This window comes from Euphorbia lathyris, chromosome 1 (assembly GCF_963576675.1).
Source record: "Euphorbia lathyris chromosome 1, ddEupLath1.1, whole genome shotgun sequence".
Classification (NCBI taxonomy): Eukaryota; Viridiplantae; Streptophyta; class Magnoliopsida; order Malpighiales; family Euphorbiaceae; genus Euphorbia; species Euphorbia lathyris.
The window spans coordinates 17,964,895-18,109,073 of NC_088910.1; the positions used below are offsets into that span (position 1 = coordinate 17,964,895).

General features: G+C 34.5%; 7 protein-coding genes, 1 non-coding gene and 1 pseudogene across 14 annotated transcripts; 6 read left to right on the plus strand and 3 right to left on the minus strand.

Moving 5' to 3' along the window:
* Positions 1–454: 454 nt before the first annotated feature.
* On the plus strand, positions 455–5,800 carry LOC136223442 (hexokinase-3-like). 2 transcript variants are annotated; one of them, XM_066011439.1, is made up of 9 exons: positions 455–1,065; positions 3,098–3,248; positions 3,378–3,560; positions 3,849–3,923; positions 4,227–4,385; positions 4,483–4,581; positions 4,663–4,790; positions 5,053–5,134; positions 5,230–5,800. In XM_066011439.1, the coding sequence occupies exons 1-9, from the start codon at positions 794–796 to the stop codon at positions 5,614–5,616; spliced, it is 1,536 nt and encodes a 511-aa protein (XP_065867511.1). In that variant the 5' UTR covers positions 455–793; the 3' UTR covers positions 5,617–5,800. The 2 variants fall into 2 exon arrangements, with proteins under 2 accessions (XP_065867511.1, XP_065867520.1); XM_066011448.1 differs by having other exon boundaries at positions 456–1,065; positions 4,230–4,385.
* Positions 5,801–36,329: 30,529 nt separating this feature from the next.
* Positions 36,330–41,421, plus strand: LOC136217112 (disease resistance protein RPV1-like). Its single transcript, XM_066003698.1, has 6 exons — positions 36,330–36,512; positions 36,743–37,112; positions 37,553–38,586; positions 38,675–39,001; positions 39,097–40,626; positions 40,726–41,421. The coding sequence occupies exons 1-6, from the start codon at positions 36,330–36,332 to the stop codon at positions 41,419–41,421; spliced, it is 4,140 nt and encodes a 1,379-aa protein (XP_065859770.1).
* A 23,063-nt stretch (positions 41,422–64,484) lies between these two features.
* LOC136219067 (uncharacterized) lies at positions 64,485–66,607 on the plus strand. Its single transcript, XM_066006327.1, has 3 exons — positions 64,485–64,806; positions 65,017–66,337; positions 66,433–66,607. The coding sequence occupies exons 1-2, from the start codon at positions 64,512–64,514 to the stop codon at positions 66,330–66,332; spliced, it is 1,611 nt and encodes a 536-aa protein (XP_065862399.1). The 5' UTR covers positions 64,485–64,511; the 3' UTR covers positions 66,333–66,337; positions 66,433–66,607.
* A 4,062-nt stretch (positions 66,608–70,669) lies between these two features.
* Positions 70,670–73,466, plus strand: LOC136217122 (putative F-box/LRR-repeat protein At3g18150; the record flags this gene model as incomplete). Its single annotated transcript, XM_066003709.1, has 4 exons — positions 70,670–70,853; positions 71,327–72,465; positions 72,579–72,746; positions 72,927–73,466. Coding segments are annotated over 4 exons (1,842 nt in total), but the record flags the coding sequence as incomplete, so codon positions are not given.
* A 1,762-nt stretch (positions 73,467–75,228) lies between these two features.
* On the minus strand, positions 75,229–83,073 carry LOC136217131 (cyclin-dependent protein kinase inhibitor SMR6-like; annotated as a pseudogene).
* A 5,659-nt stretch (positions 83,074–88,732) lies between these two features.
* On the plus strand, positions 88,733–91,529 carry LOC136219141 (uncharacterized). Of its 5 annotated transcripts, none has more exons than XM_066006652.1 (5): positions 88,733–88,936; positions 89,007–89,104; positions 89,578–90,742; positions 90,880–90,941; positions 91,434–91,529. In XM_066006652.1, the coding sequence occupies exons 1-3, from the start codon at positions 88,761–88,763 to the stop codon at positions 89,637–89,639; spliced, it is 336 nt and encodes a 111-aa protein (XP_065862724.1). In that variant the 5' UTR covers positions 88,733–88,760; the 3' UTR covers positions 89,640–90,742; positions 90,880–90,941; positions 91,434–91,529. The 5 variants fall into 5 exon arrangements, with proteins under 5 accessions (XP_065862724.1, XP_065862584.1, XP_065862659.1 ...); XM_066006512.1 differs by lacking the exon at positions 91,434–91,529 and having other exon boundaries at positions 89,578–89,824; positions 90,471–90,742; positions 90,880–91,416; XM_066006587.1 differs by lacking the exon at positions 91,434–91,529 and having other exon boundaries at positions 89,578–89,654; positions 90,471–90,742; positions 90,880–91,416.
* Positions 91,530–103,488: 11,959 nt separating this feature from the next.
* LOC136223452 (uncharacterized) lies at positions 103,489–108,349 on the plus strand. 2 transcript variants are annotated; one of them, XM_066011466.1, is made up of 7 exons: positions 103,489–103,670; positions 103,774–103,890; positions 105,705–106,316; positions 106,987–107,126; positions 107,232–107,352; positions 107,806–107,946; positions 108,038–108,349. In XM_066011466.1, exons 1-7 carry the CDS (start codon positions 103,584–103,586, stop codon positions 108,119–108,121), a joined length of 1,302 nt encoding a protein of 433 aa, XP_065867538.1. In that variant the 5' UTR covers positions 103,489–103,583; the 3' UTR covers positions 108,122–108,349. The 2 variants fall into 2 exon arrangements, with proteins under 2 accessions (XP_065867538.1, XP_065867530.1); XM_066011458.1 differs by having other exon boundaries at positions 103,490–103,670; positions 103,771–103,890.
* Positions 108,350–113,991: 5,642 nt separating this feature from the next.
* Positions 113,992–114,065, minus strand: TRNAM-CAU (transfer RNA methionine (anticodon CAU)). Its single transcript has one exon. It is a non-coding gene; the product is annotated as a tRNA-Met (tRNA).
* A 3,496-nt stretch (positions 114,066–117,561) lies between these two features.
* LOC136219405 (ubiquitin-conjugating enzyme E2 20) lies at positions 117,562–119,200 on the minus strand. Its single transcript, XM_066006832.1, has 6 exons — positions 118,900–119,200; positions 118,617–118,644; positions 118,250–118,477; positions 118,092–118,155; positions 117,943–118,002; positions 117,562–117,792 (listed from the first exon to the last, which is right to left on the minus strand). Exons 1-6 carry the CDS (start codon positions 118,995–118,997, stop codon positions 117,725–117,727), a joined length of 546 nt encoding a protein of 181 aa, XP_065862904.1. The 5' UTR covers positions 118,998–119,200; the 3' UTR covers positions 117,562–117,724.
* Between the last annotated feature and the right edge of the window lie 24,979 nt (positions 119,201–144,179).

Consider the following 144,179-nt stretch of genomic DNA (forward strand, 5'->3'; position numbering starts at 1 on the left):
ATTGACTGACCAAGGATTCGATGAGTTCTTGGTGTCACACAGAGTTTTAACCTGACACTGTACCACTAAAGCTGCCTCTTCTATTGATTTTATGGGTAGAGTAAATTTACACTCTCTAAAACTTATATTTATAGCTAAATTGGCATGAACCCAAATCAACATGTCTTAATCAATTTGGTCAAAACAATCAAACCCAATTTAAAAAAATAAAATTTGTTAACCAACTTTTATATCATCATCAAAATTCAAAATTGTAATATCTAAAAATATTTAGTGACAAAAATGCACACCAACCCCACAAAGCCAAGCACGAGTCAAAATTCCAATTAACCTCAAAATCTTTCATAAACGGTAAAAAATCACCAAAGATCCTCTAACAAATCCGTCATTTTAAAAAATCTCCGGGGGCAAATCTGTCATTTTATACCTTATATAAGTACCCTTTTAGTTCGCATTCCAACACATGTGAGCGCAAAGACCTGTTTTCTCTCTCTTTCCGTAAAAACACAATATATACTAATTCTCTCTTTTACGACTTTCCTCGAACAGTTCATCTGCACACCGGCGTTTGTCGCCGTCGATCATCCTCCGCCGGTGGTAACCCGACGCCCGCCCGGAAATCAACGGCCGGAAGCGTAACGGCTGTTCTTCTTTTATTATTTCCTTTAAGGATTTTTACAATAGGTCATTTACGGGGTGTGGAAAGTAGTAGCTTTCACGATGAAACGGCGGCGCTCCGGCGCTTGAGATTATTCGTGTTGATTGTTGCGTGCGTAGATAGGGGGTGGTGGTAATGGGAAGGGTGGTGCTGGGGGTTGCGGTTGGGGTGGCGGCGGTGGCTTGTGCGGTGGCCGGAGTAGTGGTGGGGAGGAGGGTGAGAAGTAGGAAGAAGTGGAAGAAAGTAGTGGGAGTGTTGAAAGAGTTGGAGGAATCATGTGAGACTTCAGTAGGGAGGTTGAGACAAGTAGTTGATGCTATGGCTGTCGAGATGCATGCTGGTTTGGCTTCTGAAGGAGGTTCAAAGCTCAAAATGTTGCTCACTTTTGTGGACCGTTTACCTACTGGGTAATAATCTTATCCATCCTTTGCCGGATGAAGGAATGATGCTAATTTCATGGATTTCTCGGCTAATGGGTTTTTTGTTGTTTGGTCATTGGTGGGAGATGAGATAATATGTGTTTTTTTCTGGTTTTGGAAAGGTGTGGCTTTCCAGTGGCTCTTTTCTTTAATTGCTGATTGATTGTTTTTTGGCGTTGGAATGAAGGGGAATGATTGAAATGGTTATTTTCTCTGGTTTATTGATGATGTTCGTACAACCTACTAATCTCTTTTTGGGGGTTGGGGGTTTGGGGATTGAAAGGAGGAGTTATTGTTGCGTCATTTGATCTTCTTTGCTTGTTACTTTTGTTACGTTGTTTAATTTTCCTTCTACACATGCCCTTCCATCTGAATATCAATTTCATTTGTACGGACTTATCGTGTCCACATCGTTTGCTGTTTTGTTGCATTTTCTTACCCTTTCTCGTCTGTTTGTTTCTTTTTACAATTGATAGTCTGTTGCCATTTTATTTTTTCCCCTGTTTCAATGTCTACCCTTGTTATACTGTGCGTGTGCTTCATCTTAATTTTGACTCTAGCTTTGTTTCAATATATAAAGGCTTCTTCAATGTTTTCCCCTCCTACAGTTGTGTATATTTAATTTGGATGATACTGACACACTGTTTTGGAATTGGGGTTATTTATTGAAGTATTTACTTTGCGTGTCTTTTTTCTTTGACATTTGTCACTGTGATAAATGAACTTTTTTCCCCCTTCCTTTCTTGACGATATGATACACCAAACTTTTTCACTGGATGAGTTGGAATATTTTTGCTGCAACACTTGAACCACAAGGTTAATAGAATCTCAACGGTTCTGTTTGTCTATTCCCTTTTAAGTGTGTTTGAACTGTTCAAGAAATGTAGTGTGTTACGTACCTCAAATGGAATATGTTTGTTCTCCTTTATGTAGCCAGCATTGCATGTGTGAAAGAATAAATGAGCAAAATCTGCATCACACACACACATTGGAAGTTGACAAATCTTATGTGGTTATCAGTATGGTGTCAATTTTTTTCTTGTTGATCCTATTTTATGGGTGATATTACCATGTGAAAGTTAAACTAGCAGAATTCATTACATTCATCATGCAAAATTAACAAATCTTATGCTGGTTAACAATGGTACTTTTAGTTATCCTTAATCCTACTGGGTAGATCTAATTCAATGGTTGAGATATGGGTGTGGAACGAAATAGATACTGTATTGTGCTTGAATAATTGGGGTTCTGAGTTTGTAAGCTCTAGAAGCGAACTTTCTTGTTGACATGTGGGAAGCTCTCTCTATGAGGATCTCTACTCTATTCATAAATTGCCAATATAGGTGTTAAATTTTGATGTTTTGGCGATGCTTATCATTTTGGAGGTCTTAGTCAAAGGAGTTTAACCTATTGACAAATTACACCATTTGTGTGAGGTTATGTTCCCGTGCTTTGCGTTTTTATTTGAAGTTACTTTTTGATAATTGGAGATGCTTGCCATGCATTTGGAATTTGAAGTTGAGGATCTAATATGACATGCTTGACAATTGAAAGGATTGATAAGATCATCGCCGTGATCTTTGTAGATAAAATTTTCTAACTTACTAGTTATTTTGGAACATCTGTCTATAGTAAGTTACTAATCCTGCATCTATCTATAATTATGCAGTTTTAACTGTTTGTGGTGTTGAATTTGCTATTTTTTTTTCTGTCCTCTTCTCAAAGTGAATTGGATTTTTCTTTCGTGCTACAATAACTTTTCCTGATCTGCACTGTCTTGATTCCTTATTAAATTACTGTTCACAGTCTATTGCAGTTTCATAAGACTAATGCATTGTCTGCTATGAATTATTTTGGTAGTTTTAGTAAACAGGCTTATGTTCATCCTATGCTTTGACTGATGGTCAACCCCTTGTTTTGTTTGGGAAGGATGTGAATGACTAAAAACTGCTCGTATGTGTATCTTGAGTTAAATTTGTTTATCTGGTTTTATGCTAATGTTTTTTCATGTTGTTACCAGGGGAGAAATAGGAACATATTATGCTCTAGATCTTGGGAGTGTAAATATTAGGATGTTGCGGGTTCAGCTAGGAGGTAGAAGGTCCTCAATTATGTCAAAAGATGTGGAACTACAGGCTATTCCTGGGCACTTGATGACAAGCACTAGTGAGGTGACTGAGTTTGTACTGCATGTATTTCGTAATTTATTTGACCATGATTTAACTGGAAAAGAAATTTGGAAAAGTAGATCGCATTGCGTACTTACATAAAGGGAATTAATATTTACTTGTTTGCTGCAGGATCTTTTTGACTTTATAGGATCAGCCTTAAAACAGTTTGTTGAAAAAGATGAAAATGGTTCTGAGTTTGCTTCAGTTAGAACAAGGGAACTTGGATTCACATTCTCTTTTCCAGTTAAACAGACATCTATTAATTCAGGGACCCTCATCAAGTGGACAAAAGGATTACATATTGAAAACATGGTTAGTTGAACGATATTTGACTATATATCACCATGGTGTTTACATTAGGAAACTTCATGGAACTTGATATAACTGCTTACTGCATTTTCCTTGTCTGTAGTAAAGAAATTGTTTTTATCCTCGTCAAAGTAGCAGACAAAAGTCAATGTGTTCCAGCTTTGAAATAGTTACTGTGTTTTATGTTAACATTTTATTCGAGTCACTGTTTTTTTATAATTTCTTCTTTGATCCCTCTTTTTGTAAGTGGAAGTACATATGTTTACTAGTGCGTTGAATTTATTTTTATAGGTTGGAAGAGAAGTTGTTGAATGCTTACAAGCAGGACTGATCAGAAATGGTTTAGAGATGCAGGTGGCTGTACTGGTGAGCAGAGCACTTTTGTTTCCTGAAGCACAAATATAGTTTTCTAAGTTATTGTTCTTCCGCTGAATTTGCATATAATCAATTCAGTATAATATCATCTATGGTGGCGTAGGTTTTAATACTCTATTGCTGTATGATGTTTGCTAATTTTTTCGGTCAACAGTTGGACCTAGTTAGAAACTTCATTTCTGAAAATTAGACTGCTATTGGGATCTAATAATTTTCTCGATATTCTGCAGACAAAACTGATTATATTTATACAACACGAGAATGAAAAACCATAATTATCTATTTTGTTTTAAGCAGGTGAATGATACTGTGGGGACTCTAGCACTTGAACATTATCATGATGCTGACACAGTTGCAGCAGTAATAATTGGAACGGGTACTAATGCTTGCTATCTAGAGCGATCAGATGCAATTATAAAGTGTCAAGGCCTGCTTACAACTTCTGGAGGCATGGTATCCTTTCTTATGTCTCAATCAATCCCATTTTTGTCTCAAAAGAAGTGCTGTAGTCGTGATATATTCATGCAATTCAATTCTGTCTTCTAATCAGGTGGTTAACATGGAATGGGGAAATTTTTGGTCATCACATTTGCCAAGAACTTCTTATGATATTGATTTGGATGCTGAAAGCCCTAATCCCAATGATCAGGTAAGGAGCCCTTTCTCATTTTCTTGTGGATTATGTATGATCATATGCAAACCAGTTACACCTTTCCTGATTGTGCTGCAGGGTTTTGAGAAAATGATATCGGGACTGTATCTGGGTGACATTGTTAGAAGAGTGATTCTCAGAATGTCCCATGAATCTGATATCTTTGGACCGGTTTCTTCTAGGTTGTTGGTCCCCTTTGTGCTGCGGTACACCTCTCTCTCTCTCTCTCTCTCTTCCAAATACATATAGACACACATTTTGCATTCTTATACACATTCACTCCCTCACCCTGAGTAGTATAATCACTGGAATTGATTTATTGTTTATTCTGTGCTGGAGTCTGTAGGTTCAAAATTTAGCTTCTGATGCAATCAGATGCTTGCAATTGTTTTCCGTTTTACGTTTAGATTTTATCATCTCTTGAAGCTTTTTAATCCTTCCCGTTGACAAGGTTTTATGTTACTGCAGAACTCCTCATGTGACTCAGATGCATGAAGATGACTCTCCTGATCTGAAGGAAGTAGCTAGAATCTTACGAGAAATTCTCGAGGTAGATGCCTCACATGCTTGTCTTATTATTCTCTTATATTATAGGACGACAAAGTAATATTCTTCTCAATTTGCTGTATGCTGGTTTTGTTTCAGATCCAAGAAGTTCCATTGAAGGTCAGAAAACTTGTTGCAAGGATATGTGATGTGGTGACCCGAAGAGCTGCTCGATTGGTATCTGCTGGCATAGTGGGAATCTTAAAGAAAATCGGGCGGGATGGAACAGGAGGCATCACGGGTGGAAGAGGAAGCAGCAGAAGTGACGTAAAGATGAGAAGAACGGTCGTGGCAGTCGAAGGGACTCTGTATACAAGTTACATGATGTTCAGGGAGTACATACACGAAGCCTTGAATGAAATATTGGGGGAAGAAATCGCTCAACACGTAATTCTTAAAGTCTCAGAAGAAGGATCAGGCATAGGAGCAGCTCTACTTGCTGCATCATATTCATCCTACAGTGTGGATACGGTACAGTTGCTATAAATATATATTTATTTACATATTATATATATATATATATATACATATAGCCCCCCCTCCCTGTAAATGTAGAATTCTTTTCCATATATTAAAAGGGTTTGTCTTCAAAATGTCATCTTTGCCTAATGGGTCTCATTGTATCATGCCCTTAATTATTATTATTAATAGTATTATTATTTTTACTCTATTTGTTGATTTTTGGTTCTTTGTAGGTCTGTTGTATATGTCAAATGTGAAAAATCTTAATTTGTTTATTAAGAAATGAAATTAACCATGTGATTAATTTTTGTTGTATTTATATTATGTATAGTTATGTGAAACATATAGATCATGTATTACTCAAGGAGTATGGTAGAAGGATATCGATCCCTAAGGCACAAGGTAGAGTTGTCTAATAGACCCGACAATTATCGTGCTCGAGTCATTCGTGTTGAAAAGTGTAAACCCAATCCCAATTCAAAAGCTTTTATGTCGCAATTGTGTTAATCCGTTCGGGTTAGTGTCGATTTCGTGTCGTGTTTTTGGGTTACATGTAATTTTGTTATACATATATTTTAAAAATATAAAAAGATATGATACAGTAGAACCTCTATATAGGAATACTCTATATTAGAATAACCTCCCAATTGTTATACAAAAGTTTGGTCCCAAGTGCTGAGAGTCTTTGTTATACCAACCTCTATATAGGAATAACCTCTCAATTGTTATACAAATAGTCCGGTCCCAAGTGTATTCCTATATAGAGGTTTTACTGTACTATTTTTAAGTATTTTATGTCATTTTTATATTAGTATGTTACGTTTTGATTACATGGACTTTAATGATTATGTAGTACGGTTTTTGATCACATAGATACTAATCATCGAAAAGTCTATTATTATCATGTTAAGGGGTCTTGTAAAACGTTTATAACAATTTAGGAGTTCCGAATCGTATTTGCGAGTAATAATTATAATTTTATTCTCTATTAAAAAAATAAATATAATTTTATTATATTTATTAATAAAGTGACATAAAAATGCGTGAGAATATAACAATATTTTTAAATATTTGTGTTATTTTCGGATTAATATATCAATCCTAACTAAATCTAAAAATTTGCATGTGATTTTTGTGTCAATCCAAAAGTGACATATTATCTATTAAGTTAAATTCAAATACTAAAAATTATGTGTCGATTTCGTATCGTGTAACAATGTGGTGTGTTTTTCCCACCTTTGTTGTCTAGCACTATAATCTACCATGTGTTGTTGGTCGGCGCCACCTCTAATTCCAATGGCAGTACCTTTGTTGGATTGACCTGTCCATTGTTGGAGTTATGATGTGAAACAATAATTGTTGGAGTTATGATGTGAAACAATAATTGGTGTCACATCTGCCTATCTTAACCATTGTAAAGCAAGCGCATTCAACGGTTGCTGCGATTCTCTAGTAAGTAATGTTGTTGGTTGACTTGGTATTTCCACAAACGCCTAAGGGGCATCCACCATTCAAACCCATACTTCTCCCATCATTGGGGAAGTGGATCCTCATCTCATTCTCTTCTCTTCAAATTTTGTTGATTGCTTGGGACATATTCTTGTTCTACACATTGGCAAACCCATGATTTTAAAATTAAAAGGAAAAAAAAAATCTATCGGGATCAACAATTTCAATTGCGGACATGAATCAACAATATTTTCGGTTAGAGATAAGGTATCAAAATAGGTCTGAAGTTTTTGAGAAATATCAATTTAAGCTTTATGTATAAAATAACACAAATATAGGTTTAACGTTTACCAAAGAGTGGCAACTGTATGTGGAGAGAAAAATATAATCATACATCAATCCATCTCTCTTAAAAACCTTGTCCTCAAGGTTCATTCTAGATTCACTTTAGGGATTTTCTTGCTAATATCGACAGCAGATTCCCAGGTAGCATTTTTAGATCCTCCTTAGGACCATTGGATCAACATGCCATTTTTCTATCCAACACAACAATTGTTATTGGAAATTGTACTTCAGCACCAGGAATATGTGTAGAAATCATAGCTTGACCTGAAACTTTCTTTTTGAGTTGGGAGACATGAAATACATGATGATTTAAGGAGCTTGAAGGTAAATTGAGTCTGTAAGTTGCTTTTTCCATTCTATCCTCAACTTGATAGTTACTCTAGAATAAGGGAAAGAGTTTATGATTGGAACGATGGACTGTGCTTTATTGCTTATAAGGTTGCAACTTCACAAATATCCAATCACCAATATCAAACTTTTTGTCAAATCTGTGAGAGTGCTTGTTGCTTCATTCAATGTTGAGCCTTTTGCAATTGGAATTTCATAACTTGAAGAGCTATATCCCTAAGAGCTAATCTATAGATTCAAGGGAAGAATCACCTGGCAAATAAGGAATATGTACTAGTAGGGAAATGCGACACACAACTTCAAATGGAGTGAGTTGTGTAGAGGTGTGAAAACTGGTATTGTACCACCATTCTGCCAAATGGAGGCCATTTCATCCAAGCTTTAGGATTGTTGTTTGGCATACAATGCAAATACGCCTCTAAACACCTATTGACTACTTCAGTCTGCCCATCTGTCTGTGGATAGTAGGCAGTTGATTTAAGCAATCATACTCCCTATAATTTAAACAATTCTATCCAAAAGCTGTTGAGGAAAACAAGGTCCCAGTCACTAACAATGGAGGTTGGCATCACATCGAGTTTGAAAATACTGTCTAAGAATAGCTGAGCCATAGAAACAGCAATGTAGGGGTGACTTAAGCTCATAAAATGGGCATATTTGCTAAGCCTATCAACCGCCACCATTATGACTTCCTTATCATTCGAATCTGGCAAGCCCTTAATGAAGTCTATGCTCAAGTCAGACCAAATGCCCTCTAGTATAGGTAGAGCTATAAGAGGCATGTGATCCCTAGAGTTTCATATTTACAAGTATGACACACGGTGCATCCTCGGGCATAATCCTAACATCACGTTCCATGCCCTTCCAATAAAAAAGAAGCAACAAACATTTATATGTAGCCTAAATGCCAGAGTGGCCTCCTAGAGAAAAATCATGCATAAGGCTTAAGCATTTTAAGCTTTAGTCCTTCACTATCTCCTACCACCAACCTACTTTTCCTTTTGACCAATGAGCCTTGCCAAGTATGAGGCCATAAGGAGGCGGTGTTCCCTTGTAAGTCTGTAATGGGCCTTTGCAGTTGAGGATCCTTATTCCAACTATAGTAAAACATCCATATAGGAATACACTTGGGACCAGGCTATTTGTATAACAATTGGGAGGTTATTACTAAATAGAGTTTGGTAATAGAGGTTATTATCAAGTTGGGATCGAGTTTTTTCATAACGAAATAGAGGTTATTTCTATATAGAGGTTTTACTGTATCTTCAATGTCTAGAAGGAGATTTCCCATTGGTGTAGAAACTGTTAAAGTTGCAAACTTAGTTACAGGCAATCTGGATGAAGCATCAGCTGCCACGTTCTCTTTGCTTTGCTTGTACGCGATTTCAAAATCATAGCCAAATAGCTTGGCAATATATTTTTGTTGATGCATTGTAGTAATTCTGTGCTCCAGCAAGAATTTAAGACTCCTATGGTTTGTCTTAATGATAAATGACATGTGTGCCACATAGTGATCCATGTGCTTTATTGCATATACAACATCTAGAGTTCCTTCTTGTACACTAACAAAGAATGGCGTTTAGGAGCCATGACCTTGCTAATGTAGGAAATTGGGTGGAAATCTTGCATCGACACTACTCCTACGCCCATCATTCTTAATCACAAATTGTTTGTGTGGAGAAGGTAAAGCAAGATGGTGCATTTGTAAAAGCCTCCTTAAGGATATAAAAAGTAACTGAAGCCTTATCGCTCCAGCTGAAGTTGTATTTCTTCAACAAATCTATCAAGGGTGTACATATGATCCTATATTTTTGAATAAACCATCTTCAATAGCCACACAACCCCAAGAATCCCCTCAGTTGTTTGGCATTAGTGGGTTCGGGCCATCATGCTACAACTTCTATCTTTCTTGGAATAGTGGAGACACCACTATTTTGAATCATATGACCTAAATACTCCACTGAGTTGCTACCAAACACACATTTAGACCTCTTAGCTAACAAGAGATGCTCCTTTAATTTTAAAAAAACCATTTGAAGATGTTGAACATGCGACTCCAAGTCTTCACTGTAAACTAGGATGTCATCGAAGAACACCAAAATAAACCCCTTGAGATAAGGCCTGGAAATTTCATTCATCAAGCTCTAGAAAGTAGAGGGAGCATTCGGATTTGGTAATAACCAATAGTGAGATGAACTTTGGAAAATATGGTGGCAAAATGTAACTTATCCCATATCTCCTCAATGATAAGAATTGGAAAAATGTGCTTGATTGTTTTTCTATTCAGCCCCTGTAGTCTATGCACATACGCCATGTATTATCCCTTTTACCAGATATGAATATGGGTTGATAGTATGTTGTATAGTGCCATTATCCAATAATTCACTCACCGTCTTTTCTACTACATCCTTCTAGAATGGTGAGTGTCTATAGGGCCTGATGTTGACTTGAGAAGCCCCCTTAATAAAGGTATTTAATGATCAGTCCCGGTCCTGACATTTTATGAGCTCTAGGTAAAATAAAAGATAAATGGTCTTTAATAAAAAAATAATTGTCTGCTGGGGCACAGTGGTAGTCTATGCTCGTTGAGGTTCTCGTTTACTGAGGCTGATCCAAAGCTAGAATGGGGTAAGTGGATACGAGCAACAGATCGAAGGCAGTTTTCGGGGGGTGGTGAAAAATGGCTTCGGGAAGATGGTGGCCTCAATAGTATGAACGAGATGGGCAGTCATAGTTCAGGGGATGTCGCTGAACCGAGCGAAGGCCAGAAATCGCCTACCCAAAATGCGTCATCTTCTTTCATGATTCGCAACCACCATCCAGTAGAGGCAGAAGACGATGCGAGAATAAGTGATAAGGAGGGAAGGAGAGCAGAGTCTGAGGAAGATTAGATGGCTTTAATTGAAGAGAAGAAGAGGAAACGTATGAGCCAAGGGGAAGAGGAGCAATCCCGGTAAGAGGGTATGAAGGAGGCAAACACAACACTTGGAGCTAATTCCAATGAAAACATATCGACCGGACTTATTAAGTAGTCTCGACGGCCATAATGATCAGTATTGCTTGGAACTGCAAGAGGTTAGGCAATACCCGTGCAGTTGCCGCACTAAAGCATATTGCCAAAATGAGAAGACCTTCTTTTATTTTTTTGAGTGAGACTTTAGTCAGTAGTAGTAGAATTGATTCAATAAAATGTAGTTTGGGTTTTCAGCATTGTTTTGTAGTTGATTATATCGGGCACAAAGAGGTCTGGCCATTCTTTGGAATAATAACATCACCATTTCGCTTTTATCGTTCTCAAACTTGCATATATATTTCACCGTGTTGAATAGTGATAATTTCTTATGGAGATGCACTGGGTACTACGGTCAACCCGATAGGTCAAATAGGCACTTATCTTGGAATTTGCTTCAGGATCTTAAAAACCGTTCTCCACTTCCCTTGTGTGTTATTGGGGATTGTAATGACCTACTTCTAGTATCGAATAAGAGAGGTGGGGCACCCACCCAGAGTGGTTGTTTCGAGGGTTTTGGGAAGCTATGGAATATTGTGAACTGTTTGACATACCACTTAGTGGATATGGCTACACGTGGGAGAGGGGTAGAGGGATGACAAACCTAATTGAAGAAAGATTGGATCATTGCCTTGTCAATTCGTCTTGGTTGAATTATTTCCCATCCGCTATACTTCAAAGCCTTGTTACTGGGGTGTCAGATCACCACCCGCTTGAACTAAGCACTTCCACCACCCCCTGAATAGCTAGAGCTTACCGTTTCCGTATGGAAAATAGTTGGTTACAAGAAGCAGAATTCAAACACCCAGTAACAGCCGATTGGGCATCATCGCGGGGGTGAGGAGTTCTGTGATAGATTAAAGAGTAGTTTTAGTTGAATGCAGGGGTGGGGAGCTGACTACAGACGTTGTCTTAATCAGGATATCTCGCAGTGCCAGGCAGAATTAAACCATCTGACCAGGGGACAGAAGTGACAAGGCACAAGAGAAATCTGTTGAGGCTAAGCGAATGTTAGGAGATCTAATTTCACAAGATGACGCGTATTGGTGATAAAGAGCAAAGTTCCACTGGTTTAGAGAGGGGGATAAGAATAGCCGATTTTTTCACAAAACAGCATCAGCGAAGAAGTAACCGAACTGTATTCAGAAGTTACAAGGTAATGACAGGATGTGGGTGGATTCACAAGAGGATCTTTTAGAAGTAGTACGAAATTATTTCTCGGTGCTATTCAAAGATGATAGAGACGAGGAAGTGGAAGTGGGCTTCATTACGCCTAGAGTAACTCAAGGAATGAATGAGGCCTTAATCTGCGACTTCTCCCTTGGCAAAGTGTGAGAGGAAACTTTTGCTATGCAACCGAATAAGTCACCAGGGCCTGACGGCTTGAATCCAGTATACTATCAGCATTTCTGGCCCGCCATTGGTTCGAATCTTTTGGAAGTGTGTAACATTTAGATCAGATCAGGTACATTCCCTCCGCACTTAGCTAAGACAAATGTAGTTCTTATTCCCAAAATGGAATCTCCGAGTACCATGAAGGATCTCCGCCCTATATCGTTATGTAATGTCGTCTATAAAATTGTGGCTAAGGTGTTGGCAAATTGGCTCAAAGTTTTGCTTCCATCTATTATCTCTGAGGAGCAGTCGGCATTCATACCAAGGATATCTATCACAGATAATGTTATCGCTACCTTTGAGCTTATTCACACTATGAAAAGGAAAACTAGGGGAAAAAAAAGGGGATGTGGCCTTTAAAATTGATATTAGCAAAGCCTATGACTGTATTAGGTGGCCTTACCTAAGAGCGGTGCTAGAAAGGCTTGGTTTCCATGATACCTTTGTAAATTGGATTCTACTATGTGTGTCTTCTGTGGAATATCATATTCTCCTGAATGGCCAAGAAGTGGGGCCAATTGTCCCTAGACGGGGACTTCGACAGGGGGACCCTCTATCACCGTATCTATTCATCATATGTGCTGAAGGGCTGACATCTCTCATCGGACATGAGGCTGAGGAGGGATTGATCCAAAGGTGTAAAGCGAGTAGACATTCCCCTCTTATGTCACACCTTCTGTTTGCTGACGACAGCTTCCTATTCTTTCAGGCTACAAGACCTGCGTGTCAGACAATTCAGAGTATTTTGGCTCGATATGAAGGCTTGTCAGGTCAGGCGGTTAATTTGCAGAAATCTGGGGTTCTATTTAGCTCCAATGTCAATGGTCAGGTTCAGAATGACTTAAAAACGATTTTGGGAGTTGAGGCCCCATTGAATACGGGTCGATACCTGGGGCTCCCTTTGCTGATTGGTCGGTGCAAAAGGTTAGTTTTCAGTTATCTGCGTGATAGAATGTGGGCTAGATTGAATAGCTGGGGCAATCGATTCCTTTCCCAAGCAAGTAGAGAGGTACTATTGAAGTCCGTGGCACAGGCAATCCCGACTTACTACATGAGCTTATTCCTCCTTCCACCCACGCTCTGCCTAGAGCTTCAAAGAATGATGAATTCCTTTTGGTGGGGCACGTCGGCTACTGCAAGGCGCATCCACTGGGCAGCTTAGGATAAACTATGTTATAGGAAAGAGTAGGGGGGTCTTAGCTTCCATCATCTCGAATCTTTCAATATAGCACTTTTAGGTAAGCAAGCCTAGAACCTGGTAACTAACCTAAACGCTCTTGCCAGTCGCATTATCAAAGCAAAATATTTATGTGAAAGTGATTTCTGGTCGGCTCAGTTGGGATCAAACCCAAGCCTAGTTTGGCGGAGTATGTTAGAGGCTAGGGCTACATTGTCCCAGGGGTGTCGTTGGAGGATAGGGAGCAGGGAAAGTGTCAGGGGGTGGGCGGACTCGTGGATTCCATCGAGTTCATCATCCTTTAAACCACTGTCAGTCCCTGTGCTAGGTTATGAGGTTACCGTGGTGAAGGATCTGTTGGGGGAGGATGGCAGGTCATGGTCAATGCATAAGCTATTGCAGCTAATCCTGCTGGAGGATGTTCATGAAATTCTCAATATCCCGATTTCTAACCCGGAAGTGAATGACGAGCTGTTGTGGCATTACAAAAAATTGGGATCATATTTTGGGAGATCCGAGTACCGCCTGACATTCAAAGACTGGAATGCAACTGATGGCACACTGAATGTCGTCCCCTGGTCGTCATTCTGGGCCTTGAATATGCCCCCCAAAATCAAAAATTTTATATGGCAGGCCTGCACCAATCGATTGCCACTGCGTGAGGTGTTGTTTGGTAGAGGTGTTAACATTGAGAATCAGTGTGTGCAGTGTGAAGCGATTTGGGAGCACCAAATGCATCTATTTGTCGATTATAGCTTTGCATCACGATGTTGGTTTGCTGTAGGTTTGGTCCTCACGTAGGTGCAATTGGAAGACTTTGGTGGCTGGGTAGTGCAAATGTTGCAAGGGTTGGCTATTGATATGGATAAGGAGAAATTCTGTACAGTCCTATGGGTAATCTGGAACCAACGGAACAACAAATACTGGGCGACCGCTCCCATGCCTCCGGCAACGGCTGTTCAGTCGGGGCTGGTTTGGCTGCAAGATTATCAGAGGGTGAATGTGAAGTTGGGTGGTCCGGTGACTCGGGGAGTGCGACAGCAGGCGGTATGGCAGAAACAAAGTGTGGGATGGCTTACAGTTAATATCGATGCAACGATAAATTCAGACAACAACAAAATTGGATTTGGGGGTGTCTGTCGGGACGATGGGGGGCGTATACTGGCGTGTTGGATGCGAGTGGTAGACATCAACTGGTCGGCTGTTACGGCTGAAGCTGTGGCCTTACAGTTTGTGTTAAATGGGATAAAGGACTTCGACCTTCGGTTCTTGAATGTTGAGTCATATGCCAAGAGCGTGGTAGAACGTTTCCATAGCAACAGTCATGACGGATCGGAATTGGGGCTTATTATGGACAAATGCCGGGCGTTGGCTTGTGATTGCAGGGATATTAGAGTGTCTCACATCAGTCATTTAGCGAATAAAGTAGCGGATTTATTAGCTAAGGAGGCTTTTTCATGGCATTGACCTCATATTTGGAACTCGGCTCCTCATTTTGTGAGAGCAGTAGATGAGTTGGATGTAATCATTTAATAAATCGTTATTAATATATTATCTCGTTTATTCAAAAAAATAAAAAATAATTGTCTTAGAAATTAAAAATATAAAGTTTAGGTCTATTTTAGACTTAAAATGTCATATTATTTGATCACCTTCTAGATTTGAATTTGCATCATAACTATATTTATAATATATATAGTTAAAAATAAAATTTTGACACTTTTTGATCATGCATCCTGGATGGCCGCACTCCTAGCCTATATGCCAAGGAGTGAGTTCAACTCCTAAGGATGAATTGCATTCTCAATATATTGCTTTTAGAGATAACTGCTACCTTGGTGCAATCCAAGCACTATAACATTTCTGACACAACACGGTTCTTTTCAAGGTCTTCCTCAATATGAGGAAATTTCAAGACGGGGCTTTATGTTTTGAAAAACTAAAGCCATGTTACTTAAAAAATACTAAAACAATACAGAAAAAATTGTAAGTGTAATTACACGGTGAATAAAATGATGTTTTTGATATTTTGAAAAATAAATTAAAATGATGCTAAACCTCATCCAACACGGGTCTAAAAAGAGCTACGGATGAGGAAGCAGTCTCGAAACTTTTCAAATAATCTAGAAAAATTTGAGAAAATTCACAAATATATTTCAAAACGATACGAAGTAATATGTCGTTGAAATAAATTAAAATGAGATTGAAACGATATTCAAGACGCATTCTGAGTACGAAACTTTGCCGAGAACTTGGATTTTAATTGGGATATTCGCTGCTATTGTTGGAATCTACATAGGTGGCGCGATATATGCAAGTCATATTGTAAGCCCCTGTATAATCTTGAGGCTTCTAGGAATGTACTTACCCATCCCTCCTAATTTTCTTGTAATTTATCCAAAAGAAAATAAAAATAAATGGTATATATATGTAAAAAAAGAAAGTAAAAAGCATCATTAGGCCTTGATCTTTTATTTGGATACATTAAGCCACCGATCATTTATTTTTGGTCTCATTAAGCCCTTTATGACCAAATTAGTAAGTTATGAAAATCTAATTCTGTTAAAAGTACTTTAACTTCATCTGCATTTGAAATTATTAAAAAATATATTTTTTACAGTTTGAATTAAGATTTTTACAGTTTTCTTATAATCACATTACACATCCAAAACTGATTTCAAACAGTGAAAAAATACAAATTTCTAATGCAAGTGCACTGAATAGTAGTATGTTAACCAAATTTTATGTTCAAATTTTTTTTTGGGTCATCAAGGGTTTAATGAGACAAAAAATAAATAATCAGGGGCTTAATGTATCCAAATAAAAAATTAAGAACTTAACGGACCGAAAAATGAAAGATTAAGGGTCTAATAATGACTTTTGCCTAAAAAAAAAACTGAGATTTGAAGATAAATTATAGTCTACAACCACAGAAAGAAATAAAACAATCCTATATATGAAGAAAATCAAAGTTGAGTCAACTTGAGATTTAGAGTCATAAAGATAAGGCTATGCTATGCTGATATCTATACTCCAGTGTTACAAATGTCCAATTTACTTACAAATGTAATGAGTTTATAGATAACAAGTACAAGTACAAATGCAGGATCAAGATAAGGCTATGCTATGCTGATATCTATACTCATGCACCAGCAGCATAACCTTCAGTTTAGAATATAAATATAATATATTAAAGATGTAATCATTAATCTTTATAATATATATATATTGAAAATGTTTGAATGTTATCATATGATATCTATTGAGAAAAGAAGCAACAAATTCACAGAAATCAACCACAAGAGAAAAAAAAATTGAAGTTGGAGGATTATAATAACAAACGACAGCACTAAACCATAGATAAACCAAAACGCCTTTAAAGAAATTAAAGTTTTTTATATTAAAAACTGAAGTGTCGACATTTTGAATTTGTAAAAATATTCAGTATAAACGGCACAGGTTATTATGTAATTAACTTAATATGTTATATTACAAAAAAAATTATTTTTTATTAAATCACGCCATAAAACTCGAATACCGAGCTCATTCCATAATGTTTTGCGATGGTCCATAAATATTCAGACCTTCTTATAAATTGTTGTCCTACTAAATTATAATTTTCATTTTGATTTTGTAAAAATACTCACCATAAAAAATTTGATCGATACAAGTTGTTATGTAATTAACTCTTATATGTAATTAACTCAATAGAATGCATAAATTAGTGAAAATTAATTGTGCCGTAAAATATATTGTAACAAGCAAATCAATTTATATATTAGTCATTTTAGATTGAATATATATTAACATTTTCGTTTAAGAAAAAAATTAAAATTATAAAAAATAATTATTAAAATTATATAATAATAATAGCAAAACATATGAAAAATATAAAGAGAAAAGAACTTTATATACTAATAGTAATAAGAAACATATTCTTCTTATTACTAAGAAAATCATGAATAAAAGAAAATGGAAAATGAGAACCAAAACATACAGTTCTGGGGGAGCAAACTCACACCCTCACAAATTTCGATCAGAGGCCCTAGACGGCCTCCCCTAGAGCCGGTGTTTTTTTTTTATTTTTAATAGAGCCGGTGTTTTTAATTCCACACATTAATGAGGTTGTCAGGACTCGAACCCCCGACAGTTTAGTCCTAGAGGACTTGATACCATATATCTTATATTAATCTCTGACATTTAATTGATGTGAATTTTCATTTTAATCGGTTGAAATTTCTGCAATCAAATTGTTTAGGTTAGAATTTAATTTCATTATATTTTGCTACTAGGCCTGATGAGCAGAAGTTAATTGAGAAAATTGTGAGAGAGAGAAAGGAGTCGTATATATGCCTTAAGGTGAGTTTAATGACTTAATTGGAATTGATTCTCTCATTATTGGACATGGTGGAATCATCAGATGTTCGTTTTCCTAGGAATTTGGGTGTATTGGTAAAACAACCATTGCCAAAACCTTGTTTAATCAAATTTCCTCTAATGTTGAAGCCTTCTTTTGTTAATGTCACTTGAAGAGTTAGAAAAACTTACAATTAATGGTTTATTAGTGATGAATAGACTCAGGAGGAAGAAAATTCTCGTAGTTCTTTATAGTGTTAGTGATGTAGAACAGTCTGGTTCTGTAATCGGATTGCGTACTTTTCCCTAGCAGTGGAATTGATAAGAGTCTCCTCAAAATCATAGATTTGTTGCGAGAAATGGGTCAGGATGGTCAAATGGTAGGCCTGACTGATGTAGCACATTGGTGGATGTAGCAGATCATCATGTATTGCAGAAACAGAGTATTTTTTTTTTGTAGCAGATGTAGCAGATAACCACTAATTATTGTAGAAACAGAGTATTTCTTTTTGTCTGTCCTTTCGTGTTTTAATGGAAAATTGATGATTATTGCACAAAAACATAGTTTGAGTCTTTAAATTTCTCCAACATTTTAAAAATTAGTAAATAAAAGAATAAATATGAAAGTTGCTCGGGATGTGCAAATAAAATTCATCTTCTTATATTAAGAATGTCTACGACCCTAAAGTTATATTACAAGTGTATCAATTCCTAAATTAATAGAATCAAAATTAGACTAGTATGTACTTGTCTATCCCATCTGTCTATGTTTCTTCAAACCATCTTCTCCTCTTTGCCATCTTCTCCTCTTGTTCTTGCTTATCTTCCTTCTTTCCAACTCTTTTTCTTCCTTTCTCTTCACGAGAAATCTGTGTCAAAGGTCTTTTCTTTGAATTCGGTTGCTTTTCTATTTCCTTCTTCACATCAGCTGAAACTCTTTCCTCAAAATCTAGGAAAGAGTAGTCTCTTGCTTCCTTAATCTTTTGGATTTTTTCATCCTTGCTCATGGAAGAAAAATTTAGTTTTGTTGAACCTCTCGATCTACCTTTTCCACAAGGTAATGACTTCACCCTTTTCTGAAAATCTAGTTTTTTGAAACTAGTCAGTGAGATTGGGTGTGGAAATTTAGCAGAAATCTGTGGAACTAGGTTCATAGGAATAGGTGGAATTGGGTTTAAATTACCCATAGAGTAATTATTTCTTCCATTTTCCAAACGGAGCTTCTTTCTATAAGCTTCCTTCAATCTCTCTCTTAATGCCATATCATATACCATTGCTTTCTTGAAAAAGAAGATATTTTTTTTGAAAATAAATAGTAAGAATTCTTTTTCAATTAATCGATGTAAAAGAATAATGTTAATAGTATTGCTATTTATATACAATGTCTTTTTAGAATTACTCATTTGATTTGATTTTATTTGAATTACTCATTTGAATCTTTAGAGATAATTGTTCCTTTGAAATATTGACTATTTTCCATAATTCCTTTAGTATTAATTATTCATTTGATATATGTGTTAAGTTTTTAAAAAGTCAAAGTTTTTAAAAAATAATGATTTTTATTTTTATGTTTTGACCTTTTTCTTTTTTCTTTTGATTTTTTTTTTAAACATTGGGGTCAAATATGAGTCTCACAACATTGACTATTTGCATTTTTCATAAAATAAAATATTAAAATTTTGGTTTTTAAAAATCGATAAGTGTCAATATACTTAGTTTTTAATTCTATATACTAACATGAAGTCCACATTTTTCAACCATAAAAATGAAAAAGGACAAATTAAAAAGTCTTAAAATTTGGGTCAACAATGTAATTTTTTTTAGAGCGTCAGTAATATTATTATAATATGAGGGAAGGAAAGGCTGAATATGCACATTAACTCAATAGAGTGAAATTGAAATAACCACAAAATCAAATATCTTTTTATGCAATTAAAGATTTGTGAGAAATTAAGCAAAGTCGAAAGAAACTAAAAGAAATACATAAAAAAATGTCTTCACATATAGAATTTATTAGTATATAATATAAGTAAAGTCATTAATATAACATCAAATGAAATACATTACCGATTTATTAAAGTCATTAATCTGTCAATTATACACTTTAGAGGATGATATAGGCCGAACCCACCAGATAGGGTAATTATGATTTTGCAGAAGAATAATTTTAAATATACGATTGATAAAACAAACAAACAAACAAATAAATAAATAAATACACGAACGTAAAAAACCGAACCTTTTTTTTTTGCGAAGTTAATGATTTTTTTTTAAATACAACTTTACAAAAAGTATGTCTCATAATAAAGAATTTACGTAAAGTTCAAAAGTTTTACATAAAACTCATTTTTTCATAAAGTAAATATATATTTTTTCAAAATAACAAACTTTATGTAAATTATGTCTAGAAATAGAAGATTTACGTAAAGTTTAAAGTTTTTATGTAAAACTTGATTTTTCGCAAAGTTGATTTTTTTTTCTCGTAAAAATGCAAATTTTCGTAAATTATATTTAAAAATTGAAGATTTATGTAAAGCTCAAAAGTTTTACATGAAATTTGAAAGCAGTAAGGTTTGTGCAATTTTTTTTCCTGCATGCGCAAACTAAACATTATTAGCCAAAGCGACACCATTTTACCAAATTTATTTTACTTATATATACCATTTTACTAAATTTATTTTACCTATATATAACTCTAAATTAAATTAAAAGGTAAAGATTATAATAATTTTAAAAATTACATTAAATCTAATATTTTTAATTTATTTCCATGACACAAATGGTATTTTCTTCAATTATAAATACATCAAATCTAATTTTTTAAAAGTAAATGTTTTACTATTTTGATTGAAATGTACGATTTGTACAAGAAGAATTTCATATATAATATTGAGATGAGATCTAATTTGACCCTAATAATTTGGAAAGAGTGCAAATTTAGTCCTAACATATAAAATGATGTAATTTAACCATAATATTTCCGAGCAAAATCAATTTTAGTCATATGTTATCAAAAACTTGAAAAAAAGTGTGTTTGAATATTATTTAACCGTCACATCAAACATTTCAAATAAAATTGCAGAACCAGTTTTATATATTTTTATTGGTTATTTATAATTATATTAAGAATACAGTAAACATTTTAGACACATTGATAAAAAAAGTTGTGATTAATTTGTATACGACAAACTTTAGTTGTTAGCATTTTAACAGGTCTTTTGTGGCTAAGTTAGTGACACATTAAATATCTTAGACGTAAATAATGTTCGAAGATTTGAATCATAACCGTTAAATAACAATGAACCAATCTTTTTAAATTTTCGATAAGATATGGGTAAAATGGATCTTGCTTAGAAATGTTAGAGTTGAATTTGAACCATTTTATACGTTAGAACAAAATCTGAACTTTTTAATGTTAGGGTTAAATTTGTCTCTTTTATCGCTATAATATTTAATATTAGAATGAAGTATTTACATTAAAGTTTAACTTAAAATTTATTACTATTGGTCTATAATGATAATTATGATTTTGCAGAAGAATAATTTTAAATATACGATGATAAGATAAATAAATAAATACACCAACGTTTATAAATTGAAGTATGCATATTTTCATACTAAAAAAACATGCAAACCCCTAGCATCACTCATCCTATAATTTAATTTACCATCTCATTTAATTAACTAATTTTCTTATATCTCAAAAACTAGTTCTCTTAAGGGTAATCAGTCTCCATCTTTTTACTTAACACACGGTTTAGTCATTCTATTTAGAAAAAAACATTATAACATTTCTATTTTTTTTGGATAATATTAACCATTTATTCATTCTATCTAGTTTTTTTTTTAGATTTTTAACCGAATATATCTTAACTTTTAGGACAATCATAGTAGATACAAAATTACTATATTACTCTGTTATTTTGTGTCTGTTTGTTTGTGCCAAATATAACGGTTAAAAATCTAAAAAAAATAAACAGAAGGAACAAAGAATTAATATTAACAAAAGATAAAGATCTTATAATGTGTGTTTTTTAAATAAAAGGACTAAATATTATGTTAGGTAAAAAGGAGATAACTAATAAGTTATTTGGCCTTGTCTTGTAATCTGAGGACGTGTTGGATCAGAAGGAAACAACATGGAGTTTACTCGGTAGACTTTTGACGGATCGCAACATCAGAATCCAGGTGATGAAGAATACACTCGCTAATCTCTGGAGACCATTTAGGGGTTTGTGCGTCACTGTCTTGGGGCTGAACCTTTTTCGTTTTGACTTCTTCCATCCTATGGAGCGTGAACGCGTTATCCGTGGCGGCCCCTAGACGTTTGAACAGAATCTCCTTCTCGTTCCAAATTTGGAGGATGGGAAACAAATCAGTGATGAAGTTATATCTCTTGTAGAATTCTAGATTCAGATATATGATCTTCCGTTAGGGTTTATGTCTGAGTGTGTGGCGGTTGGTATTGGCAATTTCCTGGGCACTTTCATTGAATCTGATCCGAATAATTTCTCGGGGGCAAGCAGACTCTATATGAGAATTAGGGTGACAATGAATGTGCTGCAACCATTGAAGCGAAAGATGAAGATTGCTAAGGCGGAGGAGGAGGTGAATTCTCTTGGGTATTTTTTTAAGTATGAACGTCTGCCCACGTTATGTTTCTATTGTGGTTTGATAGGTCATGCAGATAAGTACTGCTCTACACTTCTTGATCACCCTCAATCGGACCAAGCTGAGATAGCATACAACACTATGCTCCGCGCTCCTACAAGGCAAACCATGTCGCAACCCCAGTCTCGCCGGCTCTTAGACCGGCCTCCAATAGCAGGCAGTCCAACTACTGGGCCTACTATGAAAGAAAATATCCCTAGCGGATCGACGACCTCTCCTCCTCTCGGCAATATCCAATGTCGTCCGAATGCTTGTGCTCCTCAGTGGCCAACAACATCTATGGCCCCTCATGGTTCCTCTGTTTCGGCAAAGGTGCATGTTTTGGAACAAAATGATGGTATCAGTGGCAGTGCTAATATCTTAAACGATGAGGTCCTGATCATAGAAGATGTATTGCATGTGTATTAAAAAAAGTAAAATAACCAATATCGGGGTATGCTAGACACATTTTATAGTTGTGTAAGTAATAACTTTCTTTTTAATATATTATATGAATTATATAATAATATTCTAAGACGCTTGTAATGCATCTTACTTTTTTTTTTGCAATATAGTGATTAATTGATTATGTTTTATGCAAGTTTAGGAGGCTCACTGAACATCTTATACAAGTTGAGGAGACAATCAGGATATTTTAAAAGTCCAGGGCTCAGTCAAACTTTTTAGACAAGTACGGGGAGCAAATGATGTATTAAGACATTTACTATACGGATAAGGTGCAAATTTTCCCTTAACGTTCTTGGAGAAGTGCATATTTACCTTTAATGTATGAAATTGTACAATTTTACTTCTAACATTATCAAACAGGATCAATTTTACCACTAAAATTATCAAACAAGATCAATTTTATCCCTACACACTATTCAAAACGAAGGCCGCCTCGACCGTCTAGGCTATCGAAATCGAAAATCCATCCCGATTTTCTCTAATTAGTTCCTCTAGGCGTTTTTTTTTTGCTCCTAGCCGATTTTTAGCCGCTTGGGCCCTGCTTAGGCCACCTCGACGCCGCCTAGACCGCTTAGGTGCCGCCTAAGTGACGATAAAGACAAAAACATTTTTTTATCATGTTTTTTTTTTCTTTATTATAATTCACTGTTGAGTTGTTTCAATGATATTGTTGTTGAAATGTTGACGTTTGCACATTTTTAAAGATATATGTTCTAAATATAAGTGTTTTTCTATATTAAATAATTTTATACTAAAAAATAATACATATTAATTGAATTTATATAATAATTTGTTGATTAATAAATAAAAAATACAAAAAATAAAAATCCGATTAATCTCTGACTAATCTCTGACTAATCCTTGAGGGTATTGTCTGCCCGACTAGCGCCTAACGTTTTTTACAATCTTGTAACATAAAATTTAAACAAACTATTTTATTGTTATTTAGCTCATTCTTTAATTATCACATCAGACATTCAAACATCAATTATGTCTAAAATATTTATTCTGTTGCTAACACAGTGACAAAATTGTCGAAATGATAATATTTAAGTGTATCAGATACAAGTTAATAACAAAGAACTGCATAAAATGCTTACTGTGTTATTAAAACAGGTATAACAACCCGTCAAAATACATACAACTGCTTTATTTTACTAACAAACTTGTTTGGAGATCTGTTGTGATAGTTAAATAACTCTCAAATCAGCCAGTTCAAATTTTCTGTTATATAGGGGTAAAATGGAACTTGTTCGACAATATTAGAGGGAAAATTGCATCATTTCATGCGGTGGGGGTAAATTTGGGTTTCTCAAAAAACGTGAAGGGAAAGTTTGGATCTAACCCTTTAATATATATATATATCCATATTTTTTGACCATTCATAATTCAGCTTTACCATTACATTATTTAATTTTTATCATATTATTTGAATTTGATATCGATTTCTTCATACATCTCAAACTATATATATGTGTGTTCTATTTATTTTTAATCAAATTCATATGGATTCTAATGTGATGAGTTTCTACCAATTTAAAAATACATTTGACATGTGATATCAGAATATTCTTCAACTTGTTAGTAAACAACTTCCAACCTGAAAGAGAGAAAACAGTCAGACATGGGGACGATGACCGTCGGACCCTCTCTGATGCCTAAACTAATATAAAGAATATGTAATTTAGGAGGAATATAGTGATACTATAGTTTAGAGAATTTAGTACGTGCCATTTTGATTTATGTGCTATTTATAGACATTTGAGTTTGTGCTTGGTTACACGTGTCATCTCATGATTGGTCCGAAAGCTATATTTCTACAATAAGTGATTAAGCGTGTAACTTGGAGTCCAAAGTCCTTTCCTCTACTTATTTCCGAAAAAACCCTTCATAATTAGATGGGCTAACTAAATATATTAAATATTGGATCTCGGCTTGTTTATCTAAGCTCATTCTGTTATTTCATTTCATATCAACCTACATTTGTACATTCTAAAATCATTGTTAGAAAGGATTCTGCATATGCTAAAAAAAAAATATAATACAAAAGCTTACCTATTCACTGTAGATTTTTGGAGTGTATGTATTTTTGGATTATTTTTGTTTTTATATATAATTTTACTATTTTATACAATTAAATATTAGTGATTTTTATAATTCTTTATTTTTTTGGATGACAGCCCATCACCCGTGGGATCCGTGCAGGCAAAAAAATCCACGAATCTCTTTTTGGGATTCTCCGAATCCGTCTCTGAAATTATTAGGGGCGGAATGTGGAATCATCCCCGCCCCCGTTCTGTCCGTTGCCACCCCTACAAGAAGGTTAGGATAGAGGATTTTTTTTTCCGATGTTTGGTATTCTATGGGGACAGAGATAAAGATTGAGATAAAAATAAGATAGGAGGATTTATTATCACATGTTTGGTACGTAGGATAAAGATAAAGATAAAATAATTCATTTTACTATATTAACTCTATCTAAATTTAAATAGACTCATATATTAATATTGTAGTATCAATGTGGAATGGAATTAAGTAAATTTAATCTATAATCAAACTTGAGAATTACTTAGAATACTGTATTAAATTTTCAAAACACAACAAAATGAAATGACTAATATATTTAAGATGAATTTAATTAATTTTGTTCCATATTAATACTACAATAATATATGGACAAATTTAAGTTTTCAAAAGTTCAAAGGTTGAAATTAACTTGAGAAACATTTGGAATCCCCACTAGACCCGAATGTGATTCGAACCCATGACCTCCCAAGCCATAGGTAAGCTCTCAACCACTAGGCTAAGAGCTTCACCACATTTGGAGCACTCTACTAAATTTTCAAAACACAACAAATAGAATAATAATAAAATTTGAGGTACAAATTAGATTTTTTCATTTAAATTTGAGGGACGAATGATAATACTACCCCCTCTATATAACTTTAGTGGGATAAGAGACATTTCACTCTCATGTCTCACCCTCCTATTCTTAAGGTTAATTACAAATAGATGTCATGTGGTTTCACAAATTTGTAGATGTGTGATATTTTTCGTTACAAACGCAACCTTGTGATTTGTAAAATTTTTATTTTTTTGTTGACTTTGCCAAATTTGGCTGATAACGATTTCAAAATGAAATTTTCAAGAGTTAAATGATATTATAAACAAATCTAATTCTTCAACCTTTTAGGTTTGAGGTCATTTAACTGATTTTTTTATGAGAGATAAAATTAATGTTTAGCGAGAGAAAATTCCAAAAGTTAATTTTGAAAAATAAAAAATATAGTTCCATAGTAAATATGATACTAAATAACTTCAAATATTGAATTTTTTTTATTTTGAGATCGTTATCAACCAAATTTGGCAAGTTCAACAAAAAATGAAAATTTAACAAATCACATGATTGTGTTTGTAACGAAAAATACTACATGTACCCATCTACAAATCCGTGAAACCTAAGAACACCTATTTGTAACTAGATCTGTTCATGAGCCCGTTGGCCCGCCCAACCCGTCCAAGCCCGTCTTTTATGGTTGGACTTGGACATGCATATTTAGCATTTAACCCGGCCCGAGCTTGCAAAAGCCCGAACTTAAAATGGGTTGGACTTGGGATTTATTTCAAAACCCAAGTCTAGCCCGGCCCGGCCCGAGACATAAAATAATTCGATATAATTTAATTACATTTAGTGTGTTATTTATATTTATAATTTTAGTTTTAATTATTCAATTTTATATTACGTTTTGAGATTGATTAGTTATACCATGAAAATGATTAATGTTTAGTGCTATGGATGTAATTTACCCATGCTTAATCAACATTAATTAAACAACACAGAACTCGAAGAGACACAGCTGTAAAATCAAATGAAGGGTAGTGGAAGAGATATATACATTGATGAAGAGATAGATACATTGATTAAATCTTACGCTTTCCATATAATTATAGTAATCTTCCACAGCACCATAGCCTTAGTTACAAGGTTTGAGAGAAATGGGAAGCAAAAGGGTGAAGAAGTTGAAGGGGAAAGAAGATCGAATTAGTGATTTGCCAGATTCCATCATTCAATATATCCTCTCCCTTTTGTCATCTACCAAAAAGGCTATTCAGACTAGCGTTTTATCGAAACGATGGCAGAAACAATGGATTCGTGTCCCTGTTCTCATTTTCAATTTCTATGATTTTTCTGGTAAAGACATCTCTTATATATCTAGATCCATCGACAATACTCTAATTCTTCATAACTGCTTGAAGATCCAGAAATTCCATATTGAATCAGGTTGCTATAGCTTTGCAAAGGATCCTAACTGTAATGCGAAACTCCATTTCGCAATAACAAAACAGGTGGAGGAGCTATTCTTCGAATTTTGTTGGTGCGTAGACAAGTTTATGTATCCGAATTTCTTTTTCAACTATGCTTCCTTGGTTAAATTACGGCTCATGAATTGTACTTTGATGCCTAATGGGAAGGTAAATTGGGAGAGTCTCAAGGATTTGTATATACGATCTTGTTTGTGTCCTACTCCAGCTATTGCAAGTGTTGTAGCTGGCAGTCCGTTGCTCGAATCATTGGAAATTAACGGCTGTGTAGGGTGTGATTGTCTTGTTATTGCTTCCAAATCATTGAAAAGATTGGTTTTGGCAGGTCTTGTTGAAGATTTTGTTCTCGAAATATCGTGTCCAAACCTTGTAGAATTCTGTGTTAGGGCATACAGCTCTTTTAGGTTGTCCAATGGAGTGATTGAAAATGTTTTTATCCGGCAGTCCATCACTTGAATTGATGGAATTAATTGAATGTGATGTGCTTGACGAGCTTGTTATTGATTCAAACTCGTTGAAGAAATTAGTTTTAATAGAGATTACAACTGAAGCAATTGTAATTTCATGTCCGAACCTTGAGGAATTGCATTTGTATTCCTTGTTTATTGAAAGACTTAAATTGATGAATAGGACGTCTTCAATTTGTGCTACTGTCGACTTCAATTTTGATTTTTGGATGTATAATGAAAATTTGGAGAAAGGACCTAAATTTGGGACACTGCTTTATCAAGGTAACTACTCAATTTGTTGTCTTTTTACATCGAAATTCCTTATTGCTGGAAAAAACTTCATGTATTAATTTTCTAACAAAATACTTAATAAGGTAAAGAACATAATAAAATGGAGTAAACAAATTTATTTAGTAGCTATTCAAATTTGAAATGGAATTATTGTCACCATTTCTAAATTTTCATCTCATTATGCTTAAAGATTCTATCAGCTTTGGAGATGAGAGGTATATATTCTAGGTCAATGAACATAAAATGCTTGACTTTTTATGGTGGTCCTAATTTTATTGAGAACCTTCCTGGAATTGCATATGCTCTCAGCAACTCTCCCGAGCTTGAGAAATTAGTTTTAACTTTGCGGCAAATTGAGGTAAGTTTTGTTGGAATCAATCTTAACATCAAATTTAATTCAAGCCTTATGTAATTTATATTTAATGAATTTTCTCAAAGAAAGGAATGATAATGTTAAAATGCATTGTTGTATGATAATGTTAAAATGCATTGTTGTAACTTGCAAAGCATATGGTTTAATGAGCTAATAGATATTCAATTTCTTGTTGCTAATAAACTCTATTTCCAGTGTGAAACGCCTCGTGATTTTCCGAACTTGAATATTTCTGGAGAGAACTACTGGAATTCAAAGGGAGCTGACTTCAATTGTTTGGTGTCACATTTGAAGATTGTTAAAATTTTCGGCCTCTCAAAGCATGATAATCAACTTAATCATGTGTTCAACTTTGTTGAGTTTCTTTTTAAAAATGCAAGAATGTTGGAAAAGATGGTTGTAGTTATGGAAAGTCGGGGATCTGATTTTATGTTTCAAGTTTCTCAAAAGTTGTTAAGTTTTTCAAGAATTTCTAAACACTCCGTTGTGGAGTTGTTATGTTCCAAGTCACCAACGTCATCTTACTATTCATGCCACTAGATATAGTAGTTTTTTGTAAGATTTTGTTGAGATTGTCCATCTGATCCATGTTTGAAATCTTAAAACCACTTCTTAATGCATCTCATCTTTCAGTTTTACATTTAGTCTTGCTTCTAAAATTAGTTAGCTGTAAATATCTTTTTTTTATTGGTTGATATAATCATTATTTTTGTTGAGCAAATAAAAACTTTATTTTTTATCTATTATGTGAATTATGTGATAGGAGGGCGAGCCTTGGCGCAACGGTAAACGTTGTTGTCGTGTGACCAAGAGGTCACGAGTTCGAGTCTTAGGAACAGTCTCTTGCCAAATAAATTGGCAGGGGAAGGCTTGCCCCCAGTACACCCATGGCTTTCAAGTTTCCAAAACTATCCAGAAAAAGGAAACTTTTATTCCAAGTATGAACCAACGTAGTAATTATATATAGGATTTGGATTACTAATCCAATCTCTTCTCTGATTAGGTTTTCCATGGCTTAGTTCAATTACAACTCTACAACTTCAACTGTACATGTGTTTCGAAATTTGCAATTAAGGACTACATTTTCTGAAAAAAAAGAAATAATAATATTTTATTAAATTATTTATGCTAGTGTAGGGTTTCTTGCGAGTATTACTTAATTGATTTACAATTCTACAACTTTTACCTTGCCCCTAAATATCTAGGTAAGTATGTATTTCTAAAAATTGAATGTGAAGTGCATATTATCTTTAACGTGAAAATAATATAATTTTACTTCTAATGTTATTAAAATAGTTATAAAAAACTTGTCATTGCTTTAACTTATCGATATTCTTGTTTAAGAATCCAATGTGACTATCAATTCAGTCTGTTCAATTATTCCGTTAGGCATTAGTAAAACTGATCTTGCTACATTAGTAGTAAAGTACTTTCCAAAAATGATGGGATAAATTTAAATCTCATTTCAAATTAAAATATTGAAATTTTGGTTATTAAAAATGTGACAAGTGTAAAATATATTTGTTTTAAAATTTATTGAAAAAATCAATCTTACTTATCATACAAAATAGTCCAACAAGTTATAAAAGTCAATAGAAAAAAAAGATACATAGCTATATCCCTTAATCAATTAAGAAACAAATTGAAATAAAATAAAAGCTATCTTAAAGTTTAGTTTCTATTTTTGAGTTTTGAGCTAAGTGTATCCCCTCATATATTGTAATAAAATTCATTAAAAAAAATGTAAAATTAACTTTCATAGAGGAATGAGGGAAACATTGAGTCATTGAGGACAAATTCAAACTTTTCCAATAACCTTTAATTAGGGGTAAAATTAACTTTCATCCTTTAAAAATGGTGTACTTTCTTTTCCTAAAAAAAAAAGATAAATTACATCCATGACCATTAAACTTTAATATGTATATTCGTGTATGTGACGATAGCTTTAAGTGCCAAATATCAGGTCCATTGGAAGATATTCTTTACTGACGTTTTATAGGTGTTCTTGAATTTCTATTAGGGTATATATACAACCTATCAACTTACAAGGACTACCCTTACACTCTATAAATTCATAATTCACTCAAATTTATAACTATATATGTTGAGAGGGCTATCGAGACACTTTAAAAGTATATGGGTCAATCAAACTTTTTGAACAAGTTCACAAGACAAATGATGTCTTAAGCCTAAATTTTATTATAATCTCTTAAACAACCGAATGCCCATTTAGTTACCATGTGTTGAAATTTCACCCGGTTAATCAAGTTGTTAGATATTCAAAAACAAAATAATAGTAATTTTGGGATCCCTGAAATATAATGTGGACGCTGCCCTTTTCCACGATGAAGGAGCTTTTGGAGCGGGAGCAGTTATACGCGATTGCTATGGTAATTTTATCCAAGGCTTCAATTGCATCTACACGGAAATGTATGGGCATGCTCTCTAGCCTATAATTCCATTGAATTTGAGTCGGATGCCAAGATTGTTATTGATTCTCTATCATCATGGAAGAAAGATCTTACTGAATTTGGTCAGGTTATCAGAGATATATCATCAATTCTTTATACTCATCTTAGGTTTTCGGTGAGTTTTGTTTCAAGGTTAGCGAACGGTGTAGTCCATATTCTGGCATGAAATGCACGGTCCTATGCTAATTCTTTTATTCATTTGACAAGCCCTGTATTCATTAGAAGTTGTCTGATTCAGGACGCTTCTTCGATTAGCTAATAAAGTTGTCGATTTCTTTAAAAAAAATAGTTTTTATATTAATCCAAAAAAAATAAAAAGTAATTTTAATTGTTCGAATTCAGGGTAACTTGACCACAGAGATCGGTGATACTGTCCATGGCGGAAGGCGGCGACGACAAAGGTGGAACAACTAGGTTTAGGTAATATTAGCGGCGGCGGGAACTAGGCTTGACAATAGCAAGAGATTCTAAAATTCTTTTTGTTTAATTGTTTTGGTTATCTGTTACTAATTAGTAATAAAATGATATATATGTAAAGTGTAAACAGTAAGATTTATGATCGAGAAAACGATTTGATGAATAATTTCTTAAATTCACCAAACATATTAATTTTAGAGGTATAATTTTTTTTGACGGCCAACATTAAAGATAAAATTATATCATTTTAAATGTTAAGGGTAAAATTGAAGTTTGAGAATTATATTATTAGTAACGTTATAATTTAAGGATAAAATATAAATTTAACAAAGAATTCAGATTTAGTTATACGTTATCAAATAGTGCAATTTGAAGGCTTATCAACCAATATAATTTTTTTACAGACACATAATCGCCGCCTCGAGAAACCATAATATCGCCGCCTACACTCAAGATCCCACGCCGCCCGAGCGTCCTATGTCGGAGGCGAAAATTCCGCCGGAAGATGGAGGGCGACTAGAAGATATGGATACTACGAAACCGAAGTCGTATAAAGATTCAGTGGTAGGAGATCGTCCTGGTGCAGCCACCAGAATCCCAATTGATTTACAAGCAGAAGGTTTGGTATCAATTTCACTTGAGAATCCCTTGAAACCGAAATTTACAGTCCGTGAAGATGTGATGAAGCAATGGGGGAAACCTTGGCAGGATGCGTTGATTGTAAAACTTTTGGGAAAGAATGTAGGGTTTATTGCTCTATAGCACATGGCTCTGGAAATCTGGAAACCCACTGGCAAAGTGGAAATCATGGACATAGGCTATGGCTTCTATCTGGTCACCTTTGACAACTCGGAAGATAGATTGAAAGTGATTCATGAGGGCCCTTGGAGTGTCTAAGGACACTACCTCACCGTCAGAACATGGTTAGAAGAGTTTACAGCTGCATCAGCCTCCATCTCATCCACCTTAGTTTGGGTGCGGCTCCCGGACTTACCGATCCATATGTATAATGAAGACTTCATTATGACAATTGCCAATTCTTTGGGAAAGGCAATCAAGGTCGACAGGAACACAGTGAAAGCATCCCGGGGAAAATTCGCTCGAGTCTGTGTGGAAATCGATCTCCTAAAGCCGCTAATTGCTGAGTTTGAAGTGAATGGAAATTCATACGGTATTGAAATACAAAGGACTATATGTAGCCTATACCAACTGTGGGAAGTATGGTCACACAAAGCCTAATTGCACTTCACCGAACATCCGGACCAATGTCGCCAGTGGAGAGGCCGTACATGAGAATGAAGGGGGAGATGCACAGGGAGATACCACCAATGGAGCCTCTCCAGAGAAAGAGGGTAACAAGACAAGAGCAGATTCTTTTGATGAGTATGGCCCGTGGATGATGGTAGCACGCAAAAAGTGGCCGCCAAGGGTAAGACCAACTACAGGTGATGGAACTGGTGGGAGAACCCCTACAACCCATCCAATAATTCACAATGAGACAAATAAGGCTAGCACCTCGGGGGCGAATCAAAACTCAAACAGTGGGACATTGCCCGCCATGGGACCGTTAGTAATCTTCAACGCTGCAAATGACACTAGCTTGAATAAAGCAAGGAAAATCAGCAGCCAACACCAAACTCGTCCCAAACCAAAGGTGGGGAACAATGCTTTTGGTGTCCTTAGAACTGATGCAAGCGACTGCAATGTTGATACTCTAGAGCAGGAAGGAACGTAGAACCGTGGGAAGAGGATCCGTATTGAGACGCTTGGAAAGGAAAATGCTTCAAAAAGCTCAACTATACAGGTGAAGGGGGATGGGAACAACCCCAAAGCTCATAAAACCAAGCAATTGGTATTAGCGGACGTCTCAAACACAGTGAGAGGGTCCAGTTTTACTGGACCAAACGCGAATATGTGAGTATTGCCCTGGGGTCTCCCTGGTTCTTCTTTCTTTCATTTTATTATGAAGATTCTCTCTTGGAACTGTTGTGGAGCGGGAAGCACTGCTTTCTTTAGAGCAGCGAAACATCTCATCACTATTCAGGATCTAGATATTTTCGTCATTCTGGAACCTAAGTTGCAAGGAATCAGGGCCCATGAGCTACAGAGAAAATGGAAGTTCACCAATGTGGAGATTGTTGAAGCAGAGGGCTTTAGTGGAGGTATTTGGGTTTTCTGGCATGATGACAGAGTCAGATTGGATGTTATTTCGGCCTCGACACAGTATCTTCACACTACAGTAACGTGCCTGGCAGATAATAATCCGAGCATTTGTTTTGATGACACATTTGTTTACATTCGACCTCAGATGCATTACAAAAGGGTAGCCTTGGGCGAACTTCTTACTCTGAAAGAGACTGTCACAAACCCGTGGCTCTTGATTGGCGACTTCAACTGCATAAAGGCTCAAGAGGAGAAGCAAGGAGGATCTTTTAGAACCCTAGCTCGATGTGTCTTCTTTGCGAACTGGATAAATGGAATGGATTTGGTTGATTTAGGCTTCCAGGGACCGGGGTTCACATGGTACCATGGGATTACAAGCAGAACACGAGTGGCTTGTAGACTTGACCGTGCTTTGTGCAGCACTGACTGGAGAGCGCAATTCCCGAACGCACTCATTAGACATCTCCCTCGTAGCGGTTCTGATCACACTCCCATCCTACTTAACACTAATGGAACTGATCCGACCCCGAGGCAGCGCCCGTTTCGTTTTCAAGCAGCTTGGATGAAGCACATTGATTTTCAACGTCTTCTGGTGGAGAATTGGGACTCAGGTATGACCATTACGGAAAATCTTGAGAAGCTTGCATGCTCCTTAATGAACTGGAGCAAAGAGGTTTACGGTAGCCTCAACTTTCGCAAAGGTAGAGTTTATAGACGTCTTGCGGGGGTGCAACGTGATCTGGCTGTGAGAGTAACTTTCGGTCTACTGCGCCTTGAGAAGAACCTGATGGGTGAGCTGAATGGAATTCTTAAGCAAGAAGAGCTTACATGGTTCCAGAAGTCGAGAATTAACTGGTTGAGCCTAGGGGACCGCAACACTACCTTTTTCCACCTCTCAACTCTTATCCGAAGACGGGTAAATCATTTTTCTGGACTGAGGGATATTAACGGCATATGGCAGTGGGAACATGATCAGATTCGTATGATGGTGTTCAATTATTTTAAAAAACTCTACACAGAGGAGGAACCGAATCGGGGGCCGCTGTTCACACTGCTTAGCTTTCCAAGGGTCGAGGATATAGTACAACAGGAAATCGAAAAGGCCTTCACAACCTCGGATGTGCGTCAAGCGTTGTTTGCAATGGATCCCTACAAGGCCCCTAGGCCCGACGGTTTCCAAGCAGTCTTTTTTCAGAAACTCTGGGGCACAACTGGAGCGCAAATTAGTGAGGCACTGTTACTTGCTTTACAGACTGGCCGAATCCCTACTAACATGTCAGAAACACTAATCAATGTCATACCCAAGGTACGTGGGCCTGAATATATCTCTCAATTCCGACCAATTAGTCTCTGCAATGTGGTCTATAAGGTGATCACAAAGTGTATTGTTAACCGCCTCAAGCCGATCCTGAATGGAATCATAAGCCCAGCTCAAAGCAGTTTCATCCCAGGTAGAAACATCTCAGACAACATTATCCTGGTCCAGGAGGCAATTCACTCAATGAAAAACAGGAAAGGGAGATACGGGGATATGATTCTTAAACTCGATCTAGAGAAGGCTTACGATCGGATCAGCTGGCAATTCCTCAGAACAACACTGCAGGAAGTAGGCCTTAATGAGCACTGGGTGAATTTAATCATGAACTGTGTAGAAGCATCTGCAATGCGAGTGCTATGGAACGGGGAGAAACTGGAGGGATTCAAACCGACTAGAGGCCTCAGACAAGGGGACCTGTTATCGCCCTACCTCTTTGTAATGTGTCTAGAGAAGCTGAGCCATATGATAAATGATGCGATTCTGTGCAACACATGGAAACCAATCAAACTCTCCCGTAGTGGTCCTAGTCTCTCACATGTCTTTTTTGCAGATAACATAATGTTAATGGCAAAGGCAGATATTCAACAAGTCGTGGTTATAAAGAACATTGTCAGCCAGTTCTGTGAGTGCTCTGGGAAAAAGGTAAATATTGCTAAGTCACGCGTTTTCTTCTCGAAGAATGTTTCTGAGGTGGTCAGCAGGGGAATTTGTGACATGTTGGGGTTTGAGAAGACGTCGAACTTAGGGAAGTACCTGGGAATGCCACTGATACACGAGCGGGTGAGCTCTGACACCTTCAAGTATGTAGTGGAACGTGTTCAATCGTGGCTAGCGGGGTGGAAAGCCAAATGTCTGTCAATTGCAGGCCGAATAACACTAATCAGGTCAGTCACTTCCTCCATACCGGCTTATGTAATGCAAACTGCAATTCTACCTATGAGCATTTGTAGGAAGCTGGAAGCTTGCAATCGTAGCTTCCTATGGGGGTCCTCTGCCTCCCAGAAGAAACCTCATCTGCTTAAATGGGATAAGGTGTGCCGTCCAAGAGCAGAGGGGGGTGTGGGCATCCGTAATACACAGGCTTTCAACAATGCAATGTTGGGTAAGCTAAGTTGGCGACTGTTAACTGATCCGGACGGACTATGGGCTAAGGTTCTTCGGGCAAAATATGGTGGAAACCGCACTGGCATGGAGATCTTTCGTGCAAAGTCTAATCAATCTCTAACATGGCGAGGAATCATAGCGAGGGCGGAAGTTCTGAAACTGGGAACAAATAAGCTGCTTACCAATGGCAGAATGACGTTATTTTGGGAGGACGTCTGGTGTGGAGAATCGGCGTTACTAGCACGTGTTGTTCAGACCGTTCCGCCGGGGCTGCGAGATGTTACGATCAGGGACTTTTGGGAAGACGGATCGGGCTGGAAGTGGCACATTTTAACCCCTTTTTTGAGCAATGACACTGTGTTGACCATGGCTTCGTATGTGGTGTTCCCAGATGAGCCAGGTTTGGACTCGTGGTACTGGAGAGAATCGAATTCGGGCGAGTATACAGTGAAAACAGGCTATGAGTTATGTCGGCCGAACCAGATTATCGAAGGCGCGAACTCTGCTGCTGCTGCCGCCGCAAATTGGAGGGTAATTTGGCGAATACCGATCCCGGAAAGGGTTCGTGTCTTCATCTAGTTAACAAGGCAGAATGCAGTTTTAGTAAATAAAAACAGAGCTAACAGACACATGACCACTGATGCTAGCTGCGCCGAGTGTGGATGCGAGGAAAACGTCCTTCACGCTTTAAGAGACTGTAGCCGAGCAAAAGACATATGGCAGCAGTTCGTAATTCCAGCAGAAAGTCGAGCACAGTTCTATGGAATGACCTTAACAGATTGGGTTGATTTGAATATTAGCACAACAAGAGCTGTACGTGGAATCCCTTGGTGCGTTATTTTTAGCATGAGCCTATGGTGGATCTGGAAAGGGAGGAATGACCACGTGTTCAACGCTGAGGGCAACACAAGAGTGACGAGTGGCTTTGTTTTATCACGAGCTGAGGAAGTCCACAAAGCCTACAACAGCAGAGAAACCGCACCACATTGGCAAAGGGTGGAGCGAATGATTAGGTGGGTGCCGCCTGAGGGGGTTGGGTAAAGATAAACACAGATGGTGCCAGCAAAGGCAACCCGGGCCTTGCGGCTACTGGAGAGTTGATTCGTGACGGCACAGGTGGATGGAAAGGCGGTTTCATGGTAAACCTGGGCATTTGTACGGCTTTCCTAGCAGAGCTTTGGGGTCTCTTCTTTGGCCTCCGTATTGCTTGGGAGAAGGGATATAGGAAGATCATAATGGAAATGGACTCAGATACGGTTCTACGGCTTATGAATAATTCAAAGACCATCTGCCACCCTTTAGGATGGTTGATTCGGGAGTGTTGGGGACTACGAGACATGAATTGGGAAGTTAAGTTCCAACACGTATACAGGGAAGGATATCAGGCAGCTGACTGGTTGGCAAATTTCGCAGGCACCTTAGCCTTGGGTCACCACGAGTGTGTTGCGCCCCTGCAGGCCTCCAGCAAATTCTTTCAGAGGATCGACACGGCCGGACCTCTTCTAGGATGGTTCCAAACTTAGATACTTAGCTCAGGCTTCCTCTCCCACCTCTATTTTTTTTGTTGTTTTGTTTCTTTGTTTCATGGGCTTTTTAGCCTTCCATGTTTCCCAAAAAAAAAAAAAACGAATGTAATTTTTATTTCATACGCTAATTTTTGATTAACCTTATAAGATTCTGACCATTTTAGATCAGAAGCCTGATCCACTGTCCTCATAAACATGAGGTTAAATTTGTCATTTACCTCTAATTTATCAAACAGCCCATCGTTGATTCCCTCCATTTAGTTAACTAACTTACTGTACTAAGAAAATACAAAATTAGCGTAATAATTACATTTTTGTATGCTTCAGTTTTCAACTCTGCTCACCAAAGTCAATGCTTAATTGGAATTGATTCACGGATTGAGCAAATTCTCTCATTATTAGACAGGGAATCATCAGATGTTCTTTTCCTAGGAATTTGGGGCATGGGTGGTATTGGTAAAACAACCATTGCCAAAGCCTTGTTTAATCATATTTCCTCTATTTTTGAAGCTGCTTGTTTTGTTAATGTCAGTGAAGAGTTAGAAAAACTTTCAATTACTCGTTTACGAGAACAAATTCTGTCGAAAATCTTAGAAGAGAAGCGTTTGAATTTAGGAATGCATAGTGTATTGCCCCGGCATATCATGAATAGACTCAGGAGGAAGAAAATTCTTGTAGTTCTTGATACTGTTAGTGATGTAGAACAGTCTGCAACTTTAGCTGGAGATCCTAGTTGGTTTGGTCCGGGAAGTCGAATAATCATAACTTGCAGAGATAAGCAAGTACTTATGCATAATGCTGGTGAAATATACGAGACTAAAGGCTTAAATTACCATGAATCTCTTCAACTACTCAGCTTAAAAGCTTTCAAGCAAAATCATCCCATTGGAGATTACGTTAAGCTGTCACAGAGAGTTGTAAATTACACCAAAGGTGTCCCTTTAGCACTTAATGTTTTGGGTTCCTTTCTGTGCAACAAGCAAGAACAGGAATGGGAAAGTACATTAGAGAAACTCGAAGAATCTCCCAATTTGGAGGTTCAGAAGGTACTGAAAGTAACTTATGATGGATTGGAACAGCTAGATAAGGATATATTTCTTGATATTGCCTGTTTCTTTAGAGGAGGCGATGTAGATTCTGTAATTGGTATTCTCGATGGTTGTGATTTTTTCCCTAGCAGTGGAATAAGTCGTCTCGTTGATAAGAGTCTCCTCGAAATCACAGACAATAAGTTGGACATGCATGATTTGTTGCGAGAAATGGGTCAGGACATTGTTCGAGGAGAATCAAATGGTAAGCCTGGCGGACGTAGCAGATTGTGGGATCCTGAAGATGTCTATCATGTATTGACAAGTAATAAGGTAATCCCTTCAATTCAACCACTAAAAATCTTCTATATTTAGATGTCATTAGCAAACTTTTTGTAACATATTGGTCGTGATTGGTCAGGGAAGTATTGCTACTGAAGGGATATTCCTGGACATTTCCAAATCTGAAAAAGTGAACTTTAGTCCTGCTGCCTTTTCGCCGATGTGCAATCTGAGATTACTCAAATTCTACCAGAACAGCACTCTGTCATGGAAGAATCCTTCTGGATTTATATCAGAATCTATGACGGAATCGAGGGATGGTCTTCAATCTCTTCCTAATAAGTTGTGTTATTTCCATTGGCATGGATATCCATGGGAATGTTTGCCATTAGATTTTTTTATGGAGAATCTTGTTGAACTTAACATGCCATTCAGCCAAGTTAAAGAGCTCTGGCATGGAGTCAAGGTATGCTTTTCTCCAGTATTCTTTTATTTTTTAGTCCTAACATTAAGTCTATTATTATATATTGATTCGGGGTTTCAAATTTATCTATTTGTCAGCATCTCCAAAAGTTAAAACAGATTGACCTGCATGATTCCGAGAACCTTATTAGACTTCCAGATCTGTCTTCAGCTTTGAACTTAGAAAGGATAGTTCTTGATAACTGTACAAGTTTACTTGAAATTCATTCATCCGTTCAGTGCCTTCACCGGCTTTCTTATCTTAGTCTATCTAATTGCAAGGAGCTGCAGAGTCTTCCGAGTCTCATTTGTTTGGAATTGCTTCAGTCCCTCAAACTTTCTAGCTGTTCAAATCTGAAGGAGTTTCCGGAGGTATCAGGACATATAGAAGAACTGCATTTGGATGGTACTAGATTGGAAGAATGGCCCTCCTCTATTCGTTTTCTGGACAGGCTAAGGATCTTATCCCTGGATCACTGCGAATACCTCAAAACTCTTCCGAGCAGCATTCATCTTAATTCTCTTGACACCCTTGATCTCTCCTGGTGCTCTAGTCTTGAAAAGTTTCCAGAGGTTAAGGGGAATATCAAGCACTTGAATTTAAAGTACACCGGAATAGAAAAGTTACCCTCATCAATTGGATCTCTTTCTTCACTTGTTAAATTAAACCTGAAAGACACAGCTATAGAAGAGTTGCCCTTGTCGATAGGGAATCTTACTTCTCTTGTTGAACTGAATCTTAAGGAAAGTTCGATAACAGAGCTACCATCATCAATTGGGAGTCTCACTTCACTTGTTGAATTGAATCTGTCAGTGTCTGGTATCGAAGAGCTGCCCTCATCCATCGGACATCTGTCCTCACTTGTTGAATTCAATCTTGAGAAGAGTTCATTAACAGCATTACCTTCATCGATAGGGTATCTTACTTCACTCGTCAAGTTGAATCTGGCAGTGACTGAAGTAAAAGAATTGCCTCCATCAATTGGAAATCTCTCTTCACTTGTTGAGTTAAATTTGAGCCAATGTCCGAGACTTGCGAGTCTTCCAAGCAGCATTGGTGAGCTCAAATGCCTGGAAAAGCTTTATCTCTGTGGCCTTAGAAGACTTAAGTCTCTTCCCAGAAGCATTCATCACCTCAAACGACTTAAAGATCTTTATCTAAACCATTGCAAAAACTTAAGCAAATTGCCTCCTCTATCCGGTTTTGGTTCCTTAAGAGACCTTGTTTTAAGCTATACAGGAATAATAAAAATACCAAGCACCCTGGGTCACTTATCATCATTGCAGGTTCTACTTCTAAAATCGAACAATTTTATGAGAATACCTGCATGCATCAACCAACTTTTTTCGCTAGAAATCTTCGATATATCCTACTGCAAGAGACTCAAATCTCTGCCAGAGCTGCCTCCTCGAATAAGAGTTGTTCTTGCACATGATTGTACATCCCTAAGGACAGTATCCAGTCCGTTCATTCAACTCCAAGAACCAACAGAACAACCACCACTCGAAAAATACGGATTCACATTTGCGAATTGCGTGAGCTTGGAGAAGGATGCTTGTGGATATATTCTGGAAAGCACTTTCCTCAAAATTCAGTGTTTAGCAACTGCTTTGCAGGAACTTCCCACAGTAAACTTTTCTCTCATTTCTCCTGTCAATTTCATTCGAATCGTCTCTCTATTTTGCTCACTTAGCTTTCCCTCTGTGTTTTTTTTTTTAATCTTACAGAGGGATGAAGATATACTAGTTTCTCCAGTGGTTTGTTTCCCAGGAAGTGAAGTTCCTGAGTGCTTCAGGTATCAAAGTAATGGGGCTTCAATAGGTACTCTGCTGCCTCCCCATTGGTATGATACTAAGTTAGTTGGTTTCACTTTCTGTGCTGTTATTGAATTGGAGAATCTTTATTACTGTGATGGTTTCACTTTCGAATGCAATTTTTGTCTCGAAAATGAGTATGGCGACAGCCTCGAGTTCTGCTCCAGGGAGAGTGGAGAATGGGGGAACCAGTTTGAGTTCGAGTCAGATCATGTCTTCTTCTGGAATACTAGCTGTGTTGATGTTCTTACCGAGCAAAGATACGAGCGGCTCAGGGAGAATTCTTGCAGAGCCACTTTCGAGTACGAAGCGTATCTCGAGGATGAATTTAAGGTAATGTTGCCTGCTGGTTCAAGCAAGTTCAAGGTGAAAAGTTGTGGGTTCAATCCAGTTTATACAAAAGACGAGAAGGAAACGAAAAGTTCGATTGATCAACCGAGTAGTTGTTATGATTCAATGCTGGTTTGCTTAAAGGATGCAGCAAGAAGTTTTGGTGAGCAGGTGATGATGGAAATGAATACTAATAAGAAAAGAAGCAACAAATATAAGTCTGATAGAGATGAACCAGAAGAGGAAAAGGAAAAACCACAACATAAAAAACTGAAATAGTTCATATCTTTATACCATCAAATTAATGAGTTCTTATATTAAGCATCGGGTCTTTCATGTCACTCGGAGGACCCCAAATTCACATTTAGACACGTGTATTGTGACCTCACGTAATAATTAAAATAATAGGACATGTTACACGTGTCAAAAATATGTATGGGAGATCCTTCATTTGACATGAAGAACCAGATGCTTCTAATAATTTGCCCAAATTAAGACTAGATTTCAATGTCTATGGGTGTTGTTGTGTACACATATCAAGACTTTCACTTGTTTTCTCTTCTTTCACTATATCAGAATCATCACGCTGCAAATCTTTGTGTACACATTCTTCTAATATGTATAAATTTAATTAGAAATGCTTGTGTGTATATGATACATAAATTTCATTATGAATATGTTGATTAAAATTAAAAACTTAAAAAGATAAGTTTTTTTACTTATATAACTAATTATTCCCCGAATCATTTCGGGAATAACGCTTTGTTGTTGTTGTATAACTAATTATTGATAGTGAAAAATCTGTGCTCACACTAAGAATAATATAAATAGGAAAACACTATACTATAACAAGGAACCATAATTTGGACAATAATTCTTACTTTTTCAATATTTCATTCCCATCTGGATTCGATTTCCGCTGCTATTGTTGAAGGCTTCTAAGACTGGACTTAATCACCCCTCCTTATTTTTTGTAACCCCAAAGAAATATTAAATGGCACATATATGTAAAAAAATGAAGATTTGAAGATACATTTATAGTTTACAACCACAAAAAGAAAAAAAAAAAATTAAAATGTGAAAACATCCATTCCCAATCCTACTATATACAAATGTCCAAGTACAAATGTAGAATCTTGAATAATCTTATAAAATCTATGAAATGAAATAAAGTAGGTCCTCTAAATATATATATATAAAGGGTCTCATCTCATCTCATCTCATGAATAATTGAAAAAATGGGAGAGATTAGCAAAAATGGAAGGGTGGTGGTTTTCCTCATTTTAGCTAATATAATATTTGTTGTAATATTGGTTCTGCTTTTATTGAGAATTTTGGGATGCTTGAAAGAGGACCACTTACTCCAGGTCCATACAGCTCATTTCCTCCTTCACCAAAACTCAGTTTTAGTCACCACAAACAAACAATATTTATCAACACTACAATTTCATGTCTTATTAACAATAGACAATTTTGTTTAGTACATAATAATTTTATATTTTGACTAACTTGCAACGGTCTGATCAACCGATAAATCTTAAAACATGAGATGCATTGCACCATTTTAAATTTTAAACATAATTTATCGGGTAAATTACTCATGACTCTTAAACTTAACATTTACTTTTATTATGACTCATGAACTTCAAAACCGTACATTATATCCTTAAACTTTACACTTTACTAACACAATTGCTTATTTTAATGTTCGATTTTGAAAATGAAAGCTCAAAATGAAAACAAGTTCAAAGTTCAGGAGCCATGGTTGTAATTTACCCCTAATTTATCAAACAGCCCCTTTCACTCCATTTAGTTAGCTAACTTGGCGTAAGAATTTACATTTTTGTACGCTTCAGTTTTCAACTCTGATCACCAAAGTCATGCTTCCCATCCCCAATTTTTTTTTGTCCTGTGCCCGAACATGGCTTGCAGCTATGGTTGGGAGATCCATTCCTTTCTTCTTCTTCCAATTTTTATCATGTCTTCTTCAGTTTCTGTGTTGAAGATGCCACCAAAAGATACGTCGGTGCTTGGATTAGCTCACAAGACTACACTACACTACACAGAGGATTTCTCTGCTTCAAACCTCACAAGACTATATTTCTTCAAATCGGTGCTTGGATTAGCTCGTGGAGATGATTCAACGTAGAGAAACAAATGTTCAGTCTGTTCTCCCAATTTTCTATATTGTGGATTCGTATAAAATGAAAGAGCAATTAGGTTCGGAAATTGGGGGTAGTCAGTTCTTAATTTATGGTTGGAGACTCGTAATCGGTTTAACTAATGTGAATTTTCATTTTAATCGGTTGAAATTTCTGCAATCAAATTGTTTAGGTTAGAATTTAATTTCATTGTATTTTGCTGCTAGGCCTTATGAGCAGAAGTTAATTGGGAAAGTTGCGAGATAGAGAATGGAGTCGTATATATGCCTTGAGGTGAGTTTAATGGCTTAATTGGAATTGATTCTCTCATTATTGGACATGGTGGAATCATCAAATATTCTTTACCTAGGAATTCAAATTTCCAATGCCAATGCCTTGTTTAATCAAATTTCCTCTAATGTTGAAGCTGCTTCTTTTGTTAATGTCAGTGAAGAGTTAGAAAAACTTATAATTAATGGTTTACGAGTCGAATAGTTTGAATTTAGGAACGTATGGTGTATTAGTGATGAATAGACTCAGGAGGAAGAAAATTCTGGTAGTTCTTTATAGTGTTAGTGATGTAGAACAGTCTGGTTCTGTAATCGGATTGTGTTTTTTTTCCTAGCAGTGGAATTGATAAGAGTCTCCTCAAAATCACAGACAACATGATTTCTTGCGAGAAATGGGTTAGGATAGTCAAATGGTAAGCGTGGCGGATGTAGCAGATCATCATGTATTGACAAGTAATAAGGTAATCCTTTCAATTCAACCACTAATTATTGCAGAAACAGAGTATTTTTTTTTGTCTGTTCTTTCGTGTTTTAATGGAAAATTTACGATTATTGCACAAAAACATACATTATATGAATAAATATCCCCGTTTGAGTCTTCAAATTTCTCTAACATTTTAAAAATCAGTAAAATAAAAGAATAAATATGAAAGATGTTCAAGATGTGCAAATAAAACTCTTCTTCTTATATTAAGAGTGTCTATGCCCTAAAGTTATATCACAAGTGTATGCTGTCAATTTCTAAATTAATAGAATCAAAATTAAACTAGTATGTACGTGTCTATCCTATTTATCTACGCTTCTCCAAACCATCTTCTCCTCTTTGTCATCCTCTCCTCTTGTTGTTGCTCATCTTCCTTGTTTCCAACTCTTTCTCTTCTTTTCTCTTCATGAGAAATCTGTTTCAAAGGTTTTTTCTTTGAATTGGGCTGCTTTTCATCTACTTCCTTCTTCACATCAGCTGAAACTCTTTCCTCAATATCTAGGAAAGAGTAATCTCTTGCTTCCTTAATCCTTTGGATTTTTTCCTCCTTGCTCATGGAAGAAAAGTTTAGCTTTGTTGAACCTGTGGATCTACCTTTTCCACAAGGCAATGGCTTTACCCTTTTCTGGAAATCTAGTTTTTTTGGAACTAGCCAGTGGGTTTGGGTGTGGAAATTTCGTAGGAATCTGTGGAACTGGGTTCATAGGAATAGGTGGAATTGGGTTCAAATTACCCATAGACTTGTTATTTCCTCCATTTTCCAAACGAAGCTTCTTTCTATAAGTTTCCTTCAATCTCTCTCTTAATGTCATATCATATACCATTGTTTTCTTGAAAAAGAAGATATCTTTCTTGAAAATAAATAATAAGAATTCTTTTTGAATTAATCGATGTAAAGGAATAATGTTAATAGTATTGCTATTTATATACAATGTCTCTCTAAAATTACTCCTTTGATTTGATTTTATTTGAATTACTCATTTGAATCTTTAGAGATAATTGCTCCTTTGGAATATTGACTATTTTCCATAATTCCTTTAGTATTAATTATTCCTTTGAAATATTGCCTGTTAAGGTTTTAAAAAGTCAAAGTTTTCCAAAAAATAATTATTTTTATTTTTATGTTTTCACCTTTTTCTTTTTTGTTTTGAATTTTTTTAAAAAAAAAAATTGGGGTCAAATATGGGTCTCACAACATTGACTATTTGCATTTTTTATAAAATAAAATATTAAAATTTTGGTTTTTAAAAATCGATAAGTGTCAATATATTTAGTTTTTAATTCTATTTTTTATATATATAATAAGACCCTTACTATATACTAACATGAAGTCCACATTTTTCAACCATAAAAATGAAAAAGGACAAATTAAAAAGTCTTAAAATTTGGGTCAACAATGTAATTTTTTTAGAGAGTCAGTAATATAATTATAATATGAGGGAAGGAAAGGCTGAATATGCACATTAACTCAATAGAGTGCATAAACTCTTGCTCCATGCACCACGAATTTTCAAAGTGAAATACATGTGGGGATAGGAATAGCAAGTTTTTCCATGCGTGCGCTTCCCAGCGGAACAAAATAAATAGAATCTCAAGATTAATGCAAAAAAATGGGTAGTGGTGTGAAGATGGTAAGGAAATTGAAGGAAAAATATTTGGTGTGGTGAGTATGGAGTAGCAAGCAATCTCATTTCCTTCCGGTTACAAAATCCATTCGATAGCAAATTGTGAAGAATCATCGCCCCACACCTGTTAAAGAAATATTGGCTGCACCTGGTGGGGGGTCTTGCCCTGGGTGGGAGGAAACCTCATTAAGCCCTGTCAGAAAATCTCGCCCCTTTATTCACTTGGAGTCTATCGACTCATTTGACCTCCTGAAGGACCTTTTTCTATCATGCTTTATGACCGCAACTAAAGTAAGAATAATCAATTCGAACCTAAATAGCTCGCGACAAAGACCGACAGAGTCAACCAAAGATAGAAAGTCAAAACGCGAAGAACCCGTTAAATTCAAGTAGCCAAGTGAGTTGGACGTAGTTGCTCGACGAGCTACGATATAAGAAAGAATTCAATTCTATCAAAACTCTACTCAGGGAGGTTCGGGTTTATCCTACTTAAACAACTCTATTCCGACCAAAAATAGGATAAAAAACCTACTAAAGATCAAAGGACAACCCAATTCCTATAAATAGTAGCTTTTCCAATGTATTTGACATCATTAGTTACCCTAGTTTTAGCTTACATTCAGTTTAGTTTTTGTTACGTTTCAGATTTATGTTTCATTTTAGCTTAGTTTGTCCAAGGAATTTTGTTCTACTTATCAATGAGCTAAACATTAGTTTGTCTTTCATTTCTATTTATTAATTTAAGTTGTTTAATTCGAGTTTCTCTTCATCTCCATTCGATTTCGTCTTACAATCTCGAATTAACAACTCGATGATGAACATGAGTTCAACATCAATCCATTTCATCATGCCTATGTGTTTTAGCTCAAACATGAGCTAAATCACTTAATATGGCGGTGAACCATGTTTGACAAGTATGGATCGTTCATAAGTGTCTAAGTTGTGTTGTAGGAAGAATAACGAGAGAATTAGTTAAAACGTATTTGCTTACCTCTATTTAAGAAATCTAACCAAGTAATTAGTTAAAGAGGTTGAATTGTGAAACATAATCAAGTAACGATTCAACTAAGCAGTTTAACTATTCATATACTTTAATCGAATAGTGCGACTTCGTGGTCTAGGTTACGACTTATTCTTAGTTTTTATCATATATAGTGCTTTCAAAGTTTTTATGTGAAAGTCATTTTTTCACAAAATTGATATTTTTTTTTATCAAATATTTACTTTACGTAAATTAAAATTAAATTTACTTAAACTATGTCTAATAATCAAGGATTTACGTAAATAGGTTTTACATGAAACTTTATTTTTCACTAACTTATTTTTTGTAAAATAACGATTTTACGTAAATTATATCTACAAATAGAGGATTTACATAAGATTCAAAGGTTTTACGTAAGCTCTTTTTTTTTTTTTGCAAAGTTAATGATTTTTTAAAAAAAAAAATACAACTTTACAAAAAGCATGTCTCATAATATTGGATTTACGTAAAGTTCAAAGGTTTTATATAAAACTCATTTTTTCACAAAGTAAATATATTTTTTTTTCAAAATAACAACTTTATGTAAATTAAGTCTAACTTTATATAAATTATGTCTAGAAATAGAAGATTTATGTAAATTATATTTAAAAATTGAAGATTTACGTAAAGCTCAAAAGTTTTACGTGAAACTTGAAAGCAGTAAGGTTTGTGCAATTTTTTTTTCCTACATGCGCAAGTTAAACATTATCAGCCAAAGCGACACCATTTTACCAAATTTATTTTACTTATATATACCATTTTACTAAATTTATTTTACCTATATATAACTCTAAATTAAATTAAAAGGTAAAGGTAATAATAATTTTAAAAAATACATTAAATCTAATATTTATAATTTATTTCCATTGACACAAATGGTATTTTCTTCAAATATAAATACATCAAATCTAATTTTTTAAAAGTAAATGTTTTACTGTTTTGATTGAAATGTACAACTTTGTAGAAGAAGAATTTCATATATAATATTGGGATGAGATCTAATTTGACCTTAATAATTTAAAAAGAGTGTAAATTTAGTGCTAACATATAAAATGATGCCAATTTAATCGTAATATTTCCAAGCAAAATCAATTTTAGTCATATGTTATTGAAAACTTGAAAAAAAGTGTGTTTGAATGTTATTTAACTGTCACATCAAGCCTTTCAAATAAATTTGTCAATAAGCAGAACCAGTTATATATATTTTTGTTGGTTATTTATAATTATATTAAGAATACAGTAAACATTTTAGACACATTGACAAAAAAAAGTTGTGATTAATTTGTATACGACAAACTTTAGTTGTTAGCATTTTAACAGGTCTTTTATGGCTAAGTTAGTGACACATTAAATATCTTAGACGTAAATGATATTCGAAGATCTGAATCATGACCGGTAAATAACAATGAACCAATCTTTTTAAATTTTCGATAAGATATAGCTAAAATTGATCTTGCTTAGAAATGTTAGATGTGAATTTGAACCATTTTATACGTTAGAGCAAAATTTGAACTTTTTAATATTAGGGTTAAATTTGTCAATTTTATCCCTATAATATTTAATATTAGAATGAGGTATTTACGTTAAAGTTTAACTTAAAATTTATTACTATTGGTCTATAATAATAATTATGATTTTGCAGAAGAATAATTTTAAATATACGAACGTTTATAAATTGAAGTATGCACATTTTCATACTAAAAAAACATGCAAATCCCTAGCATCACTCATCCTAATTTAATTTACCATCTCATCTAATTAACTAATTCTCTTATATCTCAAAAACTAATTCTGTTAAGGGTAAATAATTTATTAGTCTCCGTCTTTTTACCTAACACACTGTTTAATCATTCTATTTAGAAAAAACACATTATAAGGTTTCTATTTTTTTTGTCAATATTAACCATTTATTCATTCTGTCTAGTTTTTTTAGATTTTTAACCAAATATATCTTAGTTTTTAGGACAACCATAGTAGATACAAAGTGACTATATTACTTTGTTATTTTGTGTCTGTCTGTTTGTGCCAAATATAACGGTTAAAAATCTAAAATAAAAATAAACAGAAGGAACAAAGAATTAATATTAACAAAAGATAAAGATCTTATAATGTGTTTTTTTTTTAAATAAAAGGACTAAATATTATGTTAGGTAAAAAGGAAATAACTAATAAATTATTTACACTTCTGTTAATTACTTTGTAAGTCACAATATAATTTATGATCACACCCATTCATTCCATTTCAAGGAATGAAGGTAACAATGAACCATATGCCATATGCAAGTGTATATAGATATTATTAAGTAAGAATGTCTCGCTATTGACTAGGTTTTTCCCTAACCTTAGATTTGATCCCTGGCAGCCGTAATGGAAGTCGGACTTGATGATACCGCCTTGATTACCCTAGCTTCTGAGGTTGAAGCTGGCCCTGCCCTATAATCTGAGGACGTGTTGGATCAGAAGGCACCAACAACATGGAGTTTACTCGGTAGACTTTTGACGGATCGCAACATCAAAATCCAAGTGATGAAGAATACACTCGCTAATCTTTGGAGACCATTTAGGGGTTTGTGCGTAACTGTCTTGGGGCCGAACCTTTTTCGTTTTGACTTCTTCTATCCTATGGAGCGTGAACGCGTTATCCGTGGCGGCCCCTGGACGTTTGAACAAAATCTCCTTCTCGTTCGAAAATTGGAGGATGGGCAACAACTCAGTGATGAGGTTCTGTCTCTTGTAGAATTCTAGATTCAGATATATGATCTTCCGTTAGGGTTTATGTCTGAGTGTGTGGCGGTTAGTATTGGCAATTTCCTGGACACTTTCATTGAATCTGATCCGAATAATTTCTCGAGGGCAAGCAGACTCTATATGAGAATTAGGGTGGCAATGAATGTGCTGCAACCATTGAAACGAAAGATGAAGATTGCTAAGGCGTAGGGGGGGGAGGTGAATTCTGTTGGGTATTTTTTAAGTATGAACGTATGCCCACGTTCTGTTTCTATATTGGTTTGATAGGTCATACGGATAAGTACTGCTCTACACTTCTTGATCACCCTTGTTGAGCGATTTCCGCAAGTGCACGGTATACGCTTGTAGTAATAAAAGATATTGATCCCACAGGGAACGTTTTTCGAACAAAACTTATTTATAATCGGTTAAATTTACTTTTAGGGTTTATACTATGGAAAAATCGTTTAATCGGTTTTGGTTTTGAAATTGCTAGAATGAGAATTAGATTAGAGTATGAAAACGTTAGAAAATATTCTGATTTAAGAATGAATTTGCAAGATAGGAATGTTTAGTACTTTTTAGAAAAGTAAACGAATGTATTTGTTTGCATTAAGCAAAGAAAACAACTTTAAACTTTGTACGAATTATAAAGATGAAATAAATGACGGAACTCTAATTAATTGGCTTTGAACATGACAAAACCCTTTCGGGATAGTTGCCCTTAATCAAATTAAAACTCTTTCGAGATAATAATTTGCCTAAGTGTTCAACAAAGTTTCCTTGTAAAGATTTTGGATTAAATACGTTTTAATGAAAACACCAGCAGTCACTTTAGTGGATTGGTTACCATAAGTGCTGCATAAAAATCTATCGAATAGAACGGACTTTATTAGATGAAATATAAATTGATACAAGTTTATAGAGAACATGGAGCATGGAAACATTCGACGGCTTGCAAGTGAACGGGTTGATCAATCCTTTCCTTGGGTTTCATTAGAGTTTGTCAGGCTCAGGGGCGGATCCTCTACTCAATCTTCTCGTTGAATCTTCGTAATAGAGACTGGGTCAGTCTACTACCAAAATGAAAACTAAACTGGAACAATGTCTAAACGCTACTAAACTTGTTATTATTGAATAAACAATGTGTGTACATCATATTGCTTTGAACAGAAATGAAATCTAATCTCTGACTCATTTCTGAGTCAGAGTTTCTGCATAAACTCTTCCACTAATCTCTTTCTTCTACATATCTTCAACTCTCCATCAACTCTTTATTTATAGATGTTGAAGAGTCTTGATTGAAGTGTCGTGTCCGTTGTGAAAGGTCGTGTCCGTTGCGAAAGGTCGTGTCCGTTGCGAAAGGTCGTGTCCGTTGCGAAAGGACGTCTTTATCCACCCGAACGATCGCGTTTCGTCGAAAACGAAAGTATGTAACTAGGCTTCTAAAATCTCCTGCTCGTACCGAGAATATTAAATTCTCTACCGAGAATGGGGGAGCATCAATTGGTCTTCAAACAAAGGAAGGAGAAGCTGGGGAACGCGTGTCGCGACCGTGAATTTGGGGGCCGCGGTCGCGGCACGGAACGTTTTTTGGTTCTTCTGCTTTCGTTCGCGTCCTCGATTTGGCGTTATTAATTTCTGTCGTCTTCGACTCCTTTTGTAGGGTTTTGCTTCTGTTTTCGAGCTCTTTTCGTTCCTATTTGGATTTTACCAAATATTTATGTACCTTACAAGAAAGAAACATATTCGAGAGTAAAAGCTTCCTAAACAGTTATAAATAGCATAAATTCGTAGCAATATTGATGTAATTAATGATGATATTTTAGGTATATTTTGGGCTTAACAAATCTCCACACTTAATCTTTTGCTAGTCTCGAGCAAAATTTCACTGAATTTATTCTCTAACTAATCTATTTATGAAAATAAAACATATATCTTGGCATTACCTTTTAAATTAGTTAAGCCGAAAAGACTAACTTCGCATGGCAAATTTATACGCAAAATATCAATCTAACTTAGTATAATATACGATATATCATTTGTCTTGTATTTCCAATTTTGAATTGAAGCATTCGGGACGATATAAGCACACATGTTATTGAGCCTTTCGTCTCAAGGCATTTCAAAGCACAAAATTTCTTTTCCCAAACCTAAACTAATATATGAGATATATTAAATGAATAAGTACTTGGGTTAATTATTTACTTAGTTACGCCCGAGATAAGGGTGGTCTTGATCGTAACCTTATACGTATTTTATTGTTTTGTGTTTGCTTAAGAGGTACCGACTATGCCATGGGTGGACGCAATCGTTACTTTAAACTTATACACGCTTATAATTTTTGCTTTAAATGTTCCTTCCATACCTCGATTGTGATAAAGGTGGTCGCAACCGTGGCCAAAAGTAAACGGTACTTAATTTTCTTCCCTTTCATACATCGATTGTGATAAGGTTGGTCTCAATCGTGGCCAAAAGTTAAGAATTCAACTAATTGATTAATTAATATGAAATATAATATTGAAATTGGGAAAAAGAAAGATAGCACATTCATCCTATATTGAGTTAAAATTCAACATGTATTATGGCTAAAGTTTCCTTAAAAACTTCAATTGGTGTTAATGTAAGACGAAATCAAACCGAGCTAAAAAATTGTTAGTTCAATTTAATGCCTATAAACCTAATTGAAAACTTAAAATAAGATTTATTGTATCATGAATTTCATGATATAAAATAGAGATTGAATAAAGAATTTTTTTTATCTTAAATACATTTACTCGAGACAATTTTCATACTTAAAAATCGTATCGGAGATTTGTGAAAAATTTGAAAAATATTACCCGTATACGTATAGAAATATTTTTCTAACGATAATGATAACCTAAACAAATAATCATATTAACTTGTGGTTAATTTATAAATATATGAAAATGTTAAGTTAATAAAAATAGTGTTAAATACATTGTGTTGCAATATATGTTGCATTTGCATAAAATAAGTGTTGCATTTATAAATGTTGCATAAAAAGTATTCGTTGCATTTATTCTTACTAAAAACAAAATGATATATGAAATATTCCTCTCACACTTAAATTGGACCATGTCCTCATTGGTGCAAAGATTGATAAAACACGAAAAATGTGTACGAAATAAAGCAAAATTGTACAAAAAGAAAATAGATAAATATGAAATGGATTTATCCAACATAAATAGAATTTGAAATTGTACCAAACTTAATAAAAAAAAAACAATTTAAGATAAATGAGTGGAGAAAAGATAAGATAAAACCTATTCTTGTGAAAGTGAACCCGGTGGAGAAGGTGTGGTCATAACGTCGTGACGATGGAAAAATGATAATAACTGGCGTCATGTTGACGTGTGATCACTTCTCAAAGTATGGATAATTGGCAGCCACCGCGTTTAATCATGAACTCTTCTCTTGATTATTCTCCATAATAACATTGAACCGCAAATGCATTTGGTTCAAACTTTGTTGAAAATTAACTTGATCATTAGCATTGTGCTCAGCATCAACAACCCCATGTGCTTGTGTTTAGGCATCAACATGCTTATCTTTCTCACCTGCTTCTTCATCATCATAATGCATATCGTCATCCTCACAAAAATGTGTCTTCGCATTACTATCCTCTTTAATACTATTACCATGTGAACTTGATGTACCAACATCGAATTTCATAATACTCGTAGCATCCAAAACAATACCCATAATCAAAGTACGCAAATGAACGTGCTTATTGGTGGAAACGGAAACATGGACTCAATTGTTAAAAGGTAATCCAATTTAATCTACCACGAAATCCAACGATCTTTAATAAGTGTGCTAGTAGCATTCTTGGGATTAAATCCATCCAAACTAGTCAAAGTATGTCCAAACTGGATTGGATGGAAAATGATGGGCTTAACAATAAATTATTTTGTATGATATCTAAACCAAATACTCATCTCGTCATCCCCAACTTCATAAAATCAACCGAAATCCTAAATGTAATCCGCTCATTCTTTTTAGAGTAGGAAAGAGGAACCAATACAATAATGTCTGTTTTACTATGCACGATGTCCATAATAGTGCTTGTACCATGTGCCCAACCCCATCTGAAATAATGCTGAATGGATCCATATTCAACATGCAAACAATTATTAGATGTAGAGGAAACCTGGTTAGTAACCTGCTGATGTTTAGGCATTGTGTGTAAAAAGGGTTAGGTTATGGTGTGGTGTTTGGGAAAGATGTATTTTGGAGAAGTAAAAATTGGTAAAAAGTAAAGGTGATATGGTGTGGAATTGAGTTGTGAAAGAAGAAAATGTGTTTTAAATAGAGGTTGTGTAATGGTTGTATAAGTGATAGGTATATAGAGGTATGAATATAGGTGTTTAGGAGAATTGCCTAGCCGCGGTCGCCGCACGCGAAATTCAGAGAATTTTTCACTCTGATTTCGACCAGTTTTTGCTGTACTTGCCGAGAATTAATAATTCTCGGCCGAGAATTGGTCATAGACGTCTGTTCAGGTGCATTTTGACTATGTTTGTGTGATTTAATTGATTAATTGTCTCCTGAACTTAATAGAAACTGTACCTGCACTTAAGAACTTAATTGAAAAACATTAAAGGCAAGGAAAACCAAGGGTTTATCCTTATTAAAGTTTTAGTATTGAAACATTAAATTCCTAATTAGAGTTAATGTAGAATCAATGTGCATTAAGTCACATAAGGTAAATTAATCATCTAAAAGATAATGAACGTAAGTTCATGTAGGTATTTATTCATGCTTAAAACTTAAACATGATCTTTATTCAAATTAACTAAACATTCAGATAAAGAAACATTTAACCCTAAACATTAACCTTATTCTAATTGATACAGATTCATATGAAAAATTGTATGTTTTATTTTAATAAGTTCATACTGATATATGCAATAATCAACACGATATAAGTTCATAATTTCATAATTAAAATTAAACTCAATGATTGCATAAAAATGAAAATTTATTATTATGTTCAATAGTTAATAATGATAATAACGTATTAGCATTAAAATGATTCATACAGATTCAGGTGCTATCAGTGGAAAATCTGAACAGACATAAATCAGAATGAAAAATTTGATATATGAAATGAAATGAAGTTTTATTGCATAACACATGTGTACATAAATGAACAAGAACATATGTACTAAAAAAAATTAAAAACGAACCTATATACAAAAACAAACAAATGAAAATTAAACAAATCAAATTATGAATCACTTATTCATATTAAATCTGAAACATTGAAACTTATGCAGATTAATGAAATGATATACAGATTCATTTTAACATTATAAACAAATTCATGGTGAAGGTGATACTGTTCCATATGAACATATATATAGATTCATTCAAATAATTTGCATAGTTAACATATACTAATAAAAATAACCAAAGAATCAAAAGTGGATACGTTTATCAAAATTGAAAAACATATGTGCAGAACAAGACTCAGATTTATCATATAAAATGAATGTTCATGAACTTGTTCAATAGTTATGAATGATTATACCGTATTAGTATGTAAAATATATGAAAAGTCAGATGTTCAGAAACATTTCTGAAATGAATACAGATTTATGAAAAATAATTACAGATTCTTGGACAAGGTTCAGCTGTTTTAAGCAAAAAGAATTAAAAAATCAAACTTGACAGTTTTATTAAAATTAGAAGAACATATATACAAAGAACAGAAAGAACAAACACAAAAATAAACCTATATACAAACTATATACAACAAATAGTTTTATAATATCTTCGTTCTTCATTATGTGTGTAAATGGGAAATGGTGCATCATAGCATTCTGAAAAATCAGGACGCTTGTTGCGTGCAGTAGTAATCTTCATGGAAGATTTATGCTTGGTAGTCATGTGTTTGGGTTTAGAAGAAAAAGTTTTTGTAACTTTTTGAAAGGTTGAATAATTGGAGAAGAATATCAGATTTTGTCTGAAAGAGATGAAAAGTATTGAAATCTGATCTTCTCTAATTATTTATAATGATGTTAGGATGAAATAAAGAGAAATCAGATTCTGTCTGATAGAGATGAATAAAAAATGTAAGAACAGAAGTCTGAACTTTGTCAATTACTTTATAATCAATCCAGGACAATTCAAGGTGTCTGTTGGGATTAAAAATGTGTAAATTCACACCATTTGAACATGAAGAAGCGTAATTTTTCGAAATGGTGCATGAACTGAAGAAGAAAGAAAAGATAAAGGTCTGATAGACGCCCGTGTCGCGACCGTGAATGGCGATTCGCGGTCGCGGCAAAGTTTTTTTTTTTCTCGCTGAAGTTACCGAGAATTTTAAATTCTCGGTAAGTTCAGAAATTTTTTTTTCTTCATTTCCCTTGAAATTTTTTGAAAATCCTGAATTCTCTACTGAGAATTCACATTCTCAGTAAGTTCAGAAATTTATAAGGCAGAGAAAGTAAAATTCTCAACTGAGAATTCACATTCTCAGTAAGTTCAGAAATTTTCAAAACATCAAACAAAAGTCACAGTAGAGATTTTAATTATGAAACTTAAATTTTGTGTAACTTTTAATTCAATATCGTTTAATGATCACAAAATTTTTATTTCTAATCTCATCATTATTACTAAACTAAAGACTAATGTATAAACTGAACTAAAATGACATGTAAGAATTAAAAATATGAAAAACTAAAAACTAAAAAATGTGATAATCCTTAAGAATTCCCAAGGAGAATCTAAATCATGGACAGAATCAATTACTTAGACCGGTTTTAAATAATGGTCATGTCCATGTAACTTACCTGGAACAATAATTTTTTTTTATTTTTTTTTACTAGCATTTTTTTAGCGCTTTTTTTGTGTCTTCTCAATTTAAGGATCTACTGATTCCGGTTGAATGTCCGAACCTCTGGTTCTGCGCATGAACAAGAACTACGTGCATGAACTGAAACTGTTGAAACTATGGTAAAAGTATACAATTCCTTCCTGGTGGATAAGGTAATTTCATTCTACTTCTGATATATCTTTCTTTGATTAGCTATTTCTTAGAGAGATAAATGTAGGTGTTGTGAGGAGATGATAAAAAGGAAATTATTTGGGTTTAGTGTAGGAATTGATATCTTCTTAACAAAGAGATATGATGTTTTGGTGAAGGATTAAGTGTATAGAAAAGAGGTAAAGGTGTTTGAGAAAAGGTAAATTTTCTGGAAAAAATTATATGTCACGTCTGACATGTTGCTTCAAAAATTTTGCTTTCCCTTCGGATGTATCTGCATGCTTAATTTCTTTTCTGTAGACTCCCTCTATAAATTTCATTGATAATCAAATCTCTCGGTTATCTGTGAAAAAACTTGAATTTTTTTTTATCTGCAAACATCTAATTGCAAACGTTAAATAACGAGGATTTAGTCCTAGTGACCATCCTCAATAAATAAAAACTATAAAAATAAATAAATACATATATTATAAACCAAGGTTCGAAATAAAACACGAAAAACATAAATTTTTGTTAAAAATTTTGCGTTCCCCGGCAACGGCGCTAAAAACTTGTTGAGCGATTTCCCCAAGTGCACGGTATACGCTTGTAGTAATAAAAGATATCGATCCCACAGGGAACGTTTTTCGAACAAAACTTATTTATAATCGGTTAAATTTACTTTTAGGGTTTATACTATGGAAAAATCGTTTAATCGGTTTTGGTTTTGAAATTGCTAGAATGAGAATTAGATTAGAATATGAAAACGTTAGAAAATATTCTGATTTAAGAATGAATTTGCAAGATAGGAACGTTTAGTACTTTTTAGAAAAGTAAACGAATGTATTTGTTTGCATTAAGCAAAGAAAACAACTTTAAACTTTGTACGAATTATAAAGATGAAATAAATGACGGAACCTCTAATTAATTGGCTTTGAACATGACAAAACCCTTTCGGGATAGTTGCCCTTAATCAAATTAAAACTCTTTCGAGATAATAATTTGCCTAAGTGTTCAACAAAGTTTCCTTGTAAAGATTTTGGATTAAATACGTTTTAATAAAAACACCAGCAGTCACTTTAGTGGATTGGTTACCATAAGTGTTGCATAAAAATCTATCGAATAGAACAGACTTTATTAGATGAAATATAAATTGATACAAGTTTACAGAGAACATGGAGCATGGAAACATTCGACGGCTTGCAAGTGAACGGATTGATCAATCCTTTCCTTGGGTTTCGTTAGAGTTTGTCAGGCTCAGGGGCGGATCCTCTACTCAATCTTCTCGTTGAATCTTCGTAATAGAGACTGGGTCGGTCTACTACCAAAATGAAAACTAAACTGGAACAATGTCTAAACGCTACTAAACTTGTTATTATTGAATAAACAATGTGTGTACAGCATATTGCTTTGAACAGAAATGAAATCTAATCTCTGACTCATTTCTGAGTCAGAGTTTCTGCATAAACTCTTGCACTAATCTCTTTCTTCTACATATCTTCAACTCTCCATCAACTCTTTATTTATAGATGTTGAAGAGTCTTGATTGAAGTGTCGTGTCCGTTGTGAAAGGTCGTGTCCGTTGCGAAAGGTCGTGTCCGTTGCGAAAGGACGTCTTTATCCACCCGAACGATCGCGTTTCGTCGAAAACGAAAGTGTGTAACTAGGCTTCTAAAATCTCCTGCTCGTACCGAGAATATTAAATTCTCTACCGAGAATGGGGGAGCATCAATTGGTCTTCAAACGAAGGAAGGAGAAGCTGGGGAACGCGTGTCGCGACCGTGAATTTGGGGGCCGCGGTCGCGGCACGGAACGTTTTTTGTACTTCTGCTTTCGTTCGTGTCCTCGATTTGGCGTTATTAATTTCTGTCGTCTTCGACTCCTTTTGTAGGGTTTTTCTTCTGTTTTCGAGCTCTTTTCGTTCCTATTTGGATTTTACCAAATATTTATGTACCTTACAAGAAAGAAACATATTCGAGAGTAAAAGCTTCCTAAACAGTTATAAATAGCATAAATTCGTAGCAATATTGATGTAATTAATGATGATATTTTAGGTATATTTTGGGCTTAACAACCCTCAATCGGACCAAGTTGTGAGACCATACAACACTATGCTCCGCGCTCCTACAAGGCGAACCATGTCACAACCCCAGTCTCGCTGGCTCATAGACGGGCCTCCAATAGCAGGAAGTCCAACTACTGGGCCTACTATGAAAGAAAATATCCATAGCGGATCGACGACCTCTCCTCCTCTTGGCAATATCCAATGTCGTCCGAATGCTTGTGCTCCTCAGCGGCCAACATCATCTATGGCCCCTCATGGTTCCTCCGTTTCGGCAAAGGAGCATGTTTTCGAACAAAATGCTGGTATCAGTGGCAGTGCTAATATCTTAAACGATGAGGTCCTTATCACAGAAGATGTATTACATGTGTATTAAAAAAAGTAAAATAACCAATATCGGGGTATGCGATTCTAATAATAGAGTAGACACGTTTTACAGTTGTGCAAGTAATAACTTTCTTTTTAATATATTATATAAATTATATAATAACAATCTAAGACGTCTGTAACGCATCTTCCGTATGCATCTTACTTTTTTTTTGCAATATAGTGACTAATTGATTATGTTTTACGCAAGTTTAAGAGGCTCACTGAACATCTTATACAAGTTGAGGAGACTATCAGGATATTTTAAAAGTCCAGGGCTCAGTCAAACTTTTTAGACAAGTTCGGGGAGCAAATGATGTATTAAGACATTTACTATAGGGATAAGGTGCAAATTTGCTATTAACGTTCTTGGAGAAGTGCATATTTACCTTTAATGTATGCAATTGTACAATTTTACTTCTAACATCATCAAACATGATCAATTTTACCACTAAAATTATCAAACAAGATCAATTTTACCCTTAATCACTATTCAAAATGAAGGCGGCCTCGACAGCCTAGGCTCTCGAAATCGAGAATTCGTCCCGATTTTCTCTGATTAGTTCCTCTAGGCGTTTTTTTTGGCTCCCAGCCGATTTTTAGCCGCTTGGGCCCTGCTTAGGCCGCCTCGACGCCGCCTAGACCGCTTAGGCGCCGCCTAAGTGACGATGAAAACAAAAACATTTTTTATTATGAATATATTTTTTTTCTTTATTATAATTCACTCTTGTGTTGTTTCAATGATATTGTTGTTGAAATGTAGATGTTTGCACATTTGTAAAGATATATGTCATACGTGTTTTCTATATTAAATAATTTATACTATTATTTTTAGATAGAATAATACATATTAATTGAATTTATATAATAATTTGTTGATTAATAAATAAAAAATACAAAAAATACAAATCCGATTAATCTCTGACTAATCCCCGACTAATCTTTGAGGGTCCTGTCCGCCCGACTAGCGCCTAGCGTTTTTTACAACCTTGTAACATAAAATTTAAACAAACTATTTTATTGTTATTTAGCTTGTTCTTTAATTATCACATCAGACATTCAAACATCAATTATGTCTAAAATATTTATTCTGTTGCTAACACAGTGATAAAATAACTTGTCGAAATGATAATATTTAAGTGTACCAGATACAAGTTAATAACAAAGAACTGCATAAAATGCTTACTATGTTATTAAAATATATATAACAACCCGGCAAAATACATACAACTACTACTTTATTTTATTGACAAACTTGTTGGTGTGATAGTTAAATAATTCTCAAATCAGCCAGTTCAAATTTTTTGTTATATAGTAGTAAAATTGAACTTGTTTGACAATATTAAAGGGAAAATTGCATCATTTCATGCTGTGGGGTAAATTTGGGTTTCTAAAAAAACGTGAAGGGCAAATTTTCTGACCATTCATAATTCAGCTTTACCATTACATTATTTAATTTTTATCATATTATTTGAATTTGATATCAATTTATTCATACATCTCAAGCTATATATGTATGTTCTATTTATGCTTAATCAAATTCATATGGATTCTACCAATTTAACTATCACACTAAAAGTTTGATTTCTTGTAGTGTGTGATGAGTTTCAACCAATTTAAAAATACATTTCACATGTGATATCAGAATATCTTCAACTTGCTAGTCAACAACTTTCAATGACATGTAAGAGAGAAAACAATCAGACAGGGGACCGATTACCGCCAGACCCTCTCCGATACCTAAATTAGTATGAAGTATATGTAATTTAGGAGGAATGCATTGATATTATAGTTTAGAGAATTGTGTACCTGCCGTTTTGATTTTTATGCTATTTATAGACATTCGAGTTTGTGCTTGGTTACACATGTCATCTCATAATTGGCCCAGAAGCTATATTTTTGCAATAAGTGATTAAGCGTGTAACTTGGAGTCTAAAGTCCCTTCCTCTTTTTATTTCCGGAAAATCCTTTCGTAATTAGGTGGGCTAACTAAATATATGATATATTGGGTCTAAACTTGTTTACCTAAACTCATTCCGTCATTTCATTTCATATCAACGTGCATTTGTACATTCTAAAATCATTGTTAGAAAGGATTCTGCGCATATGCTAAAAATAAATAATATTACAAAAGCTTACCTATTAACTGTAGATTTTTGGAGTGTATGTATTTTTGGATAATTTATTCTTGTTTTGTATATAATTTTACTATTTTATACAATTAAATATTAGTGATTTTTATAATTCTTTATTTTTTGGTTGACAACCCATCACCCGTGGAATCCGTGCGGGAAAAAAAATCCCCGAATCTCTTCTTGAGATTCTCCGAATCTGTGTCCGAAATTATTAGGGGCGGAATGTGGAATCATCCCCGCCCCGGTCCTATCCGTTGCCACCCCTATAAGAAGGTTAGGATAGAGGATTTTTTGTTCGACGTTTGGTATTTCTATGGGGATAGGGATAAAGATTGAGATATAAATAAAGATAAAAGATTGGGATAAAGATAAAAATAAGATAGGAGGATTTATTATCTCATGTTTGGTACGTTGGATAAAGATAAAGATAAAATAATTCATTTTACTATATTAGCTCTATCCAAATTTAAATAGACTCATATATTAATATTGTAGTATCAATGTGGAATGGAATTAAGTAAATTTAATCTATAATCAAACTTGAGAAATACTTAGAACACTGTATTAAATTTTCAAAACACAAAAAAAATGAAATGACTAATATACTTAAGATGATAGATTAAATTTAATTAATTTTGTTCCATATTAATACTACTAATATATGGACAAACTTAAGTTTTCAAAAGTTCAAATATTAAAATTAACTTGAGAAACATTTGGAACACTCTACAAATTTTCAACACTACAAATTTGATTTTTTCATCTAAATAAGTTATCACAATGTCTTATACCACCCCTCTCTAGGTATAACTTTAGTGAGATAAGAGGCATATCGGATTAATCCTTCATTTGAGGTAATTTTTATAAAAAATTACCCCATAGGACCTGGTTGAGAAATATTCCCCTAGAAGGGGCTATTTTCCAACCATAGTGACAATTTTATTTTTTTTAAATACCTTTTACCCATTACGGCGCCATAGTGGCCAGGAATCCCAAAGGGATTCCTAGCAACTAGTGTAATGGGGCAGTGGCGTAGCCACTGCCCCCAAACAAATATATAAAAAAATTTTTTGATTTATTACTTTACATTAAAAAAAATTATAAAAAGAAATTAATTTATTATTTTATAAAAATAAAAATAAAAATATATATAAATTATATTGATATTATTAAATTTATATTATTTTCGAGTGTGATCAATTTTAACCACACACTACTGAAAATATAAAAATATTTATTTAATTATTATTTAATTACATCGAACATTCTAAACCAGTTCGATAAATTAAAGTAGTTTCATACATTTTTTTGTAACTGTATTAAAAACACAGTAAAATATTGTAGACAGTTTTAAAAAAATAAACTTGTTACATATAAATCAATCACAATTTTTTTTTTGAAATTGCCTAAAATATTTTATTGTCTTATTAATGCACTAAATATTTTTTTCGTTAGTAATGCACTAAATATTTAACCTATACGTTTCAAGCGAACTGCAGATTTAGCCTAACGTACGAAATTGTGCAAATTTAACATTAACATTTCCAATCAATATCAATTTTAACCATATGCTGTCGAAAATTTGAAAAAATTTGTTTGACTGTTATTTAGCCACGTCAGACCTTCTAAACCACTTTGTTCCATGCAATTTTTTTGTAATTGTATTAACAACGCAATAAAATATTTTAGACAGTTTCAAAAAAACTAAACCTGCTACATATAAATTAATCACAATTTTTTTAAAAAATTATCTAAAATATTTTACTGTGTTATTAATGCACTAAATATTTAACCTTAACGTTTCAAGTGAACTGCAGATTTAGCCCTAACGTATGAAATTATGCAAATTTAACACTAACGTTTCCAAGGAATATCAAATTTAACCATACGCTACCAAAAATTTGAAAAGATTTGTTTGACTATTATTTAGTCACATCGGACTTTCTAAATCAGTTTGTCGATAAATTGAAGCAGTTTCATACAATTTTTCGTAACTATATTAATAACATAATAAAATATTTTAGACAGTTTCAAAAAAACTAAACCCGTTACATGTAAATTAATCACAATTTCTTTGAAAATGTCTAAAATATTTTACTGTGTTATTAATGTACTAAATATTTAACCTTGACGTTTTACGCGAAGTGCAGATTTAGCCCTAGTATATAAAATTGTGGGAGCAAACTCAAATTTAAATTTTAATAAAAAATTTATATAACAAAAATTCAATCACCATCATTATAATATATAATTTTATTTTATAAAAAAATAGTTTCTTTTATATTTGTTTTATAAATTTTATTTTTATTTTTGTATTCAAAAATTAAATTTTTTTTTTAAATATTTGCTGGGGCAGTGGCTACTGCCCCAGTAGTGGACAGGAATCCTTTGGGATTCCTGTGTATCAGCTCATTACGGCGCCCCGTAATGAGTAACAAAATTTCAACAAAAGTACAATTTTTAACCTTAGTTAAAAAACAGCCCTTTCTATAGAATTTTTTTCAACCAGATCTAATAGGGTAATTTTTTATTAAAATTACCCCAAACAAAGGTTTAATCCAGGCATATCACTCTCCTGTCTCACCCTTCTATCTCTCGAACAAACATGAAATAAGTTATCTCATTTTTCTTAGGGTTAATTACAAATAGATGTCATGTGGTTTCACAGATTTGCAGATGTGTGGTATTTTTCGTTACAAATACAACCTTGTGATTTGCAAATTTTTTCATTTTTTTTGTTGACCTTGCTAAATTTGGCTGATAATAATTTCAAAACAAAACTTTTTAGATTTGAGGTCATTTATGTGGTTTTTTTTATGAGAGATAAAGTTAATGTTTAGCGAGAGAAAACTGTAAAAAATGATAATTTTGAAAAATAAAAAATGCAGTTCAAAGTAAATATGATACAAAACAACTTTAAAGATTAAAAATTTTCATTTTGAGATAGTTATCAGCCAAATATGGCAAGGTAAAAAAAAATGAAAATTTAACAAATCATATGGTTACGTTTGTAACGAATAATACCACATGTATACATCTACAAATCTGTAAAACCATAGAGCACCTATTTGTAACGAACATTTTTTCTTATCCCTATCCCACACCCTATATCTCTCCTAATAAACGCACCACAAGTTTTTTTTGTTTTTGTACTTATCTTTCCAAAGTAAAAGAAAGTCTTTTACTCAGTGCTGCTTAATACTCCCTCCATTCCTTTTTATAAGTCATTCTAGGTTGTTTCACACAGATTAAGAAACTCAATTAATATAGATAAAAATTACTAATTTAACCTTTAATCCTTGGCTGTAAAGAGAATTTTTAATAAAATTGCCTAATTAAGAAAAACTCTCTCTCATCAATTTATTACTGTACTTCTCTCAAGAAAAACACGTCAAAAATCAAAAACTCCCTCCCTTTCAATAATACGTTTCTTTCCCTCTGTAAATTCAGAAATTCAATCTCTCTCAAATTTAAATTTCCCCAAAAATTTTGATTGCTCTAATTTTAAACTTTAGCACCAAAAAATGGAATTGAAGAGTCTCCATTTATATATGAACAAATTAAAGATTGATGATTGTAACTCAAGAATACGTTCTCTGGTTTTTATCCTTCATGGTTATAGATTGCTATCTTCTTCTTTCTTGTCTGTTTTTTCTTCTCCAGAGATGAATTTTCCTTCATCATCCATGGACAGAGTGACTGAAATAGATCTAAATGTTGATATTAGTCATGGAGATTTCAGACAAAATGAAATAGGCTATATTCTACCAGACCTTAATGGCTTTGAGGAAGCAGAAGCTTTGAGTATTGATCTCAATGGTATTTAATTCTTTTGTTTTTTTTCTTGTTCGATTTATGCTTCCTAAATCATACTTGAAGTGTTGTATAACTACTTGGCTTTTTCACTTTTATTAGTACTGTTTCTGACATTTGAAATCTCAATTATTTCTAATGGAGTTACCTTATACAATGACACTTGAATCTATATACTTGCCACATCCTTTGAATCATTTGTTTTGAATTATGCAGATATAGAAGGTGAACATATACCATACCAGACAAGTAAGAGGAAATATTTATCCAATGCTCAACGTCGAGCAATATACGATATGTTGTTACAGAAAAGCATTGATGGAAAATTGCCTAAAGGGACGACCAATTCAGTGGCATCAATATTTTCGGTTGGTATTCGGCTTGTTCAACGCGTTTGGAAACAATGGAAAAATGACGGATTACATGCTGATGTTTCGCATAAAAGGACAAAGAATTGTGGTCGTAAGAGAATTCAGATTGACTGGAATCGATTTCGTGAAATCCCTTTGCAGCAGCGGACAACCCTTAGCTCTTTAGCTTATGCTATGGACATGAAAAGGACTACAATGTTTAGACGTTTGCAATCTGGAGCAATACGAAGACATTCAAATGCTATAAAACCTCTTTTAAAGGAAGAAAATAAGAGATCCCGGTTGAAATTTTGCATATCAATGCTTGAAGAAAGCAGTATCCCACATGATCCAACGTTTAAAGAGATGTACAATATTGTCCATATTGATGAGAAATGGTTCCAGATGACAAAGAAAAATCAGAATTATTACTTACTTCCGGATGAAGAAGACCCATTACGCACATGTAAAAGCAAAAACTTTATTGGGAAAGTCATGTTTTTAGTTGCCTTAGCTCGACCAAGATTTGATGTTGAAAGAAATGAAATTTTCTCTGGGAAGATCGGTGTGTTTCCTTTGGTTACTCAAATGCCAGCCAAAAGGAACAGTGTTAACAGAGCTGCAGGGACTTTAGAGACTAAACCAATAAATTCAATTACTAGAGATGTTATAAGGTCTTACTTGATCGGTAAAGTACTACCGGCAATTAAGGAAAAATGGCCAAGAGTAGATTGTAGGGATCCAATATTTATTCAGCAGGACAATGCAAGAACACACATTGATCAAAACGATGAAGAATTTTGCCAAGCTGCTAGCCAAGGTGGGTTTAATATTCGTTTGATGTGTCAACCTGCTAACTCTCCAGATATGAATGTCTTGGATCTCGGGTTTTTTAGTGCAATTCAGGCTTTACAGTATAAGGAGTCACCGACTACAGTTGATGAGCTTGTACATGATGTGGTGAAATCGTATGAGGATTTTCCTTCATGGAAGTCCAACCGAATTTTTTTGACATTACAACAGTGCATGATAGAAACAATGAAAATTCAAGGTTCTAACAAATACAGAATTCCTCATATGAAAAAGGCAGTGTTAGAAAGAGAGAGCCAGCTTCCTACTCAACTAAAATGTGAATCTGAATTAGTACAAGAAGTACTTAATCATCTTAATAGAACAACTTGATTCAGGTATATAGTTATAGTGTCTTTGTTGAGTAAATTTTGGTTAATTACTCTGGATAATTTAAATTAATTAATCTTTGTTGTTTTATTGATCATTGCAGGTATCAGAAACTTCATCTGCTATTTTTGCTCAGCTAGTGGAGAAGAGGAAAATTTATTGTTATTTGATTGTGTTTTAGGATAGCTGGTTAGATATATTTTTGGGTTTATGCTATAATGTGTTCGATTATGTTAAACTATGTTTAATAGAGCTTTTTTTTATGCTGATGTTCAATTATGCTGATTAAATTGTGTTTAATAGAGTTTTTTTTATGCTGATGTTCAATTATGTTTATATTAAAGCTCATGTTACAAGGAAATTGGGTACATCCAGAATTTTATGTTCTTAAGTGGGACTAAATTTTGCTCTTTCAAATTGGAACATCCTGAATTTTATGTTTTAAATGGGACTGAATTTTTCTCTGTCAAATTGAGGACAGCCTGAATTTTATGTTTTAGTTAGAAGCAGCCTGAATTTTATGTTTTAAGTGGGACTGAATTTTTCTCTGTCAAATAACTTAAGTGGGGCTGAATTTTATGGTTTAGTTAGGAGCAGTCTGAATTTTATGGGACTGAATTTTGCTCTGTCAAATTGCTTAAGTGGGGCTGAATTTTATGGTTTAGTTAGGAGCAGTCTGAATTTTATGGGACTGAATTTTGCTCTGTCAAATTGCTTAAGTGGGGCTGGATTTTATGTTTTAGTTAGGAGCAGCCTGAATTTTATGTTTTAAGTGGGACTGAATTTTGCTCTGTCAAATTGCTTAAGTGGGGCTGAATTTTATGTTTTAGTTGGAAGCAGCTTGAATTTTATGGTTTAAGCGGGACTGAATTTTGTTCTGTCAAATTGAGGACAACCTGAATTTTATATTTGAAGTGGGACTGAATTTTTCTCTGTCAAATAACTTAAGTGGGACTGAATTTTCCATGTTACGGATTGCATCATATTGTTAAAGATTCAGTGGTTGCAATCAAATAAATTGATTATGAAGAATATCCCATTTTAAAGTGTAATAAGACATTAAAGAGTTCAAATGCATAGATTAGTTACAAAGAATATCACAATAATGTAAAATGGAAAAGTAAAAAGTTGAATATCTTAAAATAATGAAAAGAATATCATATAGACATTGGAACACATGATGGTATTGGTGATATCTTAATTAATGGAGGTATCAATACCACTAATGAGATATCACATGTCTTAATTAATGGTAGTGTATTTGATAAAAGTATGCATGATCTAATTTTTACTTATCTCTCTCTCCCATGTGCAAAGTGTATATATATCAGTTTGCAAAAGTTGTTAATGTAGAAAGTTTAACCTGCTAGAACACAAAAAAAACATATCCTCCACCACTACAATACGAAATTTGGTCTTTGGCTTCATATCAGCTCCCTCACATTTTATGTGCTTGTATGATGGTGGATTTTTAAGGCCTACTATAATTCAATTGATTCAAGAGAATGTTTGGTAGTCCAAAAACTGTTCTGATACTGTAATTCTAAAGCAAATGAAATCGGAATCAGTTAGCATTCTGATGTTTCACTTAGAACCTTAAGTTAAGAGTGCAATGAATATAAAAGTATGTACTGCTTGTGAGATAGGTCCCAAGATATATGAAACTCAGCAAGTAACAATTTGTATCCATTTTGAGGTTGTTAAAATGATCAACATTCCTTTATCATATAACACTCCCTTCGTCAATTGAAAATCAAGCCTGAAAATCATTTTGCAAAGCTAAACTAATGATTATATATATATCTGAAGATACTGATACGAAATGGTTATATTTTGTGATATTGTACTAGATATGATGTAAATGTGCAGAAAGCCTTGAGCAATGTAAAAATGAAATGAAATCAGCAAGCAACTAAGTAGCAGGCAATCAAGCAAAGCAACTCCAGGCAATCAACACTATTAACAAGTTCATACTCCCTTTAAGAGAAAATCAGCAATACATCAACAATAAATTAAGCAAATCACAGCATCCAATTTCATATTAACTCAACTCAATTCAATGAAACACAACACAATCAGGTGAACAATATAAACAGAAATTCCTAAAAAAAATTAACCCCAACACATAAAATCATCTCTACAAACACAACAAAATTGTTTTAGCAACAATATTACCCAATTGATTGATTATTAGAACCTTCTGAAAATGGAAAACTGGGAATAAAACCCTTTTGCTGATGGATTAGTACCTGATAGATTAAAATTGGAAAATTGGAAATCCTTTTAACAAGAAAAATTGTTTCAACAACAATATTACAAAACTGGAAAGTAAAATGCTTAATAAAACCTAGGCAGATAAATTTTCAACTTCTTCATAACCACTTGTTGTAATTCTGGGTTTTCAAAAGCTTCCTCTCCTTCTTCTGAAAATTTATTCAAATCAAAATCCAGTGGAATTTTCTTCTTCTTAGAACTCAACTCCTCAGATTCTTCTTCTTTCTTCTTTGGTATTAAGAAATCTGTCATTTTTTGTGGCTTTTCAAAAGCTTCATCTCCTTCCTTTGCAAATTTATTCAAATCAAAATCTAGTAGAATTTTCTTCTTCTTAGAACTCAACTCCTCGTATTCTTCTTCTTTCTTGTTTGGTAGTATTAAGAAATCTATCGTTTTTTTGTGGGTTTTCAAAACCTCCATCTTCTTCTTTCTTCAATTTCCTCTTGAATATTGTCTTCTTTTCAGGGTTCAATCCCTTACAATCTCCAGCTTTCTTCATTACCTTCCTGAAGATTGTCATTTTTGCTTCCTCTTGATGCTTTTCTCTCTTCCTTGTATTCTATGAATTTCATTTTTGTTAACCTCTGTATATATGAAGAACAAACGTTCTTATTGCATCGTTATCAGTTAATGAACCTTGGAAACCAAATAAGCAATCAATTAATAGTAGAAGAATGGTAGCCATTAATGAACGAACCAAAGGAAGGGCAATAATGGAAAAGATGATACAAAATACTCTGGGAACTCTAAAACGTCAAATATTAAGGAAAATATTTTTTCCCCTAAAACGACTTACAAAAAGGAATGGAGGGAGTAGGTAAATTACATTTATTGCTACTCAATTTTACTCATTATTATATGACCACAAAACTTGAAATCATAGTTACTCAAGTTTACATTAATATTATAGCCACTAAACTTTAATAAACATTTCAAAATGACCAGTAACAATCTTAAAATAATTTTTTTAATATAATTCTTGAATATTCTCATTTTAAGGTCACTAAAGATCATTTTAATCTGTTAATTAAAATTTACTGGAGATAATACTAAAAAGTGTAAATTGAGCGGTTATACCATGAAAATGATTAATGCTTAGTGGCTATGGATGTAATTTACCCATGCTTAATTCGTCATTAATTAAACAACACATAACTAAAAGAGAAAAACCTAGGCATGGGCCGACGAGCCCGCCCGGCCGGCCCGGGCCCAGTCCCATTTAGCCGGGCTTGGATACATGGAAATACTGTTAGGCCCGGTCCGGCCCAAGCCCGTCAAAAACTGGGCGGGCTTGAGCTTTACAACTTTTATATCGGGTAGGCCTGGCCCGGGCCCAGGCCCATTTAGCCGGGCTTGGATACATGGAAATACTGTTAGGCCCGGCCCAAGCCCGTCAAAAACTGGACGGGCTTGGGCTTTACAACTTTTATATCGGGTAGGCCCGGCCCGATATACTATATATATATATAATATATATATATTTATATAAATTATAATATATTTTTATAAACATAAATATAAATAAATTTTTCAAAAAAAACTTTGCTGTTTAACTTAATATATATATATATATATATATTTATATATATAAATTATAATATATACATTTTTATATAAATTATAATATATAAATATAAATTATAATATATAAATATAAGTTATAATATATTTTTAATATATAGATGGGCTTGGACGGGCGGGCTTGGGATTCATATCTTCGGCCCGAGCCCAGTCCGAGCCCGATTAAATTTCTTGCGGGCTGGACTGGACTTGGGCTCGCCGACTTTATCAAAAGCCCGACAGGCCCGGTTCGAGCCCGGCCCATGCCCAGGTCTATGGGCCGATGACCCCGTCCGGCCCAGACCCATTTAGCCGGACCTGGATACATAAAAATGCATTCAGGTCCGGTCCGGCCCAAACCCATATAAGCCCGTCAAAAACTGAACGGGCTTGGGCTGGATATATTTTACCTTACCCGACCCGTTACAATATATGCTGATATTATTATGTTATATAAATAAATATTAATTATAATTTATAAAACAAAAATATAAATATATAAAACATTTGTTAGACTAAACCTAATCTCCTCCTCCATCAAAAAAAGCCGCTCAGCCACCTCCTTCACACCGCCGTCCTTCACGATTCACGAACACAGGAGAAGAAGAGAAGAGCTCTTCACGCCGCAGCCACCTCCTTCACACCGTCGTCCTTCACCGCCGCCGCAGGAATCCTCCTTCGCCGCCGCAGGTTTGTTTTCTCGACAGCTCCTTCTCCCTCTTTCTTCTCTCACTCCCGTTCTCTCTCTAATCGTATCTCCAATCCGATGCTCTGTAATACATATTCGCCCATATGATATCCTATTTCTTTATTTTCCCCAAAAATACTTGCATCAACAATTTCATAGACCTGAGGCTCAAAAGCTTGTGAATTTTGCTGAAATGCTTGCTGAAATTTGGTGTGAAATTTTAAATTTAATTATTTTTTTTTAAATATACAGATGGTTTGAACGGGCGGGCTTGGGATTTATATCTCCGGCCCGAACCCGAACCCGAACCCGATTAAATTACCTGCGGGCTGGGCTGGGTTTTCGCTCATGAGGCTTTACGGCCATGCCCAGGTGTATGTAAAATTGATTAAATCAAATGAAGAAATAGATACATTGATTAGTCGAAGAGATAGATACATTGATTTTAAATCTTACTCCTTCCATATAATTATAGTAATCTTCCACAGCACCATAGCCTTACTTACAAGGTTGGAGAGAAATGGGAAGCAAAAGGTGAAGAAGTTGAAGGAGAAAGAAGATCGAATTAGTGCTTTACCAGATTCCATCATTCAACATATCCTCTCCCTTTTGTCATCAACCAAAAATGCTATTCAGACTAGTGTTTTATGGAAACGATGGCACAAACAATGGACTCGTGTCCCTGCTCTCATTTTCAATTTCCATGATTTTTCTGGTAAAGACATCTCTTATATATCTAGATCCATTGACAATACTCTAATTCTTCATAACTGCTTGAAGATCCAGAAATTCCATATTAAATCAGGTGGCTATAACTTTGCAAAGGATCCTAACTGTAATAATGTGAAACTCCATTTCGCAATAACAAAACAGGTGGAGGAGCTAATCTTGGAGTTTTATGGCGTAGACAAGTTTATGTTTCCGAATTTCTTTTTCAACTATGCTTCATTGGTTAAATTACAGCTCACTAAGTGCAGTTTGATGCCCAATGGGAGGGTAAATTGGGAGCATCTTAAGTATTTGTATATAGAATCTTGTTTGTGTACTACTCTAGCTATTGCAAGTGTTGCAGCTGGCAGTCCTTTGCTTGAATCATTGGAAATTAACGACTGTTTAGGGTTTGATCGCCTTGCTATTGCTTCTAAATCGTTAAAAAGATTGGTTTTGGCAGATGCTCTTGAATATTTTGTTCTTGAGATTTCGTGTCCAAACCTTGTAAAATTCTATTTTAGGGCACGTGACATCTGCCCCTCTTTTAGGTTGTCCGGTGCAGCGATTGAAAATGTTTTATCTGGCAGCCCATCACTTGAATCGATGGAATTAATCGAATGTGATGTGTTTGAACAGCTTGTTATTGATTCAAACTCTTTGAAGAAATTAGTTTTAGTAGAGATTCAAACTGATGCAATTGTAATTTCATGTCCGAACCTTGGGGAATTGTATTTGTGTTCTTTGTTTATTGAAAGAATTAAATTGATAAATATACCATCTTCAATTTGTGCTACTTTCGACTTTAATTGTTATAATGAGATTTATAATGAAAATACGGTGAGGATGATTCTTGAGCAGCTTGGCCATGTTAAGGACCTAAATTTGGGACGCTGCCTTATCAAGGTAACTGCATTATTGTAACTTTTCCATTTGATTTACCTATTTTTACTACTTGCTTGCTGTTGGAAAAAGCTGGTTTTCCGATATTCATAGTTTTCATTTCATTATGCTTGAAGATTCTATCAACTTTGGAGATGAGAAGTGTATGTTCTACATCAATCAACGTAAAGTGTTTGACTTTTGATGGTGGTCCTAATTTTGTTGAGAACCTTCCTGGAATTGCATATGCTCTTCGCAGTTCTCCCAAGCTTGAGAAATTAGTTATAACTTTGCGGCAACATGAGGTAAGTTTTGTTGAAATCAATCTTAACGTCAAATTTAATTCAAGCCTTATGTAATTTATATTTAATGAATTTTCTCAAAGGAATGATAATGTTAAAATCCATTGTTGTAACTGGCAAAGCATATGGTTTAATGAGCTAATAGATATTCAATTTCTTGTTGCTAATAAACTCTATTTCCAGTGTGAAACACCTTGGGATTTCCCGGACTTGAATATTTCGGGAGAGAACTACTGGAATTCAAAGGGAGCTGACTTCAATTGTTTGGTGTCACATTTGAAGATTGTTAAAATTTTCGGCCTCTCAGAGCATGATGATCAACTTAATCTTGCGTTCAACTTTATTGAATTTCTTTTGAAAAATACAAGAGCGTTGGAAAAGATGGTTGTGGTTATGGAAAATCGTGGACCTGATTTTGTGTTTCAAGTTTCTCAAAAGTTGTTAAGTTTTTCAAGATTTTCTCGGTACTCGATTGTGGAGTTGTTATCTTCCGAGTCACCAACAATATCTGAGTATTCATCGCACTTGATATAGTAGCTCTTTTTTTTTTGGTAAGATTTAGCTCAGATTGTCCCTATGATCCATGGTTTGAACTCTTAAAAACACCTCTAATGCATCTAATCTTTCAGTTTTACATTAAGTCTTTCTTCTAAAATTAGTTAGTTGTAAATTTCGTTTTGATCGATTGATATAATCATTATTTTTGTTGGGTTGCTCTCCGAATTTGTCCAAAAAATTTGATTGGCTGTCCTGATAGCCTCCGAACTTTCATAAAATGTTTAGTTAGCACTTGAACTTATGCAAAATGTAATCAATTAATCACTCGATTGTAACATAGTAAGTTATATGTGGAAGTTATGTTGTACGTGCCTTAAAATATTAATACATTAATGATTCACAAAATAGATTAAAACGTATTAAAAAAAAGAAGTTTTTACTTGTTCAACTGTAAAATTTTTTCTTCTCTAATATTAGAATCACATATCGTGAGCTTGGTCGTTTTACTTTTTTTTTTAAGATACATGCAATATATCTTCTGCATTTAAATTACCTTTTTTTTACAACCGAGTGATTAATTGATTACATTTTATACATGTTCAAGAGACTATCAGAATATTAAGCCTTTTTGATGCATTCACAATTTTATATATAATCATGTTATAAAATACCTACAAAATTTAACATTTTAAATAAATATAATTTATACCTAAGAAAATTTGACATTTTAAATAAATATAATAGGAAAAAATATGAAAAAATACTTGTGGTTTATCCATTTTGCAAACAGAGGCACGTGGTTTAAAAGTTCACAAATAAAGGTCTGTAGTATGTTTTATTTACAAAACAAAGTATTACAATTACACAGTTAAGTTCTGATTACAACCAAAAACATTTTTATCTGTAAAAAAAATTATTTTACATATCAGCAAAACACAACCTCCGAAAAAACGACTTCCTAAATCGAAATAATAAATAATATGTTGGAATTTTACGTTTTTTTACTAATATGACAGTTTATGAACTAAATTGATATTTAAGTTCATTTTACAGTTGCAATTTGATTTTGGGATCTGTGTTTTGTCAATATATAAATGTAACTGGAAAAAAAATTAAAAAATGCTCTTATTATCATCGATTACTTAAAATTTATATGTTAAATACTTTGTTTTATAAAAAAAGCATACCACATATCTCTATTTGTAAACTTTTAAACCACGGACTTCTATTCGCAAACAAGGCAAACCACGAGCATTTTTTTCGTACTTTGTGCAATATAATATTTTTGGGTAGAAACCAAATCTAAAAGGTTGCAATTTTGGTACGTCTTAGATAATATAGTAATTTTTTTTTTTCATATTTTAAGTATGTAATATAATCGTTTCAAAAAAAAGTATGTAATATAATAGTAAGCAAAATAATATAATAGTTTATTTTATTTGTTTAAGAACAGATTTCAGATTATAGGAGTCACACTATAAATTCAAAACTATTTATTTAACTGACCTGATAAATTACAAATGAAAATCAATAAAAATGAAGTATTGATAAATTAATTTAGCCTTAAAATTTTAATTGACATATTAGTGAAGCAATAAATGATATTATCTGTAATATAATATGTTTAATAGCTTCATTTTGGTAGGAAAGATATTTTTTTCCTAGTTTTGGTATCTTTTTTCTTTTGATAGTTTACGAGAGAAAGAAAAGGACAAACAACAAAAAAAACTAGTTTAGAAAGAAAACTAGCCTATAACCATGGGAGGAGAGATGGAACTTACTCGACCAAATACTTCATTCTTTCTATATTTTCCTTTAACAATATGGATCCAAACGGCTCTATGGATCTTTAGCGTATACATCAAACAAGTTTCATGAGTAAAGTTTTATCCCGTTTCCGATTCAAACTCAATCATAAAAGTTCAATTCCCACACTCATTCACCTTGAATCCCTTATTTGTATGATAGATAGATGAGAAAGCATTTCTCAAGCAATTTTTAGTCCGACACTAGGTTCCCCCAGAAGCTCCTCGCCCCCAAGAACAACTTCCACCTCTTCATCTTCCGTGAGCCGCATACGGTGCCAGGTAACCTCTAGCTCCTCTCCCATCTACCAACAACATCAGGAAACCACAGATTAGTGCAAACAAGTAACATACACTACTGGTTAAGGCGATAGGAAAATCTTGAGAAAGCCTAACATCGGCTAGGGCTACCAGGCACAGGGCACCGCATAAAAGGCAAATAACAAGTAAATTGATTCTCAAACTATATTTGCTTAACCAAATACTAATAAAAGAAATATTCTCATTCCATAGTCTAAATTTATATAACAAAATATTCATTTGGAGAACACCGTCTCCACTAGTTTTCATTCCCTTAGTGTAAAAAAAATCATTAGTAATATTATATGTGTTTTAAATATTAATATTAATATGTACATTTAATAAATTTAATTATAAGGTTGATTTAAAAATTTATATATTATTATTATGTTTTACATTAATTTAATATTTTACTTTTAATAAATTTTATATTTAAATAATATTAAAAATAAAATATAAAAAATACTTTTTTTATAAGCATTCTTGTCTCAAAATTCCTACAAGATAACAAAGAATTTTTTTCTCCATTTATGTATAAAGGTAACACAGAATCTAACTTACCAAATGAATTTAGCCCGTCACAATTAGATCTACATTTATTAAGTCTAAGTCTTAATCTCTACCTTAAGGGAGTGTTTGGTTTAAATTTTGAAATCCGAATCGGAATCCGAATGCTAGCTACAGAATCAGAATCAGAATGCTTATTTACTTTTACAAGTGTTTGGTTCAAATTTTGAAATCGAAACCAAAATGCGACAAAATTAAAATTCATTAGATAAATAATATATTTAATAAGTAAATAAAAAATAAAAACTATTAATAATTAACAAATCTGAAAAATAAAATTAATTTTTATTATAGAAAATATAAAAAATATATATTATTAATAAAATAATCTCTCACAATATATTAATATAAATTATAGTGATAGGATACAAAATAAAAATGAAACTAAATGTTTTTTGTTTATGAAAAAAAAACTATGGTTAAAAAAAAGAAACTATATATAAAAAACCGAATAAAAAATGAATTATGTGGGAAGTGAGGAATTATATTATTAAAAAAAGGAAAAGTCTAAAAATAAACCTTTAGTTATATCTGTTTTTGAACAACACTAATGTGATATAAAAGTTTGTAAAATGGTACCTTGAGGTTCATTCCGTTAGCAAACGCATACCAAATTGACTAAAGTGAAAGGGAAAACAATTAATTTGGTCCTTAGGTTTATGATTATTTTATAAATTAACCCCTTATTATCTAATTATTACAAACAAATTCTAAAATAAAAAATAAAAATAAAAAACACCATCTTCTTTATTTCTCTTTAATTTCTTATTTTTCTTTTTCTTCCTCTCTCTTCTCTCTACTCTTTGTAAATTTATGTCTCTAAAATTAAAATTACCTACAGCAACGCTTACTTTCTCTTCGTCACTTACTCTCGTCTCGTCTTTCAAACTTAAACAAAAAAAAGAAAAAAAAAGTCAACTATACCTGCAATACAAACCTAATTAAAAAAAATAAAAAGTGAACAATTAATAATTTAATTAGCCTTTCAATTTGGCGCATGAAAATAGTTTCCAAATCAGGATGAGTAACGGAAGAACAAAATAGCCGCTCAACAGCTCTGCTACAGTAAAATCACGAACCTTCAGCAGGAACCCATGGACTCTCCCTCAACCTTGCTGTCGATTTCCATCCCACCGGCTCTAGATCCACCCGATGGGCAAGATGGCGACCATGAGATGCAGACCTCCTCTCTTGTTTCGTACCGTCAGGCGGTGGCCGGCTCACAACCGTAGACCCTGCCGAGAGTTCCCGTTGATTTACAAGCTCAAGGCCTAGTCCAGGTAACACATAAGAATGGTAATCCTTTGCACCCTAAATTCTCAGTCTCACCACAATTAATTAATCAGTGGGCAGAACGTTGGAAAGATACTTTGATTGTGAAACTTCTGGGAAAAAATATCGGGTATATTGCACTTAGTACTCGAGCTCTCCAAGTCTGGAAGCCTAAGGGCAAAGTTGATATGATGGACTTGGGTCATGGCTTTTTTCTAGCCAAATTTGAGAACCCAGATGACCGGAATAGAGTTATGCAGGAGGGCCCTTGGACGGTTCAAGGGCACTACTTAACAGTCCGTACCTGGTCTGCGGATTTTGTCCCGGAGGAGACTGCAATTGAATCAACCTTAGTTTGGGTAAGACTGCCTGGACTCCCACTTACTTACTATGATGAAGACTTCTTAATGTGCATTGGCAACTCTCTGGGAAAGGCTGTCCGCGCAGATAAAAATACCAGTGATGCAAAACGGGGTCGGTTTGCTCGTGTATGTGTGGAGATAGACTTGTCTAAACCCCTTGTTGCGATGTTTGAGGTCAATGATCGGGTCTACAAGGTTGAGTATGAGGGGCTCTACACAGCCTGCACCAATTGTGGCCGATATGGTCATGCTAGACCCTCTTGCACGTTACCTTGTGTCATCTCTACTCAGGTAGCGGAAACTATGATCAACTCCGATAACACTAATGCTGAAACCACTACAAAGGATGGAGAGAATAACGCGCAAAATGACCAATCTGAGAGTGTCAAACCTAGTGTTTATGGGCCATGGATGATTGTCCCCAAGAGGAAATATAATCCACGTGCTAAACATAATAACCAAGCCACCATCACAGCTGTAGAAACTCTTGAGAAGCCTGCTCAAAAGATTAGTGTTACTACGGGAAAGGAGAATTCTCTCCAGTCGAATGCTACTGGGTATGCCGTAAAGCCTTCGGCTCCGAGCACCGGTTCTGTGTACACTACTCGTGGGGGATGAGGAGGAGGCCGTGGCGGTTCCCGTCAGGGCGGACTAGTTAAAACTCTCAAAGATATTAGCAATCACAATGTATTCGGGGGACCTCGCACAAGATATCTCGGACCAATGTATGGAATTAGAACTTGCTCACAATGGTTCAGCCTCGGGGGGTGATTGTGCCGATCCTCCTAACAATAATCGTGGTAAGCGTGTCCGATATGAGAAGGGAAACGATGCTGATTTTAATGGTGTCTTCTCTGCAACAAAGCCACCCAATGCCCCTAGCAGCTCTGGTTCAGCGCAAAATCTGGTCCCCCTAGGTGCTTTAGGAGTTGATTTAAATGAGAAGTCTCGAGCGGCAGGTTTGAATATTGAGAGGGCTGCTGCCCATCTTAGATGATCTTTTTTTGTATTTGCCTGGTGGTCACTGTCTTTTGTTTCTCCCCTATGAATATCATAACCTGGAACTGCTTTGGAGCCGGTGGTAATGAGTTTCACTGGGCTCTCCGCCATTTGATACACACTTCTGATCCCTGTGCTTTGGTTCTTCTTGAGACTCGCTTGCCAGGGTCTCGCGCCCCTGAACTTTGTAGAAAGCTCAAATTCTCTCACTTTGATCTAATTGAAGCTGAGGGATTTAGCGGTGGTATTTGGCTCTTCTGGCACTCTGACAGAATCTCGTTTAAAATCTTGCATCGGAATGGACAGTTTATGCACACTAAGGCCACCCTTGTGGGTGGGTTGCTCGATGGTATTTGTTTCAATATCTCTTTTGTTTATGTTCGCCCCTATTTTACTATGAAAATGTGCTTTATGGCCGACATGCTTTCCTTGAAAAGTACGATTGGTTCCCTTTGGGTTGTCATGGGGGACTTTAACTGCATTAAGGACATGGAGGAGAAACAGGGCGGGTCAATGCATATCCTTAATAGATGCTCCTTTTTTGCTGACTGGATTAATTGTATAGATTTTAATGATTTGGGTTTCACAGGTCCTCGCTTCACTTGGTTCAGAGGATCGCTGCCTCACACTCGGATTGCTTGCAGGCTTGATCGTGCTTTGTGTAACTCAGCCTGGAGACACTTGTTCCCTGAAGCTGTGATCCGCCACCTTGCCCGCAACAAATCCGATCACGCTCCTATCATGCTTAGTTTGCAAAAGCCTCAAGCTCCGCCTGTTGTTAGGCCTTTCAGATTTCTTGCTTCTTGGTTTCAGCACTCTGATTTCCTAAATTTTTTCTCTGAAGTCTGGGATGGTTCTCTTGACATGCAGTCTGCCCTGCTCTCTTTTACTTCTCATGTTTGTGACTGGAACAAAAAGGTGTTTGGGAATATTCTACACCGTAAGAAAATCACTCACCACAGGATCGAAGGGGTTCAGCGCTGTCTGAGCCAACGGGTTACTAGTGGTCTCCTTCGCTTAGAAAGCAAGCTCTTGAAGGAGTTAAATATCATCCTGGAAGAGGAAGAGATCCTTTGGTATCAAAAGTCTAGAGTCAAGTGGATTCGGTTTGGGGATCGCAACTCTACCTTCTTTCACACTTCGACCATCATACGACGCCGGCGTAATAAAATTGACGGACTTCATGACTCCAATGGGGTGTGGGTGTGGGATGCCCCTAAGCTCCGAATAATGACCCGCGATTTTTTTGCCAGCTTGTATACTGAGGAATCAGCTTGCCAACCAGCCTTATTGTCGGCCCATGTTTTCCCTCCTTGGAACAGTAATAATTATAGAAGCTTGCTCCGCCCTTTTGACACAAGTGAGGTCAAGTCAGCCTTATTTTCCATGGATCCCTTCAAGGCACCGGGCCCGGATGGTTACCAAGCTATCTTCTTTCAGCGTTTATGGGACAAGGTGGGCTCACAGTTAAGCGCAGAGGTTCTCTTAGCCCTTAGTAGTGGGAATGTCAATGATAGTTGGAATGAAACCCTCATCTCCCTTATCCCTAAAATCCAACATCATGAATCCCTATCCCAGTTCCGCCCCATCAGTTTGTGTAATGTAACTTACAAGGTTATAACTAAATGCCTTATTAACCGCCTAAAGCCCCTCCTACCAAACTTTGTCAGTCCCACTCAGAGTAGCTTCATTCCGGGGCGACAGATTTCAGATAATATTATTCTTCTCCAGGAAGCTGTGCACTCTATGAGGCGTAAAACAGGCAGGAAAGGCTATATGGTTTTAAAGCTTGACTTGGAGAAGGCCTATGACAGGATTAGTTGGGCCTTCCTTCGTGAGACTCTTGTTTGCTTTGGTTTACCTGATCTCTGGGTCAAGATTATAATGAATTGTGTCTCTGCCTCGCATATGAGTGTCCTCTGGAATGGTGAAAAACTCCCGGGTTTCACTCCCTCTCATGGACTCCGTCAGGGAGACCCTCTCTCCCCGTACCTCTTTGTGCTTTGCCTGGAGCGGCTTGGACACCTCATCACTGATGCAGTGGTCAATAAGCATTGTAATCCTCTTCCCATTTCTCGCTAGGGACCCCACCTATCCCATATATTCTTCACTGACGACATTGTTTTGCTGGCTGAAGCTTCCCTAGAGCAAGCTCAGATCATCAAACATATTTTGAACTACTTTTTTCAAAGCTCGGGACAGCGTGTCAGTGTTGCTAAGTCTCAGATTCACTTTTCTGGCAACACGAACGAAACTTGTAGGCGTGTAGTGTGCGACGAGCTGGGATTTACTGCCACAGACAATTTTGGTCTTTATCTGGGGATGCCTATCATTCATAACCGGGTTAGTCGTGAAACCTATAAGCAAGTGGTGGATAAGGTATACTCTAGGCTTTTGGGTTGGAGAGATACCTGCCTGTCCCTTGCGGGGCGTGCAACTCTTGTGAAGTCTGTGACTTCATCCATTCCTTGCTACTCAATGCAAACTACGTTTCTTCCTTTGAGTATCTGTAACAAGCTTGACTGTCTTAATCGTCAATTCCTTTGGGGCAGTATGGGGAGTCATAGGAGAATGAGCCTGGTAAGGTGGGACAAAGTCTGCCAGCCAAAATGCTTTGGCGGGCTAGGCATCCGTAAGACTAAAAACTTCAATGTAGCTATCTTGCTAAAACAGGTTGGAGGATGCTCTCCGAGCCTTCTGCTTTGTGGGTTAAGGTTCTAAAGACTAAATATTGCTTGGGTAAGTCATGATTGGATATGTTCTGGTCAAAGCCTGGTTCCTCCTACACTTGGCGGAGCATTCTTTTAGGAGCTCCTCTTTTTGTATAGGGCTCTGGGAAAGTCGTTACTGATGGCACTTCAACTAGCTTTTGGCATGACAAATGGTGTGGCTCCACTCCGCTGTCCTCTATTGCTACTGCCGATATCCCTCCTAATCTCCTTAATATTAATGTTTCCGATGCTTGGCAATCTACGGGGGTTGGAAGTGGCCTCTGTTCGCGTCGCTTCTACCCAACTCAGCGGTCCTCCAGATCGCTTCCTACTGTTTATTCCCTAATGCGGGCCATGGTGACGAGCTGTATTGGTTGGAGTCACGGAGTGTTAATTACACTGTGTCCACTTTATCAACTCTTAGGACCTTCTGCCCCTCCGCCTAATCTTGACATCTGGACTACTGTTTGGTCCCTTAAAGTCCCGGAACGTCATCGGCTCTTTCTTTGGACTATTATCCACAATGGGCTCATGTGCAACTTGAATCGTGTGCGCCGCCATATCTCCATCAGTGATTTATGTGACCTTTGCCGCTTGCCGGAGTCCCAATTACACGTGCTTCGGGATTGCTCCTTCGCCAAAAAGGTTTGGATCAAATTTATCCCCTCTAATGCTCAACCAATGTTTTTTCAACTCCCTTTAATGGATTGGCTCCATGCTAACTGTCACTCGGACGCCAAACATCTTGAAATTGAGTGGCCGGTCCTCTTTGTGGTTGTGTGTTGGTGGTTGTGGAGGTGGCGGAATGGCCGCATCTTCAATAGCGAGTCCCCTAATATAGACAAATCTCTGTTTCTGGTTAGTCAGGCTTCTGAGATTGTTCATGCCTTTCAGAATGATTTACTGCAGCCCCGGAGTGTCCCTGCTACTGTTTGGATCAGTTGGAAATTCCCCAAGTCTGGATGGGTTCGTTTAAATATGGATGGTGCGTGCAAGGGTAATCCAGGCCTGGCCTCGGCTGGTGGTCTTGTCAGAGACAGTAAGGGGGCCTGGCTGGCTGGTTTTGGGGTTAATATCGGTGTCTGCAACGCTCTTATGGCGGAAATATGGGGGCTTTATTTTGGACTCAAGCTTGTTTGGGATAGCGGGTTCCGGAATGTGGAAGTGGAATTGGACTCTAAAATGGTTATTACATTTATACAGCATAATCTGGATCTTCGGCATCCCTTCGCTTGGCTTATCCATCAATGTTATGAGCTTAGAGACCGAGACTGGAATATTACCTTCTCTCATTGTTACCGCGAAGCTAATCGAGCGGCAGATTGGATGGCGAACTTCGCAGGGTCTTTACCTCTGGGTCATCACGAGTGTGATGTGCCTCCTGCAGGCATCCTGAATATTTTAAGGGAGGATTACTCGGGTTCTTGTTTGAGCCGAATTGTTAGAGTGTAGTTGTTTTTTCCTTGCTGTACTGGTCTTCCTGCTGTTTTTTTTTTTGCTGTTTCTTCTGGGCTTGTTCTAGCCTTCTTCAATTTACCAAAAAATCAGGAGGAGTAACGAACTCTCTGACACTGTAACAGTAATTACATTTCAATGTAGCTTTTCGCTTCTTTGGAGCCGCCGGTGGTAACAATCTCACTGGAATTCTTGCTTCTGAACCTGTCGGCGTGGTTGAAAGTTCGTCAATTTCACTTATCTCCACCGGATTTGTATAAATAGGCTTTAACGAAGCTCATAAAGGAATACCGGCAATAACCCATTTTTTACCATCGAATTCTAATCCGCTCTCAGATTGATGCTTGCCGGAAAACCCCATGATTTAATGATTTATCCCAATTGCAAGAAAACCCGAATTAATATAGGAAGGAAAATAAGGAATAAAGTTTAGAGAGAAGAGAATAAAAAAGGATGGATTTGTTTGATGGTGTGGGGATTGGTTGAGAAACCAGAAGGAAAATGGTGAAGAAAAGAGAGGTGTGAAAAAGTTAATGGAAGGGGATGAATGAGACTTCTTTCTTTCTCATATATTAAAATAGGAAGGAGACTTTCTATTTTAGAGAGAGAAATTAACAAAGATGAGAGAAGAGAGAAAGAAAAATAAAAAATAAGAAATTAAGGGAGAGATGGAGAAGAGAGTGTATTTGATTTTTATTTTTTATTTTAGGGTTTGTTTGTGATAATTAGATAATAAGTGGGTTAATTTATAAAATAAAGAAATATAAGGACAAAATTAACTCATTTTTCTTTGACTTTTAACACCGTTAGTCAATTTATTATGTGTTTGCTAACAGAATGAAGTATATGGTACAATTTTATAAACTTTTAAACCACATAAGTGTTGTTCGAAAACAGATGTAACCACAAAGTTTATTTTTGTACTTTTCCAAAAAAAAAAAAACTCATAACTAACCACTGGAAGTGAGGAAGAAAAGAAAAAATTGGGTTTTAATTTGATTCCTTTAAAATAAATTTTGATTAACATATATATTGGAGAAGGAACGGTTGTTTCCTTATTTGTTTCCTTAACTCATTCTCATTCCCATTTTTTCTTTTTGTGCTTTTTGATCTAAACAAACATCCACTAAAATTTTAATAAGTCTAGATTTAATAATGATTGACTAATTTTATTTAATAAGGCGTGTCCATGTTCAACACTACTGACAAGTTCAACACTACTGACAAAATACTAATGTTTTTTTTTTGATGAAAAATAAAATACTAATGTTATACATAAAGATAGATGCATAGAAGAAAAAACTGTTTTCGATCTCTGTTTCAACATATTGATACTTAAAAACCGTGGGGAAGTTGATGAACGAGTCAATGAGTTGTTTTGTTTGTTTTTTTTTCATTGATTAGAATTATTAAAACAAGGGTTAATGTGCAAAAATACTCATAATGTTTTGGGTCAGGAGCAATTTTACCCCTATCGTTTAAAATGATGCAATTTTACCCATAACGTTGGAAGCCAAGAGCAATTTTATCCCTAACTGCGTTATTTTATCAGTAACAAATTATTTCTCAAATTGACTCAATTTATCAACATTAGGAGTAAAATTGCTCTTGGCTTCTAACGTTAGGGGTAAAATTGCTCCTGACCCAAAATGTTAGGAGTATTTTTGCACCTTAACCCTTAAAACAATTGAATCGAGTCCTTATGAATGGGCAGGTATAAGTTTAAAGATAAATAATTATAAGGTCTTGTATTTTTACGTAATACACTAGTTAGTTTCTATGTTTTTAGAAATAATTATTCCTTCAGTCCTTCAGTTTTTATTTTTGTCAACTCTTTATTCCTTGTGGAGAAGCTCTTAACCTAGTGGTTGATAGTTTACCTATGACTTGGGAGATCATGAGTTCGAATCACATCCGGGGGTGAGGATTTTTCTTTCTTATTTAATTGTAAACGTATTGTGTGCAATTTAAAAAAAAAAAACTCTTTATTCCTTATATTTGAATTATTTTTCATATAATTATAAATTTTCATTTAATAATAGAGAACTTATTCATTAAAAAATAAATGATAAATATTGTAAAGATTATGAAAATAGGAATAGAACTATATAAAATTATAAAAATGATTTTCTAAGAAATTAAGAAATATATTTTTATATTATTAATATCACAAGTATATGAATTTTGGTGTATATATATTACACAAACTTTGTTAAAACTATTTTGATTAAATTTGAAAATTAGAAAATAAATTATTTTATTCGTATAATTAGAGACAATTTTATACTTCATGTATAAAATCTAAAAATCTTATAATAATATGATCGACCTGTTAGTAAATTAAGTAAAAATAAGAAGACCTTATAATTCCGGTCAGCCGAAGAAATATATCAGCAGCTCGTCCATCTGGGGCTCTTGTAAAAACATCTACACGGCTATCCGAGGTCAGTCAAAATGGTGGATAGGGCAGGTCTCTAATCTTAACTTCTGGACCGATCATTGGGTCATTCCTACTGTTGCAGACAGGCTGGGAACTCCTCTCCGCAATCAAGCCAACTTATATGCCTGCGTAGATAATTTCCTTGGGGAATTTGATTGGGACAACATCTCTCATCTTCCGAATGATCTGCAGTTAAGCATTCGAGAGGTAAATCGGGGCCTTGATCAAGCCGATACCTGCTACTGGTCTCCATCCACATCCGGTCAGCTTACAGCAAAAAAATTATTATGAATTCTTGGCTAATCATTCTGATAACGCATGGGGTAAACTGATCTGGAAAGGCTTTATCCCTCCCCGTCGCTCCTTCACTTGTTGGCTACTGCTGCACGATAAAATTTCAGTTCAGTCGGCTCTGCAGTACCGTGGTTTTCACCTGGCTTCCCGCTGTGAATTATGTAAAAAGGACACGGAAACAACTGACCACCTGTTCCTCCACTGCGAATACGCAAGAGCAATTTGGGGTGCCTTGAGCTGTCGATTCGGAAACTCAATAAGTTGCACAGGTAGCTTTAACTTGTTTTTTTATCTCCCTTTTGCAGCAGATCGTCCCGCGCCCCCTCCTAAAGGCTTGGAGGTTCGCTGTAATCACGGCACCGTGGTTCCTCTGGCGTATCAGAAATAAATGTGTCTTCGATAGTGAACTCCCTTCAATCCAAATGGCGATCCATCTCTTCAATAACTTCGCCAACGAGGTGCAGGTTACAAATGTTTCACTGTTCAGGCCGCCGGCTGCTCCAATTTATGTGCGATGGATCCCTCCCCTTTCCGGATGGATCAAAGTCAACACGGACGGATCTGCATCTACCGGAGCATCGGGTTGTGGAGGTATCTTCAGGAACTTCAGAGGGTTCCCGCAAGGTTGCTTTGCGTTTCCAACTTCAAGCCCACTTGCTCATATTGCAGAGCTAAAAGCGGCGATTTTTGCAATTGAATTAGCTTGGGAAAAGGAATGGAGGAATCTCTGGATCGAGTCAGACTCAACATGGGTGGTAAATCTGCTGCAAAGTCAGTCTACTGCAGTCCCATGGATGGTTCGTCAGGACTGGCTAAAATGTCTATCCCGCTGCCAAAACATGAACATTGCCTGCACCCACATCTTCCGCGAAGGAAACCAGGCAGCAGATTTGCTGGCTAAGTTCGGTTCTACTGCTCCCGGCATCATTTGGTGGCCATCCGCGCCTCCTTTCTGCTCCTTTTCGGTTTTTCATGATCGTTGTAATACTTTTCACTTTCGAACTTCATAACTCTCTTGTTACCATTCTTTATTCTTTTTATATATAAGGGTTTGCAGGTTGTGGAGGCCCGGGGTGCCGACCTAGTCGGGATGTCAGGCTAACACTTCCTCTCGTCCCAGATTTTCATCAAAAAAAAAAAAAAGACCTTATAATTATTTACTCCAAGTTCAAAGCATCAAGGTTAGCACAAGTTTTTCCTCTATTAATAAACAAAGCAGCCCAGATGCTTAATACAGTTTGAAAATATTGTTTGTTAGGTTTTTAGATACTAACAGTGGAGTCATTAATTATTTATACTATTATTGTCTCACATGCTAACATTTTCCATAACTGAAAAACTGAACCTCAATCCTGCTACTAGTTATCTGAGATGCTAACGTTTTATTAATTAACAACTGAGATTAAACTTGGTTAACATAATCTATACCACAAATTGTTAATTAGTGCTAAACACAATCTACTTAATATCAACTTCAATCTACTTAATAACAACTTCAATCCTCCTTCTGGATTTATATCAAAAAGAAACAACTCTTGTTCCATTATGTGAAAATTTCTGAGAAAGATGAAACAAATCAAAGTTTCTAACTGAAATTCATGTTCCTAAATTTACATTAAAACTGACTAATTGATGCAAAGTAGACTAGTTTTCAATGTCTATGCCTCTTCGCCATATGTCTGCGGTTTTCCTCTTGTTGTATAAGCCGAAGTTGCTGCTGGTCTTCTTTCCTGCCAACTCTTTCACTTCTTTTCTCTTCTTTCACTATGTCTCCGAAAGTAGCCTCCATCACTTTATCAGAATCATCACGACCTTCGAATCTTTGCGTATTAAACATTCTTCTCACCATACTAAGAGCCTTTTCACCCTCCGAACCACTATATCTCTCTCTCAATGGCCTTTTCTTCGAATCCTCATAAGATGATGGCTGCTTCTCCACCTCAACTGATTTTGGTGGCACTTTCAATCTGATTTTAAGATTAAACTGTTTCGATTTCGATTCTGATTCCGTTTTTTCCCTCTGCTGCACCTTTTCGTTGTTCTCCACATTGGGAAGAGTAGTTTTTGAAGGAAACCCTTTTGGCTTTGTCTGATTCTTCGAAGTCTGTTGCTTTGCTGAACCCTTGGATTGATCCACCGAAACCCTTTTCCCAGAATCTAGGTTTGGTGCATCAGAAAATAGGAAAGAGTAATCTCTTGCTTCCTTAATCTTTTCAACTTTTTCCTTCTTGTTCATGGTGTATGAAGGCTTTGAAGACAACTTTTGAAACGAAGTGTTGGTTTCTCTATTCAATCCCTTCGCCAAGATTGTCACAGATGGCCCGAAGAATGAGCCGTAATCATCATTGCGGACAGAAATTACCTCGTTGCCATTCTCCAAAAGGCGCTTCTTTCTGTAGGCTTCCTTGAGTTTCTCTCTTAACCCCAGGTACTGCTGCTCAACCATGGCCATTGCTGCTTTAAAGCTTCGAAGTTTCCAAAACTATCGAAAAAGGAACTGTCTTTTGCTGCTGAAAATATAGAAAAAGGAAACTTTTTGCTCAAGTATCAGGGGATTAGGGTTTTTGGATTTGAATGTATATATATATATATAGGAGGAGGATAGTGTAATCGTTGTTGGATTTGAATTACTAATCCAACCTGTTTTTGGATTAGCCTTTGTTTGGGAGTTTGGAGGTTAATGGAGCCGAGAGTTAAAGGAGGTAATGGAAAAGGAAGGGAAGTGATGAAAACGAAAGTTAACAATTAACCTTCGTTTGGAAGTTTATAGGATGTAAATAAGGTTAAATGCTTAATCTTGTTTGAGAGTTTAAATATGAAGGGAAAGGAGGTTAAATTTACTCTCCAGAGATAAGAAATTTTAAAAAAAGTTTACGTTACTCCAATTTGGAGGTTAGACAGGTTAGAGGAAGTAAACATTTAATCCTATTAACCTCCATTTACTCTGAAAAAAATAACTTTCAAACAAAATTAACGTAATACTTAACCTTCAATTACTCTCATTTACCCCATCCCAGTTTGGAGGTTAGAGTTTGAAGATTATAAAAATAAACATTTAACCTCTTTAACCTTCATTTTCTTCCAGGATAATTACCTAATTGAATTACAATTCATAGTTAATTGAAACTCTTCCAAGTAGGACTAGATTTTCTGAAATATTATAATTAGTACACAAATAATAGTAAAAGAAATGGCAAAAATTAATATGATGCCACGTCATCACCAACGATAAACGGATGATGACAAGGGATCCCTTTTTCTTTCATTTTTTAGCAGGAAAAAAAAACCCCGCAGCTTTAGAGAGAGAGAGAGCAATGGCGGGAACTCTGAAAAAAAGCTTAATTTCTTGCGCTAATGATAATTCCAGAATTCAACTTCCCAACTCGAGGGTTCTTGTATTAGGAGGGTCGGGTCGGGTTGGCGGGTCTACTGCCATTGCTCTTTCCAAGCTTTGCCCAGAACTTCGAATTGTAATTGCTGGTCGAAACAGGTAATTAGCGGCATAATTGATTTATTTTTTTTTTTCTGTGCAATGGATAACTTTGAAATTGGAATGGCAGGGAGAAAGACGCAGGCATGGTGGCTAAATTGGGGGACAATTCTGAATTTGCTGAAGTCAACATTGATAGCTTAGCCTCATTGGAAGCAGCTTTAACTGGTTCAATACTTCTTCCATTAATTATATTACTGCTAAAACTTTATATTGCTCCATAGATTCTTGTTTTATAGTCTTTGAAAATGTTAGAATAAACAATTTGAGATAAAGTAGAGCAATTTTACTCTAACATCATCACAATTCATACAATTGAGGGCTTAATTTATGTGTTCACGTGTTCTGCTTTGTGGTTTGTGCGATTTCAGAATTAAGCTCGATAAGATCTTTGTGTTTCTTTACTTTTGTCCAATACGCGTAGAATGTTTTACAAGAATCCTGACTATATGAAATCCACACAATGCCACGTGAATATATATCTGAAATTGCCAATGTTAGGTTCTCAATTGTATCATTCATGTGTTATGGGTATTTTTATACTTTATCCTAATATATCTTTCAAAGTGGTTGATTTAAAAATCATAAATGGAAATTTGCTAATTGCAGTTGCACTAAATTGGTATGATTTTTGGGTGCAGATGTGGATCTTGTGGTTCATGCTGCAGGACCTTTTCAACAGGAAGAGAAGAGAGCAAGGTGAGCAAGGTGAGCAAAGGTAAACTATTATATATCTTAGGACTGTATTTTTCTCTCAAAAGACAGCATATGTTGATGTTTGTGATGATACAAGCTACGCGTTCTGTGCCAAATCGTTCAATAGTAAAGCTTTAGCTGCTAACGTTCATGCCATTACAACAGGCGCAATTTAGCCAGGGGTCAGCAATGGTAAGCCCACTGTGTTGTTTATATATGTAGTTGTGCTTTCAGCATCATTCGACATCGACCCACGTCATGAAAAACTCGAGGTTCCGAATGTGGAAGCCTTGCTATAATATTTGCAGTTGAACTGATCAGTTCTTGATGTTTAGGGCATATCTTACACATGAATTATGCAATTATATAGATTTTTAGGCGTTTCAGTAACCAAACCTAAGAACTCGGTTTTGTTGCCTGGACTGGACTCAATGACTTCAACAGAACCTTGCCCATATGTGTTTTTTTTTATTATTATAGCATAGATTCCTACATGGTCTTTGTTGAGAATGTCTCAAAATTATAACAGGCAGAGAAGTGCAGTGTTCTTGAAGCTATAATAAAACTTGCTGATACTTAAAAATTAAACTATTAAATACTCATAAAAACTAGTAAATTAATGCTTATATACATACAGAGAATATAAGAAAATATACAGAGAACAATGCTTATATAATATTGTATATATCATTTGCTATAATATTTTGTTCCATTGATCCCATCCCCAATTTTCTATCCTGTGCCGGAACATGGCTTGTAAGTTGTAGCTATGGAAGATCCATTCCTTTTTCTTCTTCCAATTTTTATCATGTCTTTATTCAGCTTCTGTCTTCTTTAGAGAGAGCTGCAATACAGAGGATTTCTCTGCTTCAAACCTGATGAAAAACTTGGCAGTGAGAAACCGATTCCATTGGAGGCCATTCAATGTTGAAGATTTTCATTTGTTATCATGTCACAAGACTATATTTCTTCAAATCGGTGCTTGGATGAGCTTGTGGAGATGATTCAATGTAGAGAAACAAATGGTCAGTCTGTTCTCCCAATTTTCTATAATGTGGATTCGTATCAAACGAAAGAGCAATGAGGTTTGGGGATGGTACAGAAATGGGGGTAAGTCTCCTTAATTGATGGTTGGAATTTTTGAGAATAATTGATGTGAATTTTCATTTTAATGGTTTTATATTTGTTTAGAAATTTCTGCAATCAAATTGTTTAGGTTAGAATTTAATTTCATTGTATTTTGCTAGGCGGCCTGATGAGCAGAAGTTAATTGAGAAAGTTGCCAATGGAGTCATATGCCTTCATCCAGGTGAGTTTAATGACTGATTCTCTCATTATTGGACATGGAACCATCAGATGTTCTTTTCCTAGGAATTCAGGTGGTAGATTCGTTTAAGTTAAGAGGACCTTTACTTTCGTCATTGTTGTTCTAAAAGGGTTGGTTGTCTTCGAGCATTTGGATGGGGTCTCAGACTTGCTATTCACCGAAGATAATTTGACATCTCAGTTTCAGTGTTTCGTGTTGATTAAACAGGATAAACTCACAAAATCACAATCTACCACTGCCTGATAATGTCATTGTCTAATAGATTTCGCAATGCACCAAACCTAGTAGAATTTGTTGTTGGTGATAAATGTAAATGCAAGTACTGCTTTTGGTATTCACTGTTCGCTTTTTTCTTGCTAATTAGATCAAGTTATGAATTTGTATTTCTTACAATCAAATATTATGTAGTGCGCTGTTTCAGAGAAACCAGAAATTGGAGAATCAATCAACCTTTGAAAAACTTGTATAATGCAGGTGTGCCATTTGTTTACTTGATCAAATTTCTGTTCCTGGAATAATGTACATAGAGTAGAGATAGAATCCGGAGACTTGTTAAGCTTGAGTAGTGTGAAAATGGAATTGAATGCAGATTTTTGTAGAATGTCAATTTTTTGAACTATAAATTTGAATCTGATGCAGTTTCTGAATTTTTTTTCTGAGCATTGAGATCTTAAGGTTAAATTTTCATTATGATTATGAACAGGACTTTGTTAGCAATGAAAAAGATGTGATTTGGAGAATTAAATAATGTCGTATATGTAAATCAAACTTAAACAATGTTGAGTCTGAAACTTTAGCTGGTGATGTAGAACAATCTGTAACTTTAGCAGATTATGGGATCCTGAATGACAAGTAGCAAACTTGTATGTTTAGATGTCAGTAACAAACTTGTTGTAACATATTCCTCAGGTCAGGGAAGTAGTATTGCTGAAATTGCTGCATTTTGTCTGTCTAAAACACAAAATTTAGGATTATTGCAGAAAAAGTTTATAATTCTATATCAAGAAATATATATATATATTTGAGTCCTCCAACATTTTGTTTACAAAAAGATCCACGTTTTAGTTTTGGTTTTAGTTTCCGTATGTTTTCATGTAAAACTGAGTAAATAAAAAAATATGAAAGTTACTCAAGAAGGATATGCAAATAAAATTCATCTTCTTACAGATATATTACAAATGTGTCTATACCTAAACTTATATTACAAGTGTCTATTGTCAATTTTTAAATTAATAGAATCAAAATTAAACTAGACTAGTATGTACGTGTTCATAAATGAATGCCTATGCTTCCTCTTTCCCATCTGTCTATGTCTACACTTCTCCAAACCATCTTCTCCTCTTTGCCATCTTCTCCTCTTGTTGTTGCTCATCTTCCTTCTTTCCACTCCTTTTCTCTTCTTGAGATATCTGTTTCAGAGGTCTTTTCTTTGAATTAGGTTGCTTTTCATCTACTTCCTTCTTCACATCCTCAAAATATAGGAAAGAGTATTCTCTTGCTTCTTGAATCTTTTTGATTTTTTCCTTCTTGCTCATGGAACACAAGTTAGGCTTTGTTGAATCTCTAGGTTTACCTATTCCACTATCTTTTCCACAAGGCAATGGCTTTATCCTTTTGGGGAAATCTAGTTTTTTGGAACCAATCATTGGGATTGGCTTCCAATTTTGGGCATTAGCAGGGATTTGTGGAATTGGGTTCATAGGAATAGGTGGAATTGGGTTTAAATTACCCATAGACTTCAATCCATTTTCTAAATGAAGCTTCTTTCTATATGCTTCTTTCAACCTCTCTCTCAATGCTTTATCATATACCATGGTTGTTTTTTTTTTTTTTGAAAAAGAAGAATATGTTCTTGAAAATATAGAAATAGTAAAAGAAAAAATTTCAAGTATAAACCATGTAAATGACTAATGTTAAAGAGATTACTATTTATATATAATGACTCTCTTTAGGATTACTCCTTTGATTTGACCTTTTAAGGCCAATCAGTAGTGTTCACATAGACATTAATTACCATATAAATTTGGTCAATCTACGTACATGTGAACACCACTGATAATGACTCTCTATAGGATTACTCATTTGACTTGTCCATGTGAGCATTATTGACTAGTATTCTTATTTATATATAAGGGCCATTTCATAGACATTAATTACCATATAAATTTGGTCAACCTATGTACATATGAACACCACTGATAATGACTCTCTATAGGATTACTCATTTGACTTGTCCATGTGAGCATTATTGACTAGTATTCTTATTTATATATAATGGCCCTTTCTGGGATTACTTCTTTGATTTTGCCTATTATGGTCAATCATTAGTGTTCACATAGACATTAATTACCATATAAATTTGGTAAATCCATGTGGATCCTGATGACCAAGTGGATTGACCATCAATATCCATGTGAAGACTACTAATTAGTATTATTATTTATATATAATGGCTATGATTACTCCTTTCATTTTAGAAGTGTTCACATGGACATTGATGACCATGTGAATTTGGTCAATCCACATGGTCATCAAGGTCCATGTGAACACTACTGTCAATCAAATAGTGTTCACATGGACCTAACATTCAGCGTTCAACACTTATAGTTCAATTTTACCTTGATTGCAGGTTTATTATATATATATATATATATATATATATATATATATATATATATATATATATATAGTTCAATTTTACCTTTGGAATTAATCAGGGAATAATCAGATTTTGTTATAAAACAAGGGAGATAATATACAATAGAATAATAACAATAGAGAGAGTAAGTGTATTCTTGTATTTCACATGTCCTTTTGCTTGTGTATATATTACATGAAGGAAACCTATATTTATAGGCTTATGAATATAGGTTACATAATAACATAAGTTATGTAGTTACAAACATTAAGGAATACATGGTTACAACCTTAATGAATGAAGAGTTACAACGTTTAAGGAATGCGGAGTTACGATGGTTATACTTATGGACATCCATTAATTTATTCATAACACTCCCCCTTGGATGTCCATTCATGCGAATAAGTAAATGCGCTTGGGGATGCTGCCTCATTAAAAACCTTACCAGGAAAACCCAGTGGGAAAAACCATGGTCAAGGGAAAAAGAGTGCAACACGCATTTACTCCCCCTCATGAATACATAACTAAAAATCTTTACAACGACGCAGTCCAATGCGATGAACTAACTTCTTGAAAGTAGCAGTTGGAAGCGCCTTGGTAAATAAATCTGCCAAATTGTCACTTGAACGAATCTGTTGAAAATGCACATCACCATTCTTTTGTAGATCATGGGTAAAGAAAAATTTTGGTGAAATATGCTTTATTCTGGCTCCTTTAATGTAGCATTCCTTCAGTTGAGCAATCCAAGCTGCATTATCTTCATATATTGTAGTCAGTGATCCTTCATCTGATGATCTACCACATGATTCTCGTATATGCTTGGTTAACGGTCTTTAGCCAAACACATTCTCGGCTTGCTTCATGAATAGCAATTAACTCAGCATGATTTGAGGAAGTAACTGTAATAGTTTGCTTCGTAGAGCGCCAAGATATAGTTGTACTTCCATATGTGAATAAATATCCCGAATCAATAGTTCCTTGAAGATAACATAATATATGTTTAATTCCATTCCAATGCCTTCGTGTAGATGCAAAGCTATATCTGGATAACAAATTGACAGAAAAAGCAATATCTGGCCTCGTATTGTTAGTAAGATACATTAGTGCACCTATTGCACTGAGATATGGTACTTCAGGACCAAGAATCTCTTCCTTATCTGTTCTAGGTCGAAAAGGATCTTTATCAAGTGACCGAACAACCATTATAAATAATTAATTCAATTAAATAGAATTAATAACCAAATAATTACATACCAACCATCAATCATATTTCAATCTCAATTATCATTAATAACAATAAATACTAATAGCACTTAGTTATTTATTACCACAAGCTTGACACATCAACCAACCAAACATGACAATTACAAGTTTAGCAATCAGATAAGAGTGAGCATATAAACAATAAAACCATGCATATAACTAACCACTTACGTTCATTACAAGCATAAAATTCAATTGCAATGAACATGTAAACAAGCAAACAAAGAACTATATACATAATTAACTATGATCAATTTGTAAGTCAAGACAAAATTTTGTCTTTCCAAGATCTTTCATCTTAAATTCCTTTTTCAAATAATCCACTACTTTTGGAATCTCTTCAGGAGTTCCAATAATATTCTCAAATAGGATTATATCACACGCGCGCATATTATTTCAGTCATAAAGAGATTTATTTAACTTTATGCAGTAATGTTCTCGAGAACTAGCTGCTTCTAGCAGTTTAAATCCTTCCGGGACTTTCATATAAATTTATTTAACTTTATGCAGTAATGTTCTCGAGAACTAGCTGCTTCTGGCAGTTTAAATCCTTCCGGGACTTTCATATAAATTTATTTAACTTTATGCAGTAATGTTCTCGAGAACTAGCTGCTTCTGGCAGTTTAAATCCTTCCGGGACTTTCATATAAATTTATTTAACTTTATGCAGTAATGTTCTCGAGAACTAGCTGCTTCTGGCAGTTTAAATCCTTCCGGGACTTTCATATAAATATCATTATCCAGTGGCCCATATAAGTAGGCTGTGTAAATCAAGCCCTTCTCTTGTTGCCAGACTTATGAGAAACCTAAAAGTAGTTGCATCCACCACAAGGAAGTATATTTCTTTATAATCAATTTTAGGTCTTTGTGAGAATCCTTGTGCAACTAAATGTGCTTTATATCTCACAATTTCACCATTTTCAAATCCTTTTTCTCATAAAGACTTATTTATGTCCCACTGGTTTTACACCTTTAGGTGTACGGACTATAGGTCCAAATACTTCTCTTTTTGCAAGAGATTTCAATTCTGTCTCAATTGCTTCTTTCCATTTTGGCCAATTATTACTTTGTGTACACTCTTCAATGGATTTTGGTTCATGATCCTCATCTTTATCCATAACATCAACTGCTACATTGCATGCAAAAATTTCATCGACGTCGATTTTATTTCGGTTCCATTTTATTCCAGACATGACATTATTGATTGAGATCTCTTCATTCTCAGGTACCTGAATTTCATTATTTGTCATGTGTATGGTCTCTTCAGGAGATCCTTCATTTCTATTTGGTTCCTCGGAAAAACCATTGCCAAATTCTGCTCCTTTTCTTTTCCGAGGATTCTTATCTTTGGAACCGATTGGTCTACCACGCTTCATGCGTCTGTGAGACTCATTAGCAGTCTGATGTTGTCCTTCAGAGACATCAATTATATTTGGAGCATTTATAGCTGGAATATGTGACTTGGTCACTCTCTTTGGGTCAGAAAATGCGTCTGGCAATTGATTTGCTAAGTTTTGTAAATGAATTATCTTTTGAACTTCAAGTTCACATTCTTTAGTACGAGGATCAAAATGAGACAGAGATAATTCATATTTCCAACTAATTTCCTTTTCCAGCTGTTTCTTTTCTCCCCCTAATGTTGGAAAAATTGACTCATTAAAATGACAGTCAGCAAATCGAGCCTTAAATAAATTTCCAGTAGCTGGCTCAAGATACTTAATAATTGATGGGGATTCAAATCCAACATATATTCTCATCCTCCTTTAGGACCCATCTTAGTGCGTTGTGGTGGAGCAATTGGAACATATACCGCACATCTAAAAACTTTCAAATGAGAAATATTTGGTTCTTGACCAAAAACCAATTGTGATGGGGAGAATTGTTGGCAGTTGATTTGCAATATTTTGCAAATGTATTATCTTTTGAACTTCAAGTTCTCATTGTTTTGTTCGATGATCTAAATGAGATAATGTTAATGCATTCCATGTAATATTTTTTCAACTTCTCATTCTGTCCCCCTGATGTTGGAAAAATTATTTCATTAAAATCTCTTCATTTGTAACAACTTCAGGTGTTTGCACTTCTTCAGGAAGTGTGTTTATATTAGTATCTACATCTTTAATAGATTCATTCTTATCATTTATCGAATTTCTTTTTCTAGGATTTTTTTATCCTTTGAACCAATAGGTCATCCACGCTTCAGGCGTGTTTAAGAACGATCATCATGTTTTTCTTCAGGAATTTCAATATGAATTGGTGCATTAACAGCTGGTTTTTGTTACTCATTTTGGGAGGTTTATATCCAACATATATTCCTAATCCAAAAACCCTTAGCTGAGAAATATTGGGCTCATGACCAAAAGCTAATTGTAATGGGGAATACTCATAATAGCTTGTTGGTCTAATACATATAAGTGATGTTGCATGTAAAATTTCACATCCCCATACAGATGTAGGAAGATTAGTTCACATAAGTAATGGTCTAGCGATTAATTGCATACATTTAGTAAAGATTCTACTAGACTATTTTGTGTATGAATATATGCTACAGGATGTTCAACACTTATCCTAATTGACAAACAATAACCGTTAAATGTTTGGAATATGAATTCACTGGCATTATCAAGAAGAATTGCGTGATGGTAATAAACATACATATGACCATCGAGTAGAAGCATCAATTAAAACCATAAAATACCTAAATGTTCCATATATATCGCCTTCAAGGCATTTGTAAAATGTTGGTGATTCAATTCCAATCTTACCCTTCGAGGGCCTTATAATTATTTTCCTTGCGAACAAGTAACACAAAATTATTCATTGCTTTGAAGAATCTTCTGGTTCTTCAATGGATGTCCATGTGCATTTTCTATAATTTTTCTCATCATTATAGAACTAGGATGACCTAGTCTATCATGTCAAATCTTATAAGTATGTGAATCGGTAAACTTCTGGTTTATAGTAAGATTTGCTCCAATTACGCTAATAAATGTGTAACACAAACTATATTATAAAGTATTAAAATTTTTCTAGTCCATATATCTTTCCTATAATTATATTTGTAATATAAAGTTACAGCCTCAATATGATATCCATTTCTGCGAATATCTTTAAAACTCCACAAATTTCTATGAGACTTTGGGAAAAATAATGAATTATTCATAATAAACTTCGTTTCTCTTGGTAAGACTATATTGGCTCTGCCGAAGCCTTCAACTAAATTTGTGTTACAAGATAGTACATTATATGTGAGAATCTCTTCAGGAGCATAGTATAGTAAAACTAGATGTTTGGTATAGTAAAACCAGATGCTTTGACGTATGACAGGTACGTGACCAATTTCCATTTGAACTCTAATTTTTATTATTATTTCTATCAAATTTATCAATTTGATTTTTCCACTACGAGTGGGCATCTGTATTTTATTCTTATAACCACAATAGGTATAATCATTACGAAGATTATATCCATGACATCGACCACATCCACGGTTTATTGTTTTTATTATCATATGGCGTTGCATTCACTTCTGGGAACACAATTGATCTAGTAAGACGAGACTCGTCATTTTTCATTAAAAACTCATTGTTTTGTTTTTCTACAAGCAGGAAAGAAATTAATTTAGAATACTTTTGAAGCCTTTCTCTTTAGATTGTTGCTACAGGAGCATATTAAATGCATGAAAGATAGAGAAACTTTTCTCTAACATAATTTAATGGGTAACATCATCTCCACATAATTGTAATTGATATGTAATCTTAAAATGAGCTGAATTATATGCTGTTACTGATTTAAAATTTTACAATCTTAATTTCTTCATGTCATAACGAGCTTTGAATAATAAAAACCAACTTCTAGTGGTCATATCTTTCTTTCAAAAATTTCTAAAACACAGATGAATTTTTAACAATTTAGATATTCACATATGGAAGATTTTATATGACTAAAGTATAATACAAATATGTGTATTAGAAATAAGATTATAATATGAAAGAAATTGAGATTGATCTAGAACTTATCTGGGATTAAATGGATGAACAAATCTGAATCTCTGAATCTTGAATCGCAAAACCTTGTTAATTTCAGGAATCTATCTTGCTCAGATGGTTAGGGTTTCATGCTGATAACGTGTTATAAAACAAGGGAGATAATATACAATAGAATAATAACAATAGAGAGAGTAAGTGTATTCTTGTATTTCACATGTCCTTTTGCTTGTGTATATATTACATGAAGGAAACCTATATTTATAGGCTTATGAATATAGGTTACATAAGAACATAAGTTATGTAGTTACAAACATTAAGGAATACATGGTTACAACCTTAATGAATGAAGAGTTACAACATTTAAGGAATGCGGAGTTACGATGATTATACTTATGGACATCCATTAATTTATTCATAACAGATTTGTATTTTTGTAATTTATTATTTATTAATAAATAAGTTATTATATAAATATAATTAAAACATTTATTATAATATCTAAAAATAATAATATAAAGTGATGTAATATAGAAAATCATACATATTTGTAACATATATTCTTTAAAAAATTTATTTAAACAACAATATTGTAACATAATTCACTAATAACAGTGTGATAATGTTAATCAATGAATTATAATAAGGTAAAAAAAAATAATAAACATTTTTTATTCTGATAATTGCCTCTGCGTTGCTTAGGCAGCCATAAAATGTCGAGGGGTAAAAAAGCCGTGTAGATGACCTGATCGGAAAAAATCATAACAGATTCTCTATTTTAAGCGCCTAGAGCATAGACAGTGCATGCGACCAGTTTTTAATACTAAAGAAAATGCAATAAAAACAAAAAAGAAGAAGATAAATTAGAAATGCTTTTACACTCGTAGTTATATATTTATTTCGAAATAAAAAAATATATAAAATTTATCTGCTAAAATTTATATATAGCTATATAGATTCTTGTTTTATCATCTTTAAAAGCCTTTCTTCCTTAGTAAAATCATGAAAGTATTTTCAGAATTACTTTAGAACAACAAAATTGGTATCAGATATCTTAAAGAAGTCTGAACTGTGTGTGAGAAAATAAGAATGAGTGCAAGCAGTCAAAGATAGACCTATTCATGGGCTGGATCGGGCCAAGCGTGATCAGGTTTTACGTCTAATTACTATGTCCAAATCCAGCCCATATCGCACTATATTTACATCAGACTCAATCGGGCTCAGCTGGACTAAAAAAACTATTCACAAGCCCGACCCGTTCCATCCACCTAATACATTTATATTAAAAGTTTTTTTAATATAACTTAAAATTAAATTGTTATTATAAATAATAAAAATTCACATATTCAATTATTATTATAAATAAAAAAAAATGTAACAAACATATACTCCCTCCATCCCATTATATAAATTGTTTTGGTTTTTCAAAATTTTATAGTCTAGTTTTTTTTGGTTAAGCATTGAGTTTTTTGTCTTGGTCTATGTGGTTTTGAACATTCCATGTCTAACCATTATATGAAAGAGAATTTTTTCTAAGTTAACCAATGTAAATTCACTAATTTAATTCTATATTGATTGTATTTTTAAATTTGTGTGAAAAATTTTAGAATGACTTATATCATGGGACGGATGTAGTATTTATAAACGATAATTTAATAAATAAGAGTTTGCAAACACGTAATTTTGTAACAAAAGATCATTCTACTTACCATAACAAAAAAAAAAAAAATTCAATTTGTGGTAGTTTAAAAACTAGTTGATAAGAATGTATAAATTTCATAGAGTGAGGGCGTGAAAATTGAATTATTAAAACTAACGATATAAATATAAATAAAATATTAAATGTAATTAAATTATATAGAATTATTTTATATTTCAGGTCGGGCTGGACTAGACTTGGGTTTTGAAATAAATCCCAAACTCAACCAATTTTAAGTTCGGGCTTTTACAGGCTCGGGTCGAATCGGGCTAAATGCTAAATATACATGTCCAAATCCAACCCATAAAATGCAGGCTTGAGCGGACCAACGGGTTGATGAACATCTCTAGTTAAAGAGAAGATGGTAGAAGGGAATAACTTTGCGCAACCAAACATTCCAAAGTTCGATGGAGATTATGACCATCGATGGAAAATATTATGAAGTCGAAGGAGTGCTAGAATGTCATAAAAATGTTTTTGTTGTACCAGAGTCTGAAGAAACGTTATCCACGGCTCAAAAGAAAGCTCTTGATGAAACAAGTTTGAAAGATCTTAAAGCCAAAAACTATGTTCAACTCAATTGACAAAACCATTCTGAAAACAATCACTGAAAAGGAGACATCCAAACAGGGGTCAAGTACATGAATATCATAATTAAGTACAAAATTATAACTAAGTCCATATTGCCAAACTTAATTCTTAATATGTCATTATTCTCTATATATTATAATTTTACAGCATAATTTAAAAATATTAGACTCCAATTCATAAATCATAAACCCTAGAAAATATATTCTAGGCTTCTAATTTATAAATTCTAATCCTTAAAATATATTAAAAGTACCGATTTTAGTAGTTTGATATAATCCAAAATTATGACTTGACATACTTGTAAATAGTTTTTGAAAGATGAATGTGTGTGTAATTTTCCCTCCAAACAACTATAAGACTCCATGAAAACAAACTACCAAGGGAATGCTAGGGTTATACATGATGTTTTGATTCGATCCATATATATTAATTTGTTTTTTTTATCAAATATACTCTTATTTATTTTTTTAATTATTATTAATTACATTTTTTTCTACTAAAAAGACATTTATCATGAAACGATAAGAGTACATTTTTTTAAACTTCCCCCGTTGTTATTTATTTCTTATAAACAATTGTGTTCCATAATGATTGGGTTAGGGCTGTAAATGAACAGAGCCGCTCATGAGCAGCTCGGTGATCGGCTCGATTTGTAAATGAGCCGTTCGTGAACACGATTTACTAGCTCGGTTCGTAAACAAGCTAAGCTTGAGCAGGCCAAAGCTTGACTCGAAAGCTCACGAGCAGACTCGATTAGAACATTTATGAACAAATTTTAGTTTTGTAGAAAACTATATAGTTTTGTGTTAGTTCACAAATATCTAAGCTTAATATTATTTCATTTGCTATTAGATGAGTTTGTTCACAAACATAATAAATGAGTAATAGACGAACTATTTATAAGCATCTTGTTTATTTATTCACGAACTTTGCTTGCGAGCTTGTTTATGTACACAATTAAAGAGTTATTTGTGAGCAAACTTCACAAATATAATTAACAATTTACTCAAAAACAATTCATGGTTAGATAATTTTCTTAATGAACCAAGTCCAAAAGAGGATTTTAGGCTCGAAACAAGCTCGAAGCTCGACTCAAGCTCGTTGAGCAAGCCAAAGCTCGGCTCGGGCTCGGCTCGTTAATTTTATAGCAAGCTCGGCTCGGGCTCGAGCTCGTTAATTTTATAGCGAGCCAAGCTTGAACAGGCCAAAGCTCGGCTCGGCTCAGCTCGGCTCGATTACATCCCTAGATTGGGTATATTAAATTGGTCTAAAAGGAGATAAAGCTTTTCTTCTTCAATAAGAGGTGAATTGGGCATCTGGAAAGGGAAAATAACCGACTGTTTCCAAAACTCTGTTCTCATTCATGTCACTCACACCAAAAAAAAAAATCCTTAATTTTGTGTGCGAGTTCTCCTAATCAACATAATATCTTATTTTAAATAGTTTAAGATTTTTGTGTGTGAGAGTGATAAAGACGGAGACATGATTCCGGGATCGAAAGTATCATACTCAAAGTCACTAAATGGAAAGGAAAGATTCAAAATTTTAAATTTGAGATAATATATATTTTAGTTAATGTTTATAGTAAGAACGTACATTTAGTATTTTCGTAAAAGATAATACAATTTTAAATATAGTGTTTATCTGTTTGTCCAATTTCAAGCATAATTAACAAAAAGATATGTTTTTATGAGTAATTTCATGTTATGGTCATTTTTCAACCTCCAGCGTTTCGGCCATCCAATAAGGCTTGTAGCTGGAAATCTTCTATCAATGAAAATAACATATTTTTTTATTAATTAGACTTGAAATTGCACCAACTGATAAACGTTAGACTTCAAATTACATTATTAAATCTTCTCTCTTCAAATAACAATATTACTTTATCCCTATAAACTTTAACAGTCAATGTTCTTGAGGAAAAAATTACATTAAAAATCGGATTTTAGTTTTTATTTATATTTATGAAATTCATTTTTATGTATTTTATCAACACACGATTTTAAATCTTAAAATATCATAATATCATAACTTTAATTTTGTTTTTATCGATTTTTCAGTTAGTCACTTATAGGGAAAAAAACAGTTTTAAAAAAAATCCATCAAATTTAACATTTTAATAAATTTATTTAAAAGAATAAGACACTTGTAAATAATTTATCAATCCTGACTATCGCGGTAAATTTATCTGAAGTTTCGGTTTTTTTTTTTTTCCCTTCAACCTTTAAACAGCCTTGTTTAGCCCAATAGAAAAGCTCGAAACTTGGCAGTCAAATTTCAACAAATCTGTACCCATTTTCAGTGAAAGTTGAGGCCCAACTCAATCTCCAGTTCTTTTCAGTTCAGTCCAACATCGAACCGTTTCTTTTCAGTTTTCCCTTTTCCCCCTCTGCCGAACCCTGAGCGAAGAGGAGAAACCACGACGCTGCATACTGCTGCTTTGCTCAATGGGCGCCGAGAACAAGCCAAATTCTTCTGCAACCGCCAATTTAAACAACAGCAAGAAGAGGAAGCAGCACTATCGTCCCAACAATGTAATTTTTCTCATCTAGTCTCTTTCACTGTTTAGTTGCTTAGGTAATTCTTACTGCGCTTCTTTCAATTGAGGGTTTTGCGTTTTTATGTATTAATCAGAAGGCTGTGAAGAAGAAGGGTGCTTACCCATTACGCCCAGGAGTTCAGGGCTTCTTTATAACTTGTGATGGTGGCAAAGAGCGGCAAGCTTCTCATGAAGCTATCAATGTTATTGATTCTGTATGTTCTCTTAATTTTGTGGAAGGGAATTGTCATATCTTTGGTTACTTTGCTGATAAACTTTTAGTTTTTGTTTTTGTTTTTGTTTTTGTGGAGTTATGTCTAGAATACTATTTACTTCGGTTTTCCTAATTAAAACAGGAATTGGAAATTGTGAATCTAGGAAAAGGATTATACTATTGGTCTATATAAGCAAGGGTTGTTTGCTTATTTATTTGGGCGGGGAGTTTTGGAGTTTGTGCTCTTGAAATTTGCATATGTGTGCTTCGGATGCAATCGGGTTCCATAGGATTTCAGAGTTAGGACTTGGATAAAAGATGTGATCCGATTTTCCTATTACTAATGAATTATGTGCTCCTCCTCACCTATGGTTGTAGTCAAAATAGCCGAACTATGTAAATATCTTGTTCTTGTGATTGCATATTTAATTTCTTGTTTCGCCTATGAAGTTAATTATAATCAAGAACGCTATCCAATTCCTAACAGTTTTCTTATCAAGCTGTACTCTTTTTGATTTGGGATCTTTAAGTGGATAAGAATGGATAAAGGATGTGATTTCCTTATGTTTTACCAATTTTCTGTTACTACTAAATTATATGTTTCTCCTTCTCTTATGGAGCTAGTCAAAATAGATGAACTATGTAAATCTCGTGTTCCTGTGATTGTATATTTAATTTCTTGTTTCGCATATCAAGTTTATTATATATCTACAACTGATCCAATGCCTAACAGTTTTCTTATCAAACTGTACTCTTTTTGATTTGGGATCTTTAAGTGGATAGTGAATAAGAAATTAAAGAAAAAACAGTTTAGATCTTAATGGTTAACTATGTATAACACTGGAGATAATAAAGCTGAATGTGATTTGGAGGAAGTGATGGAAACTTAGTCTAACTTGGTAAAGTTGAGGTCCGTCCATGATTACGAAAACTTGATTTTTTGACTGGATAGTGTGATGGCCAGAATAGATATAAGATGGATATGAATGTCCCTAAATGTGATTCCCATAGTTATCAGGCGCTAGGCTTCAGGCATGTTGCTTGAGAAGCCAAAAGATAAGCTTTGTTCAAGAGACACGTGTCTAGGTGCAGTTTTATAAGCCAACCAATTGTTTTAGGGCTTCAAGTTAGAAAGTGGTTGTTTCAATCTCAACTCTCCCTATATCATCTATAGTCGAAGAAAGTGCTTATCATACTAGAGTAGGAAATATATTATGAGTACCTCTACTTTCAAGTGCTAGGCCTAAGCCAAATGAGAAGGCTAAAGCACCATCTTCTAGAGTTTGAGAAAGAACTCCTATAGTCCTTACAGATGAGGAGGAAAAAGAATCTTGCTTTGTAGATGACTACCTTGAAGATAAAGAAGATGAGATTGAGAATCTTAAAGATGAATTTGATTTTGGAGATTGATGACTTTGACGAGTGATGAATATGGACTATGAAAAACTTTAGTCTTGATGAAAAGTAGTTATTAGACTATTAGTTAATTGACTTAGGTTGGTCGAACTTTAGTCATTAGATTCAAAATCTATTATTGTGAATTATGATTATGGAAGAGTTAATAGTTAATTTGGATTTTATATCATGCTAGAATTTATGATTAAGATTGTGGATAATTGGATATGATTTAGTATTTAAATATCCATTTGCATTTTAAAAATGCTAATTGTTGTTGTTATTTATTATTTTTCTTTAGTGCGCGTTGTGTCACTCAGGCAAGTGCCTGCGCCTTTAATGGTTATGGTTAACACTTTGTTTTTACTTATTAGATTATGGTCTGCTCATTAGTTACTAGCATTTTATGTTCTCTTGCAGTTCTATGAAGAGTTAGTCCATGGAAAGGGTTCGTGCGGGAAGCTTGCAGTGTCGCAGGATAAACCTTTGAATAAAAAGATCAAGTTTGTATATTCTGATGAAGAAGAAGAAGAAGAAGATCACAATGATGCTAATAAAGATGATGAGGAGGATAAGGAAGGAGAAAAAAAGTCAGATACCAAACATACTGATGATCGTGATGATGCTAATAATGATAAAGAGGAGGGTGAGGAAGGAGAAAAAAAGTCAGATACTAAACACACTGATGATCGCGATGATGCTAATAAAGATGAAGAGGAGGATGGGGAAGGAGAAAAAAAGTCAGATACTAAAGACACTGATGACGCCAAAACTGAAATTGTGAAAAATGAGAAATTAGATGATCCTATTATGGAGAATGTCTGCCATGGAGATCAAACAGAAGAAAAAAGTAATGATAAAGATAATAAGAGTGGTAAAGATCCTGAAAATCAAACAAGAGAAGTGAAGGAGCCACCGGCAAAGAAGCAATGCACAGAAGCTTGTGTCTCAGTTCCTGTTGTGCATGTTGAGCAGAAATCCATTGATAAACTTATTGAAGATGAACTTAAAGAACTTTGCGATAAGAGTAAGGTATATATCAATCATAATGTTTCTTTTTCCGCATCATTTCATGTGCTTCCATGTTTCTTTGTGAAGATCAATTTGTTGTGGGTCCTAATTACTTCCTATGCGGAATGATAGTGAATATAGGAGTAAAAAATAAACCCTCAATTTTAGTGTTACTAACATGATGGCCTATGAACTTCAAAACCGGACACTGAACTTTCACATATACTAACATAAAAGTCCAAAATGAATGTTGACCAGTGTAAATACCGGTGTAAATTCCCGGTAAATCACACTCTTTTGTTAATGGGCTATTATGTTAGTAACTCCAAAGTTGAGAGGCCATGTGTGTGATTTACCGGCAATTCACGTGGTCCACCGGTATTTAGTCTGGTCAACATCAACTTTTATGTTAGTATATGTCAAAGTTCATGAATTTCTATGTACGGTTTTTGAAGTTCAAGGGCGATCATGTTAGTAACACGAAAGTTGAGAGGTCGTGTGTATTTTACCTGTGAATATAGTCACTAAGTTATTACTTACACGAATATGTATTCACAATAAACTCATATGCTCAGGAATTTGTTCTTTTATATATTTTTGCATACACATCTCTCTGATTCTCTGATTTGGTTGGGTTTTACTCGGTTTTTAGTATAGAACTGACTATTCTTTATATGTCCTGTTTGACCAGAGGCGATTTTTTAGCCTTGATTCTGGTTGTAACGGTGTTGTCTTTATTCAAATGCGGAAGGGAGATGGAGACCCTTCTCCTAAAGATATTGCACAACACATGATGACATCTCTTGCATCTACAAAGAAACACATGTCAAGGTTTGTTAATGGTGCATAGTGAGAAGCAAATGGACCGAACTTAGGCGCTGTAGAAAGTTAAGATCTCATTTGTTTCTTGTGCTAAACTTTACCATTTCCATATAGGTTCATCTTAAGAGTGTTACCTGTTGAAGCTTCTTGCTACTCTTCAGAAGAGGAAATTTCAAAAGCAATGGAACCTATTGTGGCGAAACATTTTCCTTCGGATTCACAAGATCCACACAAGGTAACCATCTATTTCACCATCCTCCGCCTTACATTTTTATCGATTCATAAGAATGCATAATGAGCATACTAAGAGACAGTTTCTGATGGTTTAAAAATTCGATAAAATACCAATACGCTGATTGAAAAGCTATGGTACCTATACTGGCGAAATATTTTCCTTTGGATTCACAAGATCCACACAAGGTAACTATCAATTTCACCACCATCCTTTTTCGCCTTACATTTTATCGGTTCATGAAATTGCTGCAATTCTTGTTTTTTCGCTGGAAGGAACATGAAATTATATTTTAATCAGCATACCGATGTTTTATCGAGTTTTTACTTATAACCAAACCATCAGACGCTGTCTCTTGGTGTCATGTATACTATCTGTGGACTGAACCGAGCTGCATTTGAAACCTGGCTAAGCTTGAATTGAATTATGTAACTTTATTTGTTTGTATGAATGTAGTTCGCAGTACTGTATGAAGCTCGTGCAAACAGTGGTATTGAGAGAATGAAAATAATAAATGCGGTTGCAAAATCTGTTCCTGGACCACATAAAGTTGACCTTAGCAATCCTGATAAGACAATTGTAGTTGAAATTGTGAAGGTAAGTACAACTACACTGGTCAAGAAGCATGTTTTTCGTATTTTCTTCAGTAAAAATTATAACGTGTCTGCTTCCTCTGTGACTTTGGCAGACTGTATGTTTGATTGGGGTTGTTGAGAAATACAAGGAGTTGGCCAAGTACAACCTTAGGCAGCTCACATCACCACAACAGTAGATAACTATGTTGCTGGGACAAGGAAATGGACACCGAGAAACGTAATTTCTAAAACATAGCCAGGAAATAGAAATGAAAACGGACACGAAAAACAGAAACGCTACTGAAGATGAGTCTTTCTTGGACATTTTGAATCTATTTCTTTTTGGTATTTTGCTGTTAGTTAACCTTTACTATATGCTTTCACAACTGATCTACAGCTTTCCTCAATTAGTTGGCTTTCTTAAAGTTGTTCATGGACTTGCTAGCCTTTCCAATAGGTTTGGACATACATATTTGATATTTGATGGACCGAGCTGGGCTGACCTTGGTAATTAGTTTCCTTAGCCTGGCCTAAACCGACCCAAGCCCGATGTGAAAATAGTACAGGATGGGTTGGGCTTAGACAAAATATTCATATGTCAAGTCTGGTTAGGCCTAACCCTGACCTCAACCCGACTCGACTCAGTTCATGAACATGTCATCTGTTGTCTATATTTGTTTTCTTCCCCACTAAATGTGTTGAAATTGGACCAGTTGTTAACTCCATTTGGCACTAGGCTGAAGATTATTACTTGGTTACATTCTTGATCTTCTATTAGATTTTTATTTAATAGATTCTTAGTGCCCTTTGGGAATTGCTTTCTTAAAAACTGAAAAAACCGTTTTTAGGTAAAGCTACATTTTGTAGCTTTTGAAATAAAAATAGCTTTTACAGTTTATCAGAAAAGCTTATATTGATTTTTTCCAGTGGTATAAAAGTCGTTAGACGTTAGTCGGATGGACAAGACCCTCGAAGATTAATGGGGATTAATCGGATTTGTATTTTTCTATTTTTTAGATTTCTATTCCATCTTCCCTTTGGACAAACAAAGTTTTCCAAAATTGAAATATTATGAACTAATCTGATGTTTCAGAAGATCCTCAAATACATTTTACTAATTTATCTTTTTACTAATCCTTATAATATACACAAATGTGATTCTTTCATCACCAGAAGTATGAGATCTATAATCTCCACTGGAAGACTTCATGCTAAAGAATATGTTCAAACTTTAAAGATTGACCGATGCTTCTTTTAAAGTCACAAGTACATAACAACATGTCACTTTAGAGATTCCTATTTCTTTCATTTCCAAATGGAAACAAGAAGGATACTTTCATTTTCATCTTGGACCATAATTCTTCCTTTTCATGTTAGAAAATGTCTTCGAGTTACAACAAGGGGGAAACTTGTTGGACACTAGGTTTCTTAAGTTTGAATATGTTATCATTGGTACTATTTTAAAAACATTAAATGTTGATAACATAGTTGTTAACTTTTTCTCCAAACTTCAATTCGCCACACGATCCTAATCTTTCTTCACTTTCAAGATTCAAGTATAGCTAATTGGTGCTGAACAGATCTTTATAGTTGTTGCAGTAAGAATTCATCCCCAAATGATTTACAGACTTCAGAATCATGCCTAAGATATGCTTACACAAGGCCTGTTCCTGATTGCTAAAGAAGATGATAATCCAACTATAGTTCAGATTTCTTGGCAAATCTCCATAGGTGAGCTTGTTTAGTTGATGCTTCTTGAATGACTTACTAATAAAAAAAATTATACTAGGTTCCTCAACTTGTCTAAACAACTCCTTCCTCTTTTTAGATTACTGTGGACAAACTGACTAAGACAATGTTTCAACCAACCAGATACTCCTTTCATCAATTTAGGATAATCTCTCCTACCTTTTTCCTTAGAGAAAAGAAAGTTCATATTCACAGTATGGACAGTAAATTTATGTTTCAAAAATAGAGGCTAACTTTATTTGGGATGTTCTTAGCATTGGGATGTGTGATCCTTCTTGCACTTAGCATTGGGATGTGTGATCCTTCTTGCACTTGTGAAGAATGTTTCTATGATTCCTATCATGAACATTCCTTCCAGAAAAAAAGGAGTTTGTTATCCTTTCCCAACTAGAAATGAAGTTCTTATATTAAGCACCGGGTCTTCCATGTCACTCGGAGGACCTCCAATTCACATTTGGACACGTGTGTTGTGGCCCCATGTAATAATTAAAATAGTGGGACCTCTTATAATATATATGAGTCCATATTACACGTGTCAAAATATGTATGAGAGATCCTCCATTTGACATGGAAAACCGGGTACTTCTAATAATTTGCCCTAGAGATGATGATGATGCTTCCTAGATTTGAATTCGTTAAAGGAGAAAACAATAAAAGAACCTCAGTTCAAGGCTTCTCCAGCATATCTTAAACCTCTTGTTATTTACAACATGTACTTAAGATCACAACATGTACTTAAGATCGTTGCAACAATAAAAAAAAAGTGATGTGGTATGAATACATCACTTACTTTCTTCTTTTACCCAAACAGATCAATTCCAAAACCAAAACAATATCTTCTCCATATATCCTTTCAACCATTGTAATTAATATTGGCCATTTAGAAGAACCAAAGCCTTTTGAGTATGTTCTTAATTGGAAGGCTAACAACGCCATAGTTGAAAATAGCTACCTCCAAAAAATTGATCACAAGATGCATCATATGGTTTCCTCACTCTCATATTTCTCAAAAAGTTGACTCTTTGATTGAGTTCGCCTTCAAGATGCAAAAAGACTTGACTCATCAGATCTAAAGGCTTAAGAACACTCTTCGTGCTTTCATTAACGAAAAGAAATTTGGTTAAGAATTCAACCTGAAAGAAACCGAGATCAGGTGGTTAAAACAACAATTAGCACAAGTGGAAGGTGATCTAGCAAAACGTCGATCATCGACTACTCTCCCAGAATATCATGATCCTTTTTTCAAGTTTTCTCACCATATTTCACCTTTTTCGCATCATACACAATCTTATAATCCCTTTCAGCTAATCTATGAACAACTTCATCAAGCTCCACCTAAAAAGGTTTTATATCCTCCTGGTTCATTTGAAGAAGATTCTCAAAAGCAAAAACACCCTAGACCATCTTAAGACAAACAATCTATGTCTTCTCATATGGCTTCAACCATTAATCACTTGACTCCATTTCTAGAACATTATTTACACTTTTAAGAAGAAATGTCTGATGACTTTTCCTTAGAACCTGATGCTCATATGGCCGATATCTCTTAAATACTCACAGATGACGGGTAAGATTCTTCTAGACCAGCATCTGGTCCTTGATTACATTTAATCGTCTTCCTCCACATCGATGGAAAAACCATCTCTATGAAAATGCAACATGGATAGATTTACAGGCGGCCCAAATGAGACGTTACTATAAAAGAGGTTCTCACTAAATTTCTCTCCAAATGTATAGGCAATCTTCGAGAATGGTACCAAGGTCTTGGACAATAAAAAATGGATCCTTTCTTAATCTTTCAACCTCTAGTAATGCTCTTGGAGAAATTTATCAACAGTTTATTGGTGATCCAAATACCAGGTTCAAATGAAACAAGAGTTCTTTGATATGAAATGTGACTCTGTAAAGAAAAAGGGTCTTAATTTTCATCATCAAAGAATGGTTAAAAGATATTTATGCTTCATCGGTATAATGATCTAGAAGGTCATGATTACAACATCTCATTACAAGCGTTGGCAGATTCTTTTCTAAGATTACTATTGGAGAAAGTGTGTGAACAATGATGCCTTTTCAACAATATCCTTGCCTAAAAAAATATTGCACAAAAATCTTGTAATAAATCTTATATGTAGATCAAATGTAAGGATAACATGAGTGATTGCCGCTCTTTAAAAAAGTACCATCATAAAAAGATCCTTAAATTCTTCTATTCATATCCAAAGTCCAAGCGATAGAAACGATTCAAATTCTTCATGAAAAAAAACTAGCAGGATTAAATGAAGTAGTGGATCCTACAGTCTTGAAGATGTAGATGTTGAATCTTTCTATTCCAAACCATCGAAATCTTTCCTCCTAAATATTATACATATTCTTCCTCTTCAAAATGTTATAATGATTACCTTTCAGTTTGAGATGATTTGGCTCCTATCTATTCCCCACAGTCATATTCATAAAAATAAAATAAATAAATAAAAAAAGTCTTATTCCCACCTATCTTTTGGTCAACATTCACCTCCTACCATTCAAATATTACTTACCCATTTGTATTATAGGCCTTTTGGATACCGGAACCCAAATACAATGGTTAGTCTATCCATCTTATTTAATACCTCTTGAAAAACCCATTATGAATATTTTAAGGCCGTGAATGGAGAAGTGTTTTCCACCACCCTCGGATCTAAGAGGTCCATTGGAATCCAATTCTTTCCAAACTATATTATTTGAGTTAAAGTCATTGACTTCTAGATAAATACATCTTAGTTGATTTTGCTGTCTATAAAAATAGCATAAATCATACAGAACCCCCTAAAATACCATAACATGCCCTTTATTTTTTCTTAATTGGAGAGGATGTTGACTCGTGAGGACCACTCGCCTTTTGGTTGACTTTCTATTTGCAATGTGCCTTTTCTTTTTATAAAAATTTGCAACGTGACCTTTTGGGATGATATTTCAAAGAAGAGGCAGTCATCAGATATGGATTGAGAGTTTCATATACTTGGTATATGTGCGCATTTTACCTATACCCATACCTTTTCTATTTATGCTTATGATAGCGATTACACTATGCTATTGGTGCTTCTTTCGGTAAAACTGGTTGCATGAGTTTAGAGAAGCTATTGCTAAACATGTTATAAGAAGGGGTAAATTGTTTTGAAGGAAAAAGCCATATTGTATATGAGAGGCCAACTGAAAGGTGATTGGTCAAAATTTTCTCTGATTGAGGAAAAATAAGGGGCACGTTATGTCATTTTCAGGGAGTTGGAGTGGCTAATAGGTTGTCCTTTATGTTCGGAGGGCAAAGTGACCAAAATAGATAAATTTAGAAGGCTATGTATGGTTTAGGCCATAAAAGATCCTTTATGAAGGAATCTAGTTCAAACGACAGTTAAAGTTCTATACATGTGTCCTTGAGCTATACTCTTTAGCAGAAATTTTACTAAACTTTTAACATATTACAAAGCTTTTTTATAATCATGTACTCTCTCATCCTTTTTCACTCAGGAAAAATGAAAATTTCTTCATCAAGTTACCTTTTAAACTTAACAAGAATATCAATCCTACCAAGGCGACACATCAAGTATGACCACTTCTAATGTTCTTTCTAGCTAAATAAGAATGTGCTCAACCATTGCAACAATGCTTGATAGAGCCGACCACATCACCATGGACTTATCAAACATTTTATGTTAAGAAACAATAAAAAATAATTCGTGCAAAGAAAATACTTGTCATTCATTTTATTCTTCTGGCATTACGGCTTTTACCACAATGATGCTGTCCATAGATCAAATTATTTCATGTATTGGATTTCACTTGATTGTCTACGGCTCCATTACGTGTGCTCGGGGTAGAAGTTTTGTATAAATGTATCGCCATGCTATTAAGTATTTTGACTTAAGTTCTTTTCTTTCTAAGAGGTGGAATAGAATAACCCGGTTGAAGCATAGTGATCATACGCTTGTAATGCATTGTATGTCCCATAATAGGTCTCATGGCTATTCATAGCTATTACCTTGACACCAAAGAAGAGTTCGACCCAATGCTTTATTTCTATCCTAGTTGATCCTGATTTGACATTAAAAGTATATTGATTTTTTCCCAATAACCGAATACTTTTGTCTGTAAATACTGCATATTTGATTCCATCCATAAATCTATTTTATTCCCTATGAATTCTAGTCTCAATAAGAATACTAGTTCTTACTGTTCATATGGTATGATATGAATATACCACAGCAATTCGTTATGTATGGATGATGAGATTCCATTGATACAGAGCCAATTCTAATAGACTTATTGGAGGGTCCCATTGGCGTGCATCCAGTAGGAATTGAACCTACGAATTCGCCAATTATGAGTTGGGCGCTTTAACCATTCAGCCATGGATGCTTAGTGGGGATCCTCGTACATGGTGAATAACCAAATTCCAATTGAAATGAAATCTTTAGGATAAATCAATGCAATTTAGGAGGAATCAATGAAAGGACATCAATTCTCACCATTTCTTCGATTCATGGACCTAATTCAATTCAATGGGATCTTTCATTCATATTTTTTTTCCATCAAGAACGTTTTATAAAACTCTTGGACTCCCGAATTCGGAGTATCTTGCTTTCACGCAATTCACATGGTTCAACTTCAACAAGCAATCGATATTTCACGATCAAGGGTGTAGTACTCTTTGTAGTAGTGGTCCTTATATATCGTACTAACAATCGAAAGATGGTCGAAAGAACAAGTTCCCTCTTCCAAGGATCAATTCTTTATTTATGTATTCCTATAGCCCAATACCAATAGCGAGTTATGTTGTTTGGACTTAAGACAACCCAATCTATTTTTCAAAAGGTATGACATCTTAAGGGCATTTGTTTTGGGGTTTTTAGGAAACGGTAAGAGAAATGGGAGGTTTCATTTTCTTTGTTGGTGTTTGTTTTCATAATTCAATTATTCTCTTTACCACTTTTTAGTTTTGGGTTTACCCCTTAACTCCTCTAATCTCATTCCGAACCCCCACTTACTAATTTTAATTTATATCTTCCTTGTAAAATTCTACTTTACTCTATATCTTACTTTTTAATTTTTATTTTGGTCCATATATTTATTTATTTTTACTTTTTTATCTTTGGATTAATTTCAAGTTTGATCCTTGTATTTATATATTTTTAATTTTATTCCTCAAAAAATATTTTTAACTAAATATTACTTTTTGATATTTGTTTTGACCCTTTTACTTATTTATTTATACTTTTTTTATCCCTAAAGTAATTTCACTTTTGATCTTTGTACTTATTTATTTTTATTTTTTTACCCTGAAAAATAATTTTGACCATTTTTTTTTCATTAATCATATTATTCAGTTTTAATATTTATTCTTAATTATATTAAAATAATTATTTTCTTATTAAAATAGAATGTGCATTTTCTTTCATTAATTTTATTTCAGTTTTCTCAGTTTCATCATCTTTTAATTTTAATGGTTAAATTAATTGATTTTGATTTATATTTTATTAATAGAGACAAATATCTATGTATATAAATTGTTGTTAAAAAACACAACTCTGATTTATTATCTCATTTGAACCAAACAACCACGAAGGGAATCAGGGGTATATCATTCCCTTTGTGGAACTGAAACAAACAGATAAGAGAATTCAGGATCATTTCATTCATTTCGTGTTGTTTCCTTTTTTTAATTTCATTCTGTTACCTCTGCGCGAACCAAACGCCCCCTTATTGTCTAAGCCCACGACTCTCTCTGAGCAAAATTTTATTTCTGTATAAGTATGGAATTATGGTTTTTGAAAAGAAAATCACAATTGGAAAAAAAAAACTTAGTAGTGAAATTTCTAGGCACGGCATTCCAAAATGGCCAGTATCAACCCGAACCCAGGTTACTATGAGAGAATCTTCTAATAAAACAAATTTAGCAATTTTTAGAAATTGTTAATTACATTCGGAAATTTATTTCTCATATCTCTAAGCACATCCGCTAATTATCAAAGATGTTGAAAAAGAATGCCTCAGCATCGTTAAAAATACCCAATACTGAAAAGTGTCTTACAAACATAGTAATGAACATTGGGGCACATTATACAGAACTCTGTACTCTATGGTACTGTGAGTGGACACTTTAAGGTTACTGAAAAACATTATCACACTACAAGTAAGGATATCCTTGGGTAATAATGGAATCAAGTTCATCTCGTTAATCACTATTTTACTATTACAATGTACCGTCTTTCTAAAAAACCGTGAATTACAAAAAAAAGCTAATATTGGAGACTTGAAGACTAGACCATGTTCTTTTTGACTTAAACTCAGCATAAGTAAGTTCAGTTCAGTTCAGCAGCATTCAGTTCAGTTCAGTAATTACCATTATTTATTATAATTATAATAATTTATATATAATTTATTATAATAATTTATATATAATTAATAATTAATATTATTTATATACAATTCATCATTAATTTTTATAATTATAACTATTTACATATAATTTATTATAATTTATTTAATTTATCAATTAAGTTCAGTTCAGTTCAGTTCAGCAGCATTCAGTTAAGTTAAGTTAATTTAATTTAATTTAATTTCAGTAAAAAAAAACAGGGTCTAATTTACTTAATATGTGATTTTCATGTTGAAATCAAGTTCATCTCATTAGAGCATCTACAAGAGACTCTTAGTTCACTCTCTAAAAATAATATAAATAATTGACTCTTAGTGATTTAAGAGTGACTAAGATATATCATCTCCAACAATGCTCTTTATATTCACTCTCTATTTATTAGTTTATCATTAAAGTTATTAAGTATTGTTATATTAACCAATAGTGAAAAGAGAGAATGTTCAATAATAAATTATTAATAAAAAAATAAAATAAGGAGGCACTGAGAGATGGAGAGAGACTCTCTATTAATAGAGAGGATGAGGAAGCTCTTAGTGATTTGAGGAGGCACTAAGAGACTGTTGGAGTTGATTTTTGACTCTCCTCCTCAAATTTTAACTTAAGAGGCTGTTGGAGATGCTCTTAGTCATTATTTTACTATTAGAATGTACCATCTTTCTAGAAATTCGTGAGGCTTAATGCATATTTACACTCTTGAACTTGACATGTTTTGCCCGTTGACACCCTGAACTTTTAAAACAACCCATCACACATCTATAGTTGGCTTTAAAAATCTATTGCACACATATATTTGGCTTTAAAAATCTATTACACACCTATAGTTGGCTCATTCGAACCTCCTACACACAAAATCGTTGATTTTTCGTTTTTAACGAACAAGGTGGTATGCGTGTTTTATATAAAAAAAAAGCGCGGGAGTTCGTTCAGTACCTCATCCGTCAAAGACGAAAAGTCAACGATTTTGTGTGTAGGAGGTATGAATGAGTCAACTATAGGTGTGTAATAGGTTTTTAATATAGGTGGCAACTATAGATGTGTGATAGGTTATTTTAAAAGTTCAGGATGTCATTAGTCAAAATTTGCCAAGTTTAGGTGCGTGTATATATATATATATATATGCCTTAAGCCAATTCGTGAGTTATAAAAAAAGCCAACAAATACTAGAGACTTGAAGACTAATTTACTTAATATGATTTTCATATTGAAATCTCATCCTTAACTTACTCTCCAAATCATAACCTTCCCTTTTACTTGCGGTATGTTTCAATTTATCCGTATCCAGTTTTATCCTACAATATGGGCTTAATGAATTAATCATGTCTTTTTAATAGGGCTAACCAAACATTTTGTAAATTCAGACGAATGTCAAGGGCTTTAAACCTTAAGAAATTGGTAATTCAATGTGCAAATGTGATGAGAAAACTTTCTGTTTGTTCGATGAGACAATTGAGTTGGGTTGTAAAGTTGACAGCAGAGTGAAAGAATAATGTATGTAGTTCATTCGATTCATAGTAATAGGCCACATTAAATACTCAAAAAAAGCTCACTAACAATAATATTAATGTCAAAATAATATAGAAAAGAAAAAAGACCACTCTTTTCTTTTACTTGTACAAGGAATTATAAAAGCCCCTCAGAATTATGCACTTGGAGGCTGCTTGCACGGGGCAAAACTCACAAAGCTTTTGTCCACCATCTTCTTATATTCTGCAATTCACACAAAATCCACACTATGAAAAGAGAATTTCTCACACCACAACACGATTTATAAAAAGAAACCACTTATCAAACAAGATCTGTTTGACACAAAAGCGATTATGACACAACAATCCGTTTCGATACTATATTATTAAGTACCTTCTTGATTGCTCCAAAGTTGAGCTGCTTGAGTGTTGAGAGGCGAACTTATGTTTGGCTCTGTTCACACAAAAATTGAAGACAATTAACACTAATCTGGATCTACTTTAAAGGAATCAAACAACTGATTTGGGGGAAAATCCAGTTACCTCCTAGTAAACTCTGAATAGATAGGAGTATAGTCCTAACATCATAAGCGGATGACCATTTATCCTGCAAAATCCAACCACAATCATATTAAGTTTTCATCCCAAAAGCTGGTTCAGTTCAGAGATTGGTTAATATTACTAGGAGTAATGTATTATACCTGAAGAATGTCCAAGCAAATGTTGCCATAGACATCCACATTAGGATGAAAGCAGCTGGTTTCAAACTTGACCTTTGGTGGCTTGAAAGGGTAGTCATTAGGGAAAGAAAGGGATAACTTATATTCAGTTCCTTCAAATACTGTGTCTTTGCTACCACTAATTGTTCCTTTCCAACAAAATATATTATCCTCTTCAGGGAAGGCTGATATTCCTGTTTCTCCACTCATCTATACAAATCAAATCCCCAAATCACAAGTCAAAATCAGCCCCTCTAAACCAACAATTATATGTATTTTGGAAAACAGATTATCAAAAAATATTCAAGCAAGAAGCAATCAATTTAAGGAAAAAGAAAGATCCACTCACCATCAATGCCATCAACTCAGATTGTAACCTGTTTCCAAAATCAAGGGTAAAAAGAAAGAATTCTCATCAGAAACCCTAAAAATCAATTGAATTAATGAATTTGCTCAGGTGTGACCACAACAGAAAGAACTATTAACCAAACTTGTAATCTAATACAGAGAAGAATGACCTAATTGATCAGTAACAATCAACAGATCCAGAAACACATATGAGAAAATCAAATCCACCAGGACGATCAAAAAACCTATAAACCTAATTAAAGTTGTTTTAAGAGTAAAATTACCGTTTAAGCACAGATTGCGTTGGCACAGACTGCTTAGATGCGGTGGTTGCAGGAGCGGCCACGGGTGTATTGCCTTGGAAGCCATTAACAGTAGCCATTCTTTCTTCTTAGAGATTCGAAATAGAAATGCAGAAGATCGAGAAAAGATTCCAATCTAAAAATCAGATTGATTCAGAAAAGGGAAACACACGAAGAAGAGATTGAAGAAAGCTTCTTCAAATTAGCAGTCTCCTCTTCGAGTTTCAGTAGAGAGAATTATGAAACATGGCGGAATTTGGAGTTTATAAGGAGGAGCGTGCAACGAAGAAACGACAGCGTTTAAGAATTCAAAAATGTTTTTGAACGTTGCAATGAAAGGCGGCGATTATTATAATTGTTTGTTTTTTCTCTTTTACTCTAACGGCTAGTTTAGGTTTAAACCTACAGTGCGCTCTGCTCATGCTAAAATACGCATAATCAACCTGTTAAAGGTATGATAATGATTATCTTTATACAAAAAATTAAATAATTTAGAACAAAGAAATTTATTATTATTATTATTATTAGGATAAGATTTTGGCATCAATTTAGCTTAACATTTAAAAAAGAGTATCAATTTAGGATTCGATAACTAAACGTGACACACCATTTACTCGGTTAAGTTCTGATGGCGTGTCACATTTTGTTATTGAGACTTAGTGTCCGTTTGTTTCCATTTTTTGGAACTGCTTTTTGTTTTTCAATACTAAACATGAGATAGAAAGTATTTGGTAAAATTCTGAAACAACTGCTTTTTACAGAAAAAATAATTAATATTTATTGCATATCAACAACAGCAAACAGTAAATAGGAACAGCTGAAACAAACGGCCTCTTAAATTAGTACCATTTTTTAAACATTAAGTCTATATTGTTGTTATTTTGTACGTGGAACCTAAATTGATACTTTCCCAAAAATCATAAACCTATTTCAATACCTTATCCCTTATTATTATTGAAAAATAGTAAAAGAAAATTCGAGGTGTCCCATATCTTTTATTTTAAAATTATTTATTTTAGAAAAATTATTTAAGGATTTCAACTTTTATAAATATATATATATATTTTTTAATAAGTTTTTTTTAGGAAAATGTTTGTAATTTCATTAGAAGAAAAAACGTACAACAAGCAAAATGTAAGAAATAAAATCTCATAGGCTAAAGCCAATACAATATCCACGAAGAGTTGAAAATGACTACAAAAAGCAAAAAAAAAAACTTATAAAAGGCATAAAAAACAAAAAAACAATAATAAAACATATATTTCTCGTAAATCTAAATCTGTAGAAAAATATTTGCAATCCAAACCTCATCCTATAGACCATTCTGAATATTTGGATCTGGGTTTTTTTTTTTTTTTTTGCAACCACGTAGATTTATTAATCTGTGGACAAGATAAACTATTTCCGCTTTTGCTAAATCCGAAAAAGGCATAAATGACAGAATAATAAAAAGCAGATACAATCAGACGGATAAAGAGTTTTGATAAAATATATGAATACCGACTAAAAGAATAATAAAAAGAAATACAGAAACATAATCAGGTATGAGGATAAAGAAGGAAGATTTTTTGTCCTCCTCAAAGTAGATAAACAAAATAGAAACATGAGACAGAAAAAGAAAAGAGAATTAAAGAAAAGGTTTGCAAGATTCGCTTTTTAATGAGTTATACCATGAAAAAAGAGTTGTATTTCAACGATGGATTAAAAATATTTATTTTGTTTAATGCAAGAGTCGTAAAATAAGAGATTATGCTTATTTTGTTTTTCATAAAGTAAGCATAGAAGACACCATAGCTTATATATAATTTTTAGAATATTTTTTTTATTGTTTCCTCCAAAGCTTTAATATTAGAAAATAAAATATTATAAGACAATGGAGGCAAATTATTTTATTTTCATGGTATTTATAAGTGGGATAGTATATACATCAATTGAATTTAGGTGATAAAAGGAATTTTTTTATTTGTATTTGGTTTTACTAAAAAAAAGTCCCTTTTTATTCTCTTCAATTAGATGTCAATTTATCTTAAATTTTTGGGTGAAGGTATAAAAGTATCCTAAAATTAACAGTTAAGAGTAGTTTTATTCTCTACTATCTAAAATGATGCAATTTTACCTCTAATGCTAGCAACAATGAGCAGTTTTACCCCTCACGCTAATAGGTCGGGTCAATTTTACCCTTAATAAGGAGCAATTTTACCCCTCATGCTAACAAATTGGATCAATTTGAAAAATAATTCATTAAATTGTGTTTTCTCAGTCATGAATCTTATCATCTGCACTACATATGTACGTTATTTTTTCACTCATCAGTAACAAATCACAAACATATATATACAAGTGAAAAAAATTAAAAATATATTGTGTTTTATACGAGTTGGATAAAAAATATCGGGTTGATTTTGAAATAGCCGTTCTGATCAAACGGAGCCTATCACATCATCTTCTGGCACCTTTTGTCATTTAGGCGAAAAGTTCTGTCGCACATCCAGAGGCTCTTCTGTCTTGAGTCGTGGTTTTCTGCAACCTTTTCGATTGTGGTTGTGACAGAGGTACGGTGAGGGGACACTCCTTTTGTAGTGGTGTACTTCTTGTCAGGTCTTAGGAACACGTGTACATTACTAGTTGTCCGTCCGTTTTGTTTTATGGGCTTCTGGATTTGTTGAGGCCTCTAGAGGTTATTCGGGCTTCTTTATGTCTCAAACCCATTTAATTTTCTTGCACTCAAGTTCATTAATACACTCAACAACCATGTTAGTGAATAATAATCAATTTAAACTTAAAATTACATTGTTTAATTGAATTTTGGGGTTTTGTTTAAATTATTTTTGTCAAAATAAAAAACTCATGGAAAATTGTGTTTCAATATAAATATATTTCATTATAGTATTTTATTATTGTTTAATATCATATAGAACATTGTTTTAATAGAATATATATATTCTATAAAAACAATAGAATACATATATTAACAATATAATGTACAATAAATAAAATATTTTTTAAAACTTAAAAAAACGTGCATTGTATGGGTCTCAAACTAATATCTCTACTATTTATAAAATTTTAAGTTACATTGAAGGTTTGAGATTCAAACAGATAAGATTATGGAGAATTAAGTTGGGAGTTTTAAAAGAAAAAATATTAATAACATAGTTAGGAACAGGTATGGAAATAAAAAATTTGATATATTTAATATTAAAATTGAAATTTTACTAAAAATGATTTTTTTATTAAATGGTAGTATATTTGTTCTAAAAAAAAAGGTAGTATATCTTATATTAAATTAAAATATTTAACTATATTGATAGGCACTGTTGGGCGCTGACTAACAATGGAGTTTATTCTTGCAAATCGGCCTTTGAAGCTTTCTCTCTCTTTAGATCTGATCCTCCCTCGGATGTGTGGAAGTCGATTTGGACCCTTAAAGTTCCTTTCCGTATTAGGAGTTTCCTGTGGCTGGGCGTTAAGGACAGGCTTCTTACTAATTCGGATAGGCACAGAAGGCACTTGGCTGATTCTGGAGCTTGCAGTAGATGCAGAGGCCATGTTGAGACTTTGTGCCATGCTCTTAGAGATTGCTCTAATAGTAAAGAGGTTTGGAGGAAAATTCTCCCACACCATATTTTCTCTTCCTTCATGGCACATTCTGAGGTCGACTGGTTCTCTGATGGTGTTAGAGGAAAGTTGCTTCCATACATGGAGCATGGTGACATTTTCTTTGCTATTATCTGTCACCAAGTTTGGAAATGGAGAAACGAGGAGATTTTTGGAGATAAAACTGTTTTTATGACAAACTTAGCTGATTTCTTCTCGAAAAAACTTTTCTCTATTATCGATAGTTTCAAAGGAGAGTCCCTTGCCAGAGCCTCTCAGTGTTGTGATGTCCATCTCGTGGGATGGAGCAGGCCAAGAGAGGGGGTTGTGAAGCTGAATACTGATGGTTCCTGCCTCAGTAACGGTAAGATTGCGGCTGGAGGTGTGCTTAGAGATGTAGGGGGCGTCTGGCTCTCTGGGTTCTCCCAGAATTTAGGGTTGGGTTCTTCCTTTTCTGCGGAGCTCTGGGCTATTCTTACTGGAATCAATCTTGCTAAAAGGCTGGGTGTTAAGAGGCTCTCTGTGGAGTCTGATAATTTGGAAGCAATCAAAATGATTTCTGAGAATCATTCTATGGGTCTTAACAGTCGCAACCTCATCAAAGCTATTATAAGGCTTTGCTCCTCCTTTGAGTTCGTAGAGTTCAGACACATTTTTAGAGAGCAGAATCGTGTTGCTGATCGCTTGGCGGCGGCGGGCCATGAAGGGACGTTAGGCGTTACTACCCTTCCTGTTTCCCCTAGTTTCATCTCTCATCTTCTCTTAGAAGATAGGATTGGGGTTAGCTTCCCTAGGCTAATTCCTGGGTAGTTTGTTGTTATTCATTTTTCTTTTCCTTTTCTACCAAAAAAAAAAAAAAAACTATATTGATATTTAACTCATATGAATTTAAGGGATCAATGATATTAATTACATTAAGATGAAATATTAATTAGGCCTATTTGATAAGGGATCAATAAAATTACATTAACATGAAACATTAAGTAGGTCTATTTGATCCTAATTGAATTACATATAATATGTAGGGTTATATTTATGATTAGGGATCAATAAGGGATTAGTTAGATATTAACCACTTAAAGTGGAGTAATTGAATTAGATCTATTTGAACCTAATTGAATTAAATATAATCTGTAGGGTTATATTTATGGTTAGAGACCAAAGAGAGACTAATTAGATATTAGCCACTTAACCTAAACCTAATTGGTGCAGGTATATATTCATTAGGTTAAAGAAGTTATAAAACCTAGACTCCATGTACATTGAATTTCGGTCCTTCTATCCCCGCACCATAGTTATTTGCGTTTTTTGTGTTCATACTATTTTATGTTGATTTCGGCTAGCACCGACTAGACCTGGCCACGGGTCCGGGTACCCGCCCGGCCCGCCCAGGCCCGTATCCCTTGGACTGGGCTTGGACAATAAAAATTAGGAAAAATTACATAGAAATTCATCTTTTAAAAACTATTTACAACTATGTCAAATCATAATTTTAGATTATGTCAAACTATAAAAATCAGTACTTTTAATATATTTTAAGGATTAAAATTTATAAATTAGAAGTCTAAAATATATTTCCTAGGATTTATGATTTATGAATTGGAGTCTAGAATTTTTAAATTATAGTGTACAATCATAATATATAGAGAATAATGACATATTAAGAATTAAGTTTGATGATATGACTTAGTTGTAATTTTGTACTTAATTATGATATTCATGTATTTGACCCTAAAAATTACTCTTAGGCCTAGCCCAGCCCAGGTCCGTTGAAGCCCACCTATTTTTTGGACGGGCTTAGGACTTATGAAAATATCACGGCCCGGCCCAGCCTGGCCCGCTTTATTAATATTAATTAGGATATTTATAATTAAATATTTATTTTTAAGTATAAATTTGATTTTTTATAATTAAAAGTTATGTATATTTTTTTTAGGTAGGCTTATATGAATTGGGCTTGAGATTTGATTTTTAAGCCCATCTCGGCCCGACCCCGCCTAAATTAATAGTGGGCTGGGCTGGTTTTGGGATGAGTATCTTTACATAAAAACCCGCCAGGCCCGGCCCGGCCCGGCCCGAACCCGGTCCAGTCCAGCCCATAGATATGTCTAGCACCGACTCAGTTCTTATACGGTTGGTGCACGTGATTTTGAAGATCTGTTAAAAAAAAAAAGGTTTGATAGGTTCATTTATTAATTTTTTTAGTCAATATAGGTTATTTATTTATTTACCCCTTTTTAATTATTTAACAAAGCAATGGCAATTAAATAAGGGCATGCGATAGTATTGAATAATCATATGAAGGTATTTTTAAGCATTCGACCTTGAGTCAAATGTAAAGATTTAATCTTATTTTAAATCATTGAATATGAAGGTTTAATCTTATTATAGGTGTAGTTCTAGAGTTTAAACTGCCTTTGAATCTAAGGTCACAAGAGATAACTTGACATGCGTTATATATATATATATTTTATTAGGTGGACCTTTATTATATTCAATATATTCATGTTAATATTTTAACAACAGTTAGATACAAGACTTTTTGAGAATCTTGGTGATTGTAACTATTGGAATTAATTGGATATCCAATTAGGCCCGCTCGAAATGGAACGGGCCCAAACTCAATAAGAATTAAGGTTATGTGATCTATTTATTCAGTATAAATAGAAACTCTAATCTATCATAATTCTAAGACAATTAGAAGAGAGTCAGAAATTAGGTTTTGAGATACAAGATCTCCAGAGAATTTTTTCTCTCATCTTTTTCCCTAAGCCGTCACCCCTCTCTCTATTTTTGGGATTTGTCGTCGCTTTAGTTCGTGAACCAATTGTCTTTCTCTCCCAATTCTATTGGCGTGGTTGAAGGCTTGACCGGTGATACTAGATCGGGTAATTGATCCGAAATCCTTCCGCTGCAAATCAAGAACGGGATCTGCGCTACAAGAGGTAACCCGTAAATCCGTTTACTTATTCGGATAAATATATATGTTGTGAATATATGCTTATCCCTACATTGGTATCAGAGCCATTGGATCTAGTATTCCGTCTTTACCGCGAATCCGTTTGCGTTTGAATCTTTTTTGAAAGATTAAAAATAATTCATTGTTATTATTTTTTTATGATTATACACTGGAATTGATTGATTGCGTGATTAAATTGAATTATGGTTCGATTTAAACGTTTTTTACTCAATTAAACCCGTTTTAGTTTTCTATTACCTTCTGATTTTTCGTTCCGCTCGTCAAATCGAAAAACCGACCACACCATCGAGTCCAGAGACCCCAAAAACCATAGGTTTCATATATTTTTCGTCGCCGGAATCGACCGGGAAGGCGGCGCGTGCGCCACTTGGGGGGAGAAAACGCGTGTCTCCCCCCAGCCCGCCACGCGGCAGGCGCTGGTGCCAGCTGGACCAACCAGCACGCACCACGTGGCAGAGGCCCCTCCACACGCGCCAGGCGCGTGGGGCCTCTTTCCATGACCAATTTTTTCCCGTTTTTTACAGAAACGCATTTCTGAATTTTTTGGGTATTTTTTCAAAATTTTTGGATGATCAGTTTATACAATCTCTTTTAATTAGGGTATATTAAATATTTTAAATGTGTTATAAATGTTTTATAAACTCTCTAAAAATATTTTATAAAATTGTTTATGTGTTATAAATGATTTTAAATCAGATTTAAGGAGGTCTCTACCACTATGACAATCGAGATATGTTTTGATTGGAAAAAGGTCTATGCATGTGGCACTAACCTTTTCTGGTGTTTCTTTGTTTTTGGATAGTCATGGCAATCATTAGATTCACCCGAGTGGAGCCTGTAACGGACAATCAAGTGGCTATCAGGGAGATATTTCGCATTAGACTTTTGAAATGCAGAAAGTCTAAGGAAGTGCGATGGGATGATGCAGATGCTATTGTGCGTTACCTGATCGAGGTACGAGACCTTATGTAGTGCCTCATCCTTATGGGAGATTTTGACGGAGGTCATGATCAAATAATATTATTCTCCGGCCTTCTTGAAACCCTAAAGTCCTCTCCAAGACTCCATAGGATATATTTGCATAGCTTTAACAGTTCTGGCTTGAATTATGAACATTCCGTGTTATTGTTCTTAAATGAGCTAGATGAGCTGAATGTCACCTTACCTGTAAGTGACGATGGAGTGAGACTGAGGTCTGGGAGACAACTTAGGTCTGTCCAATACAGGAGGGTTTTCGGGGAGATGCCTGAAATGTTAAGGAGATCTGTGATTCGTTCCTTCCCTCGCCCGTTCCGTGTAGGAAAAATTCCCTACATGGAAGAGATGAAAGATTTTTATGTTGGTTAAATGAACCATTTTTGTTTTTGGTGTGGTTGTGGATTTAATTTTTGGAACAATTTTTTTCTTTGGGGTTTATTATTCCACTGTTATAATTTTTGTTAGGATTTCTATTGGAATTTTTGTTTTCTAATGGATTTTTAATAAAAAAAAAATTCAAACATGCTTGGATAATTTTTATTTATGGTGTGATTATTTAAATATGTTTGGATAACCATTGGGATCCTAATTTAATTATTATTCGATTTTGATTGGATAATTTTTGGTATGTTGGATTGGAATTGATGAGCTTGAATAATTTTATGTGAGCATTTAATTGCGATTTATTAAATCAGTGATTAGTTATTATTGATTTAATGATTATCTTTGACCTTAGTAGTTAAGATTAGTCAACATTAAGATCGAAATAATAAATCAAAAGTCTTTTTAATTCCTTACAACAACCATATTTTTGTAATAAGTTGCAAAATCGTTACTTGTGAGTAACAAAATTCTCTAAGCATTAATGTATCTAATTAGTTGGATCTAATACTAAAGTGTAAAGGGTAATTTGAGCCACTTCGGTCTCATTTTCGAATCGAAATTTAGAATGAAAATTTGATTGATTAGATATAAGTTGTCTAGAGAATTAATGCGTGTATTGAACCTTTAATAACTTCTTACTAAGTCGTGCAATACCATTGTAGATCAGTCATCAATGGCAGCATCTAGAAAGTCTATAGTTGCTGAACTCAACAAAGACCTGAAATTAAATGGGGATAACTATGAGGTTTGGTCAATAAAAATAAAGTATGTGCTTGAAGAGCAAGATGTGCTTGCTCACTTGGATATGGTTATGGCCGAACCTAAGGATGGTGCAACTGCTCAGCTTCGCCGAGATTATACGGTATGGAAGAAAAAGGATTCCACTGCCCGCATCATCATGCTGAGTGCCATGGATGATGAGTTCACTAGGCAATTCTGTAAGATTGAGTCAGCCAAGGGCCTATGTGATGCCTTGAAGGAGAAATTCGGAGGTGTGTCTCTGACTAGGCTCCGCTCATTGACAATTAAGTTTGACACTTACAAGAAGAGGCCTGATCATACAATGAAAAAGCATTTAAGAGAAATGTCCAACATGATCAGTGAGCTGAATGAAGCAGGTCATCAGTTGACCAATGAGCAGAAAGTGCAAGCTGTTATCCGCTCTTTGCCAAACAGTTGGGAGCACATGAAGGTGCACCTAACCCACACCGAAGCAATTCAAACCTTCGATGCTTTTTGTCGCCACCTTGAGCTAGAGGAGGATCGCTTGGCATCTATTAAGATCAATGCTGAAGCCCATTATGTGGGAGCTCACTCAAGTGGGAGGCGTTCCAATCCTCCAAGGCAAAAGCGTAAGCGCTTCTATGGCCAGGGCAAAGAGCAAGCCAAAGAGCCTATGAATACAGAAAATAGAAAGGGAAAGAGAATAAAGAACAGAAAGAAACCAAAGCTTTCACGTGTGAAATGTTTCAACTGCCAAGAAAAAGGACACTATGCAAATGATTGCAAAGTTCCTAAGTTAAACTACACTAACTCATGTGTGAGTGAAATAAATGTATCTAGCACTGTTCTTATAGCTGAACATGATCCTTTGTGGGTTGTTGATTCAGGTGCAACGGACCATGTGACGAAGGAAAGAGAGACCTTTGTCGAGTTCTGACGAATTCTAGTCGGTTCAAGATGGATCTATGTGGGAGACAACTCGAGAGTTGCAGTCGAAGGGATTGGCACATGTAGATTGAGTCTACGTGGCGGTCAAACTCTCCTCCTACAAGATGTTCTCTATGCTCCGAATATTCGGAGAAACCTTATTTCTGTGAACTCTTTGTTAAGAATTGGATTTGCCTTTCTTTTTGCTAATAACAGTTTGCATTTAAGTTTGGATAATGAATTTTATGGTTCAGGATATGTACTGAATGGTTTGACTATTTTGGATGTTGAATTATATGAATCCAATAATTTTTCTGTTACTACTTCTTCTTCTGTGGATAAAGATGTTAGTTTATAGCATGCTAGGTTAAATCACATTGGCCAAGATCGCATGAATCGTTTAGCCAAAGAGGGCTTACTAGGTAGTTTAAGAAAAGTTGAATTACCTCCATGTGAACTATGTCTTAGTGGAAAAATGCATAGAAAACCATTCGGGAAGGGTACTAGGGCAGAATTTCCTCTGCAATTAATTCATTCTGATGTCTGTGGTCCAATTAATGTGAGGGCTAGGCATGGGGCCTACTACTTCATCACCTTCATAGATGACTATACAAGGTATGGTCACATCTACTTGATGTCTCACAAGTCTGAAGGTTTGAGTTGTTTCAGAAAGTTTATGAACCTTGTTGAAAATCAACTAGACAAGAAGATCAAAGTTTAGAGAACTGATCGAGGTCGAGAATATCTTTCAGATGAATTCAAAGCTTTATGTGATGAGAAAGGGATAGAGCATCAGTTGTCTATCCCATACACTGCGCAACAAAATGGTGTTGCTGAGAGGAGAAATAGAACTCTCCTTGATATGGTTCGATCTATGATGGCTGAAGCAAACTTGCATATTTCCTATTGGGGAGATGCTTTGCTCACAGCTACATATGTTCTAAACCGAGTGCCCTCCAAGACTGTCACTTCCACTCCTTATGAGCTGTGGACTGGTAGAAAACCCGATTTAAGTATGCTCAGACCTTGGGGTTGTACTGTTTTTGCCCATGATACCTCAAGCAAATTTGGGAAATTAGGCCCAAAAGGTAGAATGTGTGTCTTTATAAGATACCCTGACGTATCAAAGGGATATGTCCTAGTGGGAGAAAATAGTGAAGGCTGAGTGACAGAATTTGAATCACGAGACGTCATCTTCTTAGAGAATGAGTTTCCTAAGCTAGGAGAAGTTGACACTGATCTCACTCTGTTTGAGGAAATAGATTCAAACGGACTTCTCCATTCGAGTGGGAGGAATTTTAAGGATCAAGGTAATGATACCGATCACTACCAAGAACAAGAACAAGGTCAAAGTTCCGAACCTTAAAACGTTTCGAATGTGACAGATCCTTATTTAAGTGGGAGTTTGATTCCTGATTCTTGTGAGAATTTGGGACAAAGTCTAAGAGATAGGATTTCGGGTTATGATGAATACATGAGAGAATTTTATCAAAACTCGGAACCGCGCCGTACTAAAAGGCAAAGAGTTGATAGTCGACGATTTGGTATCGAAGGCACAACTCTTTTAGTAACTCCAAATGATTACGCGGAACCTAGTAATGCTAAAGAAGCTTTCACTTCTCCGGAAAAAGACAAATGGACTATAGCAATGCAAGAGGAACTAGATTCTATGAGATCCAACCAAGTTTGGGAACTGGTTGATCTGCCAAAGGATAGAAAAGCTGTTGGGAGCAGATGGGTTCTCAAAGTGAAGCGAAGGGCTGACAATAGTATCGAAAGGTACAAAGCTCGTCTTGTCGCTAAAGGCTATACACAACATAAAGGAATAGACTTCGAGGAGACATTCTCACCTGTTGTAAGGTTTACATCTATTAGACTAATCTTAGCTATTGTAGCAAGTTTAGACCTAGAGCTACATCATATGGATGTTAAGACTGCTTTTATCAATGGAGAATTGAGCGAAGAGATCTATATGTCACAGCCAGAGGGCTTCGTGGTAAAAGGCTCCGAGCATAAGGTCTGCAAATTGAAAAAGTCAATTTATGGCCTTAAACAGTCCTCTAGGCAATGGTACCTTCGTTTTCACAATCAAATGATTTCGAATGGCTTCAAGATGCTTGAAGAGGACCATTGTGTCTACACGAAACGGTCGGGTAGAAATTTTGTCATTTTATCTCTATATGTAGATGACATACTGATAGCAGGAAATGATATAGAATTTGTAAACCAAATCAAAGCTTGGCTAAACTCAAGTTTTGAAATGAAAGATATGGGCGAAGCCGCATACATACTTGGGGTTAAGATTTCAAGGGATCGATCAAAGAAATTATTAGCACTGTCTCAAGAGACTTATGTTAACAAAGACATTGATCGTTTCGGTATGCATGGAAGTAGGCCTGTAGATAGCCCGATGACTAAGGACATCACCCTAAGTACCAAAATGTGTCCAAATAATCCAAATGAAAAGAAAAGGATGGAAAAAGTTCCATATGCAAGTGTCGTAGGTAGTCTAATGTCATGTTGTGTACAAGACCTGATATCTGTCATGCCGTTGGGATGGTGAGTAGATATCCGTCCAACCCAGGACTAGCACATTGGGCAGCTGTGAAGAGGATACTGAGGTACCTCAAAGGAACAGCAGATTATTCTCTATGCTATCAAGGTAAAGACCTAAATCTGAGAGGATACACGGATGTTGATTGGGCAGGAGACTTGGACGAAAGAAAGTCCACGTCAGGCTATGTGTTCTTGCTGGGAAATGGCGCGATTTCCTAGAGTAGCAAGAAACAAACTTGTGTAGCCCTGTCCACCATGGAAGATAAATACGTATCATATTCATCAGCAGTTCAAGAGGCTGTTTGGCTGAATCGGTTCCTAAACAACTTGAATGTAACCAATTGTTAAACCTAAGTCATAGTTAACAGTGATAGTCAATCTGCTATAGCTTTCGCTAAGGACCAGAGGTTCCACAGCAAATCAAAGCACATAGAGATTAAGTATCATTTTGTCAGAGACTTAATTGCATGCAAAGAAGTTAATGTGAAGTATATATCTACTCATGACATGGTGGCAGATCCCCTCACCAAACCAGTCAAGAGAGATGTTTATGTTAAACATGTTAGATCCCAAGGATTGTTTAGGATCTAAGTATACTTCTCATTCTTCATTGTTTTATTTGTAAGACATGAATTATTAATAAAGGTTTTATGAATTTTCATCAATACATGAGTGCGAGTATTTAATTGTAAATATTTATTGTTATGAACTCAAAATGCATGTTTAGACAGAATGTAGCTCACTCACATGAGCAGTTTCCCCCATTTCGTCAATGTGATGATAAATGAAGGATGAGGCTGTCTTTGAGCAATTTCGAGAGCTTGTTTAGTGATAGAAGCCGTCTTGCTATAGACATGGAAAAGTGTTTCCATTACAGTGCAAGATAACATGTGTTGCAAATACATGAAAAAGATTAACAAGTAATCTAAAAGGGCAAGTTTGCGATAACTTATAGCCTTCTGTCATAGCCAGAAGTGATTATCATAAGTGATGAACTAAAGTTAGATGTTCAGGCACATCTAGACCTATGATTCTGTATGGTGTTAATAACATGCTCTTCTTCAGAAAAGAATTGAACACCATAACACATGACCCATACTATGTGTGCTTTAGCGACCACGAGATGGAAAAGTAGATTGATCTCGCCTTTTCCTAATGTGAGACTCACGTCATGAAGATGCGCTTCTTGACTATTGTTTATCCTTATAGACCCTAGACTTATTCTAAGAAGTTTAGTCTGATGTAGCTACCTTGGAAAGGGATATCTCGAGGTTGATGAGATAATACCAACCAAAGAGACCCTGACTGGATAAGCGAATCAAATTATAATGGACAGAATAATGTTAAGAGGGAAAGACATCCATTTGAATCATATCTAAGTGTTTCTATTCTTCACCGTCCGGACACTTATGCATATGTGCATATTTGTGAAAAATAGATGTACTGTAGAGATTCGAAGACTACAGTGGATATGATATGGAGTCTAGGATAAAAGCATACACCACCGACGATCCATGTTCAAATCTAAGATCTATATATCTCTAACGAGTACATAGTTCTAAGTTTGTTACATGAAAATCGAGCAGCTATATGTTCTAACGAGTATATAGCACTAGAGCTCTCGATAGTATGTCGGTCGCACGAACTATTTGCAAGAGTATGATAGAGACCGAGATTGAGAAAGTTTGGAATAAGTTCCATTGCGTGTGAGTGGGAGATGTTGGAATTAATTGGATATGGATCCAATTAGGCCCGCCCGAAATGGAACGGGCCAAAACCCAATAAGAATTAGGGTTAGGTGATCTATTTATTCAGTATAAATAGAAACCCTAATCTATCATAATTCTAAGACAATTAGAAGAGAGTCAGAAATTAGGTTTTGAGATACAGGATCTCCAGAGAATTTTTTTCTCTCCTCTTTTTCCCTAAGCCGTCGCCCCTCTCTCTATTTTTGGGATTCGTCGTCACTTTAGTTCGTGAACCAATTGTCTTCCTCTTCCAATTCTATTGGCGTGGTTGAAGGCTTGACCGGTTATACTAGATCGGGTGATTGATCTGAAATTCTTCCGCTGCAAATCAAAAACGGGATCTGCGCTACAAGAGGTAACCCGTAAACCCGTTTACTTATTCGGATAAATATATATGTTGTGAACATATGCTTATCCCTACAGTAACCAATATTAGTGTTTCATCAGACTCCCTCAACAAGAGCTAAATCATGAATTGTGTCACGTTTGTTTTGCTTTGGACATGTTTAATATTAATATATATATTTCATTTTTTTATGATAATATATATATTTCATTAAGTTGTATTTTTACTTTACCTGTATTTCCATTTGTTCATTAAGTTGTATTTTTATTTTATCCGATCATTATTTGTTTTCACAAGTCTTTATGTGTTATATACCTGCCTTATTATTTAGGCTACCTGTCACTGAAAAAACAGTTATTAGATATTGTTTGTAATTCATAAAAAAAAATAGATTGAAATAAATGATTACTGAAAGATAGTGTGTAATCCATGAAATTAATATTGGGGATATTTCATTCTACTTCTCTAGTGATATCAACAAACAAGTACACGCTAATGAAAGTAATTCCATAATGTTAATATTTATTTAATCATCTATTTTAAATAGTATTGTTAGAAAACAACTTGGTTAGTAATGGATTTTAAGAAATTCAGAATATCCATGGAGGCAATACAAAAAATAATTACATATGTTGCGATGAGTAAAAAATAAGTTTATAAAAGTTAGTTTTCAATGAATTTTTTTATAATATTAGTAACTTTGTTTGTTATAAAAAAAATCTAATTGAATACCAACTTTTGAAATTTTTGATAATATTAATTTTTATAGTTTTAATTATATCTTGGGCATGTTCCAGCCTTCAATTTCTCAATTAAAAAAAACTTCTTTTGTATAGATTGTTTTATATCTTCTTTATCAGGAATATTCACATGGACCTTAATGACCATGTGAATTTGGTCATTCACCGTTAGATCTAAGCTTATTAAATCTAAGTCACAAGATGTTTTGAATCTCCACCTTAGAATTCTAATGAGCCTAGATCTAATGATAAATGACCAAATAGTGCATAGTTATTAAGGTCCATGTGATCAAAACCGCTTCTTTATTTAGTTTTTAGTCATAGTAGTTTTTTTAGCGGATTAAAGGAATGTGATAATTTTAAAGATTACAAATAAATAAATAAGATTAATTTTTTTTTATAATGAGCAAAATAAGACAAACAAAAAAAAAATGTATCTAAGATGTCGTTTTAAAATGTTCTTAGTAATATTAATTGAATTGTACATATATTTTCTTATAGTATTTTGTTATTGTTTCATATTATATATATAGAATATTGTTTTAATAGAATAAACGAGAAATGTCTAAACACAAGTATGTATCCAACTCCAGAAATTCAAGTGATCTAATATCAGGTCAACTATGAAATTCACCTATTCAAATTGAAAAAAAAGATAAACTAAATCAAATCAACAAGAACAATGCGCAAATTTAAAATTAAATCATGATATATATAACTTATATGCAAATGATCAAAATGTGTATAAAGCAAGAGATCACAGTTGTGAGGGCGGTGCTGGTGGAGGATTCTGAACAGCAGGGCCGGTCGGTTGGCTGCCTCCGCCACCTCCGCTGCCGCCATTGTTCTCCCACAGCTTAATAGTGAACAAGACGACTAGCAAGATGATTACGAGCAGAATAAAGATAGCATAGCAGGTCCATTTGCGAGTATTCTTCTATAAAACTCTGGCAGTTTGCAATTCCTGAGTTCCGTCCCGAACGAAGGAGTTAGCTCTTTGCATATTAATTTCGATGTCATTTAATTGCTCGCCTTGAGCTTCAACTAAAACTGCCATATAAAGGAAAACTTGATGAAGATCCTTCAGATTCTTCTCCATATCCCTCATGGCATCATGCCATTCCTGTATCTCATTAATCGTATCTAAAACCCTTCCTCTCCCTTGCTCTTGTATCGCTTTTTATATAAACGTTTCGCTCTCACCTACAATTCCAAATCAAAATCAAAATCCAATTTCAATCGGTGTTCATTTTTTCTAGTTTTGTTAACAAATCAAAACAATCAATTACTAACCTGTAGAGATCAATCAATCTAATGTCCTCTCATCCAGATTCTCACTGGTAACAGTATAATACCGTCTCTGAACAGTCTCTCTACCATCTTTTAGATTTGGATTTACCCCTAACTCCTCTAATCCTATTCCCCCCAATCCCATGAGGTTTTCCATTCCCTTTCCCCTTTTTCTCACTAATTTAACCATCTACTCTCATTATAAAATTTCATTTTAATCTCTATTTTGTTTTTAATTTTATTTTGGTCCATATATTTATTTATTCTTACTTTTTTTATCCTTGGATTAATTTCAATTTTGATCCTTATACTTATATATTATTTATTTATTTATTCTCAAAAAATATTTTTTGACTAATTTTTACTTTTTTATTTTTATTTTGATCCTTATATATTTTTATTTTTTTTATCCCTAGACTAATCTCACTTTTGATCCTTATACTTATTTGTTTTTATTTTTTATCCTGAAAAATAATTTTGACAAATATTTTCTTTTATCATATTATTTGGTTTTGGTATTTATTTTTAATTATTTAAAAATAATTATTTCTTATTAAAATAAAATACTTATGTATTTTCTTTGATTTATTTTATTTCTGTTTCTTCAGTTTCATCGTCTTTTGATTTTAATAGTTGAATAAATTGATTTTCATTTTTATATTTATATGTGATTAATTTATTAATATAGACATATTATTCTATAGAAATTATTATTAAAAGTACAAGTCTAGTTTATTACCTCATTTGAACCAAACAACCATAAAAGGGAATTATGGGTATGTCATTCCCTTTGTGGAACTGAAACAAACAGAGAAGAGAATTCAGGGTCATTCCATTCATTTCCTCCTTGTTTCTCTTTCTTGATTCCATTTTGTTACCCCTATGCGAACCAAACTCACCCTTAATATATTCCATAGGAAACAATAGAATACATATATTAACAGTATAATGTAAAATAAATAAAATATTAATTAAAACTTAAAAAAACGTGCATTGCACGGGTCTCAAACTAATATCTCTACTATTTCTAAAATTTAAGTTACATTGAAGATTTGAGATTCAAACAGATAAGATTATGGAGAATTAAGTTGAGGGTTTTTAAAAGAAAAAACATTAATAATATAGTTAGTAACAGGTATGGAAATAAAAAAAATTGGTATATTTAATATTAAAACTGAAATTTTGCAAAAAAAAAAAAGATTTTTTTAAAATGGTAGTATATTTGTTCTAAAAAATGGTAGTATATCTTATATTAAATTAAAATATTTAACTTGCAGGGACGTTCAAAGCCTAATTGGCCGTCTTTGGTGGGGAGGAAGCCAGGATAAATGAGTCATACATTGGTTAACATGGGATGCCTTATGTAAAGCGAGAAAGGATGGAGGCCTGCGATTTAGATGGTTTGAATCATACAACCTCGCAATGGTTGCAAAGCAAGCTTGGAAACTGATCACCCAGCCTCACAGCTTGTGTGCACGGGTATTCAAAGGAAAGTACTTCCCTACTAGTAATTTTGTTGAAGCACGACTTGGAAGTACGAACATCTATATATGGCGAGGAGAGCTGGTGAAGCAAGGCATGTGCTAGAAGATCGGAAATGGACTGAAGGTGGATATTTGGAAGGATAATTGGGTCCCCTCGTTGAATGCTAAAAAGCCGCTGACGAAACTAGAAGCCGTGGCTGATACAATGGTTAATGTTCTGATCAATGAGGAGACAAAACAATAGAACATGACAGTAACGTGGAAGTTATTTAGCTTGGAATCATCAAGATTACAGGGAATTACCTATGATGTACTGTGACACCAACCATAGCACAATCAACCAACAACTAAAATAGAGTTGACTGAAAGGAAGACAAGAAGAAATAAGGTTTGAGAGAAATGGATATCCATTTCTCTCAAACCTTATTTCTTCTTGTCTTCCTTTCATAGTTAGATCTTCCATTTGAGAGAAAAAAGAAGGAGATGTGGAACATGAACAAGAGGAGAGAGAATAAAGTCTTTCTATATGTAAGAAGATAGGGTTTTAATTTGGACCATCTGATGAAAGGTGAATCAAAAGTCTAGAATTAGTCGCCCAAGTGAAAATTACATTTTTGCCCTTCTATCATTGGTAGAATTATGTATTGAAAATCTTTGATTTTGTTTTTCAATTGTTACTTTTAGAGATAATGTATTTATTATCTCTAAATTATCCTTTAAACTTATCTTGTTAATTAATTTGTTAATATCATTTCACATTTTAGATTCCTCTTCTAATTATCTCATATACTTTTTTCTTCGTCTCGTCCTTTTTCAATGGAAAAAAAATTGTTCTAAAATTTTAACTGGCCCAATTTTTCAAAAGTCATAAATAAATAAATCATTTATTGCTTCAATAATCTCTATGTTTCTATAGAATTTATTGGATGTAAAAAATAGGTAACATATTTTGTCATGTGTCAAAATGTTCAGTAAGTATCGAAAAGAAAATGTCAAATAGAAAAATAGTTATGAACTTTGAAAGTTCACGAACAATTGAAATTTTAGGGTTATTGAATGCAATTAGACAGGTATAAAGATTTATCAAATGCAATTGGACAAGAATACGGTATCAGTTAGGACTTTTAAACCAACTACTAGTCTTTAATGAACATCTATAGCCTTATAAATACAATTACCTTTATACTGGAACTCACTATGGATGGTAGAGGTTATCTTGAGAACCGTTTCTCACGTTTTTAAATATGGTTATTGCTAAATATTTTTGTTAACTTCATAGGGTGAAACAGAGGGTTAAGTACGTGTATAAGGGTTACATCGAATTCAATTCAGGTTTTTATTTTTTTTAGCTTTTTGCTATGAAATCAGTTAGACTTTTAGATGTATTTTGATATTTTGATTTATATGTAATTTTAGAAGGTTTTTTTAGGTAATAATACAAAAAAGGAATTATTATAAAGAATATTTACATTTTTTTGGCAAATTAATTGAGAAATATAGTGATTTTTTATTTGTTGTTTTTATGTTTGTCCAAATTTTTGGTTTAAGGCCGATCCAGATATTTGGATTTGGTTATATTTTAGCTTTTTCATGCTATTCGGTACAGTGTTAAATATTCTGTTTTATCGAGTCAATTTTGAACTAATGACGCATATCTAACCGATACTAATTCTTATAGAGAGGTCCTTAATTTATGTTGGATGGAATATGATCAAAACCGGACCGAATATCAAACTGGATTTATAATTGGATCATGTTGCGTCTGAATCTTTCCTCAATTGGTTAGCCTGTCTGCAAGTTAGGAAGTCAACTTGTGCCTTGTCTGCTTCCTCCTTTGGTCTTTGAAGTCAGCAGCTTCGTAGAGAAGGCAATGGTTCTCTTCTGGATCCTTCCTTCTCCTGGGCTGAGTTGATGCAAAAGCCTTTGATCCATTTGACTTTCTTCTTGACTTCTTTGGGCCTTGACTTATCTCATGGGCTTTGGGCTTTATCTTTCTTTCTTTCTTTTACACTTATCATTTAATTCATCCAAACACTCAACAAACACATTAGTATAAAAATCAAAGCTTTAAATTTAATGTGTTGAGAACTTTATCTAGGGGTTTTAATTCTAATTTAAATATATTTGTCATATCAAAATTAATGTGGAAATTGTGTTTCCACACCGTCTGCTAATCTTGGGGTATGGATCTTTATCGAGCCAGAGAGTTAATTGGAATAAGTTAAAGTTATTTTTGGGTTGCTCTATTGCTTTTAGATGTGGTAATCGTCTAGCTGAGATCATTGGTATTAGGCTTGGGGAGGTTTCGTTTCGTTATTTGGGTGTTCCTCTTTTCTTTGGGGCCCTTTGTAAACAGGTTTTCAGAAGTTTGATGGATAAACCTCTTGCTCATTTCTCTAAATGGAATGGTCATTGTCTGTCTATAGCAGGTCAGGTGGCATTGATTAATTCTGTTATTACAGGATGTTTTATTCATTCATTTATTGTCTATACATGGCTTGTGGCTTTGCTCAGGAGCATGATGGGAAGTATGAGGAATTTTATATGGTTTGGGTCTATTGACAATCGGAAACTAGTTTCGGTTCCATGGAAGTTGTGTTGTTAATCTCTTGACGCTGGAGGAGTTGATGTAAAGAATTAGACCATGCTGAATAAAGCTTTGCTTGGTAAGATGGCTTGGGGTTTAATTCAGAGAATTCAATGTGTTTTAATCTTTTGAGGTCTCGGTTTATTTCTAAGTCGTGTGAGCATCGGCCTTGGATTCATAACTCGTCAATATGGGGTTCAGTTAGAGGTGTGTACTCGTTGGTTTTGGATCACTGTTTCTGGTGGATTGGGAGGAGCTCATCTCTTAATTTCTGGAATGGTCATTGGATTCGGCCAACGGTGGCTGTTCAGTTGGAGATGTCGGCCTTGTAGTAGTAAATAAAACAGAATAAGGACTATGACAAAAAGTGTTCAAATTGATAAGGAATATGACTCGGAATTTTTGACAAAGTGTTCAAAAAGTGAGGTGATGTGAGGTTTGTGTAAGGAGTAGGTTTATATAGGGTGAAATAGGGAGATGTATAGGTAGAGTAGGAATACGAATAGGCTCAAAAATAGTGCCAAAATCTGGAATAAATCGCCCTACAGGTCGCGTGTCGCGACCGAGAATGCCGATCCGCGGCCGCGGCACACGAATTTCAGAGAATTTGTTTGCTCTGAATTCGGCCTGTTTTTTCTGAACTTGCCGAGAATGCAAATTCTCGGCCGAGAATGGGGGAGCAAATATTTGGTCTTCGAAATCGTCAAGGGAAAAAGCTAGTGACGCGTGTCGCGACCGAGAATGGAGGATTCTCGGTCGCGACACGGAGTATTTTCCGTTTCCTCGACCTTTGTCCTCGTCCTCGTTTTGGCGTGTTTGATCTTCGTCGTCTTCGACTCCTTTTGTAGGATTTTTCTTCTGTTTTTAACCTCTTTTCGTTCCTATTTGGATTTTACCAAATATTTTAGGTACCTTGCAAGAAAGAAACATATCTGAAAGTAAAAGTATTCTAAACAGGTATAAATAGTATGAATTCGAAGCAAAACTGATGTAATTATTGATGATATTTTAGGTATATTTTGGGCTTAACAAATCTCCACACTTAATCTTTTGCTAGTCCCGAGCAAAATTTCACTGAATTTATTCTTTAACTAATCTCTTTATGAACATAGAACATATATCTTGGTATTACCTTTTAAATTAGTTAAGCCGAAAAGACTAACTTCGCATGGAAAATTTATAAGCAAAATATCAAACTAACTAGTATAAAGGCGATATATCATTCGTCTTGTATTTTTAATTTGAATTGAAGTATTCGGGACGATATAAGCACGCATGTTATTGAGTCTTTCGTCTCAAGGCATCTTAAAGCACAAAATTTCCTTTCCCAAACCTAAACTAATATATGAAATATATTAAATTTAAATAAGTACTTAGGTTAATCTTATTTGCTTAGTTACGCCCGAGATAAGGGTGGTATTGATCGTAACCTTATACGTATTTTATTGCTTAGTGTTCGCTTAAGAGGTACCGACCATGCAATGGGTGGACGCAATCGTTACTTTAAACTTAAACACGCTTATTTTTTTGCTTTTAACGTTCCTTCCACACCTCGATTGTGATAAGGGTGGTCGCAATCGTGGCCAAAAGTAAACGATACTTAATTTTCTTCCCTTTCATACCTCGATTGTGATAAGGTTGGTCTCAGTCGTGGTCAAAAGTTAAGAAGTCAATTAATTGATTAATTAATATGAACTATAAAATTTAAATTGTAACTTTAGGAAAAAGAAAGATAACACATTCATCCTATATTGACTTAAAATTCAACATGTATTATGGCTAAAGTTTCCTTAAAAACTTCAATTGGTGTTAATGTAAGACGAAATCAAACCGAGCTAAAAATGTTAGTTCAATTTAATGCCTATAAACCTAATTGCAAATTTAAAATAAGATTTATTGTATCATGAATTGCATGATATAAAATAGAGATTGAAATAAATAATTTATTAACTTTACAAACATTCACTCGAGACAATTTTACTTAAAATCGTATCGGAGATTTGTGAAAAAATTTTAAAAATTATTACCCGTATTGAAATATTATTTCTAACGATAATGATAACCTAAAAATAATCATAAGTTAAAATATTTTAAATATATGAAAATATATGTTTTATAAAAATAATGTTAAATAAATTGTGTTGCAATATATGTTGCATTCGCATAAAACAAGTGTTGCATTTATAAATTAGTCTTATTCATTGCATAAAAATTATTCGTTGCATTTATTATTCGTACTAAAAAAAAATTTAAAATGATATATGTATATCTCCTCCCGCACTTAAATTGGACTATGTCCTCATTGGTGCAAATATGGATATAACATGAAAAATAAGCACGAAATAAAGCATACGAAAGAAAATAGAAATTTAGCAAAGAAAAATCATTCAACATAAAATGAAAATTGTACGAAACATAATAAATAGAAATATTGTGCCAAACTGAAATTTAAAAACAACATAAAAAGAAAAGATAAAACCTAAGCATTAGGCGGGGAATCCGGAGGGGGTTGGTGAAGTTTCCACATTTCGGCGACGGAAGAATGAAAGCATCCGATGCCGTGTTGACTTGTGCTCGCGCCTCAAGGTATTGAGGTTGTCATTCATCACCATATTATTCTCCACCAAATCATCAATTCGTAAATTCATTTAGCAATTATTGGAATTGATTTGGTCCAAAATCCGCCTTAAATCCACCGGATCATCATCTTGAGGTTCTTGGGGTTGTGGTTGAGCTTGCGGTGCATCTTCCTCTTCCTCCGCCGCGCCTCCTTCTTCGGTACCTACAAATTGGGAACTTGAAGCTCCTCCACCCATAGTGCCACGAAGATGGGCAATACAGGAAGCATATGAAATAAAAATGGGAGGAACCGAAGTAAGCAATAAGTGAGCCCGCTTAAGCGCCGAAATGTCCAAAATCGGAACATACCCATGGTAGGTGGACATGTCATAATCGGCAAATTCACCCCGTGCTCCTAAAACAATTGCAGTGATAAAGTTACCTAGAGGGACTTGATTGGTATGAGCCCTCGAAGCACGAAATAAATTGTCAAATAGCATACCGATGCTATCAACCCTCAAACCCTTAAACAAACAATCCAAAACGAACAAATCCCGAACTTGAATTTTGGAGCTCTCAACACGACCAAACAATGAAAAACTCAGAAATTTATGAAAGAAGAACACACAATTGTCCTTAATCAACTTGCTTGAGGTATTTTTGGAGTTAAAATATTCTTGATCCGAAAGAGTTTGCCAAATAGAGTCGTTATCAAAATCCTTAGGCTTGTCATAGAAATCACCAATAGGGAAACCAAACATATTCCCCATAGCCTCATAATTTATGGTATAAGTTGCACCATTATTTCTAAAGGAAATTGATGTTTTCTTCTTATTCATGGTCAAAGTGACCAAAAATTCTACCACATATTCCGTAATACGGGGAAAACGCATAGAAACAAATGTTTGCCAACCCAAAGTTTCAATGAAAGCATCAATTCTAGTAGAGAAATTCAATGTTTTTACCAAATCGAAGTCAAGGAAGTGCATATCCACAAACTCCCGCTTGGAATTGGAAAAGTGAATGAATCGAGCGGCTTCCTCCTCCATTTCAATGTCAAAATAGGCTCCGCAACGTATACGAAGGCGATTAGTGTTAAGCCCAAAATATACCTAAAATATCATTAAATATTTACATCAGTTTTGCTATGAATTCGTGCTTTTTATATCTGTTTAGAGTACTTTTACGTTCGAATATATTTCTTTCATGCAAGGTACCTAAATATTTGGTAAAATCCAAATAGGAACAAAAAGAGGTCAAAAGAAAAGGAAAACCCCTAAGTTAGGAGCCAAAAGACGAAGAAATCAGCACACTGATTCGAGGAAGACAAGAACGAAGTCAGAAACGGGAGAAAAAATTCCAATTCTCGGTTGAGAATCCAAATTCTCGGTAGAGAATTTATGGGCCGCGACCGAGAATACAAATTCTCGGTCTCGACACGTGTCATCCAGCTCTCTCTCCCTTTCGTCCGAAGGCTGAAAAATCACTTCCCCATTCTCGGTCGAGAATTAATTATTCTCGGTAAGATCAGAAATTCTACCAAGCACAACATACACATGTTTAAATTCCAAGAAACGCATTCGTTCGGGTGGATAGAAACGTCTCTTCGCAGCAGACACGACTCTCCATAATGGACACGACACTTCAATAACGACTCTTCAACATCTATAAATAAAGAGTTGATGGAGAGTTGAAAAGGCAATATATAGAGAGAATTAGATTTTAAGATTAGTGCAAGAGTTATGCAGAAACTCTGACTCAGAAATGAGTCAGAGATTAGAGTTCGATTCTGTAAAAAGCATTATGGTGTACACACATTGTTTATTCAATAATAACAAACACAGTAGCGTTTAGATTTTTTCATATTAGTTCACATTTTGGTAGAGGCCGACCGTATCCCTATTACAAAGTTACATCGAGAAGATTGAGTAGAGAATCCGCCCCTGAGTCTGACAAACTCTAACGAAACCCAAGGAAAGGATTGACAACTCGTTCACTTGCACGCCGTCGAATGTTTTCATGCTCCTTGTTCTCTGTAAACTTGTATCAAATTTATTTTCCATCTAATAAAGTCCGTTCTATTCGATAGATTTTTATGCAGTACTTTGGTAAAGAATCCGAAGTGGATGCTGGCGTTTTCATTAAAACGTAGTTAAATTCAAATCTTTACAAGGAAACTTTGTTGAACACTTAACAAATTAATATCATCAGTAGAGTATTAATTTGATTAAGGTAGCGATCTTACCCGACCGTAGGAAGATTGACTATAGTTCAAAGCCCTAAAATTAGAGGTTCCGTCATTTATTTCATTGTTATAATTTATACAAAGTTTAAATTTGTTTTCTTTGCTTAATGCAAACGAA

Bases quoted from the DNA above. Each gene is read 5' to 3' on its own strand.
- LOC136223442 (XM_066011439.1), top strand. From the start codon at position 794: ATGGGAAGGGTGGTGCTGGGGGTTGCGGTTGGGGTGGCGGCGGTGGCT. The intron at 3,249-3,377 runs GTGACTGAGTTT...TGTTTGCTGCAG, and splicing joins TGATGACAAGCACTAGTGAG to GATCTTTTTGACTTTATAGG. The intron at 4,386-4,482 runs GTATCCTTTCTT...TCTTCTAATCAG, and splicing joins TTACAACTTCTGGAGGCATG to GTGGTTAACATGGAATGGGG.
- LOC136219405 (XM_066006832.1), bottom strand. From the start codon at position 118,997: ATGGCTACTGTTAATGGCTTCCAAGGCAATACACCCGTGGCCGCTCCT. The intron at 118,156-118,249 runs GTATAATACATT...TGGATTTTGCAG, and splicing joins TTTGCTTGGACATTCTTCAG to GATAAATGGTCATCCGCTTA. The intron at 118,003-118,091 runs GTAACTGGATTT...TTGTGTGAACAG, and splicing joins TATTCAGAGTTTACTAGGAG to AGCCAAACATAAGTTCGCCT.
- LOC136217112 (XM_066003698.1), top strand. From the start codon at position 36,330: ATGACCACTGATGCTAGCTGCGCCGAGTGTGGATGCGAGGAAAACGTC. The intron at 38,587-38,674 runs GTAATCCCTTCA...GTGATTGGTCAG, and splicing joins ATGTATTGACAAGTAATAAG to GGAAGTATTGCTACTGAAGG. The intron at 40,627-40,725 runs GTAAACTTTTCT...TTAATCTTACAG, and splicing joins CTTTGCAGGAACTTCCCACA to AGGGATGAAGATATACTAGT.
- LOC136219067 (XM_066006327.1), top strand. From the start codon at position 64,512: ATGGAATTGAAGAGTCTCCATTTATATATGAACAAATTAAAGATTGAT. The intron at 64,807-65,016 runs GTATTTAATTCT...TGAATTATGCAG, and splicing joins TTTGAGTATTGATCTCAATG to ATATAGAAGGTGAACATATA.
- LOC136223452 (XM_066011458.1), top strand. From the start codon at position 103,584: ATGGGCGCCGAGAACAAGCCAAATTCTTCTGCAACCGCCAATTTAAAC. The intron at 103,891-105,704 runs GTATGTTCTCTT...GTTCTCTTGCAG, and splicing joins CTATCAATGTTATTGATTCT to TTCTATGAAGAGTTAGTCCA. The intron at 106,317-106,986 runs GTATATATCAAT...CTGTTTGACCAG, and splicing joins AACTTTGCGATAAGAGTAAG to AGGCGATTTTTTAGCCTTGA.
- LOC136219141 (XM_066006652.1), top strand. From the start codon at position 88,761: ATGGCGGGAACTCTGAAAAAAAGCTTAATTTCTTGCGCTAATGATAAT. The intron at 88,937-89,006 runs GTAATTAGCGGC...TTGGAATGGCAG, and splicing joins GTAATTGCTGGTCGAAACAG to GGAGAAAGACGCAGGCATGG. The intron at 89,105-89,577 runs GTTCAATACTTC...TTTTGGGTGCAG, and splicing joins ATTGGAAGCAGCTTTAACTG to ATGTGGATCTTGTGGTTCAT.